The sequence below is a fragment of the Mytilus edulis genome, chromosome 7, assembly GCF_963676685.1.
Source record: "Mytilus edulis chromosome 7, xbMytEdul2.2, whole genome shotgun sequence".
In the NCBI taxonomy this organism is placed as follows: domain Eukaryota; kingdom Metazoa; phylum Mollusca; class Bivalvia; order Mytilida; family Mytilidae; genus Mytilus; species Mytilus edulis.
Genome location: NC_092350.1, coordinates 52,770,363 through 52,914,541, shown reverse-complemented (window position 1 = coordinate 52,914,541; position 144,179 = coordinate 52,770,363). Strand labels below are relative to the sequence as shown.

Genomic DNA, 144,179 nt, shown 5'->3' with positions numbered 1-144,179 from the left:
GCATTTTCATTCTTGACGTTCCTTCAGTAGGAACGTTCGAAGCCAAATATCTGAAAGCCACAGATGTATAGGAACCGAAACAGTTGTAGAGCTTTGAAAAGTTTTTTTTGTTTCCTTGGTCAAATTTTCCATTGATATCTAATTAACATGAAGGCATATTTTTCGAAAATTCATCGAACGAAACATTGAGAAAAAAAAAGTAAAATTCCAAAGTTTGCGCAGAAATTTGCTTTAATTTGTTTCAGGACAACGTCTTCATGACTTGGACATCACTGTTGGCAGATCACATAATATAATGCATCTGTGTGCTTATTACGTAGGACCGGCTCAACTCGGAGATCATCATGTGTTTGAATGCCAACATGACGAAAAAGCACGTTTCTTGAGGTTGATGATCCGAGGAATAGAGATCTTACATTTGGCAGAAGTCAAAGTGTATGCGCTAGAGGATACAAGATTTGGTTAAATGAATAAAACTTTTACGTTGATATAAAGTTGAATAATCAGTGTATTGTTAGTTTACTCTTAACAATTAGAATAAACAATATAACATATACACTTTACCATTCATGTTTTCATTCAGAGCCATCACTTCTGTGATCACTGTTACGTGCTTGTCATTAGTGGCTTATTGTTGATTAAAATTTCATATCGGTGTCAGATTTGTTCTAGAAAAACTCCCCAAAATAGTAAGAGAACAATGGTCAGTTCGAAATCATAATATAATATCGGCGAACCATAAGCACGTCAAAAAGGCAGCTCAATATGTTGGTATAAAACATTTTAGGGTTCATTTTATTATCACAATAACATGTTCACGATGTGGTAAAATAGTTTCATTTATTGTTGATATTTGAACATATAGCATTCATTCGCGAAACGAACCCATAAAACTCGTTTTTTGCTTAAATCTCCAAGTAACATACTTTGGATTTTGCGTCCATACTCTGAAGCTTTCTTCACTGATCATGTTACGCAACAGCACAATTAATCTGTAGGCAGGTTCGAGGTAACTTATTATAGGCAGTTTCTCGTTATTTAGATTCGTGCAGAGACTTCACTGATGAAGTGAACTTTTTTTGTCTTCTTTTAGATTCGGGAATTATCATTTAAAAGTGTCGTATGATTAATTAATAAATTACAATTATAATCTGTTTTTTTTATATAAAGAAATCTATTTTATGGGATTTACAAAGGATTTTATTATATCAAAATAATAACGAATTTATAGAACCACACACACTCTTCGAAAATCAACCAACAATTTACTGTTTGTATAGTATACTAGGTTCATTTCTTGTTGAGAAAAAGAATCTATTTTACACTGATTTCCAAGTTCATTATACTTGGTAGGGGGCATAAAACATTTTAATGGATTAATAGATAATCGGATACAACCATTGAATAGGCCTTACACTTTTAGCGTAGGATCTGCTAACCCTTCCCCATCATATGATAGTATCCCCTGTTTTATGTCCTATTATATCCGTCTTTCCATTTGTTTTGCAAAAAAGTTTAGCAAAACTACCGATCTCCAAGGAAAATTCAAAAAGGGAAAAGTAAACAAAAAAATGACAAAATTAAACGCTATCAATCAACGAAACAGGGAAAAACAATTGCCATATTCCTGACTTGATACAGCCATTTTCAAAAGAAAATTGTGGGTTAAAGTGAGACCATCTGACACATGTTGCAAACTTAATTATCAAAGGATCGGCGTTGTTCAGGTTTTGGGGTTTAGTTTTTTTGGTTTTCAGTAGTAAAGTCGGATAACTGGAAAAGAAATTTGTAAAAATAACGGACGACGACGACCACGGACGATGACAGATGACGGACGTCAAATGATAAGAAAAGCTCGCATGGCACTTTGGGTTAAGTGACATAAAATTGTCGAAGGGCAATGCCATGATTGATATCATAATGACTGATGTCGATTATTACGGTAGAATAAAAAATGGTACATGACCACGTTTACACCAATGAAATAATTTGTATGTCCATTTGTAAAAGAGAGGCGAAAGATCCCAAATGGACATTAATCATGTTCGAACTCATAAGTCGAAAATAAACAGACAATGCCATGCGTAAAACTGGCAAAAAGACAAACAACAGTATACAAAACACAACATAGAAAACTAAAGACTGAGCAACACGAATCCCACCAAAAACCGGGCGCGCTCTCAGAAGCTCCGGAAGAGTAATTTTTTAAATCGATCCTGCACTACATGTAATCGATGAATACATATTTTTTTAAATATACAGAAAAAATAATCAATTGACTGCACACAAACTGTCCAACAATTACTTTTCTTGCCTTGCTCCTTTTTTGCTGACTAGAGTTTCTCTCTACTCTTTCCATTATAGTTTCTGCAAAAAAATGAAAAAAAAGGATTAAAGATTTATTTCAAGAGCAGTAACTCTTATCACGATTCGACTGAAGATTTCCGTCTTGTTGACTCATTTGTAGATCTTTTCCTGGTGACCAGTTTGGCGTTAAACTGTGTCTCTTTATCTACTATAACATCCCCAAAATCCTTTGGTTCAAGTGACCTCAAATGTCTAAGGGCTTTATCATGATTGAGATGATAATTACTAATGTAGATTATTACTATAGAATGAGTAATGGTACATTTCCTATGACATTTCTGTTGCATTTTTCACCGTTTAACAAAGGGCTATACCATCTCACTATGATACAAACAGACCGACCTGAAAAATGATAATAATGAAAATAATGCCATGATACTATATTATCGTGTTACTGATTTACAGAAGCTAAAATAGGTCAATGTCGATTTTGCTCGATCAATCTTTTTCGTTAAAAACACCCGATTTTTGTGTCATACGACACAAATATTACTAGTATAGTGAATATGCGCATTGTTGTAGTTTTTGATCTGATTTTTAATTTATCAATTGTAAATGGATATAATTTAAAGCTGTTGCAAAAAATAGAATCATTGCTGAACCACAATACAGCATTCGAAAGTGCTGCAAAACAAAATAAGAAAAATTCAAGTTGGATGAAAACAGGAGGAGGTTTATTTTTCAATGGGGTAATATACACATTAAACATTGTAACAGAAGCTTGTTCTTTCAAAACTGGATACAAAGTGGATTAACCTACATGTATATTAACGACATATCGAATCATGAGGGAAAGTTATCAAAGGTTTTTATTTTTGAAAAGTTAAGCAATAAGTCAAATTGGATTGCACAGTTTAAGACATTAATATCCTCCACCCCTAAGGAATGGCAGCAAGTTCTAATAAACGAAAACCACAAAAGAATAAAATCAATATTTATAGGTGAATTGAGATGGGGAAATAAACAAATCCAAACGAAAGATTTCTATTATAAAATGTTATATAATAGATTAGTAGATCAAAAATATATACAGCCACTTGGTATCTATGTTTGGACAAGATATTTAAAGTTAGATTACAGCCGACATTTGTCATTCGTAAACGTTTCTATATTTGATTTTTAAGAGAGAACAGGATGAACATTTTTTAGATGGAAACTGCTACAGTATATTATTCCCACAAAGCAGTTGCTTTAAAATGGAAATTTCTAAAAATAGTAAATGAGGTATATGTAAAGCAGAAGAGGAAGAGTATTTACATTTCTTTTTTACATGTTCACTATTAAAAGATTTTTAGGCTGAAGTTGAACATCTTCTTAAAAACTCAATTTCAAAAACAGGAAATCAGTAACAAATATAGTATTTGAATACCAAATATCACATCAGGGATGGTTTTAACTATTATTTGAAAGTTTTAGGTTTTAGCATTTTAAAGTCATATAAAAATAAGAACGTGTGTTATAATTGCCAATGAGTCTTCTCTCCACAAAAGACCAAATGACATAAACGTAACAACTATAGGTCAACGTATGGCCTTCAAAAATGAGAAAAACCCATACCGCATAGTCAGCTATAAAAGGTCCCGAAATGACAAATGTAAAACAATTCAAACGGAAAAACTAACGGCCTGATATATTTATAAAACAACGAACAAGACAAAATATATGATATACAGCAACAAACGACAACCACTGAATTACAGGCTCCTGACTTTGGACAGACACATACAGAGTGAGGCGGGGTTAAACTAGTTTGTTGGCGCCCTCCCATAACCTAATATAGTAGTGCAGTGGTATAACAGCACAACATAAAAACAAGCTATAAAAATCAGTTGAAAAGGGCTTAACTCATCAGATCGATACAAAGCAGAAAACACAAACCGGACGTGGCAGGGTATTTATACATCGCCATAACAAAAAAGACACTAAGTACAGATCTGAGAGTTTCGCAGTTACTGAAACACAGTTTAAGCCAATAACAACTTATAGAAACCATCATGTATCTAAGTTTAAAATATCAATCAGTACACATCCAATCGATCTAGTATAAATACGTGATTAACAGTCAGAGAAAAACATGACCTTGTGCAATGCCAAGATACAGGATCATCAGTTTGTAGAGACATGAATGTGCATATGTATTTGAAAATAATATTTATTTTGGTTTTAAGGGCATCCGATACAGTTTCTCGATATAATGTCATTTTTATAGTTCTGAAATATGTTGTAGGCCTTGGCGAGTTATCAAATAAAACACAAAATAAAACATAGGTCACCGTGCTCGTTTTCGAGGAAATTGAGGCTGAAAATTGGGGAGTTGTGCAATTTTGCAAAAAAGTTAGGCAATGTTATAAAAATTTGGAGTAACTATTCTTCGTCGTAAATTATTAAGATTGGGTTTAATTTGAAGCTGTGATAAGTGACAATAAGGAATAAAATAAATCCCTACAGGAATGACTAGACAATTTTTCAAGCTTTGCTTGAAATTGCGGACCAGATGCTCAAAGTGGTATTTTTGTAATCCAAAAAATATGAAAATAAAGTGTTTCTGAATATGTCATTTTTATCATTTTTCTGCATAAACTGCATTTTGTCATGCTTTCTTTAAATATCAAATAAAAAATATATGTCACCGTGCAGTGGTATAACAGCACAACATAAAAACAAGCTATAAAAATCAGTTGAAAAGGGCTTAACTCATCAGATCGATAAAAAGCAGAAAACACAAACCGGACGTGGCAGGGTATTTATACATCGCCATAACAAAAAAGACACTAAGTACAGATCTGAGAGTTTCGCAGTTACTGAAACACAGTTTAAGCCAATAACAACGTATAAAAACCATCATGTATCTAAGTCTAAAATATCAATCAGTACACATCCAATGGATTTAGTATAAATACGTGATTAACAGTCAGAGAAAAACATGACCTTGTGCAATGCCAAGATACAGGATCATCAGTTTGTAGAGACATGAATGTGCATATGTATTTGAAAATAATATTTATTTTGGTTTTAATTTAGAACGTTCCTGAGACAAATGGGACGGAAATCGTATACATGATCATTATGTTAAAGAATATAGAAGTATTCGGTAAGCAGCAACTTGATGAGCAACGAATGTGAAAACAGTCTAGAATGTTCACATGAAGTCTACAACCAAATTTATGTAGCTATGGTTTGTAAGTCCTCAGAAAATGCGAACAGACAAAGACTATGTTTTAGAGCAAAAAATGAAATGTTTAGATATGTATGAATTGATTATAAAGAATAATAATATTTTCTAAAGAATAACAAATCATAGCTACATTTTGGTTGTCGGCTTCATTTGAACATGCTAAACTGTTTTCACATTCGTCGCTCATCACATTCCTGCTTACCGAATACGTATTTATTCTTGAACATAATGGTCATGTATAAAAATTCCGTCGAACAAGAAATCAGAACGTTCAGAAAAATCGCTGTTGTTATGGTTGAAAACAGTTTGCAAACTTCCTGGGTTTTTCGATTTTGTCAATACGCTTTGACACTTTTGTCTTGTCCTTTTCATTTTTGTTTTCTCTTTATTCTATAGGCGGACTTTGTGTACGCTAACAAAAGAACCCGTTATATTGACATTTTGCGTGCACCCCTTCCAAATAATAGAACCTCCTTGATCATATTAACGATTGGATCCTCTCGCATTAGAATTTGTAAGGGGCGGGTTCTACATGTACATTTAGGTAGAGGAGTGCCGCTGGCGTTTGATACCCCCCCCCCCAACACACACACACCTTTTCGATCCATGTATATATTAACATTGACACAAAATCGCAATCATACGTGTATATGCATGCATGATTGTGCTGACCTTTTCATAGGTTTAATGGATATGTGTTATCCTTTTCTATCTATCTATTAAAACTATTAAATTTTAAACCATTGATTTATTAAAATATTGACATTGAAAAAACCAATCATATATTTATGACAAAAATGGCAAACTCTAAGGTATATTCAAAAAGGCAGGAAGTCCATAAAATCTGACAAAATCGATTGAAATACAGCTGTCATATTCTTGACTCTGTTACAGACATTTTCCGAAGAAAATGCTATGTGGTTCTATAGATAGCTTAACTTCCCCGTGTATGACATTTGTTTATAATTCCGTCATGTTGGCATAATTGTGTGAACAACCCAAACAGACATTATTGTATATGTGACAATGATAGGAACTATGTAAACATTCATCACAGACATACAACACAACTAAAATAAAAATTATAAATAAATCTGACAAAGACGACAACAAAATTGTAATAGTAGTTGATAGTTAATTTGACAAAACTATGTAAATGGTCCGGACCATATGAGTATTTGGACCATATACGTATTGTCATGACATATGCGTATATCCATATGGTCCGACAAAGGAACAAGAACACATTAAATAACTAATGACAATTTGAAATATTTAAGAAATTTGTATTCAATAAAATCACCAAAATAAATTAACAAAAATGACCAAAGTTCTTGTGAGATAGAAAATTGACTTCTGACTTGTTTATCAGTTCATTTAGATATTTCTTGAAGTGATTTTCATAAGTCGACATATTGCCTTTTTTATACAAAGGTAAGGACAAGTCAATAATGACCAGGTAAAAATGATTTTGCTATAATTCTTACTTTTAAGTAAAATTCACTTTATTTCATTAATCATGTAACAATGATAACAACATGTTTGAATAAGTATAAATTTCATTTTTGGAAAACTCTTAATTTCATGGGAAACCTTTGCAACGTTATTCGTGTAAATTAACCGCGGACAATACGCGTATGGTCAGACCTTGTGAATATTTAAGCATATGGTTCAAATACTCATATGGTCCGGAACATAAACATACATCACAGACAAACAACACAACTAACTCAAAAATTCAAAACAAAAATTCGAATAAATCTTACATAAAAGTAAAAGGGTAAACAAAATAAAAACAAAACTGTAAAAACATCTTGCCTCCGAATCGTACCTCTCGACCCACCGACACCAGTATTGCTCAAAGCCAAGGCATTGGAAGAGTCATACGACCAAAAGTGTCATAATATCACAGACACAAATGAAGGATAAACTGTAAAGTAAATAAAAGGATACACACCTTTAGCACCTTGAATCAATAAATCGTTTTCAAGTTGTATTATTTGTGAAGAAGATCATGAAAATTTATCAATATCTTGGTACTTTCTGATGTGTTTCTTTTTAAAGAAAAGACATTCTTTGACAGAACCATGAATATCGCATAAGTTGAGAAATATATACTGCATACGCAGGTAAAGTTGGTATATTGCTGCAAAGGTGAAGAAAATTGATAATTTCAAAATTGAAATCGTCTCGTTTGTCCTAGAGTCTTGTACTGGGATGATCCATTACAGGTATATGTCTAGAAATTCCGGTCGCACGTCAGTGTATACTTTCATTTAATAACAGTCCAGTTATTGTTTATGACTCATACACATATGACTTTACAAAACCAATTTATGACAATTACCGGGAATACACAGAAATCAACATATTTACAAAAAATGCATAAATATAATTTCAAGCAATATTAAATTGATTTACCTATTTATTTGTGTATTTGAAAAAAAGATATAGCAAGTGTTTTTTCTACACAAATATGATGTATAACTTACGGCTAATGAAAAAGAAAAATACTCCTTAACCAACATAGGACGATAGACTGTGTACTTTTCATCTTTTTTAAGAAATTTTAGATATTCATGTCAATCTAAATATACAATTTATTTAATGTATGCAATATTTTGGGCATTTTTAAATTGAATGAAATCCAATTGGATATACCATGATGCCCTTTTAAGAAATAACCCTCTTTTTAGGCCATTTGATTATTTTATTATTGTGATTTTGCTGTGTTTTACACACCTTTTATTATATACAGATCATGAAATAATGATCAGATTTCTAATACATCATATTATTTAACCGTACTAATATTATTGTCGACTGATAATATTTTGCGTTTGCCTTATCAAGTTATTTGAGGTCAACAACCAGCGAATTTGTCTGCGTAGTACAACTGTAGCACGTCGTTATTATTTTTTTTTTCTTTTAGCAGTGTGTCCTTCTTATCATTGATTGTATTTTTGAAATTAATTTGGTAAATTTTGTACTTTTTTAGGACTTGTGTATAATTTTTATTCATTTTGTGCTTACCCAAAACTTTACTGTAAAAACAATGTTTTTTCGGATCTGTTTAAGTAACTTAAATTTTTGAAACTAAGTATTTATGAAATTGCATACGGAAATAACAAAATTGGTATCTTTCGTTCAAATACAGACGGTAACCCAATATACAAAGAAAAAGCGCATATCGTCAAAATTGAACATGACTTAAATTTTGTCATAAGAAACAACATATTTAAATTTGAATCTGATCCGTTCAACGGTTCTAAAGTTATTGCACGGAAACGACATATTGTTCCAAGTTTCGTTAATTCCAGGTCTTAATCTCTAAAACGACAAAAATGAAAAACAATTACCTTTTACCTGACCTCTCTTTGTCAATAAATCAATTTATCAAATTTGAAAGGGATTTAAAAAAACGACATGACAAAAGAATAGCCGACTTGTCAGACGAACATCCATATTTTGATAACCAAACTATTCCGTTTGAAAACCCGGTTAAAATGAGAGAAGATCCTATATTCTTTTGAAACATGTGTATCTTTGGTTATTTTTAACTAAACTTTGATTTCCGTTATAAATATGCTGTCCTTTAACTGAATAAGACGATTATGTTTGACGACTATATTAACATAGCAAGAGACGCTTACAATGTCGACATATCCAGTTTTGCTCCTTTAAGTTCATCTAATTCCCGCGGTTTTTATTTTTTTATTTTTTTTTTTTTTTTTGCTACCTTGATTTTTCTCTTCCTTATCGATTTATGACATTTGAACATCGGTTAACTACTGTCACCTTAATTTAACTACATCAATCTTAATGAAGCCAAAATAAGGATAACTACATGTACAGACTCTTTGTTGCTGTACATTTAACGATTGACAATGAGAGTCTGTTTACACTTAATGATATAAGCGAACATTTCAATACCTATTGTGAACTTTCCATTCCTGTGTTGAACTTTCCAACAGCGCTTGAATATGAAATATATTTGTAACACCCAGAAACGTTTCCGATTCCCTCAAACGTGTCCACATCGACGCCACTGAATTGCAAAACATGTCTAACTGTAAATGGGCGACAAAGCTTGTCATTTGTATAAACGCCCAAACGTGTCCATTTTTTTAATAAACACCCAAACGTGTCCAATTTCCCAAACGTGTCCATATCAAGCTTATTGTTTTTCGTTTACTGGAACTTTTATTCGTGTACATATTATAAATACGTAGGTTATTTGGTTATTGCCTTTTCATTAACGTATACTCATTTTACTATTTCATAAAACAATGTTAAAAGATAGAAATAAATTACTTTAGGTCTTTTTTAGGTCTTTTTTTAAAAGGCAGTATGACCTGGGTAAAAGTGGGGCGTCCGTTCGGCTATGTTGGGTGTAAATGTAAGCAGCCACGCTCAGTTAAATTGTAGATATTAAATTAGATACCTCGTGTAGGTGAATGTCCCATTCTCTGCGCATTAAAACCTTTGTAGCATTTCACTCGTTTATGTTGCCATCAGTTGAATTTTGGAAGGCAACATATTTTTTTTTAATTTTCGCATCTTTTATTTATAACGGCCTCTATTACGTAATGCAGATTGAAGTCGTTTCTTACTAAAGTCATAAAAAAAAATTGGTCTATACTCGCTCTTAAATCTTTTAGATAAAAAATCCCAACTAGTGGTAATCCCGAATAACTGTAAAAATTAAGGCCCAAATTGAATCCTAAATTCCCGGTATGATAATAGAACCTATCTACAGTATTTATTGTTAACATGATGTCGTTCAAATAATGCATGAAATATTTGGCACTGGACGTTATGTCTCTTGATGCTCGAAACATGAAATTTATTAGAAAACATGATAACCAGTTTATGATTTGAAGAGCTTTTAAAATTGAAAAAAAGGGAAGTCAATTCTGCGGAAAGCCCGCCGTGCAAAATTCGGATTAATATAAAAGGCATCATCCGAGTTTATTAGTACAAATAATTTACATAGTAAACAATTAGTTCAACTGTACTAGAATTATTTGTATGTTCGCTCTAAATGAGCATGAAATACTTACAACTGGGCAACAAGCAATTTCAGTCAAAAGTTAATTCATATGGTACAGATTAAATTTGTAATTAAGATAATCAATAACAAACGGCATTGAACAAGCTAATGTTAATAAATGACCACCTCATCAACTGGGTCCCCCATCATAGAATTGCCGTTAACGTTATTGATTTGATTTCGGATATACATGTATTAGCGCGAAAAGACGTGAGACGTTCTTGCGTGTAATAGTGGACACCTTTTGGCTAATAACAATTATCGGACACATTTGGGGGTTATGAAATCGGACACGTTTAAGAAACATTGGATATTACGGACACGTTTATGGGGAATAGACACGTTTGGGGGAATCGGACACGTTTGGGAGTGTTACATATTCAAATACGAAACGATATGATATTACAGGGCTTGCGTTTCCTATCATGATTTCCTTTATAGAGGGTTGCTTCCCAAATGAAAGCTATTTTAAACACACATCCCTCGTTTTATTTGTTACAAAGGGGTTTATGTTGCTTTTACTTAAGTGCCCAGTGTTGTTTTAGTCCTATCTATTTTCTAATAGTTATTTTTTTTCTACTGTTATAGTGTTGTCTATAACAATCTGTCATCTTAAACTGTAGTTTTTTTTACTAAATTGCATATTCGGTCAACTATAGAGTAGCACAATTTCTTGTATCGATTGTTCAAAAGTCATAAATCGATAAAGAGAAAACAAATACGGGTTATTGTTATCAATAAGCATGGCCAATAGAAATGTCACACCTTTTTAAATATTTTTATTTATAAAAAGCCAAACAGCATTACATAACTGAGTAACTATTTGAAAAATTTCCAGAATATTTGAGTTTATCACGATCGAAGGAATTAAGTTAATTGACATCAAGGTAAATGTTTGGAATTTACAAACGTAACGGCTCGGTTTGAAAATTATACGTTTTACACAAATCTAACCACACTTAAAAAAAGCTTTCGGTAGGGTATCAAGGTGCGATCTGTCCCGGCTTACTATGCGCGGGAAACAATACTTAAGTTACATCATCTCTCTTGATTTGAGAGTTGAGTTCCGAATTTTCAATTTTCAAATCTGAATTCCGAAATATGAATGATCCAACAAGCCTTTCTTACTTGACTAATCGATATGTTAATTTCGATTTTCAATCTGTTGATTAAGTGTTGGTTGCTTAACGTCCGGTGGCAAATATTTAATGCATGTTCAAAATAAGACAGTCAAGTTCAAACATAAAAAAATTAATTGTGTAGGTTGCCTTTTTTCCACAGTATTTATTCAACAGAAATTTATTTAGCCAAATCATATTAATTTCCAACAGTCCAACAATATATCACTATATGGTAAAAGCATGAAACTTTGCACAGCGTTAATTTATATTTATAAGAAAACATCTATGAAAATCCATAAAAAGCTTCTGTACGCCAGTCTTTGCATTCTTTTGGTCAGTATGAATCAATCTGGACCCAACATTCAAGATCGTTCATATTCTCATTCGAAATTAACAATAGCACAGCTTCTGATGTATAAAAAAAGGCAACAGTAGTATACCGCTGTTCAAAACTCGTAAATCGATGGACAAAAAACAAAATCGGGGTAACAAACTAAAACTAAGGGAAACGCATTGAATATAAGAGGAGAACAACGACACAACATTAAAATGTAACACACACAGAAACGGACTAAGCATTAAACAAAATCCGATGAGAATAACAAATATAACATCAAAACCAAATACATGAATTTGGGATAGAAAAGTACCGTGACACGTTTTGTAGAATTGTGAATTCACACTCAAATATAAGAGAAAACAAACGACACAACGGAAACACAACGTTAAAATGTAACACACACAGAAACGAACTATATTATAACAATGGCCATGTTCCTGACTTGGTACAGGACATTTTTAAAGAAAAATATGGTGGGTTGAACCTGGTTTTGTGGCATGACAAACTTCCCTCTTTAATGGCAATGTTAAATATAACATTAAAATAACAACATAACATTACAGGACTACAATACAAATAAATAGGATAACATATTAGACAAAGAAACACATGAATAATAGCTAAAAGAAAACCAATCCAACCGTAACATGAAAGACAATGTTTGAGCTTATTTAGGAATCATGATCCACTGTTCGACTAGAATGTGATCTAGTAGACTCTTTCTTTAAACTTGGACTATCTGTTTCCTCAGACAGTGTTAGGAATTCCTACTTCGATGGCCAATGATGCTTGTCGTCCGTTGTTATATCCAGCAAGATAGTAGAGCCGTAGAGCCATACCCATCTACTGCAGAATGTTATCAATTCGTCTGTTGTAGACAACATTGACCACAATCCAAGAAGTATACCATCAACTATAAATTGATAAAACTAGTTATAAAACCAAATTTAATCCACCATTTTCTACATACAAAAATGTCTGTACCAAGTTTGTTCAGGAATGTGACAGTTGTTTTCCATTCGTCCGATGTGTTTGAGCTTTTAATTTTGCCATTTGAATAAGGACTGTCCGTTTTGAATTTTCGTCGGAGTTCGGTACTTTTTGTTATTTTACTTTTTGATATGTCTTCATTCCCAGTTGCATTAAAAGTGAGAGTCAAATAGATAAAGGTTGTTGCGGAAAATGCAAATTAAAGGCTGATACTGGGACAAACATTTCCTGGTCCGACTATCATGCTTCATCGTTGCCAGATGGAAATAAACTACCAGCAATGTCTGCCCTTCTATCTGTGTTTCATGAGCAAGCTAAATCTGTTGCATTGATACGACATTTATGAAACTTATTCGTAGCGCTGTAACGAAGCGAAATCAAGGTCAAGCTCATGTTGTTGCTTTTGACCAACAACTTTTTACACTTAGTAAAACTAATACAATGGAACTGGCCTCGGATGGTGAGGAAAACTTTGTCATGATGTTCGGCGGCCTACGCATATAAATGCCTGCATACACAGATTCTTTGAATGATGATGGGGTAATCCTAGAATTCGATCAGGGTGCTTGGAAAGGTCAAGGAATCTCCTAGTGTTAGACATTGCAACATTGCAATTGAATTGACAGAATTGATGTATGTAAGGCCTATATGTGAGACTAACGCCTTGTCGATCGAACTTCGTCTGTCTCTGAGAAAAACAAGAGAAAAGTTGCCACGTTATAAAATACCACAAACTGCAAAGAAAACTTCTACGACGGATCACAAGTTATTGTTTTTGAAAAGTTTTGGTTTTTTATTATTTTCAAGACTTGCTTGTCAATAGAGATGGAAACATCGCTTTGTTTAAATGGTACGATCCGTCTAAGAACAAAAGCTAGCCTTCTATCAAAATGTCAAGATAATTTGTCTCCTCTAACAGATGTCCAAACTGTAGGGTCTTCTATTATTTTTGGTGGATCAGTATTGGAAAAGGTTGACAAAAAATTGACTTTGTGTTTGACACGTACGTTGACAATATTTTAAAAGCGTCTACTCATAGAAAACGGTGCAAAGGTATTCTAAGTAGAGTTCAAGATAAATCGAATGTTCTAGGAAACTGGCAAGAATGCTTGCGTCTAGACGATAATAAAGTTGAGTTCGTTCATGTTCTCGCTAGTAAAATAATCAAAGCTGACATAGAAAATGAGATCGTAGTAACTGACAAGGAAAATGCGAGTGGAAATACTGCAGACCACAGCTATGAATATTTTAGCATATGTTCACATAAGATGGCAGATACCAGAATGTTGTTGCTTGCCTTACATATCGATTCCGAATAGAATAAGGTCACAACAGAATATTGTTCAGAACAGTTGATAAAGATGATGTTGTATTGTCTGTGTCTTATAACAACATACTGCAGATTGCACCTGGTCCGTATATGAGGATCTGTAAGATGCATTTGTACAAATTATTGACAATCCAAATAAAGTGAAAATATTAAATGTAATTAAAGTTATAGAACTGTTTGGTGTGTTTCTCTATGATTGGTCTAGTTAATCTAATACAGTGAATGAATTAAGAAAACATATATTCACACAGAATACAAGAACGATTGTCAATTTAATTCCGACACAAGATGCACAACTACAACATACAAAACATGTAGCTTCCCAATGTAGTGTTATTTGGGGGATAATTGTTTAGTCGCAAATTATGGTAAACCATCACCAGATTTATTTGGTTGGCAAAAACTTGATGGTAAGTACCATTCTGGTTAGGGATTGCAGAAGCTGCAATGTCATCTCAAGAGTTCATCCACGGTGGATGTACGAAAGGATGTCGAGGGTCATGTAAATGTTTGAAAGCAACATTTAAATGCAAACTATTTATCATGTAACTGTTCACCGAACTGTGAGAAACTGATTGAGACTGCGCTATTTTTATTTTCGCTCAAATTTTGAAAAATTCTGAAGTCATGAAAACATTTATTATAACTATATAAATTTAGACCTTGTCAGAGATGCCATTTTGAATTGTATCGACCATTTTTATTTCATAGTTTATGCCACCTATTACAAGGAAACAATATGTCGGTTTCTATTTGTATCCAAATACATTTCCATTATATTTGTATGATTTTATACCACATCATTACGAAAAACCCATATCTTAATGTATTTCCTCAATTTGGGATATATACTAAACTCTTGCTTATTCGTACACCTCATCAAGTGTATGATGTTGCATTCCCAGTACCTTATGTCGGCCATTTTTAATATGGCTGCCATATTGCATTTTTTTCGTTGCTTTATATCTAAAGTTTGTTAACACCCCCTTAATCTTTCACTATGCCAAATGTCATACTTTTAAGAGCTGATCTCAGAGAAAACCATGCAAAATGGTCCAGAAGCAAGGTTGTCCAAATTTTATATAATTTGGACAATAAGTTGTTGCATGGATAAGCTTTCAAATGACAAATTATTTTTTCTAAAAATTTTAAATGGCTGTCTCACGGCGTTCATCTTGGAAATCCAGGTTTTCTTAAAATGGCCTAAAAATAGCAGCAAAATGTAGGCAAATAAAAACAATTTATTTTTTTTACACTGAATTAATACATACAAACACTATATAGTATTTGATACACAAACATAGTACAATTTGTTTTTACCTTATTTCAAACCTTAATTAAATTGTCATCAAAGGGAGACAACGTTTAAAAAATGGCAATTTGCCAAAAAAATGAAAATAACCCAAATTTCGAATTTTTAAAGATATATAGCGCCTAAAATAACATTTTATTTTTCAAATCACTTTAATAAATTGATAAAACTACTACTCCATACTGCTTTCTTAAAATATTGTGCTGGTGATTTGAGAATGAAAAAAAATTTGCCACTTCAAAATTTGCTGATTTGGAAAAAAATGATGTTTTTAAAAAAATGGTGGACTCAATATCTCTACCTTAACTGATCTACTGAATATGACTTATCTTAAATGGTGCTATAATAAAGAAACATTTATGTATTTTATTTAGTTCATATTCCCTTTAAAATGATTTATTTGGAAATAAGCACCAACCAAAAAAAAGGGGGGGGGGGGTCGAATACACATGAATTTTCTGTATGCAACACCTTTTTCTTTTTAAGAATATTTTAATTTTTCTTTTTGTTACAAATGAATATTAATCATTTTGTACAGTTTAATATCAGATTTTTCATAAACTGTTCATTTGCCATTGTAATAAATAGTTATAAATATGTTACAAAAATGGATAACGAAAAGACCATAGTGACACTTGAGTGAAAACTTAGATTTTGTTGAAACTTTTCAAAAGATAATCAAAATATACAGTCTCTAAAAAAAAATCTGGCACTGACTTTAAATAAAGTTATAATTTCAGTTATACATTGTACCATTATTGTCCCAGTCAGAAAAATATTTGTATCCAAATTATACATATATAGTGTGTTAAAGTTTCTACAGTACTTGTTTAACCTGAACTCCTAATGAAATGTTACTCTAAAAACCACCTTAATCATGATAATATTTTCATCAGGGTGCATATTTAAATAAAATGCAAATGCAAAGTATACAATAATTATTTTGAAAAATCAACAAAAATCTTCCAAGATGATTAATTCTTGCATACATGTACATTCATATTGACAATATACCCTTGGTTTTTTAAATCAAAGGAGAAAAAAAATCTGGTTGAATTTTTTTTTCATGAATAATTGTGTATAATAAAAAATGTATTCCTTCATAATTCTGTAATTAACATATAATAATCAACAAATGATCTAAAAAAAAAGAAAATGTTTTTCTAACTTTTAGTGACAATTGATTTGTAAAAATGCATATAAAGACAAAGTCCTGTTTTGTCGTCAACATCTTAGTATAATTAAGTCTTCTATCCAAGACTTTTGGCATACATTGTATAACACTCATATTCAAGAGATAATAATTTTTCACAAATTCAAACAACTTATAGACAAAATGATAGAAGGAGATGTGGGTTACATTTCCACAAGAAAGCATTCCAACAACACAAAATAAGCATTTTTTTTTTAAACTTTCATTTGTATGGGATCATCAAAACTTCATCTACAGTAATAAAAGCAAAACTTTCTAGATAATTATAGCAGAAAAAACCTCGTTTACAATACCAACAGCATTTTCATTATAATCATTCATTTCTAACATAGATATAACCTCTGAGAGTTTTTCATCATCATCTACATTAACCTCCTGAAGTTCTGTTCGTGGTTTCTTTACTGCCAAAGACGACTTAGATTTTGAAATTATGTTTGCAATAAATCCTTTAATTTTGGTGGGTTAAGCCATTTTTATTTTGTAAAAAGCTTGTTGCCATTTTCATCTGTTGCCTTCCTTAGCTCTTCTGACAAAGCAATAAAATCACGACGTGAGCCAGTTTTTTCACATGATGCACAAATTTCTTGCAAGTAAGTTTTCACTTTATCTGAAAACCGTACATTTGCTCTCTTTGATTTCAAGCCCCAACCTCTTCTTGACTTTTCTGTCAAATTAACTGAAATTTCAACTTCATGACTTGCTTCCTGAATGACATTTTCATGGTACTTTTGCAAATCAATACATGAGGAAGAGTATATCTGAACTGCTGTATCCATAGAGATATGGTATTTTTCCTGTAATTATGATTTCCTAAGAGTAAATGACGGTCAAGGTTATTTGATGAAGCAAACACTTTATCACATGAAAAGTCAGGGCAAGAGAAATATGCACTGGATGTAGAACTATTCATGCTGTTTTCTGACATAGGTTGATCTTCTGAGGAAGTCTGCTGATCATGGGTATCTTCAATTCTACTACTTGAAAATGTGTGTAGTTTGCCACAGATAGGTAGATCTTGTGCGAAAGGTTCTAAAACCTGAAATGATAGAAAAATATTATCATGTGAATAATTTTAGTATGATAAATTTATTGTACAGAATTGGTTATTAATCTCAATATTTTATTGAGCGTTAAATTCATTTAAAGATGAAAGATATACGTCTTCTAATTACAGTTAGAATAACATTTAAACATTAGAAATCAAGATTTTGAATTAACAAGAGTGCACACACTGAAATGTCTAGCCTTCTTTACTAATCATTGATATATTATGTTGATAGTCCTAAGTATAAAGCTTTATTACAACTGTCACATAAACTTAGCATTTATAACCAAGATAACTAAATAAAGACCAATGAACCATGAGAATGAGGTCAAGGTCAGATGAACAATGCCAGGCAGACATATACAGCTAACAATGATCTCATACAACAATTACAGTTGACCTATTACTTATAGTTTAAGAAAAATAGACCAAATCACAAAACCTTAACACTGATCAATGAAATGTGAAAATGAGATCAAGGTCAAATAAAACCTGCAACACTGACATATAGATCATAAAATATTTCTATACACCAAATATAGTAGACCTATTGCATTAAGTATGAGAAAAACAGACCAAAACACAAAAACTTAACTATAACCACTGAACCATGAAAATGAGGTCAAGGTCAGATGACATCTGCTCGCTAGACATATACACCTTACAATCATTCCATACAACAAATATAGTAGACCTATTGCATAATGTATGAGAAAAACAGACCAAAACACAAAAAATTAACTATAACCACTGAACCATGAAAATGAGGTCAAAGAAAGATGACACCTGCCAGCTGGACCTGTACACCTTACAGTACTTCCATACACCGAATATACTAGCTCTATTGCTTATAATATCTGAGATATGGACTTGACCACCACAACTAAACCTTGTTCACTGATCCATGAAATGAGGTTGAGGTCAAGTGAAAACTATCTGACAATCATGAGGACCTTGCAAGGTACGCACATACCAAATATAATTATCCTATTACTTATAATAAGAGAGAATCATATCACCAACCTTATATAGGTTCAAAACATTAAGCATGTAATAAGGCTGGGTTTTTTTTTTTCGTTAAATTTTTACAATACTTGCTCAAATGACAACAAACTTTCCCAACTGTCAGGCAATTTTTGCCATTAGAAAAAAAAATATTTCAAATTGTCTAGGAACTTTTTTGAAAATATATTTTTATATAAATTGTTGTTCATTACTAAATTTTTCATAAAAATTCCTCATTGATATTAATTAACATCTGTTAGCATTAAAATATCAATGTTATTGTAAAAGCCAAAAGACAATCATGGCATAGCCTTAATCACTCATTTTTAAATAAATATACTTTTTATCATGGTTATCATGTAATTCAGATTTTTGATATTGGACCATATTATGTAAAAATCCAATTAATTTTTTTAGGTTCTTAGACCACATTCATTCTAGTTCAGAAACCTATTCTTTGTCAACTATTTAATCACAATACATATACATGTATTGCTGTATCAAGCTTGAATGTTGTGTCCATACTTGCCAATCTTTGCAGGGTTTGACCTCTGCGATCGTATAAAACTGCACCCTGCAGAGCATTTAGTGTTATTTATTGTTATATGTTAATTACCATTTGGAGTCTGCGAAAATGAATCTTCCGGCAATGAATAGGTCTTGCTGCATGCTGAAAATCTCATGAACTGATCTAAAAAAGATAAAGAACAAAATATTAAGCATTTTCATTCACTGTATTTATTCAGTTAGGTCTGTATCATGTATATCTCAGAAGCTTTTTAACAATTACAATATATTTGGTGAACGTTATATATATATATATAATTCAAACTGTTCTGTATTAAGGTACTTTTTAATCTTGGTTTTATTTAGAAAGTGCAATTTTGAGAGTTTTGTCATAAATTTACTATCAAATCTGTCTGTTTAACAAAATCAGGTTGGGAAGGAAACACAATTTGTATAAGACAAAGTTATGACTGGATTAGCCTGATTAGTAAGTTTAAAAATAAGAATTTTCTAAATATTAGAGTGTTGAAGGACCAGTGTGTAAAAGATTTTTTTTTTTTCAAATCATGAAAGAAAATTAACAAACTTATCTTTAAAGATATTTGGGAAATACTCTTGTTTGTGCCATCTTATATAATTAGCAGAAATAATTAAAAAAAAAATGATTATTGATACTGAACAAAAAATAATTTAAAAGATGAAATAGATGCATATGGTGATTCATTCTTCAAGATAAATGTACATATAAATTATTTCTCACTATTATCAATTACATTTATTTCATTTTTTTGTGTATCAATGAAACTAGGAACCTTACAAAATGTTGTCTTTTTTTCATAAACCAGCAAAAGGGATATAAGTAATATTATAACAATAAGACAGCAACCTTATGACACAAACAGAAGACATGCAGTTTTCATGGTTTTATTTTACCTACATGACTTAAATCTCTGTTGAATTACATTACACTTGTCCTTTCCTGGACCTTTTACATCTTTAAAATACATACTATGTGGTATAGGTTTTTCGCATTGTTGAAGGCCATACATTGACCTATAACCTATAGTTGTTGATTGTAACCATAACATCATTTGGTAAATTGGGGGGAGTGGTCTGATTGGCAATCATTCCACATCCTCCCATATTTAAATTCAACATTAGCTATAGACATCACTTTTGCTTATATCCGCTGGACTACAAGTGTTCAACTGATTTTATCTTATGAAGCTTTCTTAATAATTTAACTCAGATAATTTCAAGAAAGTTTTTCGGTGATGAAATTTGCATTATATACTATTATCCATAACTTATAGAATATGCGTCCAATAATATTTCAATACAAATTGATTAAATAAATGCATGGATATTTTATTTTAATTCAATATTCCGGAATGGAATGCATGTGTGTAGAAGAGATTAAAATCGTTTACTGTCGAATAAATGTGTTTTCATCTTTTTGTCTATATTATGGTAGTCTTTTGTTTTACTTTAGGATTTTATTCATACTATTGTGTATTGTGTTGTTTTACTTTAGTATTTTGTTCATACTACGTTGTAGTCTGTTGTTTTACTTTAGGATCTTGTTCATACAACGGTATAGTCTGTTGTTTTACTGTATGATTTTGTTTATACTATTGTGTAGTCTGTTGTTTTACTTTAAGATTTTGTTCGTACTATGATATAGTCTACTGTTTTGCTTTCTGATTGTGTTCGTACTATGGTGTAGTCTGTTGTTTTACTTTAGGATTTTGTTCATACAATGGTGTAGTCTGTTGTTTTAATTTTTTATTTTGTTCATACTATGGAGTAGTCTATTGTTTACTTTAGGATTTTGTGTATAAGTTTTGTAGTCTGTTGTTTTTCTTCAGAATTTCGTTCATAATAAGGTGAAGTCTGTTGTTTCCCTTTAGGATTTTGTTCATACTATGGTGTAGTCTGTTGTTTTACTTAAGGATTTTGTTCATACTATGGTATAGTCTGTTGTTTTACTTAAGGATTTTGTTCATACTATGGTCTAGTCTGTTGTTTTACTTCAGGATGTTGTTCATATTACGCTGTAGTCTGTTGTTTTACTTTAGAATTTTGTTCATACTATTGTGTAGTCTGTTGTTTACTTTAGGATTTTGTTTATACATTTGTGTAGTCTGTTGTTTATCTTTAGGATTATATTCATACATTTGTGTAGTCTGTTGTTTCGCTTTACGATTTTGTTCATACTACGTTGTAGTCTGTTGTTTTATTGTATGATTTTCTTCATACTACGGTGTAGTCTACTGTTTTACTTTAGGATTGTGTTCGTACTATGGTGTAGTCTGTTGTTTTACTTTTGTATTTTGTTCATACTATGGAGTAGTCTGTTGTTTACTTTAGGATTTTCTTCATACATTTTGTATTCTGTTGTTTTACTTAAGGATTTTGTTCATACTATGGTAAAGTCTGTTGTTTTACTTAAGGATTTTGTTCATACTATGGTGTAGTCTGTTGTTTTACTGCGGGATTTCGTTCATACTATGGTGTAGTATGTTATTCTACTAAAGGATTTTGTTCATTCTTTGTTGTAGTCTGTTGATTTACTTTAGGATTTTGTTCATACTATTGTGTAGTATGTTGTTTACTTTAGGATTGTGTTCATACTATTGTGTAGTCTATTGTTTACTTTAGGATTGTGTTCATACTATTGTGTAGTCTGTTGTTTTACTTTAAGATTTTGTTCGTACTATGATGCAGTCTACGGTTTTACTTTAGGATTGTGTTCGTACTATGGTGTAGTCTGTTGTTTTACTTTAAGATTTTGTTCGTACTATGATGCAGTCTACGGTTTTACTTTAGGATTGTGTTCGTACTATGGAGTAGTCTGTTGTTTTACTTTTGGATTTTGTGCATACTATGGTGTAGTCTGTTATTTTACTTTTGGATTTTGTTCATACTACGGTTTAGTCTGTTGTTTTACTTTAGGATTTTTTTCATACAATGGGGTAGTCTGTTGTTTTATTTTAGGATTGTTTATACAATGGTGTAGTCTGTTGGTTTACTTTTGTATTTTGTTCATACTATGGTGTAGTCTGTTGTTTACTTTAGGATTTTGTTCATACGTTTGTGTTGTCTGTTGTTTAACTTTAGGATTTTGTTCAAACTACGTTGTAGTCTGTTGTTTTACTGTATGATTTTTGTCATACTATTGTGTAGTCTGTTGTTTTACTTTAGGATTTTGTTCGTACTATGGTGTAGTCTGTTGTTTTACTTTTGGATTTTGTTCATACTACGGTGTAGTCTGTTGTTTTAATTGAGGATTTTGTTCATACAACGGGGTAGTCTGTTGTTTTACTTTAGGATTGTTCATACAATGGTGTAGTCTGCTGTTTTACTTTTGTATTTTGTTCATACTATGGTGTAGTCTGTTGTTTACTTTAGGATTTTATTCATACTATTGTGTAGTGTGTTGTTTTTCTTAAGAATTTTATTCATACTATTGTGTAGTCTGCTGTTTTACTTTAGGATTTTGTTCATACGTTTGTGTAGTCTGTTGTTTTACTTAAAACTTTTGTTCGTACTATGATGTAGTCTACTGTTTTACTTAAGGATTGTGTTCGTACTATGGTGTAGTCTGTTGTTTTACTTTAGGATGTTGTTCATACTATGGTGTAGTCTGTTGTTTAACTTTAGGATTTTGTTCATACTACGTTGTAGTCTGTTGTTTTACTGTATGATTTTGTTCATACTATTGTGTACTCTGTTGTTTTACTTTTGGATTTTGTTCATACTACGGTGTAGTCTGTTGTTTTACTTTAGGATTTTGTGCATGCTATGGTGTAGTCTGATATTTTACTTAATGATTTTGTTCATTCTACGATGAAATCTGTTGTTTTTCTTTTGGATTTTGTTCATACTACGGTGTAGTCTGTTGTTTTACTTTAGGAATTTGTTCATGCTATGGTGTAATCTGTTGTTTTACTTGAGGATTTTGTTCATACGTTTGTGTTGTCTGTTGTTTAACTTTAGGATTTTGTTTATACTACGTTGTATCATTTTGTTCATACCATTGTGTATTCTGTTGTTTTACTTTAGGATTTTGTTCGTACTATGGTGTAGTGTGTTGTTTTACTTTTGGATTTTGTGCATACTATGGTGTAGTCTGTTGTTTTACCTTTTGATTTTGTTCATACTACGGTGTAGTCTGTTGTTTTACTTTAGGATTTTGTTCATACAACGGGGTAGTCTGTTGTTTTAATTTTGTATTTTGTTCATACTATGGAGTAGTCTGTTGTTTTACTTGAGGATTTTGTTCATACAATGGTGTAGTCTGTTGTTTTGATTTTGTATTTTGTTCATACTTTTTGTAGTCTGTTGTTTACTGTAGGATTTTGTTGATACGTTTGTGAAGTCTGTTGTTTTACTTTAAGATTGTGTTCGTACTATGATGTAGTCTGTTGTTTTACTTTAGGAGGTTGTTCATACTATGGTGTAGTCTTTTGTTTAACTTTTAAATTAGGATTTTGTTCATACTACGTTGTAGTCTGTTGTTTTACTGTATGATTTTGTTCATACTCCTGTGTAGTCTGTTGTTTTACTTTTGGATTTTGTTCATACTACGGTGTAGTCTATTGTTTTACTTTAGAATTTTGTGCATGCTATGGTGTAGTCTGGTATTTTACTTAATGATTTTGTTCATTCTACGATGAAGTCTGTTGTTTTACTTTTGGATTTTGTTCATACTACGGTGTAGTCTGTTGTTTTACTTTAGGAATTTGTTCATGCTATGGTGTAGTCTGTTGTTTTACTTGAGGATTTTGTTCATACGTTTGTGTTGTCTGTTGTTTAACTTTAGGATTTTGTTCATACTACGGTGTAGTCTATTGTTTTACTTTAGGATTTTGTGCATGCTATAGTGTAGTCTGATATTTTACTTAATGATTTTGTTCATTCTACGATGAAATCTGTTGTTTTACTTTTGGATTTTGTTCATACTACGGTGTAGTCTGTTGTTTTACTTTAGGATACTGTTCGTACTATGGTGTAGTCTGTTGTTTTACTTTTTAATTTTTTGCATACTATGGTGTAGTCTGTTGTTTTACTTTAGGATGTTGTTTATACTATGGTGTAGTCTGTTGTTTAACTTTAGGATTTTGTTCATACTACGTTGTAGTCTGTTGTTTTACTGTATGATTTTTTTCATACTATTGTGTAGTCTGTTGTTTTACTTTTGGATTTTGTTCATACTACGGTGTAGTCTGTTGTTTTACTTTAGGAATTTGTTCATGCTATGGTGTAGTCTGTTGTTTTACTTGAGGATTTTGTTCATACGTTTGTGTTGTCTGTTGTTTAACTTTAGGATTTTGTTCATACTGCGTTGTAGTCTGTTGTTTTACTGTATCATTTTGTTCATACTATTGTGTAGTCTGTTGTTTTACTTTAGGATTTTGTTCGTACTATGGTGTAGTCTGTTGTTTTACTTTTGGATTTTGTGCATACTATGGTGTAGTCTGTTATTTTACTTTTTGATTTTGTTCATACTACGATGTAGTCTGTTGTTTTACTTTAGGATTTTGTTCATACAACGGGGTAGTCTGTTGTTTTACTTTAGGATTGTTCATACAATGGTGTAGTCTGTTGTTTTACTTTGGTATTTTGTTCATACTATGGTGTAGTCTGTTGTTTACTTTAGGATTTTATTCATACTATTGTGTAGTGTGTTGTTTTACATTAGGATTTTATTCATACTATTGTGTAGTGTGTCGTTTTACTTAAGGATTTTGTCCATACAATGGTGTAGTCTGTTGGTTTACTTTAGGATTTTGTTCATACTATTGTGTAGTCAGTTGTTTTACTTTAGGATTAATTTGTGCATACTACGGTGTAATCTGTTGTTTATTTAAGGATTTTGTTCATACGTTTTGTAGTCTGTTGTTTTTATTTTGTATTTTGTTCATACTATGGAGTAGTCTGTTGTTTTACTTTAGGATTTTGTTCATACTACGGTGTAGTCTGTTGTTTTACTTTAGGATTTTGTTCATACAACGGGGTAGTCTGTTGTTTTACTTGAGGATTTTGTTCATACAATGGTGTAGTCTGTTGTTTTAATTTTGTATTTTGTTCATACTTTTTTGTAGTCTGTTGTTTACTTTAGGATTTTGTTGATACGTTTGTGTAGTCTGTTGTTTTACTTAAAAATTTTCTTCGTACTATGATGTAGTCTACTGTTTTACTTTAGGATTGTGTTCGTACTATGGTGTAGTCTGTTGTTTTACTTTAAGATGTTGTTCATACTATGGTGTAGTCTGTTGATTACTTTAGGATTTTGTTCATACTATGGTGTAGTCTGTTGTTTTACTTGAGGATTTTGTTCATACAATGGTGTAGTCTGTTGTTTTAATTTTGTATTTTGTTCATACTTTTATGTAGTCTGTTGTTTACTTTAGGATTTTGTTGATACGTTTGTGTAGTCTGTTGTTTTACTTAAAAATTTTGTTCGTACTATGATGTAGTCTACTGTTTTACTTTAGGATTGTGTTCGTACTATGGTGTAGTCTGTTGTTTTACTTTAGGATGTTGTTCATACTATGGTGTAGTCTGTTGATTACTTTAGGATTTTGTTCATACTATGGTGTAGTCTGTTGATTACTTTAGGATTTTGTTCATACTATGGTGGAGTCTGTTGTTTAACTTTAGGATTTTGTTCATACTACGTTGTAGTCTGTTATTTTACTGTATGATTTTGTTCATACTATTGTGTAGTCTGTTGTTTTACTTTTTGATTTTGTTTATACTACGGTGTAATCTGTTGTTTTACTTTAGGATTTTGTGCATGCTATGTTGTAGTCTGATATTTTACTTAATGATTTTGTTCATTCTACGGTGAAGTCTTTTGTGTTACTTTTGGATTTTGTTCATACTACGGTGTAGTCTGTTGTTTTACTTTAGGAATTTGTTCATGCTATGGTGTAGTCTGTTGTTTTACTTGATGATTCTGTTCATACGTTTGTGTTGTCTGTTTTTAACTTTAGGATTTTGTTCATACTACGTTGTAGTCTGTTGTTTTACTGTATCATTTTGTTCATACTATTGTGTAGTCTGTTGTTTTACTTTAGGATTTTGTTCGTACTATGGTGTAGTCTGTTGTTTTACTTTTGGATTTTGTGCATACTATGGTGTAGTCTGTTATTTTACTTTTTGATTTTGTTCATACTACGGTGTAGTCTGTTGTTTGACTTTAGGATTTTGTTCATACAACGGGGTAGTCTGTTGTTTTACTTTAGGATTGTTCATACAATGGTGTAGTCTGTTGTTTTACTTTTGTATTTTATTCATACTATTGTGTAGTCTGTTGTTTTACTTTAGGATTTTGTTCATACAATGGTGTAGTCTGCTGTTTTACTTTTGTATTTTGTTCATACTACGGTGTAGTTTGTTGTTTTAATTTTGTATTTTGTTCATACTATGGTGTAGTCTGTTGTTTACTTTAGTATTTTATTCGTACTACGCTGTAGTCTGTTGTTTTACTTTAGGATTATTTTATTCATACTATTGTGCAGTCTATTGTTTACTTTAGGATTTTGTTCATACGTTTTGTAGTCTGTTGTTTTACTTTAGGATTTTGTTCATACTACGGTGTAGTCTGTTGTTTTACTTTAGGATTATTTTATTCATACTATTGTGTAGTCTATTGTTTACTTTAGGATTTTGTTCATACGTTTTGTAGTCTGTTGTTTTTATTTTGTATTTTGTTCATACTATGGAATAGTCTGTTGTTTTACTTTAGGATTTTGTTCATACTACGGTGTAGTCTTTTGTTTTACTTTAGGATTTTATTCATACTATTGTGTAGTCTGTTGTTTACTTTAGGATTTTGTTCATACGTTTGTGTAGTCTGTTGTTTTACTTAAAGATTTTGTTCGTACTATGATGTAGTCTACTGTTTTACTTGAGGATTGTGTTCGTACTATGGTGTAGTCTGTTGTTTTACTTTTGGATTTTTTGCATACCATGGTGTAGTCTGTGGTTTAACTTTCGGATGTTGTTCATACTATGGTGTAGTCTGTTGTTCACTTTATGATTTTGTTCATACGTTTTGTAGTCTGTTGTTTACTTTAGGATTTTGTTGATACGTTTGTGTAGTCTGTTGTTTTACTTTAGGATTTTGTTCATACAATGGTGTAGTCTGCTGTTTTACTTTTGTATTTTGTTCATACTACGGTGTAGTTTGTTGTTTTAATTTTGTATTTTGTTCATACTATGGTGTAGTCTGTTGTTTACTTTAGGATTTTATTCATACTACGCTGTAGTCTGTTGTTTTACTTTAGGATTATTTTATTCATACTATTGTGCAGTCTATTGTTTACTTTAGGATTTTGTTCATACGTTTTGTAGTCTGTTGTTTTACTTTTGTATTTTATTCATACTATTGTGTAGTCTGTTGTTTTACTTTAGGATTTTGTTCATACAATGGTGTAGTCTGCTGTTTTACTTTTGTATTTTGTTCATACTACGGTGTAGTTTGTTGTTTTAATTTTGTATTTTGTTCATACTATGGTGTAGTCTGTTGTTTACTTTAGGATTTTATTCATACTACGCTGTAGTCTGTTGTTTTACTTTAGGATTATTTTATTCATACTATTGTGCAGTCTTTTGTTTACTTTAGGATTTTGTTCATACGTTTTGTAGTCTGTTGTTTTACTTTAGGATTTTGTTCATACTACGGTGTAGTCTGTTGTTTTACTTTAGGATTATTTTATTCATACTATTGTGTAGTCTATTGTTTACTTTAGGATTTTGTTCATACGTTTTGTAGTCTGTTGTTTTTATTTTGTATTTTGATCATACTATGGAATAGTCTGTTGTTTTACTTTAGGATTTTGTTCATACTACGGTGTAGTCTTTTGTTTTACTTTAGGATTTTATTCATACTATTGTGTAGTCTGTTGTTTACTTTAGGATTTTGTTCATACGTTTGTGTAGTCTGTTGTTTTACTTAAAGATTTTGTTCGTACTATGATGTAGTCTACTGTTTTACTTGAGGATTGTGTTCGTACTATGGTGTAGTCTGTTGTTTTACTTTTGGATTTTGTGCATACCATGGTGTAGTCTGTGGTTTAACTTTCGGATGTTGTTCATACTATGGTGTAGTCTGTTGTTCACTTTATGATTTTGTTCATACGTTTTGTAGTCTGTTGTTTACTTTAGGATTTTGTTCATACGTTTGTGTAGTCTGTTGTTTTAGATATGTATCAGATTAGGTAACAAAAGAAACTAAACTAAATGACAACGATACACAAATTAACAAAGAGGTACTAGCAGTTACTGACATGGCAGCTTTAAATTGATTGAAAGATAATGTCTCCTTCATATGAAAGTCAATCACTATCCCTCCCGTTAGGGATTTAATATTATACCATCATTAAATATATGAGAAGAACATAACCCGTATCATGCAAACAACTGGTTATAGAATAAATATGTTAATTTCCGATGCGACCCTGTGAGTAAATCAATATCAATACCGAAATATGTCAGCCTGACAAAAGTTTCGTAACTATATTCCTTCTGAATAAGTCTGTTCACAGTTTGGTTAGCTTTTGAGATGAATGCAGACCCCTTTGTGCTTTGTAAAGAATATTACAAACCACGTATTAGATATTGGATATAAGACCATAATTTTAGTTCTTACATCACATTATAATTAGTTCTGTCTCAGAATCTATGCTGTGTCAAGTATTTAATCACAATTCAAATTCTGAGATGTTTCAAGCTTGAATGTTGTGTCCATCCTTACCCTTACTATTGAGAGTTCAAAATCTGCGGTCGTATCATGCTGTGCCCTGCATATCATTGTTTTCATAGTTAGTAATTATGTCTAGATATAACAAATCTACTATGAATTGATAAATATATCCTTTCCACAAAGTAAGAGATCACACAACTGGATGATAAATTATTCTTTGTGTGTTTCTATATATAGCAACCCTAATATGTCATTTCCCCAAGATTTCATTTGGTACCAAAACTTCCCTATTACTCCATCTATTGACAAAGATACACTTATTAGTATACATCAAGTTCCTTTGAAATAAATGGTTCATTAAAAACCAACAAAACATGAACCTTCACTAACTAAGATGACCGAAATCAAGAATACATACTTCTAATACGTTCAGGTATTTCACATCCAATTTTTTATGGTAATATTCTTTATAAAGCACAAAGGTGTCAGTATTCACCTCAGAAAGTTACAAAACCTTTGAATAGACTTATTAAGAAGGGATATAATTACGATACTGTTGTCAAGTCATTAAAGATTGCATATTTTGGCGTTAATATTGAGTCACTGATAAGGTCTTTGCATCGGAACTAAACACATTTATTCTAAAAAACAGTTGTTGGCATGACACGGGTTATGTTCTTCTCATATATGTTATGATGGTATGATACTAAACCCCTAACGGGAAGGATTGTGCCTGATGTTCATATGATGAAATCATAATCTTTCAGTCAGTTTAATTGAAGTCTGGAGCTGGCATGTCAGTTAACTGCTAGTAGTCTGTTGTTATTTATGTATTATTGTCATTTTGTTTATTTTCTTTGGTTACATCTTCTGACATCAGACTCGGATTTCTCTTAAACTGAATTTTAATGTGCGTATTGTTATGCGTTTACTTTACTACATTGGTTAGATGTATAGGGGGAGGGTTGAGATCTCACAAACATGTTTAACCCCGCCGCATTTTTGCGCCTGTCCCAAGTCAGGAGCCTCTGGCCTTTGTTAGTCTTGTATTATTTTAATTTTAGTTTCTTGTGTACAATTTGGAAATTAGTATGGCGTTCATTATCACTGGACTAGTATATATTTGTTTAGGGGCCAGCTGAGGGACGCCTCCGGGTGCGGGAATTTCTCGCTACATTGAAGACCTGTTGGTGACCCTCTGCTGTTGTTTTTTATTTGGTCGGGTTGTTGTCTCTTTGACACATTCCCCATTTCCATTCTCAATTTTATACTATAAACCCGTCATAATTTACATGTTTCATTGGTTTCAGCCTAAGATAATACAAAAATTTAAACCTCGGGTAAAATCTTTACCATGTTTACTGTGTGTTTGTTAAATGACCGAAAAAAGACTTAAGTTCCATATTGTAGAAATTTGAGGGGTGTAATTTGACACCAACAACAAATATGTAACATGATTTTAACAACAAATGTGACCAATTTTCATTGTAATGGGAATGATTTAGTAATAGATATAAAATCACTAATTAATAGCCCCCATTGCTTTCTATGTTGAATTCTATCATTTATGTTAATGGCTATTTTGTCTTCAGTTCAAAGAAAGTAGCAGTTATTCATGTCAAAACTATACCTTATCCTGACTGCTGCTGAAAAGTTCAACATAATTTTATTTGCATATTAAAGTGTACTGGTTCAAAAACTTTCAACAAGGGTTCTAAAGTGATCGCAATTCCCCATACTTTCACTTGATCCCAAGACTACCCAAATATTTAACCCATTGACAAAGCTGCAGCTTTGCAAAGGAACTATGTTATTTTAAATATATACTACTTTCTTCTATATTCTAGCTTTCTAACCGGGCCTGAATTAGTGTTTCTTAACCTTTAGTTATGTTTCTTTAGTGGGTTGGATATTGTGTTTTATCTTACCTCCTATACTTTTCTAGGAATATGATTTGTTAAAAGCAACCGCGTGGAGACCGTGTATATTCCATATTTCAATATTAGGTTAGTAGGGAGGCGGGCTTAATTCAATACACGGTTAGTAGTGGTGTTACGTTCTTTTGTGAAAGAAAACAGTGTTGAGGAAAAATCTTTAAAGATTTCAACAGACAATGCAATCATGATGATGAACGATTGAAATAAATAAATTAAACATATTAAAAGCTAATAAGTTGTTATTGTTGGCATTTTTTTTTTTGTATAGACCAATGGAAGTAGGTTGTTAATACTAACGGTATTGAAGAATTGATCACTTTTATAGGCCACTAGTCTTAATATCACATGTTAAGATGGTCGGACATATTGGTTAAATAAATTCGTTACATTGTGTGCTAGTGACCTAATAGGATATATATGAGGTCAGTGAATTCCCTATAGGGATCATCCCATACGGAATTTATTGACCCAATATATATCGTATTAGGTCACTAGCACACTATGTAACTAATAATGTCGTTTCGTTTGTGGTTTGAATTATTTATTTTCGGTATATTTCACATAAATTATGTCTATTTGTCAGTAAAGTTAAGTTAAATTCCATTTTCCGGGAACACAGTATTGTGTAAGTTCAAATAAACATGACGTCATCACAGCATTATTTTTAAAAAGCCGGTTAAGACCGTCATAATCATGATATAATTATTTGGATTAGTATTGTGAAATTACTTGAAAATTTTTAGATCCGTTTTATATAATTGTATGAATTTTAAGAGTATATATACGTCACAAAAAAACGTCAATGTTTGTGGTGTGCTTTTTTGTTGTTTAAGAAAGATGTCCGTTGTTATTTTGCGGACAACATGTTGAAATGTCCTAATATAATATTTATATATGCGTTTCTATGAACTGAATGTTCTTGCGTTTGGTTGTACTGTGTTACTGTCACGTAGTGTTGTCATTTGTTTAATATTACCATATAAGCGGGAGGTTTGGTTAGCCATAAACCCACTATTTTTTTTTAATATTTTCTGTACTGATCTTGGAATATGGCAGCTGTTATCAAATAGTTTGTTTTCTATTAATGTTGGTGTTTGGTTTTGTTGCACTTCAGTGTTTCTGTTGTTCCGTTGTTTTCCTCTGATAGTTGACGCATTTTCCTTGGTTTTAGTTTGTAACCCGGATTTGTTTTCTCTAAATCAATTTATGACTTTTGATTAGGGTATACTACTGTTGCCTTTATTTGATATGTATTCATGAAGGATTTATACGTTTTGTTCACATACCCAACAACACTAACTAGTATTAGTTTTTCCTTTTTATCTACTGAGTTCAGGGAAATACGTTGTGTTGTTCGAGAGAAGCTGCGATGACAAACAGTTGCAGTTATGTATTTAGGCTACCTTTATAAGTTCAAAGGGGCATATAGTATGTCCAAAATATCAACAGAGTGTCAGATCATTTTGTTGTGTGGTTTTTACCGAAGTTACAATGAATAATGGCTGCAATATCATACTTAGACTAAAGTTCTAAGATCAAAGGGGAATCCTTTAGAATAAAAATAATCTTAATTTCTTGTCTATATGCACATCTACATAATATGTCCTTTATATGTCTTCAAAATTTAATGAAGTTATGCTGTGTGGTTTCAGATTAGTAGCGATCACAAACTGTTGCAGTAGCATAATTAGGCTTATATTTTAAATTCAAAGGGGCAGAATTCCTAGAAAAAGATTGAATCATAGTTTCCGTTTGATAAGCATATCTATATAGTATGTCCTAAATATCAACAAAGAGAAATTAGAGTTTTGTATGGTTTAAGAGAAGATACGATGATGAACTGTTACAGTAGTATATTCAGGGCAACATTCTAATGTCAAAAGGGCAAGACTCCTATAACATGTATAATAAATAGATTCATGATTTCCTTAAGTTTGGTTTCGGACGAAGACAAGAAAAGGATTGACGAACTAATACGCGGGAAGATGGAACGGACGGGTCAAAATCAGTATACCATGTTGCTTGGCGCGTTGCTTTAAAAGAAAAAGAAACACCTTCAAGGTAATACCACTATTGATGTTCCCCTATTAGCATGATTAGTCTTTGTTAAATTTGCCCTTTAAAAGAAATTGCACAGAGTTTTAAATAAAGAAATACTTGGCATGAGTAAAGCTTTGTCCTGTTCATTACTATAGAATTTTGTTTACATAATATGTCATTGCAGATAAGTATATAACCATCACTGGAAGTTAACCAATCAAATGTTCACCTCTTTTTTACCTGTGAGCAAGCTTTGTTAACCATGTAACCTCAAGTTTCGAAAATATTATATAGAAATCCAAAATAAAAAAAAAATCATTGCTTTGAAATACCAAAGATATATGTTTATGACCCAGATATTTTTCACTGCAATGAAATGTAGGATAAATTACCTACAACTGTAAAACTCAAGGAAATACTTTTTTTACAACCTTTTTGTACGTAGCCGGATGTGACGTACTATGACTTAGTGGTATTATACCCCAACAACGAGAAAGACAAATGTTGTTTTGGGAAGTGATGTTTCATTATTTTCGAGACAGTAGCAATTGTTCTGTTTAGCTTTTATGTAATGAATGCAGCTGAAATATGGGTTGCCTTTGGGACTAGCTTACATTTCTATTTAAAAACTTCCTAACACGTTAAGACTATACAATACATTTTCATTGCCAAGCTTTTACCGGATATATCACCGTCCGCCGGTTAAGGGAAAAGACAGCATATGATACTTGGATGTCAACTTATGATATCACACGAGCATTTACTATTCACCAATATTAAGCACCAGGCAAGGACTTGAAATGTCAAAACCAGTATGTCATTAATCGCACGATTCGTTATTTTGATGTATGATCGAACAAATATATCAGAGAAGGTGAATGGGTCTCGAAAACATCTTCACTCTAAAAAAAAAAGCAGGTTCATTGAAGATATTCCGTCAACAAAATGTACCGCAGTTATTGTCATTATTACCTATAATGTATCTTTGTTTTTCGCAAGATAATGGAATTGTATGCGATTAAGTAAGAGGTTACGCTAGCTAATAGTATTAAACCAGGTTCAACCCTCCATGTTTTCATAATGACATTCCCGTACCAAGTCACGAATATGACACATGCTTTTCTTCGTTTAATGCGTTTAAACTGTTGATTTTGTCATTCGATATGGGACTTCCGTTTTTTATTTTCCTTGGAGTTCGTTATTTTTGTTATTTAACTTTTTGACAATGTGTACATTTCGATGTAATAAATGCAAAGTCTGTGTATATGTGTATCAATACTTGGTTTACTTTTTTTAAATACTGAAGGTAAAATATAACAAAGACCCTTGTATGTTTATTCATGCGATGATCTTTTTAGACTCAACGATATGTAGTTTAAACTTTAAGTATTGAAATAGGATATCAGTGTAAGTTTTGATAATGTATAACTCACATTTTAATATCTTACGGATATTATAGACAGCTTCGGGTACATAATGAGGTAAGAACATATTTTTTTCTATTTCATACAATAGTTTGTCTTTAACAATTTATTTCTGAAAATTCAACAGACACGGAGGTTGTCCTCGGCTGGCTCTATACAAAAGTATGTACTAGTGCAGGAAAAATGGATTTCACACTTAAATCAAAAACATATAAATGAACTGATAATTAAAAAAAAACATAGAAGAGTAACAAAAGCCAGAGGCTCCTTACTTGGTACAGTCGCAAAAGTACTCTCAGATCTGTACTTAATCATGTTAGTGTCTTTTTATTGTTGGGATACACAAGTACCCAGTCACGTTCACTCTGTGTTTTTCGTAGATGCATTTCTATTTGTGTCAATCTGATGACTGTTTTTTGCTCATTATTTTGTACATAAATTATACCGTTAATTTTGTTTGTTTCAATTTGTTTACATTTGCCCTTACAATGCTTTGTATAGCTAACTATGCGATGGGCTCTGCTAATTGTTGAAGACCTAAAGTTGTTAATCTCTCTGTCATTTTGTCTCTTGCGGTGATTTGTCACATTGGCAGTCATACCACTTCTTCATTTTTTTATATTATAAGGGAACAGGTAATATTTCGAGTTCAATCATTTAAAGTCTTTTTAAATGTTTACGTCAACCGATACTTATTTTAAATATTCTAGGTGCAATATAACATTAAATCATGTATGTTTATTCGTGCGGGGATTCTTTTTAACAAAAATAGACAAAAGAACACATTATTTCATATTTCAAAATCGGGTGTAGTTAAAAAGGTTTCAAATTTTATTTCATATTCATCTTTAAAATATGTTTAAAGATTTTGACGTAAGTTTTTTTTTTGCTCTCTTGTCTTTAACATTTATTAAAGAACTTTGATGATCTGTTCATATTTCTATTTAAACAGGTTCTCTTTTGTCTATTAGAAATTTCCACATACCACATCATCTTTTTTTTATATAATAACGGAACAGGAAATATTTCGAGTTCATTTATTTAAGGCTTTTTAAATGTTTACATCAACCGATACTTATTTCATATACTCTAGGTGCAATAAAAGGAAGAGTTATGTATATTTATTCGTGCGGGAATTCTCTAACAAAAAAATCGGGTGTTGTTCATATTGTTTAAAGGTTTCAAATTTTATTTAATATTCATCTTTAAAATATCTTAAACAGATCTTTTATTTACAAATGTAGCAACGTGTTACTAAACTTTAAACAGTTTCGATAAATGCTTTTATAGTGTGTACCATAAGACTCAACATGTAGTAAATCAAACGTACATATTTAATGTACAATGTGATGGCTATGATACAGAAACGATATTTACAGACAACAGTACTATAATTGTACTGTATACCTTTGTATGTGATTTCTGATGCCCGTTCAATGCATTTTATAATTAACTTCAACGCTTAAACGATTAATATTTTCTTCTGTGAAAAGAAGATGTCGCATTGTATTACCAATATATAGTATCAATAATACACCAAAAAGCCCGAAAAGCTATGTTTTTGTTGTTCTTATTTTTATCGGTTAAGTAGATATGGTTGATAAGTTTGAAATTTTCTCTCGGATGGAGAAAAAAATAGATATTTTTCAGATGGGGAAAACATCCTGATTATTATATAATAATAACTGCATACTTTTTTCATATCACAATTCTTTTTTTCTCACTACAATGTCTATCTTTAGTTCAAATTATTGACTTATTAATTCCAATATGAATCTATGGAGTGAAACCAAATTGATATAAATATATAATCAAACAAACCTTACAATGAAAAAAAAAACATTTGCTGTTTCGAAAAGTTGAAATAGATCCCGACCAACGAAGTTTAAACATCAGTTTGATTAGTTGGTTATTTTCTTTTTGACACAAGGTCAACTTGAATGCGAACGCCAAATGACAAATCGCGATGGTGTCATGCGTTTATTATAACAAAAGTGCAATAGTAGGAAATACTATGTTTAATAATGATTGAAATAGATTCAATATTTGGATGTCCCTTTTTAATTTAAAAAGAAATGTAGTTTTAGGTATTTAAATATTATCTCTTAATGATTTCTTTTCTTTTGTTTAACAAAAGAAAACAAATTAGATCACCTTAGCTGTTTTGGTTGAAAAACCTTGGGTCCTCAATACTTTTTTTTACTATTAAATTTGCAGATTCGATGGTCACTGATGAGTCTTTTGTAGACGAACCGCCTGTATGGTGTCAATAAATATAAGTGTTGAATCATTCATGAAGTATTCATAAGTTCACTGCTCAAGAACAAATTGAACAGTTGTTTTTATTCAAGACAAATAACCATTGAGTATTTACGTTTTTGTATTTTCGCACAAAACAGTCACAATGGCTAGTTAAGCCACTGAATATAATGCTAATGGCCAGATTGATCATGCTGCATGCCATTCAATCGTTATTAGGCATTTGTATCCATTATCAGGTTGTCTGCATATTGAAATTGTAAAATATCAACTGCGAGTCACAATATTAAAGATTGTTGTACAGTGAGCGCGGTGAACAAGTTCAAAGATCATTTATATTGTGTCTAGTAGCTGATATTTTACAATCTCAATATGCATACCACCTAATATTTAATTTATCTGGCGGCATTTGCGTATTTTTGCATTTTTTTTAATTTATTTTTTTACCAGCAAACTGGAAGCTGACGTAATAAGTTCGGGTTTTACTTATCAAGACCGGATCAAAATATTCGACTTCATAAACCATGATATACAATTTTACTAAGGATATATAGAGCAGAGTGATATAGACAGTGAGACGGTCGTGAAGCTGTGTTATACGTTTAGTAAATATCAAAATGAATAAGACGTGCTTGTATATACGCTACCTTTAATGGATTAAAACACGAGACTAGAAATGACAATTTCATATCAGTATACATTAATTCGATGCCGTATAAAATTAATTAAGACCAGATTTTACTTATTGCATATTGTCAAACTAATATTTATAGTATCTCTTTTATTAAATCAATTGACTTTGTTAGTTCTTACCCTTAACCTTTCGTTTCACTTTGAATTGTCGACTGTTTTCACATTTACGATTCAAATAGTTCATTTTATTATCACCTTTGTTTATTGTTTTGAAATACTCGTCACTGACTTTTTGATAATGATAAACTGAAGGTTGAACGACTTTTTGAAGTCATCCCGGATGTGAAATAAATGTTTACATGTATACATAGGATACTATATAGTAGCCATTGATTTAGTTTCCTGCGAATCATGCTAATGTTGACATTTTTAACATTCCACTAGGGGGAGACGCAATTTTGGAGATTTTTGGGGAATATTTTGAAGAATCAACCATGAATGATAATAGCATGTACAAACATTTTTTATTTGTCCTTCAGGGTTCATCTGACCTGGACTTCATTTGCATAGTTCACGCCCCGCTTTCCCCCGACTGTAACCTCCCAAATTAGACTTATCACAGGGTTTGTACTTATTAGAGCAACATGATGGTTGTCACATAAGGAACAGGATCCTCTTACCATTCCCGAGCACCTGAGATCACCCTGGTGTTTTGTTTGTATACTGTTTTTTGGGGGGTCTGTTTTGTTTTTTTATCATTTTTCGTCATAACAACAGTTTTCTTTTCTGGACTATTGATTTTCTGTCAAAATCTTAACGAGTTTAAGCTTTAAGGTGAATTCTGAGTATTTTCTGATGAGGTAAAGTCCGAGAAACCCCCCAAAAAAGTAAATAAACAAGATGGATGAAAATAAATCGTTATATATATTTCTTTCGCCAAATTCTTTCGCAAATGACGAATTTTAATCGCCACAATTATTATTTTTTCGCATCTTGCGAAAATGGGACCGCCAGCGGAAATCCTGGTACCAGATATAGCTGACCTTTTGCTTATGATAACTGAAAAACAAATCAGACTACGTAGTATACCGCTGTTCGAAACTCATAAATCGATAGAAAAAAAACAAATCCGGGTTACAAACTAAAACTGAGGGAAACGCATTACATATAAGAGGAGAACAACGACACAACATTAAAATGTAACACACACAGAAACGAACTAAGCATTAGACAAAATCCGATGAGAATAACAAATATAACATCAAAACTAAATACCTGAATTTGGGATAAAAAGGTACCGTGACACGTCTTATAGTAAATTGTGAATTCACACTCAAATATAAGAGAAAAACAAACGACACAACAGAAACACAACGTTAAAATGTAACACACACAGAAACGAACTATAGTATAACAATGGCCATATTCCTGACTTGGTACAGGAGATTTTTTAAAGAAAACAATGGTGGGTTGAACATGGTTTTGTGGTATGCCAAACCTCCCGCTTTAATGGCAATGTTAAAAATAACATTAAAATGACAACATAACATTACAGAACTACAATACAAATACATAGGAGAACATATTGGACAAAGAAACACACGAATAATTGTATACATAAATTGTGAATAATAGCTAACAAAAGGCATCAGGTTTAAAATTTAATACGCCAGAAGTGCGTTTCGTCCACACAAGACTAACTAGTGACGCACAGATACAAAAGTTCGAAAGCCAAAACAAGTACAAAGTATAACAGCACCGAGGACCAAAAGTTCAAAAAGTTGTGTCCAATACGGCCAGGGTTTTCTGCTTGGGATAAGAACATCCTTATTATTTAGAATAATTTATACTTTTGCAAACAGTAAATTTTATAAAATGACTATATACTAGATATACATGATTAAACTGAAGTATTAACTAATTACAGAAAAAAACCCGGATACATTTCATACACCAACATAATCCAACACAAAAAAATACACACCCGAGTAGTCAAAGCCTCAACGCAAAAAGTGACTTCACATTTGAAATTGTAAAAAAGCACAAAAAATGACGTCACATTTGAAGGACTAAAACTATTTCTCAAAAATAAGATAGAATAAGGATTGATTTAAGATTATATTTGTACTAAATACTGATATTACATTTAATAACAAAACAAAAGCTTTTATCACTTGAAATTGTTCCCTCATTAACGATGTAGTCATTACATTGAAGGGTTACTCTCATTTGAGGAGTTGTTTATTGCATAGATTTCTTCACAACGACAGTTTTCTTTTCTAGACCATCGTAAATGAAAAAATTGAGACGTAAAACTTTGGCTGAAACACGTCGTGTCACTCAAACGACTTTAAAGTACTCTCTCAAATCAATTATATATATCAAAGTCAAAGGATAAAGTTTTTTATCGGAGATTTTTCTTGCTCCGCTTGATCAATTTCAAGTGATAAAAGCTTTTGGTTTTGTTTTAAAAACCACTTTTTAGTACAAAAGGGCACAAATAACTGTACATCTTTCTGGTATTATTTGGTCAAAACATGTCCAAGAATTGTGTTATACTCCGGGACTTATATCTTCTTTATTTTTAAGAGTAAGTGGTCCCCTCTTTTAAAAAATTTGTTCAAAATATGACGATTTTTTCCCCTTTTAAGTTACAAAAAGTTCTTCTTTTTAAAAGTAAAATGCTTAGTGTTTATTCATTACAATGTAGACTCTTAGATAAGTTTGAGAGAATAATCATAGACAACAATGGGACAAACTCATTTTTTTAGAGGGGGGAAGAAAAAAGGGAAAATATATTTATGTTACTTGGCGAAAAAAATAATAAAGTGGCGAAAAATATATTGTTTTGGCGAAAGAGGTGGTGAAAAAAATAATTGACCCAGGGGAAACCCTGTCTGGTACATATAAAATGATAAGGTATACATGTCTGTCTGTCGGTTTTCAGCTGATCTTGACCTCGTTTTTCTTTTGTTAATGTTTCAGTGCAGGCGGACCTTCTTCTTTTTGGAAGAGGATATAACTTATCATCAATGAAATATAGAAAATTGATCGACGGCTTTACCTTTGAATGTATACCTATTCATTTACCAGTGAACATTTGTAACATCCAGGTTGATTTAAACCTTTTTAAATGAGGCCCCTGTTCGTGTCTGTCTGTTTGATTATATGACTGAATATTTCAACATATTGAAATGTAATGATAATCTGTAAATCAAGCAACACAGCTTGTGCACTTCTGTTTACAACTTTATTTGTAGATTCTGATTGACTGGTGGCAGCTGGCATATGTAATATAAAGTGGCATTAAGGCAATGATGTCAGTCTGTATGATAACATGCTGAAGTGCAATTAGAGATTGAAGAAGTGTCGCTTGTAATTCCTTATTTGCAGTTGCAGAACTGAAATCATCAGATTTCAATTCTGGTATTTAAGTATACTTATATAAGCCAGAGGCTTTACATTAACAAGTGGCTAAGTGAAATCAATGACCGTTTATCTATAAAAACAAATACAAGTTGTGGTATGATTGCCGTAGCAATAACTCTAGACGAGAGACAAAAACAAACAAAACCAATTTTGACAAATAATACAGGACTTTTACATTATCATTTTTCTGATATAGGGCTATCATGGCTAAGGTTCAAGATTGATGTAAGAAGGAACTGTTTGAGATGTTTCTTTGTAATAACTTGCGAAACATTTAACCAAACCTTTTAAATTTTTCATATGTTAGTTTCAAGTGTCAAAATGGCTGGCAAGTGTGATGGCGCCATTGTTTACTCACGCTGTTCAAGTTACATGAGTTATGGCTCTCAATTGTTTTAACAATGACACTAACTGTAAGCAAAATCTGTAAGTCATGTTTACAGCATCTTTTAAAAAAAAGATATATTTTTTCAAATCATTTTATACAAGTTTATATTGTGGTATGTTATAAAACAAAGATAGATGTAAATCATAATTTGAAGAAAACAGAGATGTTATCAACTTCAAAATCTGAAAATATAGGAACAATCTGAATATGACAACAAAAACTAAATATTCCTTAGAAAATTGCATTTCCTGTGTACAAACATGATAAAGTGGTTTCTTTTTTCCTTTGCAGGATATATAATGGCAAGTTGGGATGAGGTAAGATTTTCTTCTTTGATAGTCATGAGACCTAGATGTTGTCGATAAACTGTACAGAATACTATAGGTGTTCAGTATTTTCCGGAGAGAAGATAATATGAATATGTCAATAGTGAAAAGAATTTCAATATACAAAAATCAAGGAGACAATAAAACATGACATAAGATATTTCAAAACACACACACAACTCTTTAAATAACAAAGTCAATGCCAAGGCAAAAAATTAAAACAATGAAATTTCATGCATCAGTCATCAAAACATAACATAGAAAAATAAAGACCGATCAACAAACAACCTCAAAAACCAAGAAATCAGATGCTGAGCTCGAAACTAAACTTAATTCAATTGTCTAAAGTCTTTTCTAAAACAATCTCTGGAATAATGGACATTAAAAGTCATCAACTTTACTCCCCATTGTTAGTAGCTGTCAGTGTATATAACATATAATGATAGTGTTTTCTTTTTCTTCTGCATGATATACTGGCACGTTGGGATGAGGTACGATGTTCTACTTTAAATTCAATGGTCATGTGATCTATGTTGTCTATAAACTGTGCAGAAAGATACAGGTGCGAAGTATTCTCAGAGAGAGAAGAGGAAGAAATCAAAAGGACTTCAGTGAAAAGAATTTCAATCTACAAAAATCAAGGCAACAAATAAATTGACATAAGGTGTTTCAAGACATACATAACTGTTAAAGTTAAAAAGAAAAAGTCAATGCCAAGGCAAAAAAGAAAATACAATGAAATTACATGCAACAGGCATCAAAACATTTCATGCATACAAAAATTAAGGACCGAACAACAAAAATCCTAATAATAATCGAGACGGATGTCAACATTGATGCATGATACAAATATCTAAAATAAATTCTAAAAAACACTATGAAATTATCATGATTATTGACAACAATTTCACTCCCCTTTGTTAGTGACTGTATTTAATATAAGCTATTGTAATTGTAAAAATGATGCTTGTTTAATTCAAGTATATCATTTATAATACATTTTGTATTTTCAAGAGTTAAAACTGTTAAAACTTTTTTTACTTGCAGAAACTTCTCAGAGCTGCAGGGAATGGAAACATAAAAGAGGTAGAAATATGCGTCAGGAATGGAGCTAATTTGGAATATACAGATCTTATAAATGAGGTAGAATATAAAAAAAAAACATATACAAGGATTTATTTACAGTTAGCACATGGTGAATTAGTTAAAAACCACACTAATTTGTTCTCAGTTATCCAATGTGAAACAGAATAATTGCTCTTTATTACAGGTACTCCTACAATTAGAAATATACAGTAGGAAATATCATTACACACCCAATTTATACAATCCTGTATTTAACACACAGTGAGACACATGTTAACACACCACCAATGTGTACAATGCAGTATTCAACACACATTATGCACATTGAGAAACATCATTACACACCACCAAGGTATACAACTCCTTTATTCAACATACAGTGAGGAACATCATTACACACACCGATGAATATGATTACAAATCCTGCATTTAACACAAATAGTCAAAACATCATTACACACAATTTATGTATACAATTCTGAATTCAACATACAGTGCAAAACGTGCTGACACACCATCAATGTATACAACTCCTTTATTTAATACACAGTGAAAAACATAATTACACACCATAAATGTATACAATCATGTATTCATCACAAACAGTGAAAAACACCATTTCACACCATCAATATAATTATACAACTGTATTGAACAATAAAAGTGAGAAACGTCATTACAAGCCACATCAGATCTTATGAAACACTTTTTGTTCATAACATATAGCACTTAAATCTTTACTAACAACTGTCTTTTACTCAGCACATAACAATTGACACTTAAATAATTATACTGATTAACCACTCCTGTACTGAAGATGACATGTGACACCTAACAATACAACATTCCATTTACCATTCCAGTTTAGAACATTACATGTGTCACATAATCATTCAAACTTCATTTACAACTTAACATGATAATCCCAAATAATCGATCATAAATATACACTTTTTAAAAACTTTTAACAATATCACAAAAATCATTACACGACATCACTAAATTTATCGGTTTTAAGATATTCTAAAAATAATCGTGCAATATCACTTATGCTATCCGCCGTTTTCTATGTACCTTCGATATAGATATTGTTAAACATGTGACTATCCCTGATCTATTGAACATGATACATGATAATACAACCTCCATTTGCACTACAGTATGAAACATAACGTGATATATGATTGAACAGCATTCATTTACCAAACAGTACTATACATTTCAAGTGACATTTGATCGTACAATAATTAGTTTCCAACACACAGTTCAAAACATGACAAATGACATATGATCATACCACATTTATGAACCATTACCATGAACCTAGTATAAACATGACATGTGACATACGCTCATACAACATTTATTTACCCAAAACATTTCTAAACATGACATGTGACATATGATCATACCACATTTAATTACCAGTACCGTGAACACATGACATGTGATATATAATTAAAAAAAACATTATTCACAACTACTTTATAGAGCATGACATGTCACTGTGACACCTGATCATTCAACATTATTTACCACTCCTGTACTAAACATGACATGTGACACCTGCTCATATAACATTCATTTACAACTCCTGGTTTTAAGGTTTTTAGAAACACTAATATGTGACAATTTCAAATCATTATTTAAACCTGTGACATGATAAAACGATTCTTTTACTCAAAAGAAGCATATGACATAATTATAATATTCAACTTTAAGATATAATTTCACATGAAACTACATTTGTTATGATCAACACCAACATGTAACATGGCAATACCCCTATTATACTAAGCACTACCATGTTACATGACCATTTCTTTTTATACTCAACACGAATCTGACAATACCACTTTTATACTCAACACAAACATGTGACTTGGTAATACCACTAGCATTCTCAACATCAACATGTGACATGGCAATACAATTCTTATACTCAACGTCAACAAATGACATGGCGATATTCAATTTTGTCCACTGATTCATAAGATATATATTTTGTTAATATTTATGACACAATAATTTCCAGTTTTAACACAAGTTTATTATATGTTGATATTACAGTTTGGAAGGACACCATTACTATTTGCTGCTGAGAAAGGACACCTGGAGGTTATTACTTATCTGGTTACCCAGGGCAGCAAATTAGAGGCCAGAGACTGTGTAATGAGACATATTTTCTCCTCAATCTAATCATACTTCAAGTTATACTGAATCTACATAAAATCATGTTGTTATTCAGACTGATTTGAAGGACAACAAATATTTGTTAGACTTATATGAAGTGGGGTCTCATTTTATTAAGTAGATTTGAATCAGATAGTAAACATGGTAAAGGTTTTATTTGGTTTCTTGACAAAAAAAAGTTTTGTAAGTTTTCGGTTTTCATAATTAGTTGATGAGAATAAATTGTGTTAATTTCTTTTGTCAGATAATGTTAATTCGTCAGATCTAATGTTTAACATCTTTGGAAAATAACAAATATTTGTGTTTATTATATAAAGTGAAGTTCTTTTCATGTCTCTTTGTACTGAATCAGAAAAAAGAACAGGTTTTTATGTTTCTGGACAAAAAATGTTTTCTCAATTTTGAACATTCTACTGAATCAATAATAAACAACACATACTTGTTAGAATTATTTAAAGTGGGTTTCATTTTGAATGTCTTGTTTAGCCGAGTTCATTGATAAAAGTATTGTTTTTTATCCTTGGAAAAACTATTTTTATTAACATCACAGTAATAATGGAAGTTCTGACATCTCACAATAAAACAAATTGTTTATTGTTTAAGTAAAATATTAATGAAAGTGTGACTGGGGTTTTATTCAACTTTGTCAGTTGATTCATATGATTTATATTTTGTTTATATTTATTACACAACATTGTCTAGTTTATGACACAAGTTTTGATATATGTTATATGTTGATATTATAGAATGAAAATACCCCATTAATATTGGCTGCTGAGGAAGGACACCTGGAGGTTGTTACTTATCTGGTTACCAAGGGCAGTAAATTAGAGGCCAGCGATGTGGTAATGATAGATCTTCTCAATCTGATCATACTTAACTTTATACTGAATCTACACAAAATCATGTTGTTAATTAGACAGATTTAAAGGACAACAAATATTTCTTAGAGTTATATGAAGTGAGGTCTTATTTTATTAAATAGATTTGAATCAGATAGTAAACATGGTAAAGGTTTTTTTTTGGTTTCTTGACAAACATAATTTTGCATGTGTTTGATTTTCTTAATTAGTTGATGTGTTAATGTGTTTTGTCAGATGATGTTAATTTTTCAGATCTAATGTTCAACATATGATGAAAATTACAAATATTAGTTAGAATTAAAAACCAATTGTTCAGAGGACAATTGAAGGTCTTTCCACCCATAGATCAATTTTGATATAGAACTATAAAAATTCAGTTTGAAATATCATATCCAGCGTCAAATGATAACTTATTGTACACTGATTCCAAAAGTATATGGTTTCTGTACATTTTTTTTCTAAATTAGGGAGATAAACTGTTACTTCCGGTTTGAAATATGTCACTTCCGGTTTTATTGGATAGTTTACTTGATACTGATTCCAAAAATATCTTGTTCAATATACTTTTACACTAAATAAGTACAAAAAATAGCTACTTCCGGTTTATACCATGCCACTTCCGGTTGGCTTTCCCATGGTCAAGTGTCTTGCAACGTAATGCAAAAAATTCCATGGCTTTATCATGTATACTTTTGTAAAAGCAAAGGTCAAAATCTAGAACGTCAATTTTACCTATTTCAATTTCAAGGTCATAAACCAAGGGCTTCAAATCAGAACACCATAGGTCTTAATTATAACTTGTTAATGAGTTATATCAATTTATGCCTAATTTTAAAATAAGAGGGGAAAAAACTCCAATTAAATGTTAGCGTACCCTTTCAACCAAAATTCATGTGTAATAACATGTCGCAACTTACAATGTAGTAAAAATATGCTGTCGATATCTTATACGGTTTTTGGAAAGAATAGAAAATTAAAAACCAATTGTTCAGAGAACAATTGAAGGTCTTTCCACAACAATTTGAAAAAACTATTGAAAAGAAGGTAGTTCCTGTTTACTCAAAGTTAAAAACGGCATCCAATCATTTGTTTCTTCATACTGATGGGATAAATAATTGTTTACCATAAATTTTTTCAGTGAAATAAGGGAGAAAATTTGCTACTTCCGGTGAAATAAATGTCACTTCCGGTCTCATATGATAGCTTTTTGCACACTGATTCCGAAAATATATAGTTTATTATACTTTTGTTTGTAAACCAGGAGATAATTGGCCACTTCCGTTTAATCAAAAGTCAGTTCTAGTCTTAAGTGATAAGAAAATGTATCAAAATTTCAAAATATATGGATTCTGAGTACTTTTATCAGAAAAAAGTGCAAAAAAAGCTACTTCCGGTTTTCTCAAGGTCATTTCCGGTTCTCATTTATTTAAGACCTTTGTCACCCAACCTTTTGTTAAAGGTCAATTGGCTTTTTAATGAACCAATTGGAAGGTTTTATCAATTAACCTTATAATTAGACATTTCCGGGGCACTAACTCCTTTACGATGCCAATACATTGTATCAGACCAAATGTAACATATCTTCATTATCATAAAGCAAACATTTTGCACTCGTTCTTTTATATATATATCTTTAAAAGTGTTTGAGAAAATGCAAAAATAAGCAAAAGTCAAAATTCAGAATTTGACCTTTGACCTTGACATCATTTTCTAAGTTAGGACATGGGGCTTCAAATAAAAACATTCTAGGGTTATACGGTTAACGGTTTATGAGTTTAAAAAACATACCGGCAAATTTATTTGGTAAAGGTAGAAAACTCCTAAAAAATTTCATCAAATCCCTTCAATCCAAATTAGCCATAATTTTCTGAGGATGTAACAAACAAGTTAGAAAAGGAGTTTTGTCGATATCTTTTTTTGTTACGAAGGAGATGCACACATTTCATAAACAGTGAATAGGGAGATAACTCTTACAAAGGAAATTGTTCGTCCTAGCAGGGTGAACTTTAAAAGCGCATAAAAATATACGGTACAATATGAGAAATATCTAAGCGACATATTGCGAAACAAATATTTATCGCAAGAACAAAATGAGGTGGGAAAAATATTTAACAATAATCAGAACAAATACAATAGGTCTTTCCACAGAAAAGTATAAGACCTATTAATCAGAACAAATACAATTATAGGTCTTTACACAGAAAAGTGGAAAGACCTAGTAATAATCAGAACAAATACAATAGGTCTATCAACAGAAAAGTGAAAATATCTAATTATACAAAGTAAGGTCCTTTTCATGTCTCTTCGTTCTGAACGAGAAAATAGAACATTTTTTTTTATGTTTCCGGACAAAAAATAGTTTCTCAACTTTGATCATTCTACTGAATCAACACTGAATAAGCACAACATACTGTAAACCAGACAAGTTTAATAAACATGCATTCATTTTGTTATTCTGACAGGGTTTTTAGAAAAAAAAATTATAATCATTAACAGAAGGGTCTTTTTTTACTTGTACTTTGGAATTTAAAGAAAATCTGTAGTTGTTTTTTCTTATTAATTTAACATTGTCCCGTCAAAACAAGTTTTTAAAAATTCCCAATTATTTTGTTATCTTGTTATAGGATGGAGAAACAGCTTTACATAATGCTGCCTGGAATGGAGATATTGATATAACAAAATTGTTAACAGAAAAAGGATGCAGTCCTTGGGTAAAATCGAATATGGTAATATACAGTCTTCATTCTTATTTACCATCTGGATAAACAATCAATTTATAACTTTACGTAGTATCAAAATGTGTTCTGTATTCCAATAAATATAGTTATGAGAAAATTTCACTTGATATGATATGTGAAATAAGCAACAGTATTGCACATGGTTCAGTCACTTGATTTACAACGGTAAACATTAGCCATACCAACCCACTTACAGTAATTCAAATGATGTGATACAATGATCACCAATAAAATGTTGTTAACACGCTAATCACCAATCTAAGGATGTGAACACTCTAATCAACAATCACACGATTTGAAAACACTGATCGAAAATAAAATGGTGTTATCACGTTTAATTCAACAATTCAATGTTGTAGAAAACTTTACCATTATTAAATTTTGTTAAAGCACTGCAAACCAAACAAATTTTATTTCATATGCACTTTTTTGTCTGCCTTTGAAAAAATCAATAGAAAGAAAGACTTACAATACACCTCATTTTTGAGGTAATTCAAATTTACAGAAAAAATATTACAGTCTTTTTCATTTCAAATTCCATTTTGCAGGAATAAATCATACAAATGGACATCATGGTCACATGACAAATCTATGTCTATGAGCTGACAGACAAAAACATTTTTCAACAAACCAGAAGATGTGTTGCATCCAAAATTGAATTATAAAAAAAATGTTGTTTACAACAATTTAACTTGGTCTACGCCTTGGCAACCAATCAAATGTTGCCATCATACAGTACCCTCATAATATGCCTAACGATATACTACTAACACAACTACCACAAACAAATACAGTACCAACCTTTACCACAAACCAGATACATTATTATCACACCTAGTACCAACAATACAGTACCAAAAAACATCCCAACAACCATACATTACCACCAATCCAACAACCAACCATGTAGTACCTACACATTTATCACCAATAATACAGTACTACCACACCTACCACAAACCAGATACATTACTATCACCTAACACCAACTACTGTGAATTCATTTATTTTCGTGGATACCATTTTTTGGATTTAAGAAAACATTTAATTTCGTTGATTTTCCAAATTCTGCATACAATCCAAAGGCAAATTTCCAATTCGTTGAATACTTAAATTCGTGGTTCACCTGTACCAACGAATTCCACAAAAATTGGTATCCCTCGAAAAGTAATGAATCCACAGTATAAAGAACAAACACACATCCCAATAAACTTCCAACACTTCCAAACCTACAACCAACCATGTAGTACCAACACATCTACCACAAACAAAACAGTACCATCACACTTATCACAAACCAGATAGATTACTATCACATCTAGCACAAAGTATACAGTATTAACACACATCCCACCAACCATATAAATCTACCAAATCAACCACCAACTATGTAGTACTAACGCATCTACCACCAACAATACAGTACAAGCACATCTACCACCAACTATGCAGTACCAACACGTCTACCACTAACAATACAGTACCAACACATCTACCGCCAACCATGTAGTTCCAGCACATCAACCACCAACAATACAGTACTATCGCATCTAGCTCCAAACATATACATTGATGTAATACCAATACATCAACCATCTTATCATATTCAAAATACACATCTAACACAAATCAAACACAACCAGATAATCATACCCCAATTACACATCTAATAGAAAATCAAACACTACCAAAACATCAACCGGCTAATCATACTAAACCAACACAAATCAAACACTTCCAGCACACCAACCACAGTTAATTATACTCCAACTACACTTTTAACACCAATCAAACACTACCAGTGCATCAACCAACTTGTCATAACCCAATTACACATTTAACACCAATCAATTACTACCAACACACCAACCATCTAATCTCTTTCCAATTACACATCTCATACCAATCAAACACCTCCAATATACCAACTAATTAATCATACTCTTTTTGTATATATTAGGCCAATCAATTACTACCAACACACCACCAATTTCAATATATTCCAATTACACATCAATCAAAAACCGCCAACAGAAGAAACAACTAATCATACTCCAGTTTTTCATCTTACACAACTTCTTTCTAATCATTCTGAACCAATACGTCTAACACAAATCAAACACTATAGACGCATCAACCATCTACTCATACTCAACCAATACATATAACATCAGTCAAAAACTGCCATCACTATAACCAAGTTATAATACTCCATTCTCACATCTAACAAACAACCGTCTAATCATACTGATCATGAACCAATACATCTCACACCTAAAAGCACATAAACCATGTAAGCATACTCAACAAATACATCTAATACATTTCAAACACATTACAGACGCACCAACCATCTCATCGTACTCAATCAAAAGATCCATCACAACAATAACATCACATCAACCATCTAATCCTGCTCAAATTACACATTTAACACCAATCAAACACAATCAGCGCATCAACCATCTAATCTCTCTCCAATTACACAAATAACACCCATCAAACACTACCAATACACCAAATAATTTATCATACTACCATCACACTATCTATCTAGTCATACTACAAAACACTTGTTACACCAATCAAACAGTACCAACATATCAAACTTCACTCAACTAATACATCTAACACTAATCGGACTATATCAACACATCAACCAACTTATCAAACTCAACCAATACATCTAGCATAAATCAGACACTTACATCACATCAACCAACTTATCATACTCTAATTACAAATCTTCACCAATCAAACACTTCAACTCATCAATCAGAATAATGATATTATCATTGTCCATGTGAATTAAATATAAAACATTAGTTATGAAACTCCATAGCAGCATACATTTATGTCAGACTTTTCATCGTGTGTTAATGAACTAAGTGAATATAGGGCAAACAAAAATTAAAAAAAACATATGGTTTGTAATGAGCACATGTGTAGTTAAGGAATCATAGTTATATCATACACAAAAAGGATTCATTTTTTTCAAGGAATAATCAGAAATATGTATGGCGAAAGAAGCAATCCGAGATGTATTTTGCAGAATATATTTTAAAATTTGTATGTCTTTTGTATTGTAACATTCTTTACATTCTACAAATATTTCTTGAAAAATGAAATCTTAAATATTAATTATGTATCTTCTTTATAATGTTACTTCATATTTTTTGTTGGTCTAGATTCACTGGGTTTTGTTTTGTCAAGTAAAAAAAAACACAATATTATGCATTAAATATGTAAAAGCATAGCAACAATTACCTATTCTTTATCGTTTTACAGTTCACGTATATGTGAATGATTGATGAAAGATTATGTGATTGTATTTCAGGATAAGACTCCTTATGATATGGTATCAATTCATAACAATGATTCTGAAGAAAGAAAGAAAAAGAAGAAAGAAGTAATGGACTTCCTTGAGGTACATATTCTGTATTAATTTAAAAGAGATATTCACAAATACGTCACTGATTGTTACACACGCAACATACCTGGTACAAAGAAGTTACAATGAAACGGTTGCCTTTAGTTGTCTATGTCACTGTTGCATTTGTTGTCAGTTAACAATGTAAGTTGACAACTCGAAACTTGAAGCCAATATAGATGTTGGCATATGTGAAAGACAAATGTTGAAATTATTGTGCTTATCTCTTGGGTGTCTTTATTTTTTTGGGGTATATATATATATCACATCATCTCCTATAATGTATAGAATAATGCATGGCAAAATCCGTATCGCATACTGTATCACTACGAGAAACCAATATCAGTCCCGAGTGCCGAAGGTTCTGAGGGCTGATATTGGTCGAGTGGTGATACAGCATGCAATCCGGATTAGGAATGTTTTGATCTATTCATGATATATTTGGACAATCGTTTGATTCTGAGATGGGGGCCTGGCAGATTTTAGAAATTAATATTCTGGCCCCCATTTACTCATGAAAATAAATAATATTTTCTTATCACATATTCAAAATCCAGAAAGAGGTATTATCAGTTGTTGTTTTGAGTGATATGCAGTGAACCTTACCCTCTCTTGTTCACCTAAATAAATATAATTTCGTTCATGAAATCTATAAAAAAAAATATACTCGCTAATTTTATCAATTTTTCGTGGACCGACATTCGATTGTAATGATTTTACGTAATCAGTATCAAAAAATATCATATTTAACTGGTTGTAGACATGATGTGATAAATGTTTGATTATTTACAGTCCACACTATATAATATCATGATGAAACTTGTTTTAGATTTTCGAAGAAATTTTGCTTAAAGCGTTTTAGATGTATTCTTACTAGATTTTTCGGAAGCTATTGAACTGATTATGACACAACTTGACCATTATGCTTCTAATCACAAGTATTTCAAAGAACAAAAAAAAACCATTCAGTTTATTCAACAAAAAAGGCTTTTTTAGGTGTAGTACCACAAAGTTTTCGGTGAGAAATGTCCTATTGGTTTTGTAATTATTGGTTCAAAAAGGTTAGTTTTACTGGTTCATATAAAATGATTTGGTTCGCAAACAATAACTTTAGTATAATAGCATGGATCTGTTTGAAATTTTCCGTACGGAATCAGATGGTTCGTTGGTTTATTGTCGTAGCTATTTTTAATAAACGACCAGAAAAGCCTAAGGCTCATACACAATTATTTGTCTGGTTTAAGGCAATTTATTGAGTATGAGTGTATGGATCTATTAAATTCAAACACAAGGTACCTTACCACAATAAGAAGGTTGGGAATAGTTTTGGGGGTTATTTTTGTAGCTGTTTGGGAATTAAGAGCCAAAAAGATAAAAATAAATATGTTTCCATGTTTTGGAAAAATAACTTGTGTGTAAGAGTTTGGATCTTTGTGACATTTTATAAAAAAAACTTCTTTACCTCTCAGAAAAGTTCGGATTGATCGATTGTAGGTCATGGCTAAAACCGTTGAGGAATTAGGGGCAAAAAAAACTATGAACTTCTGGTTTTGCGACAATATCTTAATTATCAGTCTCTGTTTCGATTATAATAGGACAAATACGGTCATCAAAAAACTGTAGCGATGGTGGGTATGTGGTGTGTGTGGCTGTTCCGATTTACTCCCTGTAATATAAGCTAAACCATTCTATCAATCTGTAACTTGCATGAATTATTTCTTAAATAACTGCTAGAAAAAAAATGTGCTTAATTCTTTTAATTCTCAAACTAAATAATTTGACATTTTTAATTCACATGTTTTTTGGTACTGTATTGTTGGTACTAGGTGTGATAATAATGTATCTGGTTTGTGGTAAAGGTTGGTACTGTATTTGTTTGTGGTAGTTGTGTTAGTAGTATATTGTTAGGCATATTATGAGGGTACTGTATGATGGCAACATTTGATTGGTTGCCAAGGCGTAGACCAAGTTAAAGTGTTTTGCTATGAAATTGTACCACAAAATTTCACACCGTTAAAGAAATGTTCGGATTGATTAAATGGGTTATGATACTAAAGGATTAGGAAAAGGGGATAAATGCAATATTTTTGTTATACATGTATTAATTGATAGTTTCTTGACCAATTTCAATGGGTTTTAATTTAAAGTCTTGAATTCCTGAGGTTGTTAAATATACCTAATATAATTATTTTTATTTAATTTTTGGTCCTGTTATCGAATTGGTCCACATTGCAGTTCATCTTGTTGTTCCACATTTTAAGTCATAACATACTTTAAGAAATGAAGCATTATCTCCTGTACAAATATAGTCAATAACCACAACTGTTTTCAAAATTAGTGGTAACTGCTTCTAAGAGAAATGTAAAGAAAAATAATAATCTGAAAAAGGACGGAGGAAAACAGTTGTTTAATAATATATTTCGTTCTGTTTGGGGGGTATAGGGATTAGGGATCCTTGTCGGCGTCACATAACTATATATGTGGTCCTTTGCATGGTGCTTGTCTCGAGTGCTGAATAGCGTAGGTTGTATCAACAGCCTGATCAACTTTGCAACTTGAAAATGTGTATGCCCTGCTTCTACATACAGACTCACAGGTTGTCATAAAAAAGTGTCTGACAAACGAATGTTCCTGATTTTATGAATGTCCAGATATCAAGTGCAAATTATGTGCAAATTTGAAATTGTTTGTTCTCAAAATATATGTTTATATTAGCAACAAGGGCCTTAAAGATATATTTGGAACTATTGGACAAGTGTTCACCTAAGTTATACTAGATTATAGCATATTGCTTTTGTAGACTGCTATGTCAAAGACGTCTCCCGAAGTATTTCCTGACACTGCAGCTCCAGAAGTGAAAGGTAATTATCTTATGTTAACTATTCTTGTACCTGCTTATAAATGATTGTTTTTGAAATGTGGAAACCTTAGTATGTATTTATAATAAACACAATAAATTAATAGGAAAAGTGGGTAAACTATTCATGAAAAGTGAATGATACAATATCTCAATCACCTTCAAATAAACTGCTCAAATTCTACCCAGGATTTGAGTAATATCTGTCATCATTTCTGGCAGACGCTGAAAGTAATTTAATACATAAAGTTCACATTTTATTTAAATGAAATATGTCAATAACCTGTCGAGTTTTTGTGTCATGGTTGACTGAGTTGTAGGAATGCTTTGAAATCTAAATTGTAAATGGTCAATGATGGTGGAATAGAAAAAACTACTAAACCAGATTTAAGGTACATATGTACTAAACAGTCTGATGAAAGCGATATTGTGCAATCCCAACATATACATGTCAACAGGATACAGGGACAAACTTCTATGTTTTACTTTCAATTTAACGTTTAAGGCACCAAGGATTGGTCTTTTGCAATTAGAGTGCTGGTATTGCCTACTCATTCGGGCTTATACATGAGACCACTGTGAATTTAAAAACGTTATGCCACAAGGTATCGTGTATGTTGCGCATCTTCTTTTCATCCCCTGTCCGTCCGTACGTCTATACATATGGAAGTCCGAACGATTCGAGTTTGGTTTCCGTTTGTCCAACTGTAGTTTACCTCAACTATGAAACTTATTCACAATGCTTTGTACAACAAACATTCAAATAAAGCATGAATTTTATTTGGAAAGTGTAACTTTTACTGTATTTGAGTTATGTCTCTGTATAACTTTATATTATGGATATCAACAGATTGAAATTTGATATTAAAATACTAGGTCATGATACTCGCGATCGTGAGTACTCAAGTATTCGGATAAATCTTAATTTCTACATAAGAAAATGCCTGTACCAAGTCAGGAATATTACAGTTGTTATCCATTCGTTTGATGTGTTTGAGCTTTTGATTCTGCCGTTTGATTAGTAAATTTTTTTTGAATTTTCCTCGGCGTTCAGTATTTTTGTGCTTTTATCTCTTTATGTTCTTAAAGGTCTAATTATACGTTTGAATTGGTGGTGAGTGCGATATTTTTGTTTTCACCTTTCATAAACCTTATTATAATAGTATAACATCGCTTGGCATCTAACGGAAAGACATACGTATTATCATAATAACTCAAACTTTATGACTACAAAATATAACTTGATCCTTACCAGATGATTATGTGTATCGCTCCTCCTTTTTGTGTCAATTATTTGTGTACGCGTTCCTGAACCAAATTTGATACCTGCCACTAAAGCATAAATATTTACATATAAAAGTCAGATTTGCCAAACAATCTGTTTTATTTGTTTCTGTGGAGTTAAGATTTTTTTTGATTGCGACTTGTCAATAACAAATATTGGACTTCAAATTACTTGTACGCAACGATATTTCTTTAGTTGTCTGTGTTGGTGTTGGTTTTTTTTGGCATTTTTGTTTGTTTGTTTTTCTTTTCTTTCTTAGTCTTGGCGTTGTCACATAATTTTCATCTACACCACTGGGTCGATGCCACTGCTGGCGGACGTTTCGTCCCCGAGGGTATTACCAGACTAGTAGTCAGCACTTCGGTGTTGACATGAATATCAATTATGTGGTCATTTTGTTTAAATTTCCTGTTCACAAAACTTTGAATTTTTCGAAAAACAAAGGATTTTCTTGTCCCAGGAATAGATTACCTTAGCCGTATTTGGCACAACTTTTTGGAATTTTGGATCCTCAATGCTCTTCAACTTTATACTTGTTTGGCTTTATAACTATTTTGATATGAGCGTCACTGATGAGTCTTATGTAGACGAAACGCGCGTCTGATGTACTAAATTATAATCCTGGTACTTTTGATAACTATTTGAATGTTCCTCTGGTATCTTTGTTTCTCTTTAAATTAAAAGTTAAACCACAATTAATATGTTTCTAGAATAAAGCGTTACTACATTATATTATGTACCTGTTCATCTCATACCAATTACCAGTCTTGATTAACAAACAAAGTAAGTTTACGGCTTGTGATGAGTTATTAATCATTGAAAGTGTTAATCCGTGTACAAATACCGTTACAAATGTCAATTATCCGTTGCCTAGGGTTCATCACAAGTCACTTTGATTGTGTTCTTGTTTTAAAATATGATCTGGTCCCAGATTCAGATGAAAGTCTTTCTGACTATCTAAGTTTTTAGTCTTCCTCTAGGAAGTAACGGATGTTGTCGTTACTACTATAACACATAGTACATGTAGTGCCTGGATAGCGTATTTACGTTATTTAAGTTTGTAATATTGTAAATTTATCACTTATGTTTTTATGTTTTTATGCCCTATTTATGGCCATAATTTTTTTTCTGTGTGTGAGTCCGTTCGTTTGTCCGTCGTTCGTCCGACTTTCCTGCTGGAGTTTTAAGTGTTTTGTCATCATGGTAGTTTTTGATGAAGTTGAAGACCACTCAACTTGAAGCTTTGTACACATTATCTTTATAATATGATCTTTCTAATGTTGTTGCCAAATTAGTTTTGGTCATAATTTCATGGTTCACTTAACATAGATATTGATAGTGTGAATAGGGACATCCGTATATTATGGAAACATTCTTGTTTGGTTATTTGTTTGTATCTTGCTTTTTTTTGTTAATTGTTTGTTAAACTTGGTTTGCCACAATCATTGTAAACGTTTAAAGACAATTTGTTGCTGATAAATTTTCATTAGTATTACGAAGGGAATATGCAATGAAACTAAATTGAGTGGAAATTTGAGGAGAACATATTTGGAGATTTATAAATGCAAACGAGTATCCGAGTACTAAAATTGTACTGGAGTATTCAGCCTTCCGAACGAGTACACGAATACTGGAGTACTCGTTGCCATCCCTACTTCATATGCAAGAGGAAGCATGCTCTTTTTTTATTAACACATTCCCCTCTTATTTATCTATATTAATTTCTTAGGTCACCACCAAATAACGAAGTTGCGTAGGGTAAGATTTTTAACCCGTCTATTTATCCATCTGTCCGTCGGTCGGCCAGTCCTGTCCTCTTCGACCATACAATAGAATTTCACGAAACTTTGCATATTAGAAGGACATTTTTAAAATGTAAATGTACATATCAGCTGGAACTCATTAATATTTTTTTCATAGAGTTATCCTCCTTTTGGTTTAAATATTAATGTTGTCAAATCAAATAGTTTTGTCTTGCAGGTTACTCGGATAATCTTTCGTACATTAACGGGTTAACAGGTACTTAAGTTGATGATTAAAGGCTTTGTCAGTACTAAATTTGTACATTTTCATGATACGACACAATGAAGCTTATCCTTTGGCATTTAAATGCTACGCTTTGATCATCCTTGGTGAAGTGTTACTTTTAATAACCCATTTTTTTTAATTTAAACTTCAGATTTGTAAGATGCAATTTATCTTGATTTCATCAAATTGACAGTGTCTGCAACAGTTTTATTTTCTCAGTGTCTCAGAAAATTATGAAGAGTGTTTGAGCGTGATAGTCATACCATGGAAATTATCTTGAACGCATCGAATTGACAATGTCTGAAACAGTTTCATTTCCTCTTGTGTCTCGGATAATAATGTGGATTGTTTGAGCATTTAAGTCATACCACAAAATTATCAAATGACTAGCATTTTATCATTTGAGTTAGCAGTATGTTTTAAGTATGACAAAACCTTGGCCAAAAACTTGTATATTTTTACATAGTTATCAAAGGTATCAGGATTATAATGTAATACGCCAGAGGCTTTCGTCTACATAAGACTCATCAGTGACGATAAAGCCAAACAAGTACAAATTTGCAGAGAATTGAGCATTACATGTAGGTCTTCGCAATATTAAATAAAAAATGATTGGAATGATACAGTAAATCCGAAAATGTTATTCGCTTTCAACTGTGCCAAATACATGTATGCTAACTATGTTTACCTTCGCCCTGCCCCTGGACTGATCATAAATTGTTTTTGAGCTAATTAAATTGTATTTAGAAGGTTTTCAACGGTAACAGTAGCAATCAATATACTGATCTATTGTTCTCAAATTCAACAAAATTTAACAATGATTCCAATACACATTATATCAATTCTTTAAAAAAAAAAAAAAAAAAAAGTTCTGGTAAAGTGGTTATTGTTTTTGGTTTCCAATATTCGGTCCTTCCTACGGTGAACCAGTTAACAACACTACACAATATACAACTGTAATAGTTAGTCATCTCAACTCCTACAGAATTTCATAACATTTGTAATTAATAAGGACATTCAATGTAGACGTGCAAATCGACAGGAATAAGAGGAAATTATCATTCATTTTTATTATTTTTTTCGATGTGTTACACTTTTTCCACATATAAATTTTGGCATAAATATACTGCTGCAACAGTTTGTCATCTTAACTTTTCTGAAACCATACGTTAGCTGCACATATACTACCGCAACACTTTGTCATAGCAACACAATTGAGTTTGATGACATTTTTAGCCATTTATATTTATATATGATAAATGAGGACATCATATTTAGATATACATATCAACAAGATGTTGATATGAGATGATTCTGAGATGAGTCTTTAAACTTAGATGTCCTATGATTTTTTTTTTCTCTTCGACAAGTAGCATATACAGGTGTGGGTTATGTGGTTGTTTTATGTGAAACAATTAAAATACAGTAATCAAAAACAAAATATACTGTTAGTTAACAAATGCCGGGGGGGGGGGGGGTTGCAGTCCGGTGTTCCTGTTGTTCATATTATGTTCCTCTTATAGATAATGTGTTTCCATCAATTTTAGTATATAACCCGAAATTCTTTGTTTTTTTTTCTATCGATTTGGGACTTTAAAACAACGGTATACTACTGTTACATTTATCTGAGTATGTTTTCTTGGAGTATGCATACTTCTCTGCCCTACCAGAATAATAAATATACACTTTTTTTAGATTCCATCCCAATAAAGCAAAATTCCGCCATGTTAAATCGTCTACTGGGTGAAGGCAGCTATGAATCATTCGATATGAGATGCATGGTAACTGGTCAATTTGCTGTCGGAAAAACAAGTCTTGTGAAGCTGTTAGCCGGAGATGTTATACCAGAAGGGAGACATCCGACTGACGGAATTTCCCTTGTTGAAGGTCGCTGTGGTCTTGACATAAAGACAAGAAGTTGGATCCTAATTAATCCAGGTGAGGTGACACACACACACACAAATAAGTTCTCTAATAAACTTTAACTAAGAACATTTAACTTACAAAAATGTAATAATGTTTAAATACATGTTTTGTATATCACTGTGTTAAATGTTAAATCATATATACTGTAATAAAATCAGGTTAGTATTTAGTCTTCTGTTATGATGATCTATTGCCCTGTCCACCATTGTATGATTTGTTCTAGTCTGTGTATCAATTCAACCCTCCTTCTGTACAATTTGAAAGTTGTGGTTTAGACCAGTATGTAGAACAAAGAAAAATCCATATTCATTGTATTGCTATGTATCGCAGCAGTCCAGCATATGTCAACTAATCATAATGTACAATAATGAACAAGTATTTAACCATCAACTAAACAAAAATATAGCTGATCCTATAAAACTCTATAACAAAGGCTTTAATAATGTAATAATTCAAGGAAAAACCGCCTTTTTAGTGTTGTGACACATAATATAAATAGTTTTGATGGATAAGTATTCATATCTTTTTTATTACATGGTGATGGGTTTACCTCGAAAAAAAAAGCGTAAGTTTAAAAACAAAATAATGAGATTGATTATTTTTTCAATGTATTACTCAGTGATATGAATGAGAAATTACATTAACAAGACAGTGAACCTTACAAATACTTATCTTAAACTAGTCTATGTTGTATTACAGAAACATACAACGCCATGGATGTTGTATACAATAAAGTGTTGATGACCTCTGTAGAAGAGGAGGAAACTAATTCAAACGAAAAGTTAGACCAACAACAATCATCATATACAAGTCCAATTGGAAGTACAGATGATAACATGGGCAATCCAGGTGTTCCTCTACAGCAGTCGCAAGCCATAGCATTACCTGTCCAGTTAAACACAGCAGATAATCTCTACAACCAACAAACAGCAGCCCTTTCTTTATCATCTCAAGCGTCATCCATTGTATCTCTATCGAGACAGCAGCTAAAACAGAAAATGAAAGCCAAGATGACTAAAGATGAAATCAGAATGAAAATGGAAAAAGTCCTTAAAAGTGGCAAATATAAGATGAAAGTTGGCCGACTAATCTTCTGGGACTTTGGTGGACAGTATGTATACTATACGACTCACCAAACCTTCATGACGTTCAGAGCTTTGTTTCTTGTTGTATTTGATGGCAGCGAAGGATTGCACAAACAGGTTCCTGATGTGTTGTGTTTTCCAGGGCAGCATATGACACCAACTCCAGCAGGTATAATGTATAAAATAGTATATACATGAATACATCTTATAAAAATGTTGATAAAACAAAAATTTCTTCGGAAGAACCATCCATTGTTGTGTCGTGTGTACTATTGTTTTTCTGTTTGTCTTTTTTATTTTTGGCCATGGCGTTGTCGGTTTGTTTTAGATTTATGAGTTTGACTGTCCCTTTGGTATCTTTCGTCCCTCTTGTAATTTACTACAAAGTAATGTCTATTACTACAAAGTAATGTCTATAGCTTATCAAATTGGCAACATAATTAATACAACCAAGTCATCGATAAAGCAAACCAGCAATATATACAATATGAACAACAATAATCTAGAATGTTTAATCGGTATCTATAAATGACACTCAGATACAATGATACAATTATTTCTATTCAGTTTTTTTACAACACTGGGTGAACTGTATCCTTACCTATTGCAAGGCAGTATTCACAGGCATTCCAAAGATCTTGTTTGTTGCTACTCATAAAGACAAAGTACCAAAGGTAAGTGAACTCGTGGTATAAAGGTATTCTTCGCAAATTATTTGTTATCTGTCGGAGAAGTCTAATTTATAAATATGAAAGTGTACGTTACAATATGGTTTTTTTATTATAATTAGCTCTCCTGGACCTAATGCCATCACTTGACGTCCTTCGTTCTCGTCGTCGTAAACTGTATCAAGAATCTTCTCCTCTGAACTACTGGGCCAACTACCTTCAAACTTTAACTGAATGTTCTTTAGGGTATCTAAATTGTATCCAAAGTTTTGATCCATCAACAAACATAGCCGTCACAGCTGAAAATAGAAGATTGGGGTCAAATACAGTTTGTGGCTTTTTTTCTCAAAAAACTAACCATTTAGAGCAAATCTGACAAGTGAATTACAATTCTCAATAGATCAAGATCTATCAGCCTTGTAATTTTCAGGCTTATAAAACAACTCATTATTGGTTTTTTGCTACTTGGTGTGTACTTTTAATGAAAGTTATAGCATTTTTTTCTCAAAAAATACAAAAGTTATAGTAAAGGGATGAATAAGTCATAAACTATCTATTACAGTATAAACCTCTTAGATCACTCAACGTAGGGTAACTGTCCCAGACACTGTATTTTTTTTTTAATTTACTGTTTTTAATTATCATCTTTTAATTATATCATAGAGAGACAGAAAACGTAAAAAGGCAAAACATGTTTAGCTATGTAGGATCTACAAGGTCATCAATTGAATACTTTAGAAGTTATTTCCCGTAAAACGTTTACTTTTTTACTTTTTTTCATGCAAGTCTGTTACGTATCCAAAACTCTCTGCAACTACTAGGCCAAATACATCAAAATTTTAACTGAAAGTGCCGGATGGTATTTAATGATTTATAAATCTGAAATGGTAAGTTACAATTGGAAATAATCATGATGACTTTCAAAATGGTTTTAATATTATTATAAGCTCACCTGCCCCTTTAGCGATCACTTGGCGTCCTTCGTTGTTGTTGTCGTATACTGTATCACGAATCTTCTCATCTGAAACTGCTGAGCCGAATACCTCTAAGCTTTAAAGGAATGTTCATTTTGGTATTTAGTTTATAGTATGTATCCTTAGTTTTGATCCATCAACACATATGGCAGCCATGGCTAAAATAGACAATAGTTGCCAATTGCAGTTTTTTGCTTATATCCCAAAAACGAAAGCATTTAAATCAAATCAGACAATTTAAATATGTTTAATGGGTCAATATCTATCAGCCCTGAAATGTTCAGACGAACAGAACAACCCATTGCAATTTTAAGGTAATGTTGCAGTTGCTGATATTTTTCTTGAATATTATTGAGAATGAAGATAAAACGATAGTATGACCTAAATTGTCAATTGATTCCTTAATGAGATTTTCCCCATTAAAGACATTAACACAATTAGTTCATAATTTCTTCTTCTCTAAAACTACTGGGCCTAATAATTCTAAATTTTTGTGAAGTTTAGAACAATTTATAAACATGTCTGCCATGGCTATAAAAAAACATAAGGGTCAAATGTAATATTGTGGCTTTTATCTGAAAAACTACAGCATTTAGATTGATATGGAGTTAAAGTGATAAATAAGTAAAAATATGTCTACTTTGACAATTTCAGACCAAATGGACCACCCCATGTATAGTTTTTGTGCGCAATAGTTTAATGTTGTAAAATGTTACAGTTATATTTAATAATATAATAGATAAGGAGAACGTGTAAAAGGCAAAAATTGTTCAGGTAAGTAGGATGTACAAACAAAACAAATGAACAATAGTCCATTGACTCCTTAAGGACAAATGTATTATTCTAATAATGTCACTATTGATGTATATTTAAACACCACAAGCGGCAAACAGAAAACACGGACTCAACACACAATATTGATTGTTTACTTTAGAACCTCTGTACATCTTTATAGGAGGTTATTGAGACACAGCGTGAATTGGTATTCTCTGGAGTAGAAGAGTTATTCAAAGACCACGAAGGACGACATCATCTGGTCCTTGACAAACAAATATTCGTTAATGCAACAGACGAATTTGATCCTGAGATAGAAGTTCTGAAGACAACAATTACAGATCTAACATTCGATCACCCATGCTGGGGGGAAAGAATGCCGAATGCCTTTGTTCCCCTTGAACTTGAGATTGCTGAGCTAGTAGCTGAAGGGAAGCAAATATTGTCACTGGCAGAAGTTGAAGAACTAAATGCCATCAGCAAGGTGTCCGTCTTGTCTTTTGATCAGCTCAGAGAGTTTCTGCAGTTCCACCATTCCCTAGGAAAAATAGTATACTTTGATATACCACAGTTAAGAGATTATGTTGTTATCAGCCCGCTTCTCCTAGTGGAAGTAATGCGATCCTTCGTGACAGGTATGGAATGATGAGTATGGACTCATATTAGATTTGCTGTTTCCTCGTGTAGATTGTTAAGAAATTAATGATTGTTTGACATGTTTCAATTAAATTTAATATAAAAAAAATTTTTTTTGCAAATTTAGTTGCTATAAAAATTTCAATTTTAAAAACTATAACTTATGTTTTTACAAAAAAGTAAAATCACAACATTACTGAACTCCGGGCAAAATTTAAAAAGGAAAGTTCTATATCAAATGGCAAAATCGAAAGGTCAAACACTCCAAACGAATGGATAATATAACAACTGTCATATTCCTGACTTGGTACAGGCATTTTGTTGTGTAGAAAATTCTGAATTAAACCTTGTTTTAAAGCTAGCTAAATCTGCAATTTGTGTGACCGTCGCATAAAATTCCATTATATTGACAACGATGTGTTAACAAAACAAACAGACATACTAAGTACAAATATTAAAAAGGGGTACTGCAGTTAACATTGTCTTATGACCTTTATCACTATAAAAACACTTTACAAATAAAGACAACAGTAGTTTACCGCTGTTCGAAACTCATACATCGATAGAAAAAAACAAATCCGGGTTACAAACTAAAACTGAGAGAAACGCATCAAATATAAGAGGAGAACAACGACACAACATTAAAATGTAACACACACAGAAACGAAGTATAATATAACAGTGACCATATTTCTAACTTGGTACAGGACATTTTTTTAAGAAAAAAAATGGTGGGTTGAACCTGGTTTTGTGGCATGCCAAACCTCCCGCTTTAATGGCAATGTTTAATATAACATTAAATTGACAACACAACATAACAGGACTACAATACAAATAAATAGGAGAACATATTGGACAAAGAAACAATCGAATAATAGCTAACAAAAGGCACCAGAATTAAAATTTAATACGCCAGGAGTGCGTTGCGTTCACACAAGACTTACTATTGACGCCCAGATACAAAAGTTCGAAAGCCAAAACAAGTACATAGTTGAACAGCAAAGGTTCAAAAAAGCTGATCCACATACGGACAGGGTTTTCTACTTGGGATACGAACATCCTTATTATTTAGAATAATTTATACTTTTGCAAACAGTTAATCTAATAAAATGACTATATAAAAGATATACATGATAAAACTGAAGTATTAACTAACTACAGGGGAAAAAAACAAACTGATACATTACATTCAGCAACACAAAAAATAAACACACCCGATTTAGCGAAGGCCTCAAATGATTGGTAGTTTAATTATATTGATTCGGTTATTTTTGAATGCACAGATGCTGTTGAGTGTGTATTTAGTCCTCTCCTCTAGTTTTGGAGCCATAGTATTACGAACGATTGGAAAGCTGTAGATATTGTGTTGTCAAATTTTGATTGTTAATACATCTTTAGACAGTTTTCTCGTCAAAACGTCAACATTTTGTTATTGTTTTGTGTGGAGATCAGATAAGAGAAGCCTTTACAATGTTTAAGGATAGTTCAATAATATTTGGTATACAGCTGTATAATCATAATCACATGTTAGATTTTCTATTCGCACCGAATGACTCATGGCTTTTTTTACAAGGAAACTCTTGCAAAGTTAAAATGTTAAAGTTTTGGATGGATAAGTTTAAAGGAAATAACTTTACAGAAAACAAAGCTATGTGGTTGCATTAGCATTTCCAATTTACTTAGGTAATATTTGGTTCTACATATCCAGTCATGGTGTATTTACATAAGATGTTTTGTTTAGTATTGCGATTGATATTTCACCATATGCATTTTACTATCAAAATGACATACTTAGATTGTTAGTTTAAAATAAATATGCATAATGCTCAATTAAAAAAAAAGTATTTCATGTTATCAGAACTATAAGAGGCAGGTACAGAAAAAAACAAGATATATAACCAACGCATATTATAGGCTAAACAATTTTACATAGAATTGATACTATGTTTATTTTCTTTAATTTTTGATATTCATTTTATTTTACAGACAAAGGTTTTTGGCCAAAGAAAGGAGACATAAGGAAAACTTTTGAAAGAATGTCAGTAAGAGGAATAATACAAAGGAAAGACCTGTATCTTATTTGGGAGCAAAAGCACTTTGATAAACTGTTACCGTATAAAGAGTTCATATTTGATATGCTCATCCATCTTGATATTCTGTCAGAGCATCGAAGGTATGATATGAAAACAGGAAGTCGGTTACCAGTGGAAAACTTCTTTGTTCCCTGTATGCTAACAGAAAGAAACAACACAGGTTTCATGGCACAAGAGTGCACACCGGAGAAAGCCATCAGTCTAGCATTTGTTTTCAAAGGAACAATTATACCACCAGCATTGCCAAATCGTCTTATCAGCGCATGTCTGAGTATGTGGACCGTGAAGTCATATGAAGGAAGAAAACTTCTGTTTTCAGGATTTATTGGATTATCATTCGATAAGGTACATGATATTGTGGTATGTGTTGAAGGCAACAGGATTCTGCTTTACATAGCCCATAAAACCTCCAATGGTCTGATCGTTCCAGACATAGCCACTGGTATCAAGGAAAGCATGTTTACAACATTAGTCAGAATATCAGAGTTCTATCAAACCACAGTCCATGCCACATCTAGCAGTCAGAAACTACCCTTCCACATTGAATATGCCTGCTCGTGGTTAGAATGCTATATAACTGAAGAAGCAGCATTGGCAAATGATGAATGGACCTGTGATAAACATAAAATTGTGCATACTAAATACCAGTGGAATGTTTGGAATCAAGATCAGGTAAACAATTATAAAGAGATACAAGAATTTGGATTTAATGAAATAGGTCTTTCTTTTTGGAAAGAAATTCTTTTTTACAATTAGTACATTGTTATGTGAGTCTGCATCTTTTTTTAAGCATACTTCCTCTTATGTATTTAATTAAATTAAAGCCGTTCTCTATTTATCAATACTATTTCATTTTATAAGACGTGATTTCATATGTTGTAAATTGTTGGTAAGTGTCTGCATATTTTTGGCTGCTGAATCCCAATTGTTGTCACATTAACCAATAATGTCTGCATTGGTTGTTCACACAATTTAGTCAATATATATAACTGTATACAACTGGCAATCACGTGGGAGTTAATCGAGCTATAAAACAAGGTTTAACTCCACCATTTTCTTTGTTCTACATGGTCCATCGTTTTGTTTTGACAGGTTTAATAGAATTCCCCTTTTAAAATGTATCTTGGAGCTCTGTATTTTGCTGATACTTTTGTTTTCACAACTTCTTACATTTAAGATGATTTTTTACCAAATTTTCTTTGTTTCACATGGTCCATCGTTTTGTTTTGACAAGTTTAATATAATTCCCCTTTTAAAATGTAACTTGGAACTCTGTATTTTGCTGATACATTTGTTTTCACAACTTCTTACATTTAAAATGATCTTTTAACTAATTTTCGAAGTAAAATTCTATTTTTGATTTGGGAATGTACGGCGGACGGGCGGCTGCCAAATAGTGTCCGTCCATTTACATGAAAACGGTTTGAAGAAATGTTTTCAAAATTAGATATGTTGTTTCATGTGACTTGATAAAGGTCAAGTCAATATTCAGGATTTTAACTTATATCGTTGTTCAGTTATACTGCTTTCATGAGAATTCATTTTTGATGAATTTATCCATATCTGTACAAAGGGAAATAACCCATTTCTTTTAATAGTATAAATGAGAAATGACATTTTAAACATCAATGGTAATTTGATTGAAATATTTTGTGGTAGGTTTAATTTGTTTGTTATTCTGTATAAACTAATTTTCTTAATGCTATATATATATACATTTTTTTTTATTAAGTGGACTCCTTTAATAGATAATAATTTATTTTTATGATAGGATATATTTCAAAACATTTTAATTGTGACATTGATAGATAAATTTGCAGATCTGTATTAGTTGGTTACGAATGAAAGAAAATAATATGTGGAACTATATATTAAATTTGATTATTATTTGAAAACAGATATACATGTGTCAAAGCATATCTAATTGTAGACAACTATTAATCATATCTAAAGTTAGTGTACTGCGTTAAACCATATTTTTGTTCAAAGGGAAATAACTCAAACTTATTCCATGAACCAATAATGATCACATCAAAATTTCTTTATAAGGCATATATGTTATGAAGGTCGATGTCACAGTTGGTATGTGATATTACATTATCGTTGTATGTGATAATTTTTAATTTTTACATGATCCTGTATGGGGTTAATATTTGCAAAAAAAAACGTTTTCATTATTAATAAGATAGTCATATTTTTTTAAATAGTCAATCACAATCCAATCGTTAAACTGTTTTAAGAGCCAGTCTGCCATAAAACCATGCAAAATCTCATATTTCGTCCAAATTGGTAGTTACAACTTGGCAACATTATATATATTTCCAAAATCTTTGGGTATTTAGGAGTTAAGATAAAAAAAAATGTTTTTGTTAATTCACACTATTTTTCATTTAACAGCCTTATTTGCATATTTGTGAATAGTTGTGAACAGCTTGCCAGAGAGGTTCGTGCAACAGATGTATTAGATAACTTGCATGTGGTACATGTACTCAGTAGGTGTTTTATCTCAAGATCATATTTATTTTTTTTAACTTTTAGGATTTTTTTTAAGGTGCATAACAGTTCTAAGACAAGTAAAAAAATTTAGCTTGGCAAATAATGGGAAGCTAGTAAACTTAAACTGATATCAAAGTAGACTTATATTCCGGACAATAACTTTAGTTTAAGTGTAAAGATCTTTATGATTTTGTTCAGAAGGTTCAATACCACAAAAGGAAGGTTGGGATCGATTTTGGGGATGATGGTCCCAACCGTTTAGGAATTAAGGGCTCAAAAGGGGCACAAAACAAGCTTGTTATAGTTTAAGGATAATAACTTGTGTATAAGTATTTCAATTGCTCTGATATTGTACCACAATATTTAAAACCACACGCAGGTTTGGATTCAGTTTAAAAAATGGGTTATGGGTTCAAAGTTAGGAATTAAGGGCCAAAAAGGGGCCAAAAACAAGCATTTTTCTAGTTTCTTGACAATAAGGCCATAATTAAAAATATTTTGGTTTGCCCAAACCTACCCAAAGGTTGAGAGAGTGGGTAGGTAGGTAGGCATTTTCTTTCTTTTTTCAACAAAAAGAAATTATAGTATCTATGGTTTATAAGTCTTCATGGCTATCTGATTAAAAAAAAACTTCTTCAAATCAGGACAATTAAAGATTTTGAGTAGGCAGCTTTTTTCTCGGTAGGTAGTGTTTGGGCAAACAAACCTATTTTTTTTATGGCCTAACTTGTGTGTAATTGTATGGATCTCTCTATAATTGTACCACAATGTTTCATATAGCAAAGCGGAGTCTGGGATTAAGTTTTAGATTAATTGCCCAAAATATGTAGGAATTAGGGGCCAAACAAGGGCCAAAAAGAAGCATGTTTCTAGTTTCCAAACAATAACTTGGGTTTAAGTGTATGGATCTCTCTGTAATTGTACTACAAGGTTCCATACTACAAAGGAAAGGATTGGATTGAGTTTAAGGGTTATTGCTTAAAGAGGGGTTTCAATAAGTTGGGGGGATTTGTTTACCTTTTTTTTAAGGGATTTCTTTTTTTTCAAAATTTTTCAAATTTCAAATTTTGAAAAGTTTCAAGAAGAAATCTTCAATTGCACAGTATTGGTCAATAGATTTGTTTGATCTTTGACCACATTTATTTTTTAACAAAAACCTTTATTTTGTCAAAAATTCAATCACAATCCAAATTCAGACAGCATCAAGCTTGAACATTGTGACAAAATTGAATTTGCCAAAACCGTTCAGGGTCCAACCACTGCGGTTGTATAAGGCTGCGCCCTGCGGAGCACCTGGTTTCCACATACTTTCAAATAATGACAGTCTTTTAAAAAGCATGTTATATGAAACAGAGTTGTGAACATACTTGTTTTTCAAAATATCTTCCTCTTGGAAACTTTTGATTGGAATGAAACCAATTATAGGGGCAATCACTCATTGAGTGTCTAGATTAGAAAGTTGTGTCGATTGTGAAAAAATGTGGACTTTTTTTTACCTCCAAAAAAGTTTATATGTGCATATATAATGTGCCATATAAAAGTTTTTGATTTATATCTCAGATTAAATCCAGATAAAAGAAAGACAGTTGAGGTGACCCTACCTCTTCAAAAATCGAAATCTTTTCCAAAATTATCTTCAATGTCCCCTCTTCAAAGAACATCTGTTTCCTGTTTGTTGATACGTTAAGATTTTGCTTTTTAGTTCCCTAACGGCTAACGTCGAAGTGAACTTAGGTTTGCACTGCCTCTGTCTGTCAGTCGGTCTGTCTATCTGTCAGTTCGGCAAATCAGACTTTTTTGTGTTGTAGATTTTTATTTGATATTTGGCTTATTGATTTATCATGACAAGCTACAGGTCAAATTCATTTTTCACGCTTTAAGATTTTCTCTTTGTTCAGTTTAAGCCCTTTCTCTAAATTTTTGATGAAATACATATTCATTAGAAGATTTCTGTTCAAACGGAAATAACTCATTTTCTAAAGACAAAATGACATTTTGGATGTTTTTTCTTTTCTTTGGTATTTAGTGGTTCAATTTTGTTCCAGTCTGATATTTGTGTGCAGAGTTGTGGTCTTTGGACATAGAAAATGCACTTAGATAGTCAGAATTCAACAAGTTTTTTCGTTAGGCTTGAAGATTTTGTCTCGATAATTTTATGTAGTTTACACAAATTATAGAGCAATTTAAAATTTTGTTCCATTAGAATGAATTTGTAACGGGTTGTGGACTATGTATTGCCATGCATTACTCACAGAATGCTTGTTTTTTTCAAATTTTCTCAACTCTGATGCTGCAAAATTGTTTGATATTTAGTTAAAATAGATATTGATGACCTTATTATGTTAATTTTTTCAGATCTATCAAACTTTTACTCTTTTTTGCTAATACCTTCATTATGTTCATTCATGACTAAAAACTTGTATTTAGACCATTTTGCACGTTTTTCTTTACGGCAGACCACCATAATATTATATAAACAGTAAAATCATATCCATTTTAATGACAATGTCTGCTCAACAGTTTAACCATTTATCTGTGCATATTTGTTTTTATTACATGTGGTTATTGCAATTTGAAGTATTTGTGTTTGTCTCAGCTGGTAGTAATAGGCCAACTGTATCTTAAATGTTTTATTCCCAAGCCTCAAATTGCAAGAGATTACTTTCTAGGAGGAAACTTAACATTACTGTTATGTCCACTGTTCTCCCAGAATTGACATAGGGATTACTAACTGGTTCATGTCAGCGTCACAAAATTTCAGTTGCAGTTTTATCAGGAACTGTTGGGAGTAGTCGCTTTATAATTCGCATAAAGCTTTATCACAATATACAAAATATAGCACTTTCCTAGGTAAGAGGCACAATTCTATGATAGCTATTTAACTATTAAATCTTCCTCTTTTCTGGAGATAGATAACATGAATGTACAAAGCTGCGCAGTTTGTACAATTTTGTCTACATTTTCATACTATTTTAGAAAAGAAAATACCCCGATTTCATCTGAACATGCTGAAGGTGTTGTGCTTAGAATTTTAGTACTTTTACGATAGTTTTTTTGTCTAAATTTGCAAGGGGCTGCATTCATGTTGAGTCTCTATCTTTTTTATGTTAAACAGTTTTATGAATCATTATCAAATACAACATGTTTTAAAATTTAAGACTGAACTCAATTGTGGCCACTTTGAATTTAGACAAAAAGCGTCTAAAAACTAGAATATTATAAAATGCTAAAATTGTGAAGAACTCATGATGATATTACCTGATGAGTGTGCATAGTATTGTAAATAAAACAGCCCATCTTTAAGTTTCTAAAGTAGTTTTCTTTTGAATAAGTTTATATTTTAAACATATTGTAAAAATGCTCAGTTTAGGGGCAAAAAAGGCAAAAAGGGGTCTTACCGGGTTTACTCCTTTCGTATATTTTCTAATTTAAACTAAGTTAATTAAAACTTGGTTTATTCAATTAATATAACCAGTAAACATTAGTTCAGTCATTATTTTTCTTATATTTTGACTATCACATACTTTTGAAAAGTTTCTGTTGAAACAGATAAAACAATCAAAAATTCGGCAAAATTGCCATCATGCCTATCATTAATTATTATTTTATCGTGAGAAGGTATCATTTGCCGAGCACCATTTTCTTACATTTTGTAGATAAATATATAAGCTTCATGAAAAATTACATTTTATTGAAAATAAAACATGATCTTACAAGATTCAAGCCTTTAAAAATATACAAATTTTGCTGAATTGGCACTTTTTCAAAACCATGCCATTTCAACCTGTCAGTAGGGGTATTGAGAAATGTCACAATTTTTTTAATCATCCTAATTTCCTTTCATTTAAAGTTGTTTGTTAAGATATTTGTTATCATTAAGCTGTAATTTTTCTATAAAACAAAAAAAAAATATGGCCTTTTGTCAGTACAGAAATGGACAATTATCGAATGTTCGGCATACACAAATAATGGTTGAATATTTTTTCAAAATATTTTGCACACATAGTTATTACATATAAGGTATCTAAAATACAAAATATCAGTCTGATTGGAATGTTTTGGATTTGGACCATTTTGCATGGTTTTATCACAGACTAGCTCTTAAGCTTATAGGTTGTGTCCATACTTTCTCAACTGTTCAGGGTTCGACCTCTGCAGGGAAATCCGGTTTGCTGTCACTCGACAGGCTCTTGGTTTTATAGTAACTGCTTAAAATATTTTAATGACATAACGTTCCGGAATTATTGATCATGCACAAGAAGTGCCAACAATTATTATTGCAATCTTATTGTCAGAAAGAGGTGTTGTTATCCATACTTTTTGAACGAAAAAAAAGGCCTTAATCATGTTGATGATAGTCATATATTTCAAACTTTTTATATATAAATCACATTAGTTTTAGATCACGCAAGAATGATAAACCCTTCTCAATTATCTGAACAGCTTCGTTCTGAACTTCATATCTTATAACATCGGCACGATTTACCATTATCCTAATTTTGTGAATAATGTACTTATATCCAGTACTATATCATTTCAGACAAAAGAGCAATGTGAAGTGAACTGTCCAGGTGAATATTCTTAATAAATAATTGATATACTGTAAATTACAGTGATTAAACAAACACGGCATGAATAAAAAACTATTTGATGTTTTTGCATCTTGAAATATTTCGATATACAGGACTTTGGTAGTACTTTGTAATCATTGCACCTAGTGTAATATACCTCTGGGTTCAACATACAGACACTAGTTATTGTATTATAAACAACAATGCCCCATAATAAATGTTTTTTCTGAAGAATGATTAGAATAGCTTTCATTTGTTGTCGTCCGTCCTCATGTATAAGCTTTTACAAAACTCTGAATCTACTGTGACAATTATAACCAACCTTTGCCACCATCATCATTGTGATTTTAGTTTTTAAACCTTGTCAGATGATGCCTTTTGCAAACCATAGAAGGTAAAAGGATAGCATACATGTAGGACTAAAATAAGAAGCCTTCTTTTTTCTTATAAAATATAAATGAAGAAAATATATCAATGAAAAAATGGCATTTTTTTTTTATATCTACCAACTTTCCTTTAACATTAAAACTGTAAGATGACTCAATATCGGAATCTTTGAGTTAATTAACGAGTGTTTACCATTTTGTTTATGTCTGCCTTTTATTTTCTAAACTATAATTGATATACAAAATTGCAAAAATGATCATTAAGACAAGATCTTACAATGAAATGTATTACAAAATCATTTGGTGGTTGACTATAAAACTATATATGTATTAGTGTTTATCTATTGTCTTATATTAAAAACTTTTAAAAAAACGACAAAAAAACATAGAATATTTTCAAAAAAAATATGTACACGATAAAGTGTAAAAATCTATGTTAACTTTGCCGTTATTGACAATGCTCTTAAATGGTGGTTTATTTTATGTGCGTATTTCTTGATTTGTTGGCATCTTTATCCTTTCGGCTCCTGTGTTTTCTGAAGCTCTAGAATAAGAGTTCAAAAAAAATATTCGGATAGTTGATGAACTAATAATGTCCAATGAACATCTGTAAACATACTATTTGTTAGATGTTAAAGTATTTTCATTATTTGAATTGATGTGTATTTGAAGTAGGATCATCATATCAACCTCTTTAATAACGTTATTTAGCTTCAAAAGAGTCCAAAACTATATCGAACGAGTTTTTTCATTTTGTGTTACTTAGGTTTACAAGAAGGTGCCTTGAACCAGACTCCGAGTGATATTGAACTTCAGCGATTTTCATCACGATGTGATGAAACAACAATTCGAGAGTTATCCATACATCTTGGAATGTCTTTCCAAGAATGGGAAGAACTTAGATCTAATTATTATCGGGTTGAGGTTGTGAAGTATAGAATACTGATCAATTGGAGAGAAAAGTGTTCAGGAAAATTCAGCAACATAGCGAAAGCTTTAACAGATATGCATTTACCAACCCATACATTGTGTCAGGTAATATATATTGATATCCCGCATTTATTTTTTGGGACTTTGTATAAAACACAACATAGACTAATGATTATGAGCTTATATTTTAATTGTTCACTTCTCATTAATTGTGTTCACTAGTACACAAATATGTATGATGGTCCATATTGGGTTTGTACAGTCAGGAAAAATTGACAAAATAATAAAGTGAGAAAAAAAACATGTAAGAAGAAAAATGGAATAATAATGTAAATAGGTTGCTAAAAAAATTGAGAACGATGAACAAAGCAATAAAAAAAACCGGGAACAAGTCGTAAATTCGGATCGCTTGCTTTCTAATTCAAACTTTATTTTCCTTCAGGAAAATTCATATTTCATTATTTCTTTTAATACTGTAGCAACCTACCTTTCTTCCCTCTTAGTAATCAAACAATCTGATAGTAGGCGTTTCCTAAATCGGAATCGGAATCGGCAAGTAAGCATTCTGAATATACACTGTGGGACAGGGCATTCAAACAGTACAGAAATCATTTCTTTGTTTATAATATTTTGCAAATTGGCTTTGACCATATTGACGTCTTTTATGATATGGCAAGAATAATTATCTTGCTCTTCATTATAACTAACTTAATAATGGAATATGTAATCATGAAGATCCCTTGCACTGAATTGAACTATCTTGAAACATTATATGATTTAAAAGTTAGTAATTTATTTTTTAATATTATTTTTTATTGTAGAATAGATGTATATCAATATGCCTATTCTTTTGGTCTTCTGTTGTCACCCATTATTACAACCAAAATGTGAATAGAAAAGGCACACATTAAGATTGTTCAACGTGTACTGTAGGTCTTTTTTTGTGTGAGATTAATTCACTTGACCAATTATGGATGTATGTAACCGTTTAACAACTGAGTGTGTAATAAAATTGAGAATTGAAATGTGGAATGTGTCAAAGAGACAACATCCCGACCAAAGTGAAGACCATCAATTGGTCTTCAAAACAACGAGAAAATCCCGCATCCGGTGACGTGTTTCAGCTGCCCTCTAAAAAAATCTATTTTAGTGATAACGGATGTAATACTAAACTCCGAAACTTTTAAATGAACTAAAATTAAAAATCATACAAGACTAACAAAGGTCAGATGCTCCCGACTTGGCACAGGCGCAAAATTGCGGCGGTATTAAAGGTTGCACTTTGTAAATACAGCTGTTTCTCAAAACACGCCTCTTTTGGGGAGTAATTGAATATTCATAGATGCACAGCCTTATATTTTGACCTTTGAAAAAAATTGTGGTGCATATGAACTTTCAATTCTAGGATAAGATTTTTTTCAAAACTTCATAGTAAAAGTGGTACAGTTTTAGCCGTAAAAGGAGTTCCTATGGGAAATTGCATTGTCAATATTTACAGAAATGCAACCTATATAGGGTGAAAAAGGGGAACATTCAGAATTTAACCAAATTTGCTTTATTTCACAGATTTTAAAGAAATTAACTGAAATAAGAGGTTTTATAAATATTTAATGAAGATTGATAGAATCCTGGGCCTTAAATATGATGACTCAGCATAAATTCACAGTTTACAGTATGCATAGTTTACTGAAAGTCCTGGATACAAAATTAAATCATAATATTTGCATATTTGTAAGTTAAATTGTTAAGAAGTGCTTATATTTACTCTTCGCAGTCATTGAAACTCATAGATCCTTCCTGAATATTATTTACGGGGTATCTGTGTCCTTTCGATAACCAAAAAGTAAGCCGCAACACCTAAGTCTGCTTTTTTGTCACCACGGCATAATAAATACAAGCTAGAAAAACAAAAATATCTCAAGAAAACTTACAATAGTGTGTTCTATCCTGAATATGTACTAAATATTCCAAATTGCTAGAAAAAGCAGAATGATTTAGGAAATTTGAGGCCCCAGGGGCAAAAAACATAGAAAATTGCCTACCCCCTGGGTCATAAAAACAAATAATTTTACTTGTAAATGCTATGATTTTATGATTGTAAAGTTCTTGATATAGAAAACAATAACTATGCTTGGAAGTTATGCAAAAATCAGATGTTAGCAGTCATCTCTACAACATTTTAAGTGAATTTATATCTCAGACTGGTATCTGCATACATACAACTATTGCAAATATGGCTTTGTTTGAACACTTCTAGTATATATAGTAGCTAAATTGTGTCAGATATATGGTTACAGATGATACTGTTGTGACAAGAATTCTAAATTGACCATTTGAGGCAGAAAATGTGTTCTTTAATTGACAAATAGGCATACAGTAAGATGTGGACTGGAGATAGAGGCTGGATTGGATACTTTATATAATCTTGAATGTTGTAATGATTGACTGCTAAACATTACATTGATGATATTCTGATATGCTTTCAATATGTTATCAAAACAGTTTTTAACAGGTTCTAGGCATTTTTTATCAGGAAATATGCAAATAGGGTAAGCTGGCAATAATTAAAGTCTTGTTTACAAATTCTTTAAAAAATTGAAACAGGGGAGGGGGTATAAAATATATAGTAAAGAAAAAAGTATACACAGTGATTTCTTTAAGACTTTAATTCTGATAAATGAGTATTAATGTGAGAAAAACTGATTTTAGAGAGTTTTCTATTTGAATAAATGTCTGTACAGGTTGCACTTTGTAAATACAGCTGTTTCTCAAAACACGCCTCTTTTGGGGAGTAATTGAATATTCATAGAAAATTGATTTTGTTTACATACTGGTTCCCAGTTATGCTCTCTGTGTTCCATATCGCAGAGACAGAACTTGGGAATGTTACCAGTAAATAAACACGTGCATATTGTTTACATTGAAATCTGTGGTAACCTTTCATTCGAGGTAGGGGTCGTTAAGAAAATTAGTGTAAGTTTAAACTCTGAGAAGTTCAGGGCATATAAACGTTGAAAATATGCCGCACAGCCCTATATTTTGACCTTTGAAAAAAATTGTGGTGCATATGAACTTTCAATTCTAGGATAAGATTTTTTTCAAAACTTCATAGTAAAAGTGGTACAGTTTTAGCCGTAAAAGGAGTTCCTATGGGAAATTGCATTGTCAATATTTACAGAAATGCAACCTATACATGTTATTTGAGATCGCAACCCTCCCCTATACCACTAGCAAATATAGAAATTGCAAACATACACAGCAATACTCACAGTAAAAATTGAAGTTTGAAATAAGTCCAATGTCAGAAAAAGAAACAAAACAAAATGACAATGATACATAAATCAACAAAGGACTACTAGCAGTTACTGACATGCTAGCTTCAGACCTCTATTAAAGTGATTGAAAGATGTTGTCTTCTTCATATGAATACCAAGCACAGTTCCTCATGTTATGAGTTTACTATCATATCATCATTAAACATAACCCGTTTCATGCCAACAGCTTGTTTAAGAATAAATGTGTTCATTTCTGATGCAAAGACCCTATAAGTGAATCCATATTAAAGCCAAAATATTTCTTTTGATCCTATGGTTTCGTCCTCAATGACCATAAGGACAGTTTTCTGTAATTTTAGTGCATAAGGGAAAGTGCACTGTGCAATACGTTGACGGCTCAGCTATCAGTGGCAGATCCAGAGGGGGGCGTAGAGGGCGTACGCCCCCCCCCACCCTTTTGCTCGGGCTTTTTTTTTTTTTTTTTTTTTTGTAAAATGATTAATCAGACTAGACTTCGTGAACTTTGCCATTTCCCGTGTACTGTAGTATTTAATTTTTATGCGACAATTTTTTACTTATAAAGATATTTTTTGCTGGAATTTACTGATTGTCAAAGTCATGTCAATATCTATGGTGGAGTTGAACAGTGCGTCGAAAATAACGTCGCTTAGTCATTTTGAAAATCAAATTACAGTAACACATTGCTTAGACTGAGGATGACAATCATGACACCTTCAAAGCGACACAGGATTGAGCAAGAACGTATTAACTTCTATTTCATTATTCCACCAAACAATCTATAGACTATTAAACTCACATGAAAAAAAGTTCCACGGCAATATTATTTACCTACGAAAACATGTTTAACCCCAAAAGCCCCAGCCTATTTTAAAATAACATAGCTGAATAATGATCCCCAGTCAGTATAAGCTCTAGATATATTTAAAGTCTAAAGTACGAACCATTTGATTTGAGGAGACAGTCTGAGATATTTGAGAGAAAAAGAAATAACTCTGATTTTTGTCTTAAACAAAAATTCTGGTTGTATCTGGATTGACAACAATAATCATGTCCACTGTTTTTGCTATTAGAAACAAAACTTTCCAACAGAATTATTTAGCATTAAATCATGATGAATAAAAACGGGCATTTTTTTTTTTGGTGGCAGGGGTTTGCATGTCTGAACGGAATGTCTGTTTCGCCGAACTGATATATTAAATACTTTTTTCAAGACCAGACTGCAACCTGCCTGATGGGTGTGGCCTTTATGTCTCCATTTGTCGACCGTCATTCATAAATTTGTTGTCATTTCAGGCTCATTCTTAGCCTTTGGTTGATTTGGAACCCCTCACTTCCCTTAATTTTGTTGGGTGAAACATATCAACCAAACATTTGGATAAGAAATTGCTTGTTTGTCTTTTTTAACTTGTGCCGGCCGTATTCTAAATTTCATTGAATACCCCGGCGTATATCTTGTTTACAACAAGAAATCTGTGAAGTTATGATAACTTAACTTACAACAAAACAGCGAGAATTTTCCATGTCTATTTTCTATTGACAAGTCCCACATCAAATTTATCAGTTCATAGCTTTGGATCCATACTATCATTTTATGATAGACAATTCATAGAGAGAATACAGCAACGAAAATATCCAACCCTTACACTTTACAGCAACTACAAAATGTACATGCCCCACGCCAGTAACCGTTTGAAAAGTGCATATTACACTTATTTTATGTTTTTAGCCCCAAAAAGGCCCCAAAATTTTTGGCCTCGCACCGCTCGTCAATCTTTCAAAACTTCACTCCCCCCCTTTCCAACACCTGGATCCGCCCCTGACTATTACAATCAAAAAAAAATTTAGAACTGTTTGTTTTCAACTTTTTTATACATTTGAATTATATTACAGATAAGAAGAATCAGAAAAGGACAAAATGGTATGTACTGGTAGAATTTTTGTTTGGAATTGTAAACAAGGGCAATATAAAGCTTTTCTCGTAAAGCAGTGTTGTCTGTGAAGTTTTATATCGAATATTTGTATTTCCTAATGATTGGCACTCTCTTTGAAGGGTCAATTTAATGTCACCATGAGGCCTTCAACAATGAGCAAAATTCTTTCAGTTTGATGTCAGCTATTAAATACATCAACATGACAAAATGTAAAACAATTCAAACAAAAATGACAAATACTTAATACTGGTATATTTCAAAACACTGGAAAAATTCAATTCACAGACATTAACAAACATCAATATCAGGACAGGAAATCGGAATTTTGCAAGATTTAACATGTGGGAGAAGTCTTATCCCTGTCCTCACATAGAACATTTATATACTTTTGGTCACATTTCCAACTGTGCACAATTTATTAGTTATGACTGTCTAGAGCTAATTGGTGTGTTCTTCATAGTGTAAATATATTTAGGCGTTAGAGCTGGTTTCATTATATGTGAGCCACAATAGACGTATAGACAATTGTCATTCATGACTGTGTATACTCTTTTTATTGTGACGTTGTCTTGAATTTTTGCTGTATGATTGTTACTGTTAACGGCGCCTGCTTTGAATTTGACAGAAATCAATGTATAAGGATGATGACCAATTGTCAATTTAACAAGTTTTGAAACAATGTGTGTGTCAATTAAATTTGTGTACCGTATTATTGTATGGTTTGATAACTGTTTTACTGAGACAATATGACTTTCGCCTCGTCTTAGAGCCAATTAATAAATGAAAGATTTCAAGACCGGGTGTGTTTCATGCATTCTATATTTTATTTGCAACATAGTATAAACCGTACTTGTTTTATAGAATGAACGTGAGGTGTATGTGTCCAAATTTCATGTTTTATATCGTTATTATATGCTGAGGCATCATATGTGTCCCATGGACACATTTTTCATTTTATTTTTCGTACATGGGAGGGTGACATTCTCTGACTTGTAATAGTCAGGCTCAGCAAATTAACTCTTCGTATTACATGTATGATAATGCGGAAAAAGAGGATATCGAGTGATTAACAAAGTAGAGACAAATTATTAATGCTACATTATGCTCACTTGTAGAAAATTCAAGCGGCGTTCTCTCATTCTGTATGCAACTTTACTAAAGAAACAAATGCAAAAAAAATCTACTTCACATAATGATCTGAAGATTTTAACTAGCCATCATGTATTATGAAGACTATTACACATCAGTAAAATAATCTTTACACTGAGGTATATACCAGTGCAATTCAGCGTGACCAGCGCATTTTTTGGGTCCTACATATATCAAATATTATTGAAAATTTACATATATGAAAAAAAGAAACGTTAATGTTCAAACCTTCGTTTGCAATTGGAGCATATACTGTTTATCCTTCTACCTTTTTCTCATGTCTGTGTTCATATGCACAGATAAACTGTGAAAATTTTGAGTATATTTTAGGAGTAGTTCATTCAAGTTTGTTTGTTTTTAAGTTGTGTAAATATGCAGGCTTTTTTTTGTCAATTTGATGACTAGGTATTTAGAGTAATGATATAATATTAGTATGATTGACAACTGTCATGATCATTAAACATTCAAACCTTTGATTTAAACTACTAAAAATTATTCTGTAAATTATGTCTGAAAGATAAATTATTAGTTAAGGATGAACAAAAAGGCATTCGAGTAAGACCAATAATTAGTTTGATTGATCTGCAATAATCATCAGCAATTAATCAATAGTTTAAGTTAGTTTTCTTATCAATGATTAGCTTAAAACTGATATTAAAATTTTCAAAACTCTAATTTAGATTAAACCAATATTTGTCCAGACAATTCTCTAAAGAGAAAAATAGTCTTTATGTGTTGCAACTTACGAAATGCCACTTAAAAAAAACTTTTTAGTTTAATTTGTTGACACTATAAAGTTCTAAGCTTCAAGTCTATCAGTTGGTCCTATGTCGTACAAGGCTAATTGATAAACTTTATTAGAAGAATGTTTGTTTAGTAATTTGATTTTTCCCAGAAAAAAAATGTATAAGGTAGAACATTTTGTAACAGGAGACATACTATTTTTTAGATATAAAGTGGAATTTAAATAAAATTGATGTGCAAAATTTAATGCAACGCAAATGCAAATATATGAATAACATCCAGTGTTGTATGACATTTCAAGGCAAATGAAATAATTGAGTTTTTTTTTTCACTGGGAAATCAAATCATTTAATTCGAAAACATGTAATAATAATATTTCTTTAAACAGATATCCATGAGATATACATGGAATTGATTCCAACAGATGAAATATTAGATGCACTGGCACAAGTAATAGGTGTAGTATCCTTCCAACTGGGTATAGAATTAGAATTACCGATTACATCAATAGATATCATACAGCATGATAATGGACGGAATTTAGTTGCACAGTGTAAAGACATATTGTTTCAATGGAGAATGAAGGGGGTAAGGCCTACCATACGAGTTCTTGTCGAAGCTCTGCTTAATGTCGGAAGAGGAACCAAATGTTTAGAAGAGATTATTAAAACTGTTGGAGTGAAGACATACATTCTACAGGAGGAAATCACAGAGGAACAAGAAGTACAAATTAAATTAATTCCACAAGATCTAGAGGAAGTTACAGAGGAAAAAGGAGCAAGAGTTAAGTTCCTTCCACGGGAGGAAGTAACAGAGGAAAAAGAAGAACAGACAAAATTCCTTCCTGAGGATGAAGTTACAGAGGAAAAGGGGGCAAAACTTAAGTTCCTTAAACAGAAGGAAGTTAAAGCAAAAAAAGAAGGAAAAGTTAAAACATTTCTTAAAAAACTAAATCCTTTTCAGAAAAAGAAATAGTACAGACATGTTTTAGTATATATTGTATAGTCAAAATAATTCTCTATTCCTTTGTTTGGCTGTGTGGTCATTTTAGGGAACAATTGCAATAGTTCCTGGTGTAATTCATTAACAGTCTTAGATGATCAGCAACAATTGGTACTTCACTCTTCACTTTGAGGAACTAGAGAACCAGCTGCCTAATAATACCAATAACATGTTCCAACACTATGTCAATTCGCAATCCTTAGAAATGAAAAATAAGCAAACAAGTCTTAAAACAGTGAACAGTGGAATAAAGAATTACATTCTCTGAAAGAAAACTCATCTGAAATCCATCTTTTCAAAGCTGTGACTATTACATGTATATTGACGCTACTACATTTGTACTATGATCTCGTAGGTTTTTCCTTATAACATGGGTGTCACTCTCAAGACCAAAAATTGACCTGAAAAAACTGAATAGACCTGAAAATGTATGACGCGAGTTATTTAAATTACAATATCTTTCCTTTCACAGGATTTTATTCAAGACAGAATGTCAATAAGGGTTAAGATCCACATGATATCGGATATAAATTGTGTTGGTAAATAATAAAAACAAATGCAAAACCTAGGACATGAAAAGAGAAATGAAAAGACCCGTACTTATTCTAAAATAGATCATTCTAAAGAGAAAAACTGTTATAATTTACAATTTTTTTTCAAATAATAAATCCCTTGTTGTTTTGAAACCTTGACCTGAAGGAAAACAGGATTGTCATGGGAAAAATATTAAAACTAATTCATTTTTAAAATTGTATTTATATCAACTTCTATAAAAAACAGAGTTTAAACTCTTATATTTATCATGTTTATATGTTGGAGAAAAAAGTATCATTTGTAAATAAACCATGTAATTTAAAGTCGTGTGTTCGTTCATTGAAATGTGTAAATGACATGCACGTGTGTTGGTTGTAATTCACATCCATTGTATGAGGTAACTATTGGATGATTGTTCCAAATAAACGGTGTCGTCCTGGTTTGGAACAACCACTCCAATATACGTTTTAAAGGGGGAAACCGTTAAAGTCGTTTGAAATGAACCAAGTCAGGTCCACTATTGAGAGCTCGAGTAAAAACATATATTTGAAAGTGGCAAAAACTTAGAAAATGTCTGTACTAAGTCAGGCATATGACAGTGTTATCCATTCGTTTGATGTGTTTTAGCTTTTACTTTTGCCATTTAATTAGGGCTTTTCCATTAAAATTTTCCTTAATTTTTGATTATTTTTGAATTTTGTCTCTTTCAGCACATCAGGGTTCGATGGGCCCTATGTGAGCTTATGTTATCACTTGACGTCTGATGTTGTCCGTTTCCTATCGTCATCGTTGCGTAAACTATTTCAAGAATTTCCTCCTCTGAAACTACTGTGCCAAGTACCTTCACTATTTTAACTGAATGTTCCTTATTAATATCAAAAACTGTATGCGACGTTTTGATCCATCAACAACATTGGCCGCCATGACTACCATTGAACACGATGATCAAATACAGTTTTTGGCAGCTAAAGCATTTAGAGCAAATCTGACACATGTTGAAATGTTCATGAGGTCCAGATCTATCAGTCCAGAAATTTTTAGACGAAGCGAACAACCATTGTTGGGTTGCTGCTACTAAATTTGTAATTCTAAGGAAATTTTGCATGTTTGGGTTATTATCTTAAATACAATTATAGATAGAGACAAACTGTAAAGAGCCATTATGTTCACAAAAAAGTGTAACGAAAATATTTGTTGGACTAACGGACGGACGAACAATAAGACGAATGGACGTATAAGATGAATGCAAAACAGCTCCACTCTTAGAGACAGGTTATATTTACTCTTGTTGAATAATATGATCTGGCAAACCATATTGACAAATAAAGGCAACAGTAGTATACCGCTGTTCAAAACTCATAAATCCATGGACAAAAAACAAAATCGGGATAACAAACTAAAACCGAGGGAAACGCATTAAATATAAGAGGAGAACAACGACATAACACTAAAATGTAACACATATAGACAAAATCCCACGAGAAAAACAAATATAACATATATATATAACATCAAAACCAAATACATGAATTTGGGATAGACAAGTACCGTGACACGTCTTATCGCAATGTGAATTTACACTCAAAAATAAGAGAAAACAAACGACACAACGTTATAATGTAATACACACAGAAACGAACTATAATATAACAATGACCATATTCCTGACTTGGTACAGGGCATTTTTAAAGGAAAAAATGGTGGGTTGAACCTGGTTTTGTGGCATGCCAAACCTCGCACTTTTATGGCCATGTGAAATATAACATCAAAATGACAACACAGGACTACAATATAAATAAATTGGAGAACACAATAGACAAAGAATCACACGAACAACAGCCAACAAAAGGCAACAAGTTCAAAATTTTAATACGCCAGAAGTGTATTTTGTCCACACAAGACCTATGGGTGACGCACAGATACAAAAGTTTGAAAGCCGAAACGAGTACAAAGTTGAACAGCATCGAGGACCAAAAGATCAAAAAGGTTGTGCCAAAAACGGCAAGGGTTTTCCGTTAAGTTACCAGAAAATCCCTATAATTTAGAGTAATTTATACTTTTGCAAACAGTAAATTTAATAAAATGAATATTCAAAAGATGTACATGATAAAGCTGAAGTATTAACTAATTACAGGAAACAACTGAAATACATTTACATAACCAGACATTTGAAACACAAAAGTAGACACATCCGAATACGTATAAACCTCTACGCCAAGTGACGTCCTATTTGGAACTGAAAAATGACGAAAAAATGACGTCATTAGAATTAGTAAAACAGAGCATCAAAAAATGAAAAATGACGAAAAAATGACGTCATTAGAATTAGGATTAATTTAAGATTATATATTTGAACTAAATACTGATATTGCATTTAATAACAAAGCACATTTTAATTCTTATTAATATAAAACTGAGGTAGCAATTAACTATATTATAAAACTATGTCAGGTTTGTTATGAATCTAACTTCAAACGTAAAATATCGTACTGATTACTTTGAACGAAATCAAATCTAAAAAAGTTTAACCATATATACATATGCGACAAATAAAGAATCGACATATAAGCTCACCACTTGATTATTCCTATGGGTTTTTTTTCCCTTTTTTCAATGCTGATATAAACCTTTAACTTATAAAGTTTTCTCCTAAAATTGTTGTAGTTGTTGTTATTATAAGGTTTTGTTATCGATTCTAATATGACGTGCTTCTTTAACTTTGTAAACAACACTGTGATAAAATTCTCGATATATCTATACCTAGCGCAGACTCAGAGATATACATAATAATGGCTGTTTCAATATACTTCCCACGTAAATCTACATGCATTGGAACCTATTTGCAGACCCTTTAACGATTTTATTGTTTTAAAAAGTGCAAATAAAAAAAGACAAAATAAATTTTATTCTTATTTGTATGCATAATAAAAAGAAGTCATGCACAAGAGCTTGGAGAAATCAACAAAATAAAATGAAAATAAAATTCCGCGAAAGTCTATTAATCTTTTTTTGGCGCATTTAAGTCATTTCAAAACATGACGTCATACAAATGAAACCGCTAAAGTTGAAAGTTTTCTGTTACGTGAACCATCGGAATTGGTATGATATTGTATTAAAACTGATTTTTGAGGTAGGTTTTGTTTTATTTTCTATTCTAATGCATTATTCGCATATTTACTCATTTCAGCAAGTCAACATGGCGGCTCCTTAGTTACAAAATGTCAACTTTGGATTTGACGGAAGCTTACGAGTAAAACATGTAAATTAAAAATGGCAAATGTTGGGTTTGAGAATTTAAAGAATTAAAAAGTTTTTTTTTAAGCAGTTATTCACGAAATAACATACGCAAGCTACATATTTATAAAGATATTTGAGCTTTATCTAACAGGGAGTAAAAAAGAACAGCCACACACACAGCATACCCACCCTCGCTTCAGTTTTTTACTGACCGTATTTGTCCTATTAGAATGAAATAATTCATGGAAGCCATACTGTATACTGAGCAAAAAAAGTTTAGCAACACTTTTTTTTTTTTTTTTCCTGCTTTTTTCTGGGTAATTGATTTCGCGCCATTTAAGCTCTGCACGTGTAATCGATGTTATATCTTCTTTACCTGTACTTTTAAAACGAAATTTGAAATGAATTTTTCACTGACATTCAGAGACACACCATTGGTAAGACAAACTCATAAACGTTTAAAAAAAATGCATGGGGCGTCAACCAGTCCTCCCCGAAAATGTTCGCCAGAGAGCTATTGGGATTGTTGGTGCCGGAATGAGTGTTGCCGACGTCGCTGCTCGATTTAATGTGCATAGGTCAACAGTTTGAAGGCAAATAAACTGATATCGACAAACTGGAACTGCACAGGATAGGGCGAAATCTGGTAGAACAAAAAAACTAGCGCCAAAGGAGGAGCGCTCTACCTTCGCTTTAAGTCAACACGTGACAATTTTATTCCGGCCACACGAGAAGTCCATAGACTTAGGTCACCTACTAGAGTGCGTGTTTCGATGCACGTTTAGCATGGACGACATATTGATTTTGAATAACACTAAACCCATTTCCATATTTTGACCCTACTGCGCTCCGTACAAAGAAATGCCTAGTGAATATGAGTTATAGACATTTATGTTGCTTCTGACTTGTGATAATTCCATTTTGTTATTATTAAAATCATATGTTAAGTTACTGTAACAAAATAAAATTTTATAGTTTTGTTGCAAAACTTGGCTCAGTATATCAATCACATGCAGACGACACAGTTGGCCTTGTATCCAGTGCTTCTGCACTAAAAACATTTTAAATTATACATTGCATATATATATATATATATATATATCCTTTAGCTGTACCTAAAGTACAACCTGAGATGTCTACTCATTGCGGCAAAATTAATTTGCACGGTTTTGATTGTTCTGTTAATGATTAGTTCCTTATATTTCTATACTTTCGATCGTTTGTTGGTTTCTTTACTTCTGGCGCCGAATGTATACCATAGAAAATCTATAGAGGTTCTTAAATAAATGGTTTAGAGAAATAGTGATGCTATCTGAAGTTTCCGTTTCAATTTGGATTGGTTTAAGATACTGAAAACTGCACAATCATTGCACAAAAATGCTTTAATAATGAAATTTTAACCTTTATCTTGTTTATACATGAATGGATGACGATTGGTCTAAGTAGTCCAACAACTGTATAACTATCCTGCCAACACTAAGGTTGGGAGTTCGAATCTTTATTGACGAGCATTGTCAGTTTTCTGTTGTTCTCTCCCGCCACTCCAGTTTCCCCCACAAATAAAAACTGACCGCCACAAAACAACCAATATTGCTGAAAGTGGCGTTAATCACCAATCAATAGATCAATCAACCAATCAATTGTTTTATACAGATGCATACCGAGTTTGATGTCACTGATTCTACGTGTTTTGAATTCTATTCTAATATGACGTCCTTATTACGCTTTGTAAACAAAGCCATGTTCTAATGAGCACAAAATACGTTTGACACATGCGCACGAACTTACTGATTATATTAACGTTATTTCCATCGTTATTTTTTAAAATATATACATTTAAGCAGCTAACATAAACTTTTATTATATTTTTTTATGAAACAACATATATTTACCCTGCTCGTAGCTTTTAAACTTATCAAATATGAAATGCAATCCACAGACTCCTTGAGGAGGAAACGGGAACAGCCAAACATTTTTACGGTAATTTCGTACGCTTCGACCTGTAAAAATACTGTATTTGTCCTTTTAGAATCGAAATAATTCCTTCATGTCATGCTCTATGCTCATTTTAACATGGGTAGGCATTATATTTGACCACATTTTAAAATATCGACAAATATAATGCCTACCCATGTTAAAATGAGTATAGAGCATGACATGAAGGAATTATTTCTTAATTTTTTTAATACAGGCGGCGGACACTTTACCATTTAAATACCCTACACGTGATTTCAGTTGTAACAAAAAAATACAAAAACGTGGTAAAACATCAAACCTCATTTGTCTTGAGAAGCTTTCACACTATTTGAACCATATGTTTTTTCTTTGTTTTTGTCTATTTTATCATAATGTTGTTTACGTATGTGGGGTCTGGCAAATTTAATAAGTTCAGAATATATGTTTTCAAATAAAATCAAAATCTGCCAACCAATGATCGACAAAACACATGATCTCCCTTTGTGAACAGGAATAGGAAATTCAGATTAAAGCAAGAAAGTTTGACATCATAATTGACCAATGAAGAACTAAGCTCATACTCGATAGATAATAATCAACCGTCAGGGGAAAATATAAATCAGATAAGAATTGGCTATGTATTTCATCAAATGTACTACAAGTTAGTGTAACGCAAAATTGATATGACAAAAGAATGGTAAATGGCGAAAGCTTTACTAAATGAGAAAACTAAATATCCAAGTTAAATTGAATAAAATATAAAAATACACATCTTATAAAAGGCTTCTGGAAGATAGAACATAGGGTAACCCTACTTGTTTTCTTGCTACATAAACTAATAAAACATTTACTGTACTTTCCAAAATAAAGCTGAATTTTCGGAGTTATGTCCCAATACTCTTGCATAAAAATTCGCTTTCGTCATTAAAACTTTTTACCAATTGTTTGCTGTCATTTGTTATCCATGAGGACAAAAGACTCCCATTCGTAATTAATCAAACTTTTTGAGATACATGTATTATATTTCAAGTGATATATATGCAATTGAAAAGAAAAGTCTCTTTAATCAACTGTCCTGTCAACAATTGCCATCACCTGCACCTCGGCTAAAGCTAGGTTTGTCGTGTCATTCTTCTGTATCTTGACGTAACGACCATTTATTATCGGTCTGCATTCAAAGACCAGGTGGTATCCTGTCTTGGCAGGTCCTGAGTAAAAACCACAACGCGTCATCTGATTATGTGATGGTCCCGCGGTTATATATAATTTGCGGATAAGATCACCTGTAACATAAATTAAAAAGACTTAAAATCAAGAAAAACAGATATTTAAAAAAATTCCCCAAAGTCATTTCGTGTCTAAGCTTTTAAAAATGGCAGAGACTGTTTATTTGTATATACAAGAAAGTTCTGGACATAGGTTCCGAACATACATTTTTATTAGTTGTTAGAGGCTTTGAACTAGCTGTCAGTTAACTGCGAGTACTCTCAGATCTGTACCTAGTTTCTTTTTGTTGTTAGCATCCACGTCCACTTGTATTTTTGTCCATCTGATGTGTTAAGCCGTTTTCAACTGATTTTTATAATTCGTTCTTATGTTGTACTGTTATAACCACTGTCCCAGATTAGGGGGAGGGTTGGGATCCCGCTTACATGTTTAACCCCGCCACATTATGTATGTATGTGCCTGTCCCAAGTCAGGAGCCTGTAATTCAGTGGTTGTCGTTTGTTTATGTGTTACATATTTGTTTTTCGTTCATTTTTTTAATAAATAAGGCCGTTAGTTTTTTTGTTTGAATTGTTTTACATTGTCATTTCGGGGCCTTTTATATCTGACTATGCGGTATGGGCTTTGCTCATTGATGATGGCCGTACGGTGACCTTTAGTTGTTAATTTCTGTGTCATTTTGGTCTCTTGTGGAGAGTTGTCTCATTGGCAATCATACCACATCTTCTTTTTTATATGCAATAAGGACAATGGCTTATATATCTATCCCTTTGTATCATTATTACAGCTCATTATTCCCTAGTCAATTTATTCTAATTATATTGGGCGGACAGTTGTTTTACCTCCTGTGCAGCTTTTGGTGCAAAGTTTGTGTCAAAGCTTAGTTGCCAATGACTGTCACTTGTTGCTTATATTGATATAAAACATATTAGACAATTGACTTTAAAATTTTAACCAACCAGCTTACCACAACAGTCTCTCCGTACAAATATTTCGATCTGTCTGATCTTGTAATTTCGACCAAGGTCAACCTCCCAGTATGGCGACTGTTCTGTAGTGGTGTGCGAAAAGGTGTTTAGGTTGCCGTCATTAGCATTACCCGGTTTAAAACTTGAATGTTGCGAACTTTGAGTGGACGTCTTCCCTTTTGCTACCTCATACAAATTGTCAACATCAGGATTGTCTGGAATATGATATAAACACACAATTTCTTATTCATATGTTTCTACTAAATGATCAAGTCTTTTTTACGATGAAACATGCCATAGTATCGTTTGTGGTATATCCTACTGTGACTTAAATGATTAGCACGCATTCCGTAGAAGAAATAAAATCTATATATCAGCTTCGAAGTGAAGATACATTGTAAAATTCTCAATGTCAAATGAGAAAGTGTATGTGCAATTGTTCCCGTTCTATTCATCAACCGGTTAACATAAAGTGCAAACTGAATGTTTTGTTTAATCAACCATGTAGCAAAAGAATATTTAAATTTATAAGTCAATGACAAACGGACAACACCATGCAAAAAAACGAAAACGAACACAACATAGAAAACTAAGAACTGAACAAAACGAACCCTACGCAAAAACTAGGGATGATTTGAGGTGCTCCGGAAGAATCAAGTTTTAGATTATGTACGAAAGTAACAATTTGCACAACGAGACTAAAAAGTAAAACAAAAAAACAAATAACAAAAACAAACAAAGAAATATTTAAAAATAAAAGTCACTTATCTAATGGCTTATCAAAAGCTCGAAAGCAACTGTCATATTCTTTGCTTAAAACAGGCATTTCCTTATGTAGAAAGTGATGGATTAAAACTAAATGAAAACAATTACAACAAGAAAACCAACGATGTATGGTACAACTATAACGAAAAACAAACATGACAAACCACAACAAACGACAACTGCTGATTAACTAATTCCTGTCATAGAACAAACACATATAGAATATAACAGAAAACATGTTTGGACGCGCTGAACCCTCTACTAACACGGGGCAGTGGTTTAAATGCATAACAAAAAATCAAACTGTAAAATTCATTTGATAAGGGCTACCCTATATCAAACTTCACATTCACATAATGTTATACTAATTGTTTTTTCTAGAAACTCTCCCATTAGGAAATCTAAAACTTAAAAATTGGTATGACAATGAAAGGGGAAAATAAAAACTGCTTAACTGATTACTATTTGGAACATGGCCACCACAATGATCTCGCATGATTTAAGTTTACCGCCATTTTCATTACACTAATGAGGATAGATGGTTGAATGAATATTTACGTTTAATAGTTAAAAAACTTCGAGTATATTCAGGACGAGAACAGAAAAGGGTAAATTGTCAAAGCTGAATCATGCTTTGTGCTAAATTTATGTAATAATAACGACAGTTTTTATTTTTGAAATCAAGCTAAACCTTAGACATGATAAATAATTGTCAACTATTTCCAGACTGAACGCATCAATACATTTTTTTTTCAAAGTGCCGCGAGATGTCAAATTTTTGACATAAGATCTATTACAATCTTCAAAATTAACACCAAAATATATATACAGTATGATCATAATTTTGTACCAATTATCCCTCCCAAAAGAAAGTAAAATCTCAATGTTATAATTACCTCTATTTAACTTTTCCAAAATTTGCCGCAATATGGCCGTGTTTGTGCTTATTTGCGTCGACAGCTTTTCATGTGTTACTAATCCGATGGAAAAGTGTGAGAAGAATACCAAGAACATCAAGATACACGTTTTACGCTGCATTTTAAAAGTGAATGATTCTCCTGGCTTTACAAATCTTCTTCAGACCTTATATATTTAAGCAACTATGTTCATCACGTGTTACATGTAAAGTATCACATGCTTGTTAAAATTTTATCGATATAAAATGAAAAAAAATATAAAATTACCTTCCTAGTTCCGAATCGTGTTTTAATTTCCTACTACTAAATTTGTGCACACGGCAAAATGTACAAAATGCGCATATAATTAAGTCTTAACCCAAAAAATCCTTGTAAACACGTTACGAAACCAAAAACAACGAAACGACATTTATCATTGGTATTAAAAGTCACACTGAGACCCTCAAAATAAAAATAAAAAGTGGTAAATAATCTAAGATCCGTTATCAATCCAAAATTCCCAAAGTCTTTGATAGTTTCTGGTAAATGTATTCACAGTATATATTTTATTACTCGGTCGATTTTGTATTTGACACATGGTATTGACACCATCCTATTGTTGAACTTTGTATATTGACCTCTAGATGCCTTTCGGTTTTCTGTGTGGATTGGTTGTTATAGCATTGACGAATACCCCGTAAAAATAAAAATGTAAATCGGAAATATACAATTTTTCGAGTATTTATACTAAGTTGGCCAACGAAGTAGAGTCATCCCTTTATAACAAGGAATAAAACATAGATGTCAAATTGATATACACATCCGTTACCCACAATGGGAATTTTATACGCAATAATAAAATTGGAAGATTAGAAAAAAAAGTATATATATATAAACATTAAATGTGAACAGTTAACCTGTATCGTAAATTACCTTATGTTGCTTTCCAGTAATTTTAAGCCAATGAAATCCTAACTATACATGTTAGGGGAGGGTTGTGCTCTTAAAAACATGTTTTACCACGACCAAATTATATATGTGCCTACCTTAAGTCTAGAGCCTGTAATTAAGGGGTTGTTGTTATAAATTGTCGGTCAAATTTGACTTGTCATAAATTAGGTCGTTGGCTTTCTTATACTTTTCTTTCATATTTTGTTATGTCGGGGCCTTTTATAGACAATTTAACGGTATAAGTTTTTCTCATTGTTGAAGGCAGTACGCTGACCTATACATTAAAGTTGCTTAAAGTCATTACATTTGGACTAAGGTGGACAGATATTTAATTGGCAATCATTTCCCATCTCATCTATAATTATGAAATTTCGAAATCAAAAGGGTGCATGCATTCCCACACAAAAAACCAGCAGACATCTTTAATCTCAAAGAGCAAAAAAATCCATAGACATATTTATTAAGTTGTGCTATTAATACTTATAACATCGTGTTTGATTCTTGAATAATGATTAAGAGTCAAGCGGCAAATATCACATACCTATTCTTGATGATAACACGTTATTGAGATGGAACAACCCTCTGATTTGTACACGTATTTGACCGACACACTGATTCGGATTTAAACGTACTAACTCACAAAGTAAAAATCGTCAGGAAAAGTAAAAATCTTGTTGAAATTGTTTTACCATCTTTCTCAAGAAGAACACAATTCGGACTCCAAGCTGCTGACCAGTCTTTGTTTCTATTCCTAAAAAAAACACGTGTTTGCAGCAAATACCGATTTTTATAGTATTTGGATCGACCAAGCCAGGTTACGAACCCACAACTTTCGCCACTAACAACGAGAACACCAGAAAGTCTTTAGAGACTACCTACTGCAGATGGTTTCAAACTGTGACTTTTTCATCGGGAATTCATTAAAACAATGGTCAAGCATCCTCTGTTTTTGTCACTATATTTTAACGCATGCAGCTCAAGGATTGCCAGTTTTAATGCAAGAAGTCGGTGGTTCTCTCCGGGAACCCTGATTTCCTCAACCAATAAGAAATAGTCGCCTTGATATTCCCGGCTTGGGATGAATCAACCGTTTAAACGGTACTCGGTGTGTCAGGGGAGGGCAACAGAGTAATCATGTCTTAAAGTGCCAATTTTAAATTTCAAAATCTCATTTTCCAATATTAAAATTTCTCACATACTTATACATTTATATATAAAGACTTTAAGTAAAATATGAAAAGTCTATTAGGACTATAGGAGTTAATATACCCAAGGACTGAAAGTTTCGTATAAAAAACTAGGGTAAAATCTAATAATAGCACTAACTAATAGGATATCTGTATTATGGAGCGCCCGAATACCGAAAACGGCCAACACAATATGATCGAATTTTGATGATCGAATTTTGAACCCTTGAATATGTAATTAGGGGATTCAAGGGTTCAAAATTCGATCATGACGTCCTGGGGGAAGCATTTTTTCTTCAAATCAGCCGTTTTTGACATTCGGGCGCTCCTTACTCCCTTACTCCCTTAAACCGCATCTGTGCACTATATTCACTATAAAGGTTTTGTTCCCCCTTCTATTATCTTTCTGAGGATATATAGGATATACCTGTAATTAGGGGATTCAAGGGTTCAAAATTCGATCATAACATGCTTGTTGACGTATTTTTTTTATTAGGTTCGGCCCTTTTTTGGTATTCGGCCGCTCCAATACCCCTTAAATCGGATATGTGCACTATATGCACTATATAGGTTTTGTTCCACCTTCTATTACCTTTCTTGGGATATATAGGATATACCTGTAATTAGGGGATTCAAGGGTTCAAAACTCGATCGTAACATGCTTGTTGACGTATTTTTTATTAGGTTCGGCCCTTTTTGGTATTCGGCCGCTCCAATACCCCTTAAATCGGATCTGTGCACTATATTCACTATATAAGTTTTGTTCCACCTTCTATTATCTTTCTTAGGATATATAGGATATACCTGTAATTAGGGGATTCAAGGGTTCAAAACTCGATCGTAACATGCTTGTTGACGTATTTTTTATGAGCTTTTCGGGTGCTCCATAATACAGATCTCCTATTTTTTGGTGGCTATTTTTAGATTTTTTTTCAGGATAACACCCCTAGTATATTATACGAAACTTTCGATATTTATTTATAATACTTTTTATAGCTTTTACATATTTTTCATTTTTTTTTATGCATATATAATGTGTAAAAATGCGAGTATATTAAATTGGAAAATGAAAGTAAGAAAAGAATTATTGGAACATTAAGACATACGGTACTAATAATAATTATTTTGCCCTTCGCTGACACAAGGTGTACCGTTCAGCCGGTGGATTTAATTTGATGTGGACATCCCGATAAAATAATGTTGGCGAAAACGAATGCTCACTTAAAAATTATTTCACAAAACAGACCAACTTTTGAATAAACTTATTCTAAAACGTTACCGATTCAAAATTTTAATTAGATCTTTAAATATTGTTTTTATTGGTATTGATATTGATTTTGTTATCCATAAATTAAACTATATAGTATTATCGTATACATGACCTATAGATGTTCATTTTTGTGTCATTTTGGTCTCTTGTGGACGGTTGTCTCATTGACAATTATTCCAAATGTTATATATATATATTTCTATGTGTATCCATCCTATGAGTTGCAGCCTTTTACAACTGGTTTTTGTCGTTGGTTCTTATGTTGTACTGTTTTACCACTGTCCGAGGTTAGGAGAGGGTTGGGATCCCGCTAACATGTTTAACACTGAAACATTATGTATACATGTGCCTGACCTACGTCAGGAGCCTGTAATTCAGTGGTTGGTATTTTTTTCGCTGTGTTACATATATTTGTTTTTGTTCATTTTCTGTGTACATTAATTAGGTCGTTAGTATTTAAGTGACTTTATATGCGGTATGAGCTTTGCTGGTTAATTGTTGGGAGACCGTACGGTTACATGTACCTGTAGCTGTTAATTTCTGTGTCATTGTGGTCTCTTGTGAAGAGTTGTGTCATTGTAAATTAGACCACTTCTTATTTTTTATATATACAAGCAGATATTTCAGTTATTCAATGTGAATAAACTTGAATAGTGAATAGTGCAAAAAAACACAGTTCACTATTCATTAATTTTGAATAGTGAAAAGTGAAAAGTGAATAGTGAACGTACTTCAGCCCGGTATATTAAATACCCTTTTATATAAAGAAAGCTTCTTTTACTTGTTTAAGGAACTGGTTCCCTGTTTAAATAGTTACACTGTTTTATATTAAATAGATAAAGATCTGTGCAAATTTTAATGATAAAAGTAATATCAAACTATTAATATTTAGAGTACGTCAAGTAAGACTTTGATTTGAAGAACTTAATGTTTATTAGTGTGTTTATTTGAATGGATATTTAGTTACAGTATTTAGGCAGTATTGGTGATAGATGTTATCACACCAAAATACGTGTTCAAGATTTAAGTATTTTATATAACTATTATTGATTTTGAAATGTATGTCATTTATCATTTGAATTTATAATCGTTCATTTTAAGACTGATTTTATGTGCGCATCCAGAATAAAGTATTTAAACTTATAAAAGTTTTACTTATACATTTCAGCCAGCAACCAAAGACATATATATTGTCGTTTCTGTTGTTCGGATTACTTATCAGCTAGACAAAGAACTACAAGTACCCCCGGACTGTACAAAACACCCAAAATCTCAGTACAAAACAACTATCCATCCAAGTCAATAGTTATAGGTCAAAGTACTGTCTTTAACACGGAGCCTTGGCTCACACCGAACAGTAAGCTATAAAGGGCAAAAAAAATGACAAGTGTAAAACAATTCAAACGGGAAAACCAACAGTAAGCATACATATACGTCAAATAAAGGATGCATGTACATGTATATTGGATCACCACTTGCTAATTCCTATGAATTAATTTTTTTTTCAATGCTGATACATTGTATAAACCTTTTACTTATAAAGTTTTCATACAGAGTTCTGTATGGTGTCCTAAAATTGTTGTTGTAGTGTTGTTCTTATTAAAAGGTCTTGTTAGCTATTAACATTGGGTAGATACTGCTACTTTTGTTATATCAGTCACAGAGGATACAGTTGGCCTGGTAGCTAATGCTTCTACATTAGCAAGATTTTAAATGATACATCTAAAACTGAGAATGCTACTCATTCCGGCAAAATTAATTTGGACGGTTTTAATTGTTCTGTTTATAATAAGATCCTTCTGTTTTTATGCTCTCAATCGTTTTATTTTCGATCTTCTTTTATTTTTGGCACCGAATGTATACCATAGACAATAGACAAAGGGTTCTTAAATTAATGGTTTAGATAAATATTGATGTAATCTGTAGTTTCCGTCAATGTGGAATGGTTTAAGATACTATCGACTGTACAATCATTGCACAAAAATACTTTAGTGTTGAAGTTTTAACCTTTATTTTATCTTATACAGGAATCCTCGGTGGCCGATTGGTCAAGTAAGTAGTCCCACTATGTATCACTAGCCTGTCAACACTGATGTTGTAAGTTTGAATCTAAATAGACGAGAATTGTCATCTTTCCTGCCGAAGGTCGGTTGTTCTCTCCGGGCACTCCGGTTTCCTCCACCAATGAAAACTGACCGCCATGAAATAGCCAATAGTGATGAAAGTGGCGTTAAACACAATTCAAATAATCATTTGATATTTTATACAGATGCATATTGATTTTTATGTCTTTGCATCTACGTGTTTTAAATTCATTTATTGGTACAGACGGGGGACACTTTACCATTGAAATATACCATACATGTGCCTTCAGTGGAAAAACAAAAAATACTAAAATGTGGTAAAAGATTAAACCTCATTCGTCTTCAAAAATTCTCACTCTATCTGAACTATATGTTGGTCGTTGTTTTTGTCTAAATCTTAATCGTAGGGTTGGGTTTTGGCCAATAATTTGTGTAATTTATGATATCCTTTTTGTGTATTGTGCAGGTAAACATCTAAATCGTGTAGCTCAACCTTTATGTTTTTGCGTTGTGTTTTGTTATTGTTGTCTATTTTTTTCATTTTTATGTTTTACTTTAGTGTTAGAGGAAGACCATTTAATTCCGAAGGGGGGGGGGCAAATTTGATGAAGGAGCAACATTTATTTCCAAATTAAAAACGCGGCAAGATTATTTACTTTAACTCCAACTTGGGCCAGAATATTTATTCGATAATCACCAAAAAGTGACAAAAAACTGCCAGTTTCCTCCTTTCAGAATCAAATGGTCGTCTTCTGTAGTAATTTAACTCGTAAACTACAGTTACCATTTAGGAAGAATAGACATACAACTTCAATCTAATAAAGTAGTCAAAATGAAATTTAGTATTGAAGTCTATGAAAATATAAAGCATAACCAGTCAGGAATCTACTTCGTCAGAATTATCTCCCCATTACGCCAGTTCATTTTCACAATCGCAGAAATGGAAGCCATTGAAGGGATGACGCGTTACCAATTTTGCTCATGGAAACCGATAAAAAATATCCACATTACACCATTACGATCCTTATATGTCAGTTGTATTTTAAAAGACAAATGTATCAACTAGCTAATGAGCATCAGTTAATGATCTTGTCAGCATTGATTCAACTTAAAACTATTGTCTAATCGGTTGTCAGGTGGAATTTTCGAAAATTCATAAACATTTAAAAAAAAATATATAATTAAAAATTTTGTGGAAGGGCAGACTACATTTTTGTAGTGTATAAAAACTATAAACCCTATTTTTCACACAAAAAAAAATTTTTTTTTCAAAGATATGCATTTTCATCATCCAACTTGAAAGACTGTCGTCAAGTCCTTTCAGTAAAAAAATAGTTGTTCGAACACACCTACTCTGTTTTTGTGACTCATTCGATAGGTATTTCAGTTGACCCATATATTTCATCTTTTAGTACTGTTATATGTTTGTGTTATAAAGTAAATCTGTAGCTTTGATATATAAAAATAATACAATCTGAAGCGAGACGATGTATGAAATAATCTTACTTTGTACGATATCAAGACAAAATATTCAACTCAAACATGCCCTAACATAAAAAGGTGCACTCGATTTTCTCTTTTCGATACAATTGTTACCCATTTTTTGGAATTTTTTCTTGAGTCACATAATGGAAGGGCAGACACGAAAATTACTGAACTAATAGATTGATATGTTTTCCGTCCGTGGTAATTTTTCAAAAAAATCGGAGGTTATGCATTTTCTTCATCCAACTTGAAAGATACCCATGTCGTCGACTTGAAATCTAATTGTTCTGCTCAACTATGTACTAGATAAATTGAAAACTTATGCAAATGGTGTTTTTAAATAAAACACCTCGTAATTGAGAAGAGAATTGTAATTTTGTTTGTTTCTATTACCATTTAAAATTTTTGTCACTATAGTAAACAATACAGTACACATTTATCGCCTTCTCTAACAAAGAGCTTCGATTCTTTTGTTCTATTACAACCGGGTTTCCGACTGCAACGATATTTCTGTAACTATTGTTTACCTTTGCAAACATGGCGAGCGAAGCGAGGATAAAATATTTAAAACATTTTGTTTTTGCGATCGTTATGCTATTGCGAAAATTGCGACGTAACATACATAAAAAGGTGCAAGTATAGTATTATTTATTTGTATGCATTTTTTTTAAACGCCATATATACACTCGCATTTATGTCCATTCTTCTAAAAATCGAATATAGCAGATGAACGCAAAAAGGGGAGGTATGATAGATCATACTACTGCATTCCATGTGATATGATATTTCTCCACTCGAGATAGTTTTAAGTCATGATATGAAACTTCAAATTTAAAAAAAAGTTGAATATGTTTTATACACTTGAATGGCTTACAGTAACTATAAAACAAGTGTACGTGAACATTATTGTAAATGGAAATCCTTTATATTTATAATTTATCTAAATCGTCATTTATGTACAGCTATATATATATATAGAATTATTGTCTTCCCGTACACTAATTCGCCGATATTTTTTTGGGACCCTTAAATGCAGAAAAATGTTGTTTTTTTCGGATTTCGGTCATAGGACGGTTTAAAGAGGAGCTACATGTAGATAGGACTTATAAACAATTTATGAACGAAAAACTATTTTATGCTTGAATCTTCTGAATAGAGTAAATCATGGTTAATCTAATACATAAACAACACATTTTTGAATTACAGAATTTACTCAACATTGACCAAAATCTGCTCTTCGGGTCTAAGCAGAAACGAACTTCTCTATTACTTTGTCAACATTCACACTGAAATCCCGACCAATATGCAGTGATAATAGCGATAATAACCTGTCGTTGTTCATTGTTGATCGTACATTTGTTTTCAACAGACTTAATACACTGATAGATCTGCATGGTAGTACTCGCGAGATGTTATAAACCAGCGTACGTGTTCTCCATCGAGCGACCTCCCGATTGAAATTCTCCGCCAAATACATGCCAGGTCAAATTTTGTATGTCTCAGACAATGTTGAGAATTATTCGTTGGTTATATTTACTACAATACGAGGAAGCAGATACGACACAAAGAAGCTATTTTCTGATAATTCCAGACACCTTCTACTCTCCAATTCCATTATCATATGGTCTACGTGTGTGAACGCAAAATATAATGAGACTTTCCAATGCTGTATTGGCGTGTTTTCAGGGTGATTGGCTCTGGTAGTCTGTCGAATACATCGCCTCGGCATATTTTCAATAATATCAAAGGGTTTCGATAAATCTAATGGTCGATTGGTACATCGCATCGCAAACAGATAATATATAAACCGTACTCTGTAAAAAGTGCTCCGAAACTACACGTCTTAAACTGAGTTTAATAAATTCAAATCTGGTAAAAGATACAACATGTACAAGTTACTGTCCGATTTTTACATGATCTCCGATAAAATGTTCATTTTGAAATGCCGCTATTTAATGACAGTTCATCAATTAAAAAAGTGACAACATATGTGTTTCCTTTAACCATGTTAACCAAAATTAATTTATAAATTTTTATTTTGGCATTTTTTTTTTTTGGCTTTCCAAATCGATGTGCACTTAACTGCGTGTTAGCGTATAGGGAGCTGCGCGCCTGGGTGTATTAATATAATAATGCAGTACAAACCAATGTTTTTGTTTCCATACTGTGCCAAAATGAAGTTTATCCCGTGCTTTTTTATCAAATATACTAAATCCGGCAGCTAGTTTTATCGTTTGAATTATTTTACAATTTTCATTTCGGGGCCTTTTATAGCTGACTATGCGGTATGGGTTTTGCTAAGTGTTGATGGCCGTACGATGAAATATAGTTGTTAATTAATATGTCATGTAGTCTCTTGTGGATAGTTGTCTCATTGGCAATCATACCACATCTTATTTTTATAAAAGGTGCAAGTCACTTTGCATGTTTTCAAGCTAAGAGTACTAACACAAAATTGACATATTTCGTACGAATGGTACATTTGCAAGAGCATTACTAAATAAGGTAACTAAATTTACAGTGTGAACTTGTATTGATGAACGAGAAGATACCTCTTATGAAAGGCTTTGAGAAAATAAAAAGAACATAAGGTCACCGTAATTATTATCTTGTCACATACTAAGAAACCGAATAGTTACATGTGCTGTACTTTCACCAATAAAAACTAGCTTATTTCATTCAAAAAATATGGATCAATTACTATTATTTGCTGACATTTGAGACCAAACATGGCAAAAGACTACCATCCCAGCCTCAGATTCTAAATGTATCAAATATGGGGTTCCCCAAGGGTCCATTTTTGGTCCCCTTTTGTTTGTCTTATTCATAAATGACATGACTTTAGAAACCACTCATACAGCCATTGATATGTATGCTGATGATACAACACTTCATACATATGGAACAAATAAGGAAGAGATAGAAAGGAAACTAAATTATACGATGCCAACACCATAAATAATTGGTGTCTGAACAATAGGATGGTTATAAATCCCTTAAAAACTACTTCTATGTTGATTGGAACAAATAAAAAACGGACTTTGCTAGGAAATGATATGAATATATGTATACAAGATAGCCCAATCACACCTGTTGAAATACAGAAACTTGTGGGTGTATATATTGACAAAAATTTAGACTGGAAATTTCAAATTGACTATCATGTATGTAAAAACTTAAGTTCTCGTATCGCACTGCTATCTAGAATTAAGAAATTTTTGGATATAAGTAGTAGAAAGCTGTTTTATAATGCTTATATTCTGCCCATATTTGATTTTTGTTGCTCAATATGGGGAAATTGCTATGAGGATGGATATAAAAAAAATCATTAAATGCAGAAAAGAGCTGCAAGGATTATACTTGATGCACCAATACTAACACCTAGTATAAATTTATTTAAAGAGCTAAAGTGGTTGAATTTCAAATCTCGAATTTCATATCATAAACTTATTCTTGTTCATAAAATTCTAAACGATAAAGCACCTGATTACTTAAAGGAACTCTGTTGTCCAATTGTTAACCTACATAGAAGAAATCTAAGGTCATCTGCAAATAATAATTTAGCTGTTGTACGACCGAACACAAATTCAATGAAGAAATCTTTTGCATATAGCTCATCTATACTTTGGAATAAACTACCAAATGAAATAAAATGTTGTGAAAACCTGGATACTTTTAAACAAAAATGTGTTGATTTCTTGTCTATAAATGATTTATAACAACTTACTCAAATATTTTAATGATTTGAATGTTATGTATATATATATATATCAATGAATTTATTTTTCTCTTGTTCTACAGACAGTTTATAGTTAGTATGAATAGTGCATTTACATAATATGTCAGAAACTGTAAGCTTTGTAATATTTGTACTGTTTGTTCTTTGTGAGGGCCTCAAGGTAGATTAGCGAAAGCTAATTGAGTCACCCTCTGTAAATAAAGTCATTACTTACTTACTTACTTACTTACTACACTAACCAAACTTTTTTGAGATATAATACTTCAAGAGATATATAATGCAATTGAGAAAAAATAGTATCTTTAACCAACTGTCCTGTCAGCAATCGCCATCACCTGCACCTCGGCTAAAGCTAAGTTGGTCGTATCATTCTTCTGTATCTTGACGTAACGGCCATTTATTATTGGACTGCATTCAAAGGCCAGGTGGTATCCTGTTTTGGCAGGTCCTGTATAAAAACCACACCGCGTCATCAAATTATGTGCTGGCCCTGCAGTTATGTCTAACTGGCGGATTAGTTCACCTGCAATATGATAAATCCATGTACTTAATTTAATTCTAAAATCATTTTAAAATGAAAAATCTCCCAATTGTGCTCTTCTAGTGCCTTAGCTTTAGCTAATACATATCAAAGACAAGGGACTATATAGCTGTATAGACAAGAATATTAATATTATGGACGAACATACGCAACATAATGACAATGGCTTTATTATTTACCTTCAACGTATTACGAGAGAATTTCTTAGAAGAAAATACAGAAAAATCCCTAATGCTTGAATTAACCCTTTGTAATAGCATTACAACTGATTATTGACAAGGTCAACGGATTCATTTATGTTGAAGTGGTTTTACTTCCTGCGTACCTTTGATGCATTATGTGTGTCAAGGCTTGCCAATGGTCTCAAAACACTTTCAATAATTGCATACAATTATACTTTATAAAGCATTTTAGACAGTTGATTTTCTTAAATTAACCAAGCAGCTTACCACAGCAGTCTCTCCTTGCAAATATTTCGATCTGTCTGATCTTGTAATCACGACCAAGGTCAACCTCCCAGTATGGTGACTGCTCATCAGTGGTACCGGTGTGCGAAAATGTGCTTATGTTTCCATCATTAGCATGCCCAGCCCCATGATATCCATGTTGCGAACTTTGAGTGGATGCCTTTCCTTCTGCTACCTCTTGTAAGATTTGTACATCAGAATTGTCTGGAAGGGATAAACTGTACGTAATGTAAATAGGAGAGTGACAATATTAACCATTAAAGTTCATTTTTAATGAATCCACCATACGGATAAATCATATACCTATTCGAAATAATATCATCTGTTCCGGCGGTCATCAAAGATCAAGGACGGACATTTTTTTATGATTCTAGATGTCAGCATTTTTGCATATTATGTCTTCTGAATGTAAAAATAATGTATGACCAAAATAAAAAAAATACTTTAAGATCAGGGATTAAAAGTCACTTATCAAAGTTAAACGCACTTTAAAAAAATCATGACGTTTTTTTTAATAGATAGCGCATGTTTCCAGATATTTTAATGTAAATGATAGAAATGAATGAAAACCTTTATATTTGTTTGTTATTAAACTGATAATCACCAAAAACCTTTATATAGTGCTAAGGAAGTTTATAACATCATTAATTCAGCTGACCACAATCAAGCTTATTCAAGACCAACCATTAAAACTCCTACAGTTACCCAATACCGCCATCTGCGAAAGTACAGGTTATTTAGATGTTCTAAGCTAAGTTACAAAGTTGAATGTAGTAAAAATTTGGTTAAAGAAACAAAATTCTTTAAAATTTTAAAAAGATAATAGGAAATATTACACGAGGGATTCTTACTTTAGATGGAAATATAGTGAGTCAATACTTTGATATTGCAATATGGTTGACATGAAGTCCGTAGAAGAAAAAAATAGAACAGTCTATTATAGATTAGCTTCAAAAGAGGAAGATACATTGTGATTTTAAATGTTTAATAAGGAAAAAATGTATGTGTATATAACTTTGACTTCCATTACAATCTTCAAAATTTATACCTAAAATATCTAAGATTTATTTGCGCAATATGCATTATGATTTTTACAATTACCCGTCCAAACTGAAAGTTAAACCTCAATGATGATAAATGTAGATGAAAAAAATGTCCACTCCTATACTTACCTCTATCCGACTTTGCTAGAAGTTGCTGCAAGATGGCAGTGTTTGTATTTATCTGAGTCGACAAGTTTTCACATGCAATTGATCCTATGGTATTTGCATCCAGTGTGGAATAGTGTGAAAGGAATACCAAAAACATCAAGATACTCGTTTTGCGCTGCATTTTAAAAGTGAATGATTCTCCTGGCCTTAAAAATGTCCTTCAAACCTTAGCGTCTTATCACGTGTTACGTGTAGAGTATCACATGTTAAAATTTGATCGACATAAAATGAAAAAAATATATAAAAATACGTTTCAAGTTCCGAATCGTGTTTCAACTTCCGACTACTGAATTTGTGCACAAAGCAAAACATACATAATGCGCGTATAATTGAAATGAAGGTTAAAGCAGTCTCAACCCAAAAATTCCTATAAATAAGTGCCGAAACCAAAAACAACGAAACGACACTTTTATAATATTGGTGTTAAGTCACACTAAAAAAAAAACAGTAGTAAATAATCTTAGATCCGTCTTCAATCCCAAAATCTCTAAATCTGTGATAGTTTCAGGTAAAATTAATTCACAATATATATTTTATGACTCGGTCGATTTTGTATTTGACAACATCCCCATATGGAATTTACTGACCCCATATAAACCGTATTACGTCACTAGCACACTATGTAACGAATTTATCTTACCGACTATCTTAACGTGTGAAATTAAGACTAGTGATTCTCAAAACAAGCAAGTCTTCAATACTGTTAGCGCTAAGAAAATACTTCCATTGATCCTACAAAAACAGATGCCAACAATAACGACTTGTAAGGTTTAAATGTGTTTTATGAATTTGTTTCAATCTTTATCATCAATTTCTTCGTCTGTTGGAACTTTTTAGATTTGTTCTAATTGCCTAAATTGAAGATATTGATTTATTGGTACATCTTGGATATGATTGACTCAAATGCATCATCTATTAGTAACCAGGACAACATTGTACCTTAAATTGTATATGTATCTGATGTTGTTCGGAGCGTTTTCGCATAAAAATTTATTTTCAGGAATAAAAGATTTGCCATACGGATTTTTCTATGAACTAAAGAAGGGAGGTGGTAGGGTCACCATACCCAAAAGTTGGACCTCAATTAAAAATTTCCATCACTATACCAACTGGGGTCTTTGCATTCATGCAACCATCGCCAAGAGCCTATCTAGTGTTCCTAGTGTGGACAGAAGCTTTGCCGAAGTGACTTTGCTATGAATTAAAGAAGGGAGGTGGTAAGGTCACCCGACCCCAAAACTGGACCTAAAAAAAAAGTTCAGTAACTTTACCCACCTGGGTCCTTGAACCCAGGCAACCTTACCCAAGTGCCTATCAATTTTACCTATTGGGGACGAAAGCTTTACCGTAGGGAATTGTTTAATGAATAAAAGAAGGGGGATGGTAGGGTTACCCTACCCCAACTTTGGACCTAAATTTAAAAAGTTCATTAACTTTACCCACCTGGTTCTTTGAGGCCAGGCAATCTTGGAGAAGTGCAAATCAATTGTATCTAGTGGGGACAAAAGCTTTGCTGTAGGGATTTTTTTAGGAATTGAATAAATGGGCTAGTAGGGTCACCCTACCCAAACTTTGGACCTTAAAAAAAACTTCCGTAACTTTAAACCACCTGGGTATTTAACCTTAGGCAAGTGCCTATCGTTTGAACGTAGTAGGCAAAAAAATCATTGCCTTAGGGAAAACTTGATGAAGGAAAGAAGAGGGATGGTAGGGTCATCCTACCCCAACTTTGGACATAAAAAAATCCGTAACTTTACCCACCTTGGTATTTAGGACCAGGCAACCTCAGGCAAGTGCTTATCAATTGTACCTAGTTGGGGGAAAAATCTTTGCCGTAAGGAATTTTTTGTGAATTAAAGAAATGGGATAGGTCACCCTACCCCAACTTTGGGCCTCAATTAAGAATGTTCCATAACTTTACCCACCTGGGTCTTTAAGTTCAGGCAACCTTAGGCAAGTGCCTATTAATAATTCCTAGTGGGACAAAAAATTTGCAGTCGGGATTTTTTTTAAGAACTAAGAAGGGGGATAGTAGGGTCTTTGGATCCAGGCAAGCTTAGGCAAGTGCCTATCATTTGTACCTAGTGGGCAAAAAAGCTTTGCCGTAGGGAAAATTTTATGAACGACAGAAGGGGGATGGTAGGGTCACCCTACCCCAACTTTGGACCTCAAAACAAAAAAGTTCCATAACTTTACCCACCTAGATCTTTTGGTCCAGGCAAGCTTAGGCAATTGCCTATCGTGTGCACCTAGTGTGGACAAAAGCTTTGCCGTAGGGACTTTGCTATGAATTAAATAAGGGGGTAGGGTCACCCGACCCCAACTTTGGACCTAAAAAAAAAGTTCCGTCACTTTACCACCTGGATATTTGGGTCCAGGCAAGCTTAGGCAATTGCCTATCGAGTGTACCTAGTGTGGACAAAAGCTTTGCCGTAGGAACTTTGCTATGAATTAAAAAAGGGGGATGGTAAGGTCAACAAACCCCAACTTTGGACCTAAAAAAAATAGTTCCATAACTATACCCACCTGGATCTTTGGGTCAAGGCAAGCTTAGGCAATTGCCTATCGAGTGTACCTAGTGTAGAAAAAAAGCTTTGCCGTAGGGACATGGCTATGAATTAAAGAAGGGGGAGGGTAGGGTCACCTGACTCCAACTTTGGACCTCCGAAAAAAAAAATTCCGTAACTGTACCCACCTGAATCTTTAAGCCTAGGCAAGCTTAGACAATTGCCTATCGAGTGAACCTAGTGTGGACAAAGGTTTTGCCGTAGGGACTTTGCTATGAATTAAATAAGGGGGATGGTAGGGTCACACGACTCCAACTTTGGACCTAAAAAAAAGTTCCGTAACTTTACCCATCTTTGTCTTTGATTCCAGGTAACCTTAGAAAATTGCCTATCGAGTGTACCTAGTGTAGACAAAGGCTATGCCGTAGGGAGTTTGCTATGAATCAAATAAGGGGGATGGTAGGGTCACCCGACCCAAGTTTGGACTTAAAAAAAAAGTTCCGTAACTTTACCCACCTGGATCTTTGTGCCCAGGCAAGCTTATGCAATTGGCTATCGAGTGTACCTAGTGTGGTTAAAAGCTTTGCCGTAGGGACTTGGTTATGAATTAAAGAAGGTGAAGGGTAGGGTCACCTGACCACAACTTTGGACCTCCGAAAAAAAAATTCCGTAACTTTACCCACCTTGATCTTTGGGTCCAGGCAAGCTTAGACAATTGCCTATCGAGTGTACCTAGTGTGGTTAAAAGCTTTGCCGTAGGGACTTGGCTATGAATTATAGAAGGGAAAGGGTAGGGTCACCTGACCACAACTTTGGACCTCCGAAAACAAAATTCCATAACTTTACCCACCTTGATCTTTGGGCCAAGGCAAGCTTATGCAATTGGCTATCGAGTGTACCTAGTGTGGTTAAAATCTTTGCCGTAGGGACTTGCTATGAATTAAAGAAGGGGAAGGGTAGGGTCACCTGACCACAAATTTGGACCTCCGAAAAATAAATTCCGTTACTTTACCCACCTTGATTTTTAGGTCCAGGCAAGCTTAGGCAATTGCCTATCGAGTGTACCTAGTGTGGTTAAAAGCTTTGCCGTAGGGACTTTGCTATGAATTATAGAAGGGAAAGGGTAGGGTCACCTGACCACAACTTTGGACCTCCGAAAAAAAAATTCCATAACTTTACCCACCTTGATCTTTGGGTCCAGGCAAGCTTAGGCAATTGCCTATCGAGTGTACCTAGTGTGGTTAAAAGCTTTGCCGTAGGGACTTGGCTATGAATTAAAGAGGGGAAGGTTAGGGTAACCCGACTCCAACTTTGGACCTCCGAAAAAAAAATTCTGTAAATTTACCCACCTGGATCTTTGGGCCCAGGCAAGCTTAGGCATTTACCTATCGAGTGTACCTAGTGTGGTGAAAAGTTTTGCCGTAGGGACTTTGCTATGAATTAAAGAGGGGGGAGGTTCGGGTCACCCGACCCCAACTTTGGACCTCCGAAAAAAAAAATTCCGTAACTTTACCCACCTGGATCTTTGGGCCCAGGCAAGCTTAGGCAATGGCCTATCGAGTGTACCTAGTGTGGTTAAAAGCTTTGCCGTAGGGACTTAGCTATGAATTAAAAAAGGGGAGGTTAGGGTCACCCGACCCCAATTTTGGACCTCCGAAGAAATTTTTTCGTAACTTTACCCACCTGGATCTTTGGGCCCAGGGAAGCTTATGCAATTGCCTATCGAGTGAACCTAGTGTGGTTAAAGCTTTGCCGTAGGGACTTGGCTATGAATTAAAGAAGGGGAGGGTAGGGTCACCCGACCCCAACTTTGGACCTCCGAAAAAAAATCCGTAACTATACCCACCTGGATCTTTAAGCCCAGGCAAGCTTAGGCAATTGCCTATTGAGTGTACCTAGTGTGGTTAAAAGCTTTGCCATGGGGACTTGGATATGAATTAAAGAAGGGGGAGGGTAGGGTCACCCGACCACAACTTTGGACCTCCGAAAAAAAAATTCCGTTACTTTACCCACCTTGATCTTTGGGTCCAGGCAAGTGTATGCAATTGCCTATCGAGTGTACCTCCGTAACTTTACCCACCTGGATCTTTAGGCCAGGGCAAGCTTATGTAATTGGCTATCGAGTGTACCTAGTGTGGTTAAAATCTTTGCCGTAGGGACTTGGCTATGAATTAAAGAAGAGGAAGGGAAGGGTCACCTGACCACTACTTTGGACCTCCGACAAAAAAATTCCGTAACTTTACCCACCTTGATCTTTGGGTCCAGGCAAGCTTAGGCAATTGCCTATCGAGTGTACCTAGTCTGGTTAAAAGCTTTGCCATGGGGACTTGGTTATGAATTAAAGAAGGGGGAGGGTAGGGTCACCCGACCCCAACTTTGGACCTCCGAAAAAAAAATTCCGTTACTTTACCCACCTTGATCTTTGGGTCCAGGCAAGCTTAGGAAATTGCCTATCGAGTGTACCTAGTGTAGACAAAGGCTTTGCCGTAGGAAGTTTGCTATGAATCAAATAAGGGGGATGGTAGGGTCACCAGACCCAAGTTTGGACTTAAAAAAAAAGTTCCGTAACTTTACCAACCTGGATCTTTGTGCCCAGGCAAGTGTATGCAATTGGCTATCGAGTGTACCTAGTGTGGTTAAAAGCTTTGCCGTAGGGACTTGGCTATGAATTAAAGAGAGGGGAGGTTAGGATCACCCGACCCCAACTTTGGACCTCCGAAAAAAAACTTCCGTAACTTTACCCACCTTGATCTTTGGGTCCAGGCAAGCTTAGGCATTGCCTATCAAGTGTACCTAGTGTGGACAAAGGTTTTGCCGTAGGGACTTTGCTATGAATTAAATAAGGGGGATGGTAGGGTCACACGACTCCAACTTTGGACCTAAAAAAAAGTTCCGTAACTTTACCCACCTTGATCTTTGGGTCCAGGCAAGCTTAGGCAATTGTCTATCGAGTGTACCTAGTGTGGTTAAAAGCTTTGCCGTAAGGACTTGGCTATGAATTATAGGAGGGAAAGGGTAGAGTCACCTGATCACAACTTTGGACCTCCGAAAAAAAAATTCCGTAACTTTACCCACCTTGATCTTTTGGTCCAGGCAAGCTTAGGCAATTGCCTATCGAGTGTACCTAGTGTGGTTAAAAGCTTTGCCGTAGGAACTTGGCTATGAATTATAGAAGGGAAAGGGTAGGGTCATCTGACCACAACTTTGGACCTCCGAAAAAAAAATCCCGTAACTTTACCCACCTTGATCTTTGGGTCCAGGCATGCTTATGCAATTGCCTATCGAGTGTACCTAGTGTGGTTAAAAGCTTGGCCATGGGGACTTGGTTATGAATTAAAGGGGGAGAGTAAGGTCACCCGACCACAACTTTGGACCTCCGAAAAAAAATTCCGTTACTTTACCCACCTTGATCTTTGGGTCCAGACAAGCTTAGACAATTGCCTATCGAGTGTACTTAGTGTGGTTAAAAGATTTGCCGTAGCGACTTTGCTATGAATTAAAGAAGGGGGAGGGTAGGGTCACCCGACCCCAACTTTGGACCTCCGAAAAAAAATTCCGTAACTTTACCTACCTGGATCTTTGGCTTCAGGCAACCTTAGGCAAGTTTTTATCGTTTGTGTATAGTGGGTACAAAAGCTTTACCGTAGCTATTTTTTTTATGAATTAAAGAAGGGGATGGTAAGGTCACCCTACCCCATCCGGGTCGTTGCCGTGGGAAATGTTTACGGATTAAAGTTAGGTTTGATTCTAAATAAGTTGTTGATTAGATTAACCAAAATATTTATGTCAAATCGTTTTTATTCTATTTGACGTAATTCGTGTATTCGTGTGTAACTCTTACACTTATCGCTCTTCTTATCAAAATGTAATAAATAAATCACAAGAGTGACTATTTACTTTTGAATAATTACGTGAACTAGCTATTTCTTTGGCGAAAAGTGAATATAATGGTTATCAGTTTTTCTTTTTAATCGTATAATTATATTAAGCTTGGAGATCTTATTGTTTCGCTACAGTAGTATAGTGTAACCTGTTGTTATCAATTGTTATTATTATTGTACAGACAATAACCAATCCCTTTAATATCAAAGAGAAGGAGAAAAGTTTTTTTTAATTCCCGGCCTTAAAAAAAAGTTATTAAATACACAAATAAATTATTAAACTTTTCTGTGTTTAAATGGAATTACATTTCATCTTCCTATTGGAAATTATTTGTCATCATTTTTATTTATTTGTCATCATATTTATATAAGTTACTGTCTGTACGTGTCGTGTTATTGCAAATTTTCGGTTTTTAGGCATGATCATGTGGGTGCGTTTTCTTATTGTTCGCTAGCTTGATCCATCTTATTGTTCGCTGGCTTATTGTTCGCTAGCTTGAGTCTGGTTCAACGTTATTCACATTTTCCTTTTAGTTCTTCACTTGTTCACGAACAATTGACGTTTTAATTTCAAATACATTTGTTAAAATTTAAATACACACTCTACATGATAACTTAAGATACATACTTTAGGTAGAGTTAAACAGTTTTTAATCAATTTGACTGAAAAACGTATCCTGAGTCCAGGCTCTGCTTTTAGGATCTTACAATGAATGTACTGCCCGCAGTTATTTCGTAGTGCATTTCTTTTAGAAAAAAAACGCAAATTCAAATCGTTGCACCTGCTCTATTCAAAAAAGATTTTTACAGTGTAGTGTACTACGTTTGGGGCAAATTATAGCAAAATAATAGAGAAGTCTATCAGGTCTTACTCAAAATATGACCAATATTAAGTTAAGGGGGTCTGTTATTCAGTTTGACAGCTTCAGACATACTAATTTTTTTTATCTTTTTGAACTAGACCATATCACTATTTTACCTAAAAATTCATGCCAGAAATTTCTTTTACATGTAATTTCATCCCCCTGCTTACTATTTTGTGCATATTATATATAAAGAAATAAATTTGGAAGGTATATGAAAAAAATGCAAGTTAGAAACTATCCACACTAGGGACTATTTGTAGACAACAAAAATCAAAGAACGATAACTGTGTCCCCTGACCCTCTGTTCAATTTTCTGTTCTATTAATTATTACATCACAAAATGAAATTTCTGCTTTCAGATTTTTCAAGGTATATAATATATCCTTATGATTAATCAAGAGAATCCCAAAAGATCTTGGGGTTGAAAGTAAAACAGAACAATGAATATTTCAACCAATTTATATTTTTTTTCATCAGAGTTGTGAACCAAGCGACGCCTTATTTATGGTAATACATCCTTCATTTTAACTGTCATTCATCCATGATTCTCATCTTTAACTGCATTTTTTTTCCTTTTAATTAAAAGGGTAAATAGAATGTATTCATTTGAAAAAAATATTCTTTTAAGTATTCACTTTATTTTATATTGCAACACTTTATCCACGAGTATTGGCAGTTGTGGCTCAGAAGGTACCAGGTCTGGAACTTTATTTCTAAATTTCAAATTATGAATTAGAATAGACCATAATATCCTTTTACTTGCTATAATGATACTGTTTTCTGTTTAAATGATATTTTTCCTGCTATAATGATAATATATATGTATGGTAAAACTGTGGCTGCTTAATTTAATCAATTTTAGATTTTAGTGCTGTGCTTACTGTTAAAATTCCTCACAGAAGATTTATTTCAAATATGTTTATTATATATTCATTAGATTCTAGAAAGAAAAAAAAAATTTTTTTGGTAGATAAAAATCGCATAAATCAAGTGGCCTTCTATAATATCCATTTGTAATGATACCGAGTACTGTCAACACAATATGTTTAATTCAGACTTTTCATATAAATTTGCATTACATTTGTTATATGTTCTATGTTTCATTATACTTGTAAATTAAACATTTATTCATTAGAAACTTTTAGAATCTCAGCACATTGTCTTACATAATTCATGGTAAGAGTTAAACATGTAAAACTCTTCATTTTAAAAAAATTTGGTACCGTAATCCAAATTAAAAAAAATACTTCAATCTTTGTTTTGTTTTGATTTAAGATCTTTTTGGTGTTTTAACAAGAGCTGTTCCAAAATTCAATGTCAGGGGAGAAGGGATGGGATGTCAGAAAGCATTTATTATAACCAAAGCCATCAACAATATAACTCTAAAAACATTCAATTCAATTCAATTCAATTCAATTCAATTCAATTCAATTCAATTCAATTCAATTCAATTCAATTCAATTCAATTCAATTCAATTCAATAATTCAATTCAATTCAATTCAATTCAATTCAATTCAATTCAATTCAATTCAATTCAATTCAATTCAATTCAAAGCTTTATTTATAGTCGGCATGTTACATAACAAATAAACATAAGCTCTCTGAGCTTTTATAACCGACAAATGCACACATTTACATAACAAACATACACAATACAAATATTAAAACATAAAAGACATAGAACATACATTTCATGCACATTTAGGCTGCACTATTTAAATACTATATTCTATACATGCATAAGAATAAGCACTAAAAGCAAACATAAAAACTAAAGCACAGCATTCACAAATTATAAAAAGCTAAGCAAACATTCACAAAAAGCAGCACTATTATATTTCAAGCTGTAACATAAAATGAATAAAACTAAGCACATGTATTACAATGGCATGAGTTGCCGTTCAATGAGTTTATTAGACTCTTGAATTGGGTAAAAGATGTTTCAGTTCTAAAGTGGATTGGCAACTCATTCCATAGTTTGGCAGCATAATATCTGAAAGATTTCAAGCCATACCTTGTTGTTCTTACATGTACGTCAGGTATTTCAGCTAAATTTTGGTATCTGAAAGAATATTTTGTTTTTTCAATATTTATAAGATCATGGAGGTACACTGGATTTTCATGATTGACTGTTCTAAAGACCTCTATTGCCATGGTTCTTAGGCGTCTTACTTTAAGTGATGGCATTTTTGATTTTAAAAGTAAGTCTTCATATGTGCTATTGTGATCCTGGTAAATGAAGCGAAGTGCTCTTTCTTGTACTTTTTCAATTTTTGTAGTGTTGGCCTCGCTGCAGAAATGCCGGGACAATGAGCAGAAATTAAAGTTTGACATAATAAAGGAGTGATATATTGTTAGTTTTCCAAGTTTGTTTAAGTATTTGCCAAGTCTTTTTAAAACATTTAGTTGTCTGGATACTTTTTTGCAGATGTTTGATATATGCGTGTTGAAATTTAGTTCAAAGTCAATGGTGATGCCTAATAGTTTGACCTCTTTTACACATTTTATTTTGTTACCTGCTAGATCAAATGTAATGTTTTTGCCCATTGTTTTTTTGCCAATTGCCAAAGCAGGGTTTGCCTTCATTTGATTGGAAGAAAACCATTCTATCAGAGCCAAAATGTCTTTTTCAAGTGTGGAGATAACGGTGTCTATATCTCTATTTGCATAAGATAATGGGTTGTCATCAGCATAATTGTAAAGTGAACGGTTTGCGGTGAAGTGAAATATGTCATTAATGAAGATGTTAAACAGTATAGGACCTAGAATAGAACCTTGTGGTACTCCTTTGTATATGTTTTGCCAATTGCTCAGACTAGAGCCAACTGGAACACATTGTTTCCTGTTAGATAAGTAATTTTTAATGAGTTTTAATGAGGAAGTTGAAAGACCATATGCCTCAAGCTTAAGCAGTAGAAGATCGTGAGGGAGACAATCGAAAGCCTTAGATAGATCCATTAGAATTGAGCCAATAAACTTATTTTGATCAAGTGCCGTTTTCTAGTCTTCGATGATTCTGAGTAGAGAAGTTTGACATCCATATTTTGGTCGAAAAGCAGATAAGTATGGATGAAAGTGTGTATTGAAGTATTCAACTAGCTGGTTGTAAATTGCTCGTTCAAGAATTTTTGAAATTGCTGGAAGTATACTTACTGGTCTATAGTTGCCCACATCAAATACATTGTTCTTTTTATGCAGTGGTACATCTTGTGCCTCTTTTAATTTGTCTGGAAAAGTGGCTGATTTTATAGTCTTGTTTATCAATTCAGTTATTGGTTTTGTGATAACTGGTTGTGCTAGTTTTAGAACTTTAACTGATATGCTATCTATTCCTGTTGCCTTTTTTATGTTTAATTTTTTAAGTTGTTTATCTACAAATTCATTTGAGATGGCACTAAATTCAAGTTGTTGTGTGGCAGTTTTGTTTTCGTGTATTTTTTTAACACTTGGATAGTTATTATTAGCAGGTGTGTTGTTGCCAATATCTTTAGCCACATTTATAAAAAAAAGTCATTGAAGTGTTCTGCTACTTTCTTTTGGTCACTTATTATGGTTTCTTCATCACATAGAATGATATTTTTTGTGAAGTTGCTACCTTTGTTGATTCTTAAAGCTGATGTCAAAACATACAATCACCAATCAAATTTCAAGTGTATCTCTACTTGTACTGAAAACCAACTAATTTTCGCAAGCGATTTATTTTCGAGACTTTCACGAGTAGAATAATAACGTGAATATAAACCATCACAAAAATTTAAAACTGGGATCTTTCCTTATTAAACTACATCAAATTAATAAGAAAATCGCGAAATTAACTTGATGCGAAATCGGCTAGAAAAGACTAAACGTGAAATAAAGTATCCATGAAAACAAGTTGGTTTACTGTATGAGTAGATCTAATTGAAAACTGAACTCTTGAAGAATTAGAAAGTTTTAAAAGTATTTTCTAATAAAAAATTAAAGATTTAAATGATTTGAATGATCTTTGTCAAAGAAGATCAAAAGAATAACTCTTTAAACAAAAGAAATTAATTAAGTTTACTGTTGAAAATATGAATTGAATAAAGAGCATTGTCAAAATGAATATTTAAGATTTATTCCACAAATTATTGTATAGCAGATTTTGTATTAAAGGCTTCATGCACTGCCTTAATGATATATACGAAACAGAATTTTTTTTTCTTACAATGTTTTGCATCAAGTAAACTTGTATATTGGCTTCATAAACTAAATCTTCAGCATATCTATATATAAGAGCAAGGTAAATCATACTGAAGACCTTGTAATAATATGTTATCATTTCTATTCATACTTTTAATTTAATATTAAGAACTAATAAAAATAGAAGGTCTACTGTATTGTCATTGATTTACTTGCCATTATTTGAATTTCAATTAGGCATTATAATTGCTTCCTAATGCTTGAAGGGAAGGGAAGTGAGTCACCGGAGTAATATCTGAGTTTGTGTGAAGGATCCACTAAAAAACACCAGTATGACCGGGATGCTTCATGCCTTGAAAGCAGATACCTTATGTTACAAAGTTTCTGTCTGTCGCATGTTCATTGTCCTCATTTTCATGGTTCAGTGAATGCTTGAAAAAAACCCATTTTTTTTCTCGTGTGAGATACTTGTTTACTATAAGTAATAGGATAGCTATATTTGTTTTCTTGCAAGGTCTAAATGTCTGTCAGAGAGGGTTCACCCAACATCAACCTTATTTAATGGATCAGTGAACAAGGTTAATTGCCTATAGTCAAGTTAGTATCTCAGATACTTAAAAGTCATAGGTCAACTATATTTGGTGTATGGAACGGTTGGAAGGTGTACATGTCCAACTAGCAGGTTTCTTCTGATAATGACCTCATTTTCATGCTTCAGTAGACAGTATTAAGCTTTTTGTGGTTTGGTCAATTTATCAGATACTATGAGCAATAGGGCCACCATATTTTGTGTATGGAATAATAATTGTTAGGTGTACATGTCTGTCTGGCAGTTCTCATATCACCTTGACCTCATTTTCATGGTTATTGGTGAATCTAGTTTTCATGGTAGTGTCAGTTAATCAGATACTATAAGCATAAGGTCAATTATATTGTGTGTATCAAATGTTTGTATGGTAAGCATGTCTGTCTGGCAGGGTTTATATGACCTTGACCTCATTTACATGGTTCATTGGTCAATCTTAGTTTTCATGGTAGTGTCAGTTTATCAGATACTATAATCAATAGGTCAATTATATTTTGTGTATCAAATGCTTGTCTGGCAGGGTTCATATGACCTCGACCTTATTTTCATGGTTCATTGGTCAATCTTTAGTTAACATGGTATTGTCAGTTTATCAAATACTAACAGGTCAACTATTTTTGATGTGTGTCATTATTATAAGGTGAACATGTCTGTTTGGCAGGTTTCATATAATCTTTTTCATTAAAATGGATCATTGATAATGTTAAGTTTATGTGATACTTGTAGTAAAACCTTCACATTAAATACTTTAAACATAAGTTCAAACATAAGTAAAGCAGGCAAAAAGCCAAGACAGGTCAGTGTGTACTCTTTTGTTACATTTATTATAAGAATTAAAAGATGTGGTAAAGATGCCAATGATACAACTATCAACCAAAAACCAAACAAATATAGGTCACACTACAGCCTTCTACAATGAGCAAACCTTATAGTTAGATATAAAAGTTTAAGACCCAAAACAATTCAAACTAGTAAACCAAAGGCCTGATTTATTAAAAATTAATAAATGAGAAATGTTAACAGACAGCAACCAATGATAACTAATGAGAGTCGTGGTTTAGTGGTTAATGCATCGGACTACTAACACAAAGGTTCCTGGTTCGATTCCCGTTCCGGGATGCAAATTTCAGGGACTGAATTTTCGGCTCTCCCTTGACACTATTTGCGAGTATGGTCTTGAAGAAACGATGATAGTTCGTCGGAAGGAGACGATAAATGTCTGACCCGTGTTAAGAGAGAGCCATATCTCTTGCACGTTAAAGACACCCTTGTAGATTTCGAAAAAAGAGCAGGCTAATGCCGCTACAAGGCAGCACTCGCACCCGCAAAGTGGAAAAGGATTAATATAAGTTTTAAAACTTGTTTCCCAATCCACTATAAATAAATATGTTTAAACTAATGATAACCACTGAATTACAGGCTCCTCCTTTTGGACAGGCACATATAGAATTTGATTAGGTTATATAAGCTCTTAAACATGAGACAGTGCCGAAACATTACAAGTCTTACCAGAAAACGTTCATTTTATTGTAAAAAGTGGAATATTACTGTTAATACCGACAAGACAAAAGAAGTCGTTTTCAGAAATAGTTGGCAACCTGTTAATAACCGCTTTTTCTTCGACAACCAGGAGCTAGAAATTGTAAATTCTTATGTATATTTAGGCATGTTACTACATTTCAATGGAAAATTCTTACTCACAGAAGAGGATTTCTCAGCAAGGAGCAAGGGCACTTTCTTCCTTATTCGACACTTTCAAGCGAGTTTATATTGTACATTGTCAAGCATGTTTTTTTGTTTAACAGTATGGTGGCCTCTATACTTAACTATGCGTGTGAAATTTTGGGATTTCATCGAGCCAATGAAATTGAACTCGTTCATAACCGTTTCTGTCGTTTTATATTAAAGCTTGGTAAAAATGTACTAATCGACTTTTTATGTGGTGAACTTGGTCATCTACCTATGTTCATTTTAAGGAAACATAGAATTATAAAGTTTTGGTTGCATATAATATATGATAAACCTAATATAATATATGATATTTATAACCTCCTATGCGTTAATGCCTTAAATGGCAAGAGAAACTGGGTTTCAAATGTTCGTGATTTATTATTTAGTTTAGGTATGAATTTTGTATAGACTGATCAAGAGAACACTAGTGTAACATTTGAATATATAAAATGTCGTATAAATAATCAGTACTACCAGAACTAGTTTGCTATTTTGAACGATTGTGAAAAACTGTTCATATAGGAAATTGAAAAATGAGTTTTGTTTAGAAGATTACCTAAAGTATGATTTTAATAGTAATATACTGACTACGTAGTGGAACATTAAAACTAAATATTGAAGCTGGTCGTTTTGACAATATTGTAAGAGAAAATCTTACATGTATATGCTGTCATATGAATTGTATTGAAAATGAGTACCATTTTGTTTTAGTATGTCCTGCCTTTAGATTTGAGGCTACAGTTTTTACCAAAATATTATTGTTCATGGCCTAATAATATAAAGCTAGTATTTCTTTTACAGGCTAGCTCAAAGAATTTAACTAAACAAATGTGCAAATTTCTTAATGCGGCATGGAGGTTATAATAAGATCACAAATTATCATGGCATACCAGTTGTAGTTCTGTGCTTGTTATGACCTTATTGTGTTGTTCTCTGCATGTTTACTGTCATTATTGTCATTATATATTATGTTATTTTGCTATAGCATTATGTTTACTTCTGAAATAAAATATTTATTCAGTGTAACCTCACAATATAACAGCTAACTTATAAAAAGACAGTTGGGAAGGGCTTGACTGGTCAGGTAAGCATGAAGCACAAAACAAAATAAAAATAAAAAGACACATAGTTCCAATCTAAGAGTACTTACAGTATTTGAAAGTTCAAATCCAATAAAGCTTACAAATAAATATTGTATTCCCAGATTAAAATAACAATCAAAACACATCCAAATGAGATAATAAAAAAATGTCATAAGCAGTCTGTGAAAAATATGACCTTATTTATTGTAAGCAAAGCTGGACAAAGGATCTGTATTCTAATCAGGTGAAGGGACCAAAGAAACACAACCTTTCAAACAAGGAACCTTATTTTGATTTAATAAAACGGAAAAAAAAACATCTTTTTTTGTTTGTGTATAGAGTTTCATGTGAAACTAAAATATTCAAATCTAGAAAAATGCGGTTATTGCTGTTCATATTAGATTGATTTTTGTTTTTAAAAACCAAGAAAAACAGATATTTTGATTTGAAATTATGATTATAAAATATACATATTAGGGGTCATTAACAGTGGACCCTAAAAACGGATTAAAATGGGGTTTATAAAAAAGACCGAAAGAATTTAATAAAACATAAATTTCTGAATAATTACAACACTTTGAATATCAAAGTCCGTTCACTGAGATATACTTTTACAATCACTATTTTTACCCACCGAAAAGAAAAAAAAATATGGCTTTGAAGTTTGACATTTTAAATTCAGTAAAATATACTGAGTGCTTTGTTATTATTATCAGTTAAGTATCTAATATATAGGTATAGCCTACATATCTAAATTTGTTTGATTCGCGCAGTAGCTTTGTGATTTCAAAAAGATGGTAATCTCCTCAGTGATAAACTAAAAAAAATCTCCAACACGCACACAACAAAAAAAAATGGAGAAAAAAATGGTTTTCCCAAAATTCCGAATTATTTGATTCTTTTTAGCATATAAGTTTTTCCGGAACTGCGCCACATCTTTCAAAAATCCTAGTACGAGTGCTAATTTAGTTGGTAAATAAATGGCTGTGAATAATAGGTTTAAATATGTGTAAATGTTTAAATGATAATGATGGGTTCAAGTAATAGTATACAAAAGGTGCTGACTCTTTTAAAGTAAATATTACTGACGGTACCAATTTTACTGCACCAGGTGCGCATTTCGAAAGAAAATGTCTGTTTTGTAATGCTTGATGCCAAATTATTTTTAAGGGCATACGATACAGTTACAGGGGAGATAATGACGTTGCTAACGTAAATTGTTATTTTTGAGACGTCAAACTATGACTTATCGGGAAAAGATTCAGTTTTCGACTGATTTTAATCATTCAAACTTATTTAACTTGAAAACGAGTTCATGGACCCCTCATTTTTAAAATGCCATTTTGTTTGATTACGCGAGAAGGTTATGTGTGCCAATTTTCATGAAAACGTAAATAGTGCATTTTTTTTAAAATTTGATACTGATATACAGCAAAAAAAAGAAAATTTCTACATTCATGAACATTTGTTAGATAGGAGTTATTTCTGAATAAAAATGTATAAATTTTTAGGATACTTATAAAATACAGAAATTACAATTATTTAACAAAACACAATTTGTGTTTATCTTTTAAAACAAAAAAGTAATGTCTTTCTGTCGAAAGGAAAATACTGCCACAAATCCGAAAAGTAGCACACTGACGGACGACGGTATACCATAATACGCACAGTCTTTGAAGACTGGCGTATAAAATCCGCATTAGATGTCTCTTGGTAGCTTTTTAGCTCTGAGTGTTGAAAGTTTTGAGTTTGAGCAAAATCAAACCAGAAGACTTAAAAATTGGTACTTGCTGCTGCTTTGCTAAGTATGCAGCATTTAGTAGTAAGATCATAGAAAAGTCGGCACAGTGTTCTTATACAAAACTCCCAAAATGCAGAAATCTCATTGAAAACCATTGTCAAAAATGTTTTGAATAAATTATTGCATTTTCGACTTTATGTTTTTTAATATCTTCACTCGTGTGCAAGGACGTATACTTAGATATCCGTTAACTTAGTTATATATGATCATATGTATGTATTCAGAAAACAATTTTTGATATATTATATATATGTTATTCAAGTCTTTATATGCGCGTAGACACTGCATGTTTTTCAAGTCTTACAAAATGTATGTTAACCTCTAGATGTCTTTTGGGTGGCTTGTCTAGTTAGGTTGCTGTCTTGCTAACGTTTTCCCCAATTTTACATTTATATACTGACCATGTACGGTAGCTAAATGTGATATCAATATGTAAGGTCTTTCCACTACGTTAGGAAAGACCTTATTGTTTTTCTAATGTTTTTTTTTTCTTTTTCTTTTTTCTTTTTTTTTCTTCCAACATTTTTTTTACATGCCCGATACTCGTTTCTGTTGAAGTTTTCAAGACCAAATATGGACCATTGATAGACCTCCTCATGAGGTATTACAAATGACCCTGTTAAGGATTTCATCATCCTCTTTAGAAGTTATCTCCCTTTTATTGGTTTATTTCAACATGCCCCCTCGTTGTTTTTAAAGATATCATGACCTTTTTTTGTACAATAGGTAGATCTCATCATAATGTATAACCATATGAGGCTGCATAGGATTTCATCATCCCCTATGAGAGTTATATCCCCTTGAAGCAATTTATTTTATTTGCATTTTTCTCAAAAAGTATTAGAGATAGAATTGAATTGAAAATGGCAGCATGTACAAGAACAGATGGCAATGTTTATAAACACAAACAATTAATTTGTTACCAACCCTTATAAGGAGTTATTTCCCTTTAAAAACTATAAACAATTTTTGAAAAATTCTATTTCGAGAACCGGAAGTCGTAGAGACTTGGAACCTTCACCAATAATCTTTAATTCATGTGACCTCTAATTTGCACCCGAGGTCAAAGGTCACTGAGTGCCAAAAAAAAATTACGCTGCAATTTCAAGCTTACATATTAAGAAAACGATAAGAGTTTGCTGCATACATTACTATAAAATGTTCCTCTCGATGAGCTCTACATTTTATACATTAAGCTCAAAACTGTCCGACCGTTTATTCAAAAGTTACAACGAGATAATTCTTAAAAGTATAGTATTGTGTGTATATCTTTTAAAAGGTAACAGATATCAACCTACTATAAAGTGAAAAAATGATCAGTATTTTAAGACCTTCAATTTGAGGTCAATGTCAGGTCATGATGAAATTTTACCTTGACCTTCAAAGTGTATTATGACCTTGACCTTGTGATATTTGAAAGGTCAAGTGGTCCCGAGTTAAATGATGGTAGTCCAATGTCTCTACGACTTCCGGTTCTCAAGTTTGGTATTGCATCATATATCTGATGATTCATTGTGACCTTGATGAACTTCAGAATTGGCCCAATTTTTTTTCTACAATGTTGTCCTTTAACTACAGATCATTTGTCATTAACATATTTGAGATATCTATTGTCGTTTTAAAGATAATACAGTTTGAAATTTTGCGAGCGGAGGCATGTATTTCTAAATCAACAACAGCTTACCACCTGAAATTTTCAGAAATTGAGGAGTTTAACATGGTAATATTTTTGACTAATTACCAAAAACTTTCAATGAAAAACTAAAAAAAAAAAAATCAATTTGAAATTTTCATCTTTTACATTGACTTTGTAAGTTTCATAAGTTCTATTTATATAATTGATATTGCATCATTTTTTTCACTTTGCCAAATGCAGTCATTATGCATATCAAATTGAACGTCTGAATGAGCTCTACTCAAAAATGAAAATTTCAAACCCCTTTTTCATCCCAGTGGAAAGGGTGGGGTCATTTAGTGCAAAAAATTCAAACTTCTCAGATGGTTTAACTTAGGTTGTTGCATATCAAATGAAAGTCCATAAAGCGTACATTTCAAATATCAAATTGACGTCCCAAAAAATGGGTTGGGTGGGGTCATTGAGTGCAAAACATAATTTTCTTTTAAGATAAGGTTGTTGTATTTAAGAATTGACTGCTTTTTTTTGTAAATTTATTGGGATGTAAAAGCGTTGACCGAAGTACTAAACATGTGCGCATGGTCAACGCTGTTACAACCCTATAAAGTTACAAAAAAAAAAGCATTCAATACTTATAATTACATTTTTACCTATAGGATCATGAAAACACGCCTTTTATCAAGTTTTTATTTCATTTACCTGTGCACCTTATTGTGGGACCTCGTGTCATCATGAATGAAAAGTTGCATTGTGTAATGCAATTGATTAACGAATATCACGAGATTGCTAGTTAGCCAATCAGAATAACGTATTATAATAATGAAACATACATCTAATGTAATTATATCAAATGAAAGGTCATAACGTGTACATTGCAAATATCAAATTCCTGTCCTCCAAAAATTAGTTGGATGGGGTTATTAAGTGCAAAAATTCAAACTTTCTAGAACTTGGTGTTGTCGCATATCAAATGAAAGATCATCAAGTCTACATTACATATATCATACTTCCGATCTCGACAAAGTTAGGCGGATGGGGTCATTAAGTGTAAAAAGCGAAAAGTTTCAGCAGGTATGTTTGTCGTATATCAAATGAAAGGTCGTAAAAAATACATTACGAAAACATCACTTTTACACAAAGACCTTTCAATTGTTTTACAGACAATTGAGATACTAGTTATTAATTATTTTTTTTATTTTTCAGTTTCCTACTACCACTCATAACATTACCAATACAATGAAAATAGTAGAATGTACCTAAAAAGAAACAAAGATCTGCAAAATACTTAAAAGAATACATTAGCATTCAATTTATTCCTTTGGATGTTGTTACCTTCGTATTCATAAGAAAAATCAGTTCCGGCACTTTATACTGATATTTTATATCTATGTGGTTTTGTAGTACTTTCGTATTCTTAAGGAACAATAGTTTTGACAGTTATCGGAATAATGATATCTGCATGTGTCTAACGAAGTTTTTCACTAGAGAAGTTAATATTTCCATTGGAAAAGCAACACAAAAAGAAATCACTTAGGTGTTTCTAGACAATTGGAACGTATTTGTCCCATGACAGAGGGAACATAACATATTAATAGATAGATCAAATAAAGACACACTTTTTCATTTTTATTGACTTTTTATACGAAAGTATTACACTCTGGTTACTCCAGATGTAAGAACATTTTTGGTATTTAAGGATAATAAGGGGAAAATCCAGATTCATGACAAGTACGGATTTAGCAAAAAAAAAATAGATATTTCTAATTGTGATTTACCTTCAAGATTAACCTGGTGTACGGTTCAAACCATATATGCTATTGCTGAATTTTTTTTTGACTTGAATTAATTGATGTTCTGGTACCTAAAATCTCTTCTCAAATCGCAATTAGTCAAAGAACAAATGTGGCATGTTGATTAGCAGTCAAAAATGAAAACGGCATCAATCAAGAAAATCTCATTTTTAAAAAGAAGACATTATTATTCAGTATACATCATCATAGAATTTCAAAAGAGAATGAACTAAATACAAAATTAATAATTACATGGCAAATAATTCGATTGCTGATATTTATAGATTAACGTTGATCATCTCAAACAATCGACTTGAGATGACCAATGATAATCTGTTTATCGCTATTTTACTTATGACGACGTTGTCAATTTCATGTCAATTTCATTAGCAACGCCACGTGCCTCCTTAGTTTCTAGCGATAATTGTTCATCTCAAGCGAGTAGCATGATATGAAAAATTATCACAAAAAAAGATCAAAGGAAAAATGCACAAAATAGCGATAACCCAAATTATATAAGAAATCAAAATTATCTTTAGAGGCAATATACGTGTAAATTGGAAAATATCATAACTCAATTACTTTCATCTCTAAAACATGGTATGTGATTTCTTCCAAGTTCAATTATATGTGTTCATTTTATTTTAACAATTGTAAATGTTGACGCTTGCCCACCATAAAGATACCAAGAATTAATACCAGATTCCAGCCAGACTTGATCATTTAGATTTAACTTCCAGGTGAGGGTCACGGCACCAATTCGGTCTTCATTTGCACCACCGCCACTATGGTCAATGTCTGTTTGTGAAATAGCTTTCCCATTCAGACTAATGTGGTAATTAGCACCACCGGTAAACGACATCAGAGAAGCCGATATTATGTATAATCCTTCATGTTCGCACGTGAACTTTCCCGTAGTCCTGTATGCTGTAAGGTTAGTGATACCAACACTGCAATGCTCATCATTAAATTTTAGTATGGTATTGGGTTCGCTTAGTGTTACTCCTGACGATGGATAAGCAGTAATGGCAACTAAAATAATTGGAAAATTAATGGAATTAGAACTAAAAAAATGAACAAGTTTTAAGTATTATATTTAGTATTATAACTCAAAATATTTGACCTATACCTTGTGTATGCAAAAACGTATTTGATTTTAACGAAAGAAATCTCTGTATTACTGAAACATTATTACACCAGGGTTTTCGATATCGCAAACTAGTCAAAACATTTACTAAATTTTATCACCGGTACAAGGATACCATTCCTAAATATAAATCAACATGCAGACATTCAGGTATTTCACATCCAATCTTTTATGGTAAATTGAATATTCTTTACAAAGCACAAAAATGTCGTCATTCACCTCAAATCTAGCCAACCTTTAAACAGACTTATTCAGAAGGGATATAGTTACGATACTGTTGTCAGGTCATTAAAGATGGCATATTTTGGTATTAATATTGATTCACTCATAGGGTCTTTGCATCGGAAATAAACACATTTATTCTATAACCAGTTGTTGGCATGATACGAGTTATGATCTTCTAATATATTTTATAATGGTTTGATACTAAACCCCTAACGGGAGGGATTGTGCTTGATTTTAGTATGATGAAGACATAATCTTTCAATCAGTTTAATTGAGGTCTGGAGACTGCTAGTAATCCTTTGATAATTTATGTATCATTGTCATTTTGCTTAGTTTCTTTTGTTACCTATTCTGATATCGCACTCGGACTTCTTTTAAACTGAGCTTTACTGTGCGTATTGCGGTGTGTTTGTTTAATCTACATTGGCTAGAGGTATAGGGGGAGGGTTAAGATCGCACTAAACATGTTTAATCCCGCCGCATTATTGCGCCTGTTCCGAGTCGGGAGCATCTGGCCTTTGTTAGTCATGTATGTTTTTTTTTAAATTTTAGTTCATTTATATGTTTAGGAGTTTAGTATGACGTCCATTTTCACTGAACTAGTACACATTTTTATCTAGGGGCCAGCTGAAGTCCGCCTCCGGGTGCGGGATTTTTTTGCTATGTTAAAGACGCTTCGGTGGCCTTCGGTTGTTTTTTTTCTCTTTGGTCGGGTTAATGTCTGTTTGACACATTCCCCGTTTCCATTTTCTATTTTACTGTTTATACATGATTTTGATCCTATCACTTCAAAACATAGCCATACATGTAGTGAACATTTCACAATTAAATGTTTTATGTTCTCAAAATAGTACAATTAGAAAAAATAAAAGATACCATAAAACTTGCATTTATTGTTTGAACGTTTAGTTTTAGCACCTCCATCTTAATAAGGCGTCAAATAAACTAAAATTGTGCTAAAGCCAAAATGATATCCCAACTTAGGGTTTAAAAGTACTAAACATACTTTCTCATTACTGTTCCTCTAGTACTGTACTGAAATGTGTGTAAGGCATTTTCATGAAACAGGAAAAGTTTCTTTAGTCTTACCTCTTTCTGCATTCTTGTTTATCTGTTTCTGCATCATCGATAATGTCAAATTCTCCTGCTTTTTAATTGCTTCCAACTTACTGATTATTTCAGCTGTTGTCGAATTGTGATTTTGTTCAAGTCTCAACAATTGTTTAGAATGATTCGTTTCTAGTTCTCGAAGCTTCATTAATTGGTTGCTTGAGTTTGTATGTAATGCGCTCACTGCTGCTTTTTGTTCTATCGTAATATTATATAAAGCAAGAAAATCTTGACTATGTGCACGTTCGTTTACAGTTAGAGAATGTGTTTGAGCAGAAACTGCCTTAACTTCCTGTTGCAAAGATTTAATTTCCTGCATCGGTATAATGTTTCCAAGTTGTTTCAAGGTATAAACTTCGTTGCTTTATTCCCTGGTTTTGTTTTGTACTGTCAACAATTGGCTTTTTATTAAACTGAATTCATTATTCACTGACTGCAATTGATTATATTTGCGTTCTAAATCCGAATATTTGAGTTCAAGATCAATGTACCTTTGTTCTAAAGATGCATATGCTTGGCTAGAAACGCTTTGATTGTCCCTCTTTATAAATTTCTGGTCGATATTATCAAACCGTTGTCCCAGTTGAGAGGTTAGTACTGCAAGAGCATTGTCGACGTAGCTCGACGTAATTGTTGATCTTCCAAATGTCTCGCCTTAGTCTCGGCATAAAATTCCGACGCCGTCACATATTGATTTGATGTTCCTGATGGACCGTTAGTACTTTGTGTCTTATCCAACAGAAACCCATCAGCAGAGAGGAACACAAGAAACAAAGGAAAAAACTTCGTCGCCATACTGGTGTTGTCAAAGGATAAAGTAAGATTGAATATCTCATTTATTGATTTAATGATAAAATTTATCTACTAAGATATATATGTTTGCGTTTAGTTATATTGTCAATTTTATAATGTCACTAGAACACACCCGTGATATCGCGGGTCCGTGACTGAATTAAAGTTTATAACTATGCGAAAACCTTATTTTAGTATTAGTACTGTCATCTGATTATAAGATACACAATTTTCTCTGCTTTCAAATCTTTCTGTTTGAACCCGTCGAACTGGAACTTATCAATTATTGGTAATATTAATTATTTGGAAAAAAAGGTCCTGGAATGGAGTATTTTTTAATCAACAGCATTGTCCTATATTAGTTATAAATAAAGTTGAATTCTTTGATTCGCTGTTTTACGTCATGCCCGCTAACAAATTGAAAACTGTACCTATACGCCTTATTTTAGTCCAGATTTTTAGTATTCGTATTGTTATCTTAGAAAGTCTTACTTGCGCCTGTCAGATGCGGAACGTACAGATAAGGTAATCGGTAACAGGTGAATATACTATTGGTATCGGTATCGGACTCGACCCGGAACTTCTTAATTATTGGCAATATTAATTACGTGGAAAACAAAAGGGCCTGGAGTGATGTAAGTTTTAATCTACACATTTGTACTATATTAGTTATATATAAAGTTGAATTCTTTGATTCGTCGTTTTTACGTGATGACGGCTGACAAATTGGACCTCGTAGTTTTAGTATTATATATGGATATATTAGATATGGGTAGCTACATTCAATGAAGTGCACTTTGTACTGAAACAAATTCCGTCCTTGTAACGTAGAACTTAATAAAGCCAATGATACACAAACGATGCACACAAAGCATGCTATGTATGTATGTATGTAGGTAGGTAGGTAGGTAGGTAAAAAATGACAAAATCACTCACTATACAAAGTCTTTCTCATCCAATTACAATCCTGAAGTACGTTGTTGATATTAACATCGGAAAAGCATTACCATATGCCCTCCTAGACTTTAAAAACAATAAATACAAATTGATGTGATAAAACTGGCGGAAAATCAGTAGCCTATATGGATATACGATTCGAACAATTCCCTTTTCAAGTTGTTCAAGCTGTAGTCAAGTCCTAGGGTTTCTCAAAATAAAATTGTCCACAGAATTTTGAATGTAACGCGCTAAATTCTTCTCTGAAAATTAAATCCCTTTTAGCCGTGGATTTTGTTTTATAATAGCACAATTCAAAATATCGTCACGCATTCTGCAAGCTGTTTTACTATAATTGAAAACATTAAAATAGATGCAAAAGATATCATAGGGATATTCAAACTAACAAGTCGAAAATAAACTGACAACACCATGGATAACAAAAAATGACCAACAAACAAAAGTACACAATACACACACATATAAAACATAAGACTGATCAACACGAACCCCACCAAAAAACTGAAGGTGTTCCGTATTTAGTTGATGACTTCTTAGAAGATTAAATTATAGTGAACTGTTAATCAATACTTCTGCTCTGTCATGATCGTTTTCTGCTGGTAGACCTGCCTTATTCTTTAGTTGTAGTATACTTTGAGAGTTCTTATTTAGCTGACCTGGCAGTGGCCCAACGGGCCGAGTGAGTTTTTCTCATCACTTGACGTCTGTCGTCCGTCTTCGACGTTGTTAACTTTTACAAAAATTTCTGAAACTACTGGTCTACGTTTTACCGAACTATGTCCTCTAAGAAGTCGTCTGACATTATTGGTTAAACGTGTCCACAATTGTCATTGGTGTGTCTAGTATAAAAATGTATTTGATAACCCTGCTGCTGCTATGGCTAACATTAGAACATCGGGATAAAATACAAGTGTTGTCTATTGAAAAACCGCTATGCATAGGGAAAACCTGACTGGGAAAACATGTTCAGACTGTTGAGCTCTACCTAATGTCCCTTCACGTCAAAACTGTCAAATGTTTAATAATAGGAGTTTTGGCCCTTATATGAGTTTTGGCCCTTATATGATACGGGACATCTACTGGGTGTTTAATAAAGGCAACAGTAGTATACCGCTGTTCGAAATTCAAAAATCGAGAAATACAAACAAATCCAGGTTACAAACTAAAACTGAGGGAAACGCATCAAATATAAGAGGAAAACTACGACACAACAGTAATACAACATTAAAATGTAACAAACACAGAAACGAACTTTTATATAACAATGGCAATTTTCCTGACTTGGTACAGGACATTTTAGGGAAAAAAAATGGTGGATTGAACAATAGTATGCATGGACCTGTTGGTCTTTTCGAGGGGTAACAATCTGCTATATCACCTTTTCAGCTATATGTTATTTACTTTATTAAACTGAATTTAATTTTCTGTTATTGCTGTCTGTTCAATTTTAAATGCAAAATAATAAACTATGACATCTTGTACATAACAACCATCCCTATTTAGTAAAGCGCATACATGATAAAGCGTCTCCCTAAAGGGTAATAAAGCATTTGCCATGGGATAGAGTAAATTGTCTCCTTCGTATTGACCAATAAGAAGCCCACATTTTGACATGAAGTATAATGAAATATAATGTCTTATGCAGCGCGAGATTTTGTGTGTTTACCCATGGTGCATTTCGAAGATGCTCAGCGTGCTTTGATTAATTGCGGATATTGCATCGCCTAAACATCTAGATACAATACGAACCTTGCTTAAACTCCGTCCATATGAATATTTATTTCCGTTTCCGTTCTGTATTCCGTTTCCGCTGTTATCAACACCCCGAAAAATGTTTGGTTCAAATGCATGACTGAAGGAACGGGGTCAAATGATTTCCGCTGAGATGTATATAGAGGGGGGATAGGACCTTTATCGGCACTACGGGATCGGGTGTTTTTAAGCTCGGGATTTGGGGATTTACCCCTTCGGGATCCGGGAATTCTTTTTTTTTCAAATTTCGGGATCCGGGATTTAACTTTATTTAAATTCGGAACATCGGGATTTCGTGTTTTTTAGCCCGGGATTTCGGGATCAGGACTCCTCCTACCGTCCCTTATATATAAGACATGCCAATGATAATGCAACTGCATACTAGATATCATAAGTGGTTCCCTTCATACGGAAATAATAACAATTTAACATGTAAAGTATGCTAAAGTTTTAAAGTCAATAGGCCATGAATGAGGATGGGTTCAAATAATCTCCATCGAAATAAGATGTTCCAATGCTTCTATAACTGCATACCGATACAAATATAGTCTCTAGTGTGGATAGTGTGTTACTTGCCATTTTTTTTTTATACCCCTTCCATATTTATTTCTTCATGTTTTATGCCTCAAATAGCAAGTAGGGGGATGAATTTACACTGTAAAAAAATTTAGGTCATGAATTCAAGGGGGGGGGGGGGGGGGAATCTACGTCATCACGCAGGGTGTCGGCGATTGAAATTGGACCACCATCTTGTCGCTTCAAGGTAAGAATTTTACTTATTATGCCAGTTATATGAGGGTTATGGTTATACAAAATAGTCCACCAAAGACTATATAAAGTAGGAAAATAAATGAGCCATCGCTCAATATTATTGGTTATCTCAATTTTGCAAACACTTCGATACCAGTTTTAGGAATTAGGTCAAACATGCAGGATATCGGCAAAAAATTTCATAACAACATCTTGATTATCAAGAACCGCCTACTTAATCAACAAATGAACATGTCCAAATTCTTTATTGTACTCGGGGAAAATACTTGTTACTCACAAATATCCGTCATTATGGCCGAAAAACGTCTTATTTAAAAAAAATGGAAAAAGGATGTCGGCAACACATCGAATATCGAAGGATGTCGGGGACACACTTATAAATTATTAATGAAATTGTCCTTTGATTTTATCAACCATTATGAAGATACGATAAAAAAAACCCAGGATTAATGTTCCTTGTTTGCTTCCATTTCATGCACTCAATTTGAAGATTAAATTTTTGTAAATATTCGAGAGAAAAAAAATAGTTTTAGAAGGTGAAAATCTGATTTCGTTTCAGTTAAGCCAGGGGTTCCACAGGGGTCATTTATTGGACCAAGTCTTTTTGATACTATATATATATATATATGACATTTCATCTGGCCCTACATCTACTGGGTGTTTAATAAAGGCAACAGTAGTGTACCGCTGTTCGAAATTCAAAAATCGAGAAATACAAACAAATCCAGGTTACAAACTAAAACTGAGGGAAACGCATCAAATATAAGAGGAAAACTACGACACAACAGTAATACAACATTAAAATGTAACAAACACAGAAACGAACTTTTATATAACAATGGCAATTTTCCTGACTTGGTACAGGACATTTTAGGAAAAAAAATGGTGGATTGAACAATCGTATGCATGGCCCTGTTGGTCCTTTATCGTGACCTTTGCTCAAGTCTACTGGCGGTTTTGTTGAAATTTCTCCAGTAATTGACAATGGGTGAAACTTAATATTTTTGGCAGGCGTTTTTATTTTGATGACAAATGAGGATTTGCATGGTTTTAATTTTGTTTACGGATGGCGGTTTAGTGGGCGATCTGGTCGGCTGGTCAACATCAGGTTGTATTCGCGATCGTTTCCGCCTGCACAAGTTTAAGTTTGAATTGCTTCTTGTCATGACCATTAGTTTTATCTGAAAAAATAAGAAATTAGATCTAGTCACATGTTGAATAAGAATAATGTTAACATATGTGTTAAAAATATTATATGATGTGTGACATCATGTGTCCCCGACATCCTTCGATATTCGATCTGTTGCCGACATCCTTTTTTCCATTTTTTAAAAATAAGACGTTTTTCGGCCATAATGACGGATATTTGTGAGTAACAAGTATTTTCCCGAGTACAATAAAGAATTTGGACATGTTCATTTGTTGATTAAGTAGGCGGTTCTTGATAATCAAGATGTTGTTATGAAAATTTTTGCCGATATCCTGCATGTTTGACCTAATTCCTAAAACTGGTATCGAAGTGTTTGCAAAATTGAGATAACCAATAATATTGAGCGATGGCTCATATATTTTCCTACTTTATATAGTCTTTGGTGGACTATTTTGTATAACCATAACCCTCATATAACTGGCATAATAAGTAAAATTCTTACCTTGAAGCGACAAGATGGTGGTCCAATTTCAATCGCCGACACCCTGCGTGATGACGTAGATTCCCCCCTTGGAATTTAAAAGTAAAGTAGTGATTTGGTCCAGCTGAAAAAGGTTAAAAATCAGCACTTCGGAAGCTGTCAAAACATTTCAAGACCCCCTTAACATAAAATTGTCCATATTGTGAGTTAGAGCCGATGAAGTTTTCTATAATTTTGATATAATGTGTCCCAAAAGTGGTACAACACACTGTAAAAATGTTATTGAGAAAGCGCAGGTGGGATTTTTTAAATTTTCATTTATTGTCTAAAAGAAATGCACTACGAAATAATTGTGTTCTCGGACCTAATAACACAAACTTTAACAAATTGTTGAGGATATACACATACCTCAGGGGGAGACAAATACGGTAGATACGGAGATACGGATCAACATTACAATATGGGCATTTTCTGCCCAATCAACAATAATTATTTCTTCATGTTGACGTAATTTCTGATACTGCGAGAGCCCTCCATACCTTTTAAGACAGTGTACTGGCCCAAGACCACAATCAATGACCCCGCTTTTCGAATATAGTTCCTTTTAATTAGAGTGTATTTTTCCTTTTTTTTTTTCTTTCCCTTCCTCACTCATTTCTTAGATTTTTTTGGGTGGAAATGAAAGAAGAGAGGTGAAATAAATTTTTGGGTGTTGTATTTAAACTGATTTTGATATGGAATGAGTGATTAGGCCAAGTGCACAGGTATTTGGGGCATGGACCCCCCTTTTTTGGACCTCACTAAAAAAAAAATTGTTTGGTGTTTTTTTTTTTTTATTTTCAATTTTCTACAATGTATAAACATATATCAAGTCTCAACAATACATTGCTAGTCGATTGCAATAACTTTTTTACTATCCATACGAGCCCCAAGAAGCTCTGGGGTAAATTGTGCAAAATCCTGCTATCTGGGCGTTTCCTGGGCCTATATTAGTGATATCGATCATATGGGTTTCATGTGCCATAAAAGTGATAAAACATTTTTCTTTTTAAAGGGGGGGGGGGGTATGGTTACTTATGTGTAAAATGAATAAATTGGAACCTCTTTATCTGGTAAATTATAAATGTGGTACTGTTTACAAATGCGCAATTATGTGCATTTTTATGTCATATGTAGATATTATCGGCGATTATGGCAAATAGAAAAACTGTCAGAGAAAAGAGATAAATTAAATAAAAACAAGACTTGTGGTCATTAAACTGTTTCTTCCAAAAATCAAAATTTCACACATTTATAAGGGCCTATATTTCATTTAAGTGAAATCTTCTAGTCAAATGTCAGCTTTCCAATCCGTCTGTTTCCAGTTCTATCGAATCTTCGTAGAATATCCTCCCGTGAAACATCCTTGTCCCTTTGAGTGAGAAGCATTGCCAGTCCACAAAGGCGTTCCGCACCTATTGTGGATCTTTCCCACGTCTTCAGTCTATGAAGTCCTGAAAAGGATCTTTCACAACAAACGCTGGTGACACGCATAGTCAACAGTAGCACAAATATCCGTCTGATATTTGGATAAAAGTCTTGATGTGCCTGTTTCAAAGAAGATTTGAGTGTACCTGGTAATTTGGCCTTAGGGATGTCAGAAAATTTAACCTTCCACCATGTCACTTCTTGTTCCCATGTACAAATGTATTTACATCTGGCAGATCCGGGGAATAAACTTGAAGCAATTCGTCTTGTCATTAAGATTTGCCAATTTTGATGGAACCAAGTCTTTGTACGAACCTGTCAGGGCCAAAGTAACAACTAGAAACTGCGTCTATGAGACAAAGGATGACCCTCCCGTACTGCATATTTGACATTATATGGACCTTAACCAAGAACTTAACCAAAGTGTGACGGAAAGACGTACGGTAAGTGATACCCCGCCACATTATACCTTTTTTATTTTATTGATTTCAATGGCAGATCCAGAATTTCCGAGAAATAACGGGAGTTGCAGTTATTAGGATGGGACCCTGCGGCCATGCCTGGTCATTGAGTCCCTACATAATCACTCATATTTTATTAAAACTAATACCTGCACTGCTTCTTTTTCTACATGATCCTGTTTTAAGCCACAGATCCATGTTTAACGTTCATTGATCACGTTCGATTTCATGACCTATAATAATTGATAATTATTGATTCTGATACTGAAACTGACACTAATAAATTCCTGACACGATTAGAATTTTCTGGATATTCAGAATCAATTAATTTACCGGGCTATATACGATGATTGTAATCAAATAACGTACCCGTCGTCTTTTAGGATTAGTTTTGGTCATCGCTCATTATTTGGATAATTTTTTATATAAATGATTTTTTTTTTAAACATCAATACCATACTTGGTCATTTTTTTAGTGAGGCATTTGCCTCACTTGCCTCAATGGATGCTACGGCCTTGAATTATTCCGAAATACAATTGCGTTTATCTATAAGTTGTTGATATATTTCATTGCACGATTTGAATTCATTGGTATTATCATCCTATATATCACCAATAGTTTTTATTAGACTTTTTGAAAAAAAAAGAATAAAATATAGATTTTCTTTGAAATAAAATATTTGAGTTTCCAAATAAAGGCTGTTTTTTTTTACTTCCATTTTATTAGTTATTATACCCTGTGTGATCCTTGTCAATTTTGACCACGATTGTAAAGCGTTTTTGTAATAATGTGGTAGTTTTTTTTATCTCAAGACCTGAAAGGTCTGAACATCTACACAGAAAAAGTTTATCTGCAAATTTGTTATCATATTATTTTAACCAAAATTTACCTATCGCATTCCAACTTGATAATGGCTTGTGTAATATTGAATATATCGATTTGATATATTTACTTTCTATCCAACTATCCAAATTTACCATCCCCGTGCCCCCCTTTTTGCCGTCTAAACAACAAACCTTCCGGTCTACTTGATTCACTTTACCATCCCAAATAAAATCCCATATTATCTTATTTAAGTCTTTTTTTTATGTTTTTCAGGTATACCTCTTATTTCTAATTCATAACCACACACTGAAATAATTAAATTTTTAACAATAAGGACTTTTCTAGAGTATGTCAATTTTCTACTTTTCCAGATGGTTACACGCCATTATTCCGACAGCCCATTTGTTCGACAGCCCATTCGTCCGACAACCCATTAGTCCGACAACCCAAAAGTCCGACAACCCATTGCTCCGACAGCCCAATACTCCGACAACCCATAAGTCCGACACTTATCAAGTCAAGTATCAGGGTATCAGGGTAAAATACAATTTGTCTTTCTGTATTATTACGTTTAGTTATGTAATAACATATTTTAAGAAATAACTCTGTATATATAACATAAGGCTAAGGTAGTTCGAATACTTTCTATATACTAAATTCGAAATCTGTATATAGAATATAACAGAAACGAATATTTCATTTTCCAAATTAAAGGATCTTTAAAGAGCATATGAACCAAGAACAACCATTGATGGTACGAGCTACTGGTGACACCCCGCCCAAACATTTCGGTTGACAGGGGGTTTTTGAGTTGTGAATCTGAAAAAGCATGACACAGTATAACTGACTTGATATAAACCTTGAAACAAAATTTCAGTAATCATTGTATTGTAGTTCCTGAGAAAAATGACACGAAATTTTTCAACTTGGCTGTCATGTAATGAGTACTGAATTTGAAAACGCATCACACGAGCCGACTTCAATAAACCTTTCAGAAATCCTTGTACATGTAATGTACAATGTAGTTCATGAAAAAGATGCAACAAAAATATTTATGGGACGGACGGACGAACTGACAGATGGACAGGTTAAAACAGTATACCCCCACTTTTTCAAAGCGGCGGTCTAATGACTGGGTCAACATTAAGACATTACAATACTAATGTGATATAATTATCTTTATAGCACTATGAGCCTCAGTCACAATCGGAGCCAAGACAAAATAGAAAAAAAACCAACTAACACATTGATATAAAATAACAGTCAGTATCAAGACATAATACTACATAATTCAAAAGAACTAACAATGTAATCATCATCCCCCCCCCCCCATAATAGTAAAGTTTTCTTGTGTTAACATCGAAAATTTATCATATTTATCTAACTTTAAGTTCTTAAATGTGCTAGAAATATGGTGAAAGAGTTCCTCCCTCAAATTATTATGAAGTGAGCATTCGATTGGAAAATGACGCTCATCCTCAACTTTAGCAGCTGTACAATACGATTTTTTTCATAAACCCCCTGAGGGGTTCATGCTTATATATTGGCGAGTTTTGGATGTGTCTATGGACCACACGATATCTCTCGGCCGGAAGTCAGAATAAAGGTTTTCGGTCATTTATACAAGTCTTAACAGGTTGTTATCTACGTCTTTGATATGGTCCCTTAATAGCCCTTGACGACGCAATTATATTTGTTTTAAAACGACCACTGTACACTGTGTGTATTTTGGTCAATTATAACGTGGTATTGTATGTTGTCTCGATAACATGTGAACTAACTATGTTTGAATATTTAACCACGGGATACTGAGTGTGTATTTCATCATAGACTTACGGGAGAGAAGATTCTTTAAAGAAAGCAACCGAAGTTGTTTTAGTATCTAACATTTTAAATTCTAATGCAACAACGTTTGTAACGTTCATTTTGATTGGATAACGTGACTTTCTTACATGGCATCAATTGACAATTGATGCTATGGGACGTACGCGTAAGCGCAGACGGCATATGACCGATTTTAAATGCATGTTTTAACGTTGTTTTCTGTCAGTTTCATTAGAATGGAGATAATAATATTGTATTTAAAGCTCCGACGGCATCGCCAGTAAACTTAATTTGCGACCATCAAATCCCCAATTGATGCCGTCGGAGCTTAAAATACAATACAGTTATCTCCTAATTCTTATTTAATGGAAGAGCACCGATTCTGAATTAACATATGAACTACCTTTCTTAAAATCAATGATATCTAATTACTTTTCCTTAAGAATATTTAGATAGAAGTTGCCGAAATATTCATGTCCGTCATATTTGTTTTTCGTAAGAAGTTTTGTTGTAAATCATCATTCCTGCATCTCCGCCAACCATAATAAAAGAGACATATTTTTCTAGATTTTAAAATAAGCTCAGGATATAAAATCGGTATCCCTACAAACATATTGAGTTTCATCTCTCAAACTAAGTCTGATCGATCGCTGTTGGAAGTGCTGTGTACTGTCTCCGTATTTCGTGGATTTACATTCACGAACATGATACCTTATTCATAATTGGAATTGCTCATCTTTTCTGAGCACATATTTTGTCCTATTTGTCTTCTTATTTTTAAGGACCTGGGTATGTATTTGTCTCTTTGTTTTACTCATTTTGACTGACGCTACATCACTAAGTCCATTATTTCTGTGACAAAATCAATTTAAATTAAAAACCAATTGTTCAGAGAACAATTGAAGGTCTTTCCACTAGTAAAGATCTATTTTGATATTGAAATATGAAAAATCAGTTTAAAATGTTAATTCCTATGGCTTTATGATGTATTAATGTGAATTTAAAGCAAAGGTGAAAATTTAGAACGTCCTATTAACCTATGACCTTGACCTCAATTTCAAGGTCACAAACCAAGGACCTTAAATCAAAAGACCCTAGGTCTTTAATATGTTTGGTTAATGAGTAATATCACTTTACGCATAATTCTAAATGTAAGATGGGCAAAAACTCCCATTTATTGTCTGCGCACCCTTTCAACCAAAATATACAAGTAAGGACATGTCGCAACTAACAATTTATGAAAAATTATTTGTCGATATGTCATACGGTTTTTGGAAATAAGTGAAAATAAGCCAAAATCAAAATTTAGAATATGACCTTGACCTTTGACCTTGACCTCATTTTCATTTTTTTGGACCAAGGACCTCAAATCTGAAGACCCTAGGTCTCTATCACTTATGGTTTACCATTTAGAAATGCATTTCACTTAATTCAATGGAAAAGGGGGAATAACTCTCATATGGAGTCTCCGTAAAGCTTCGGTCCAAATGAATATCCTAATCCTTAAGATATAACAAGCAATTTGGTAAAATAAATTTGTCGTAATCTTTTACGGTTGCGAAGGAGTAGTGGCCACAAGAAAAACAGTGTTTGGGGAGATAACTCTTACAATGTAAAGTATTTTGTTACGCAGTTGTAAATTTTAAAGCGTATAAACTATACGATGCCATATTCCAAATATCTAAGCGACATCTTTTGAAACATCAATACTACGCAAGAAAAAAAATTAGGCGGAAGAAAAAAAAAGAAATAATAATTAAAAACCAATTGTTCAGAGAACAATTGAAGGTCTTTCCACAAGTAAAGGTCTATTTTGATATTGAAATATGAAAAATCAGTTTAAAATGTTAGTTCCTATGGCTTTATGATGTATTTATATGAATTTAAAGCAAAGGTCAAAATCTAGAACGTCATATTAACCTATGACCTTGACCTCAATTTCAAGTTCACAAACCAAGGACCTTAAATCAAAAGACCCTAGGTCTTTAATATGTTTGGTTTATTAGTAAAATCACTTTACGCGTAATTCTAAATGTAAGATGGGCAAAAACTCCCATTTATTGTCTGCGCACCCTTTCAACCAAAATATACAAGTAAGGACATGTCCCAACTAACAATTTATGAAAAATTATTTGTCGATATGTCATAAGGTATTTGAAAATAAATGAAAATTAGCCAAAATCTAAATTTAGAATATGACCTTGACCTTTGACCTTGACCTCATTTTTATTATTTTTGGACCAAGGACCTCAAATCTAAAGACCCTATGTCTTTATCACTTATGGTTTACCATTTAGAAATGCATATCACTTAATTAGATGGAAAAGGGGGAATAACTCTCATATGGAGTCTCCATAAAGCTTCGGTCCAAATGAATATCCTAATCCTGAAGATGTAACTAGCAATTTGGTAAAATAAATTTGTCGTAATCTTTAACGGTTGCGAAGGAGTAGTGGCCACAAGAAAAACAGTGTTTGGGGAGATAACTCTTATAACATAAAGTATTTTGTTACGCAGTTGTAAATTTTTAAAGCGTATAAACTATACGATACCATATTCCAAATATCTAAGCGACATCTTTTGATACATCAATAATACGCAAGTAAAAAAATTAGGCGGAAGAAAAAAAAAAAAAATAATAATAATAATAATAATTAAAAACCAATTGTTCAGAGAACAATTGTAGGTCTTTCCATTAGTAAAGATCTATTTTGATATTGAAATATGAAAAATCAGTTTAAAATGTTAGTTCCTATGGCTTTATGATGTATTTATATGAATTTAAAGCAAAGGTCAAAATCTAGAACGTCATATTAACCTATGACCTTGACCTCAATTTCAAGTTCACAAACCAAGGACCTTAAATCAAAAGACCCTAGGTCTTTAATATGTTTGGTTTATTAGTAATATCACTTTATGCGTAATTCTAAATGTAAGATTGGCAAAAACTCCCATTTATTGTCTGCACACCCTTTCAACCAAAATAAACAAGTAAGGACATGTCGCAACTAACAATTTATGAAAAATTATTTGTCGATATGTCGTAAGGTATTTGAAAATAAATGAAAATAAGCCAAAATCTAGAATATGACCTTGACCTTTGACCTTGACCTCATTTTTATTATTTTGGACCAAGGACCTCAAATCTAAAGACCCTATGTCTTTATCACTTATGGTTTACCATTTAGAAATGCATATCACTTAATTAAATGGAAAAGGGGGAATAACTCTCATATGGAGTCTCCATAAAGCTTCGGTCCAAATGAATATTCTAATCCTGAAGATGTAACTAGCAATTTGGTAAAATAAATTTGTCGTAATCTTTAACGGTTGCGAAGGAGTAGTGGCCACAAGAAAAACAGTGTTTGGGGAGATAACTCTTATAACGTAAAGTATTTTGTTACGCAGTTGTAAATTTTTAAAGCGTATAAACTATAGAATACCATATTCTAAATATCTAAGCGACATCTTTTGAAACATCAATAATACGCAAATAAAAAAATTAGGCGGAAGAAAAAAAAAAAAAATAATAATAATAATAATCAGAACAAATTCAATAGGTCTTTCCACGGAAAGGTGGAAAGACCTAATAATAATCAGAACAAATTCAATAGGTCTTTCCACGGAAAGGTGGAAAGACCTAATAATAATAATCAGAACAAATTCAATAGGTCTTTCCACGGAAAGGTGGAAAGACCTAATAAAACTCAGATGAGTGATACAAGGAGAGAAAGTGTTGCGACCAAAGAGGGCGGGTAGTTTTATCCAACTCCGATATATTTATTTATGTTGTCAATAGTGGGGAAACCTCACTCCCCTGATACGTGAAAAGGGGGAACCGAAGATCTAAAGAAAGAAGGTACATTGTAGATCAAGACACACAGTCATGTAAAAACTAGCGAACTAGGACAGCAGTGAGCACAGACTGATAGTGAACACACAAACAACGATATATAAAGATAAATAAAGTAGATATAGGAAGATGTGGTGTGAGTGCCAATGAGACAACTCTCCATCCAAATAACAATTTATAAAAGTAAACCATTATAGGTCAATATTACCTAGACACGTAAAACGAAAGTGGGACGAGGGTAAGGACTGAGCAGTTGCTATACGTATGTGTATCAAATATACTGAGACACATATCCCGCATGGAAAGTATAATTGTAATCAAAACGGACTACCACAAATATCATAGAGAATGGAGTTGGTCTTTTTATAGAAAATTTACCCATACACATAAGAAAATGCATTGTCGTAATAATGGGCTGTCGGAGTAATGGGTTGTCGGAATAATTGGCTGTCGGAGTAATGGGCTGTCGGAATAGTGGTCTGTCGGAGTAATGGGTTGTCGGAATAATGGTTGTCGGACTAATGGGATGTCACCTTCCAGATGTGTACACAATTTTGTACTTTTTCGAATATTGATTTCCATATTTTATCGTTATTAATGTTATAACCATGGTGAATACCTAGTGTTTTTATGTTATCTGTTGTCCAGCTTATCTTTTTAAAAGTAGGCCGTTTGCGTTTATTTGCGCCAATATTTATTCTCTTAGTCTTTTCGTAATTAATTTTTGAACCCGAGGCCTTTTCATATTTGTCTAATATTTCAAAAGATTTTCTAACAGAACTTTCATTTTTATTAAATAATTGCGTGTCATCAGCAAACATATTCAATTTGGTTTCTATTAGCTCCCCATTTTCTTCCCCGGGCAGCATAATACCTGCAATGTCTTTGTATGCCCTTATTGCACAGGCCAGGGGCTCTGCTTGTTATATATATAAAACAGGGGCTATAGGACACCCCTGCCTGGCTGATCTAGAAATTGAAAAATATTTAGAGACGTAACCATTTGTTTTTATACATGTCTTAGCACTTTTTCAAAACATTTGAACCCAACCACGAAAATTGTCCCCAAAATTAAATTCCTTCATAACGAAGTCTAGCCATCCCCATTCCATCCTATCAAAAGCCTTTTGTTGGTCAAGAAAGACAATTATACCCTCTTCATCCTCACTATCAATATAGTTTATGATATCCTGTATCATTAGGTCTTTCCACCTTTCGTGTGGAAAGACCTATTGATTTTGTTCTGATTATTTTTTTTTTCTTCCGCCTAATTTTTTTCTTGCGGTGTAAAAATGTTTCAAAAGATGTCGCTTAGTTTTTTTTGTATATGAAATCATACAGTCTATACGCTTTTGAAACTCACCCTGTTTAACCGAACACTTTTCTTTGTAAGATTTATCCCCCCAAACACTGTTTTTCTTGTTATCAGATCTCCTCCGCAACCGTAAAAGAAAGCGACAAATTTATTTTTCCAAATTTCTCGTTATATCCTCAGGATGTTATGTTTTATTTTGACCGAAGCTTACGAAGACCCCATATGAGAGTAATTTCCCCTTTTGTATTGAAATAAGTGAAATAAATTTGTAACTGGAAAACCATAAGTGATAGAGGCCTAGGGTCTTTTGATTTGAGGCCCTTGCTCAAAAAGTATGAAAATGAGGTCAAGGTCAAAGGTCAAGGTCATGTTCAAATTTTTGATTTTGGCTTGTTATCTTTTATTTTCAGAAATCATACAAGATATCGACAAAATATTTTCACACAATTGTTAGTTACGACATGTCGTAACACATAAATTTTAGTCGAAAGGGTACGTAGACATTTGATGCGAGTTTTCCCCCTTTTTATATCTAATATCATACGTATGGTAATATAACTCATTAACAATATAAAGTAGAGGACTAGAGTCTTTTGATTTAAGGTCCTTGGTTTATGACCTTGAAATTGAGCTCAAGGTCAAATGCTAATTAAACGTTCTAGATTTTGACCTTTGCTTTTACCTCATATGTACACATGATAAAGTCATGGGACTTTTTGCATTAAGTTGTAAGCAATG

At 32.6% G+C, this 144,179-nt stretch overlaps 4 protein-coding genes across 4 annotated transcripts; 1 reads left to right on the top strand and 3 right to left on the bottom strand.

Annotated features, from left to right (window-relative positions):
• Window positions 1–40,730: 40,730 nt before the first annotated feature.
• LOC139481749 (uncharacterized) lies at window positions 40,731–83,578 on the top strand. Its single transcript, XM_071265240.1, has 17 exons — window positions 40,731–40,892; window positions 41,575–41,600; window positions 42,657–42,752; window positions 44,766–44,864; window positions 45,635–45,733; window positions 48,376–48,477; window positions 51,827–51,916; window positions 54,720–54,780; window positions 59,785–60,027; window positions 60,715–61,269; window positions 61,668–61,774; window positions 63,698–64,151; window positions 66,139–66,917; window positions 73,282–73,312; window positions 74,465–74,733; window positions 79,815–79,842; window positions 82,137–83,578. Exons 2-17 carry the CDS (start codon window positions 41,583–41,585, stop codon window positions 82,721–82,723), a joined length of 3,618 nt encoding a protein of 1,205 aa, XP_071121341.1. The 5' UTR covers window positions 40,731–40,892; window positions 41,575–41,582; the 3' UTR covers window positions 82,724–83,578.
• Window positions 83,579–89,175: 5,597 nt separating this feature from the next.
• Window positions 89,176–92,567, bottom strand: LOC139481748 (fucolectin-6-like). Its single transcript, XM_071265238.1, has 3 exons — window positions 92,334–92,567; window positions 90,672–90,887; window positions 89,176–89,760 (listed from the first exon to the last, which is right to left on the bottom strand). Exons 1-3 carry the CDS (start codon window positions 92,473–92,475, stop codon window positions 89,540–89,542), a joined length of 579 nt encoding a protein of 192 aa, XP_071121339.1. The 5' UTR covers window positions 92,476–92,567; the 3' UTR covers window positions 89,176–89,539.
• Window positions 92,568–101,897: 9,330 nt separating this feature from the next.
• On the bottom strand, window positions 101,898–105,478 carry LOC139481747 (fucolectin-1-like). Its single transcript, XM_071265237.1, has 3 exons — window positions 105,230–105,478; window positions 104,040–104,261; window positions 101,898–103,572 (listed from the first exon to the last, which is right to left on the bottom strand). Exons 1-3 carry the CDS (start codon window positions 105,387–105,389, stop codon window positions 103,352–103,354), a joined length of 603 nt encoding a protein of 200 aa, XP_071121338.1. The 5' UTR covers window positions 105,390–105,478; the 3' UTR covers window positions 101,898–103,351.
• A 20,336-nt stretch (window positions 105,479–125,814) lies between these two features.
• LOC139483007 (uncharacterized) lies at window positions 125,815–128,588 on the bottom strand. The gene is made up of 2 exons (XM_071267037.1): window positions 127,772–128,588; window positions 125,815–126,342 (listed from the first exon to the last, which is right to left on the bottom strand). The coding sequence occupies exons 1-2, from the start codon at window positions 128,109–128,111 to the stop codon at window positions 125,945–125,947; spliced, it is 738 nt and encodes a 245-aa protein (XP_071123138.1). The 5' UTR covers window positions 128,112–128,588; the 3' UTR covers window positions 125,815–125,944.
• Between the last annotated feature and the right edge of the window lie 15,591 nt (window positions 128,589–144,179).

Excerpts from the sequence above, each read along its gene's own strand:
- LOC139481749 (XM_071265240.1), top strand. Across the intron at positions 44,865-45,634 it reads AATTAGAGGCCAGAGACTGT|AATGAAAATACCCCATTAAT; the intron begins GTAATGAGACAT and ends TTGATATTATAG. Across the intron at positions 73,313-74,464 it reads ATGTGAAGTGAACTGTCCAG|GTTTACAAGAAGGTGCCTTG; the intron begins GTGAATATTCTT and ends TGTGTTACTTAG.
- LOC139481748 (XM_071265238.1), bottom strand. The coding sequence starts at position 92,475 with ATGCAGCGTAAAACGTGTATCTTGATGTTCTTGGTATTCTTCTCACAC. Across the intron at positions 90,888-92,333 it reads TTTGGAAAAGTTAAATAGAG|ACAATCCTGATGTTGACAAT; the intron begins GTAATTATAACA and ends ATCATATTCCAG. Across the intron at positions 89,761-90,671 it reads TGTACGGAGAGACTGTTGTG|GTGATCTTATCCGCAAATTA; the intron begins GTAAGCTGGTTG and ends TTTATGTTACAG.
- LOC139481747 (XM_071265237.1), bottom strand. The coding sequence starts at position 105,389 with ATGCAGCGCAAAACGAGTATCTTGATGTTTTTGGTATTCCTTTCACAC. Across the intron at positions 104,262-105,229 it reads TCTAGCAAAGTCGGATAGAG|ACAATTCTGATGTACAAATC; the intron begins GTAAGTATAGGA and ends TATCCCTTCCAG. Across the intron at positions 103,573-104,039 it reads TGCAAGGAGAGACTGCTGTG|GTGAACTAATCCGCCAGTTA; the intron begins GTAAGCTGCTTG and ends ATCATATTGCAG.
- LOC139483007 (XM_071267037.1), bottom strand. The coding sequence starts at position 128,111 with ATGCAGGAAATTAAATCTTTGCAACAGGAAGTTAAGGCAGTTTCTGCT. Across the intron at positions 126,343-127,771 it reads AAACAAGAATGCAGAAAGAG|TTGCCATTACTGCTTATCCA; the intron begins GTAAGACTAAAG and ends CAATTATTTTAG.